The sequence below is a fragment of the Muscardinus avellanarius genome (assembly GCF_963383645.1).
Source record: "Muscardinus avellanarius genome assembly, chromosome: 7".
NCBI classification, from domain to species: Eukaryota; Metazoa; Chordata; class Mammalia; order Rodentia; family Gliridae; genus Muscardinus; species Muscardinus avellanarius.
Genome location: NC_137793.1, coordinates 103,593,512 through 103,715,407, shown reverse-complemented (window position 1 = coordinate 103,715,407; position 121,896 = coordinate 103,593,512). Strand labels below are relative to the sequence as shown.

The 121,896-nt window shown below is 43.5% G+C and overlaps 1 protein-coding gene across 1 annotated transcript; it reads right to left on the bottom strand.

Moving 5' to 3' along the window:
* Positions 1–229: 229 nt before the first annotated feature.
* COLGALT2 (collagen beta(1-O)galactosyltransferase 2) lies at positions 230–107,992 on the bottom strand (the record flags this gene model as incomplete). The annotated part of the gene is made up of 12 exons (XM_080699002.1): positions 230–506; positions 2,464–2,670; positions 6,675–6,802; positions 8,549–8,681; positions 13,055–13,161; positions 17,419–17,495; positions 24,828–24,947; positions 30,750–30,954; positions 36,298–36,432; positions 38,892–39,009; positions 42,322–42,432; positions 107,733–107,992. The coding sequence occupies 12 exons, from the start codon at positions 107,990–107,992 to the stop codon at positions 230–232; spliced, it is 1,878 nt and encodes a 625-aa protein (XP_080555128.1).
* Between the last annotated feature and the right edge of the window lie 13,904 nt (positions 107,993–121,896).

Genomic DNA, 121,896 nt, shown 5'->3' with positions numbered 1-121,896 from the left:
GTCCTGACTAAAATTTAACTTAATAAGCTCTATCTTTTAGCCATCCTAGGAAACTTGGGGCTAATTTCCCTATGCCCCTCTCTGTCAAAAATACTCATCTTCGTCAATCACATTAGATCACTTTGGTGAGATGACTGTGATCACTCAAAAAAAAAAAAAAATCCTGGAGCAAACATCCGAATAGCACTTTAGAAACACCCGACAGTGATGACCCAGCGGCGGCTGCTCCTCATAGCTCATCCCTCGAGGGCGCAGTGTCCAGGGAGGTTGGCGGAGGCAGAGCCTCTGTGTTTTTGGCGTGGCTGTGGATGTGACCTTGCTTGCGGGACTTCCAGGAATGTGTCCTGTCCCAGTCGGTGGCCACTGTCTCATTGTCCCAGATAGTCGAGGTCTCCGTGTCGCTCAGATAGCCCGGCTGGCCGGTGTAGTGCGTCGGGTAGATGAGCAAGGGCTCTGCAGAGAAGGCTTTCAAGTCTCTGGATTTGTAATGCTCCTTGTACTCGGCTCTGAAAAGCAAGAGGCGCGTGGGACGTGAGGGGAGCGAAGGCTGAGGGGACAGGAGCGAGGAGAAGAGGCCTCCACTCGCCATCTTCAACATGACCACAAGTTCCCGTCATTATTTTTCATTATCCCAGGCTACAAACGCGATAAATGTTTCTTTAAAGCTTGCCTAAGATCTCCACGAGCAAACAAGCACAGAGGTTGGGGTACCTCTGTTGCGTTTCAATGGAATAGTTTCATGAGTCGATTTCAGGTACTACTCTAAAAGTTAAGAATTCACCTCTGTTGGACCATAGTGATAAGTAAACATTAAATATCTAAAGTTACAAAAAACGCCCTGCTCAGCTGAGCGTGGTGGCGCACGCTTGTGATCCCAGCATTGGGGAGGCTGAGACAGGAGGATCACGGTTCATGGACAGCTTTAGCTACTACTAAGTGAGGCCCTTTGCAACCCAGTGAGATCCTGTTTTAAAATAAAAAGAATAAAAATAGGGCTGGGGTTGTCACTTGGAGGTAGAATGCCCCTGGGTTCCATCTCCAGTACCACAAAAAACAAAACAAAACAAACCACCTGCTCCTGGATTAATGACAGACACCTGAGATCCCCTCGGCAGCGTTGGGGCAAGCGACTGGGAAAGACCAGGAGGCATGCAGGCTGAGCTCCGCACTCTGGCTCCACGCTCACCATCCCGCCCTCGATAAGTACAAAGTAGATGGACAGCTGGTCCTCCTCCCAGGCTCCCGTGCAGGTTGCAGGAGGTAAGAGCCGCGCAGCAACTTGGTCCATGAGTGCAATATATAGTAATTAAATACGGATTAATTTCCCTTTCATTTCAGTGGGTAATGGTTTGACGTCCATGTTTCTACAGGGTACAGAGGGAAAGTCAATTTCTGATATATATAATGGAGAGCTAGATGCTCCTTTTTCCCCCCCAAGAATATTGGAGACAAAATGGACAAGAGGTAGCATGGGAAATCTCAACAGGTAAAATGAAGACCGTTCAGTTGGAGATCACCCAGCGATGGAGAGAAGGAGCTGCAGTCTTCCCTCCTGGTCTCCTGCTGAATCTAGTTATCGTTGATTGAGCCGCTATTGTGTGTAATATTAGAGCAGGCTCCAAGGACACAGAGATATGAGACTGTTTCTGCTTCAAAGGATTTGTAACTTGCTTGGGAGAACAGGCAGGTAAACCATCAACTGCCACAGTTTTTGGTAAGCGCTAGGGCAGAGCAAGCTCCCGGGCTACAGGAATTCTGAGCATCACGCAGCCTTCGTCCATGGACACCTCCCTGCTCAGCCGCCACCTCCACAGCCCCGGAGCTTCTCGTACATCTCTGTGGCTTCAGTATCACAACAGCTTATGATGATGTGACCCATCCAGAGAGAGGGCTCTGCAAGGATGGGGCTCACTGCTCAGCCAACAGCACACACATGTACTGAGCTAAATGGACTGAAAACCAGGGAGTCCTTAAGAGGATGACCTTCACTTTATGTTTTGTGTAAAAAGTAAGAAGAACAAAGACAAGTATGGTCCTACACACTGTGCTTTAAAGAGGACCACTGGGCGGGGCACCATCTCTGCCTCACCACCTATTAAAGGGGACAGCTGCTTGAGTCAGCCTCTCCTCGTTATGATGATAGAAAGATTATTTTAAGTTTTTTTTTTTGGTGGTACTAGGGATGAAACCCAGGGGTTTCCTACCTCTGGGCTATACTCCCAGACCTTTTGTATATTTTATTTGGAAACAGGGTCTCACTAAGTTGCTGAGAGCCTCACTAAGTAGCTGAGGCTGGCTTCGAACCCGTGCCATCCTCCTGTCTCAGCCTCCCAAGGGGGGGGGGATTACAAACGTGTGCCACCATGCCCGGCTAGAAAGATTATTTTAGAAAGCAGGACAACTTAAGAAAATCTCAAGTGCTACCCGGAACGCGTGGGTGTGCTCAAGAGACGGCAGACTCACACGGGATGCTTGTTGTACATGATTGGCAGAAACTCGTCCACTGGCAGCATCTTCCCGAAGGGATCCGCTCCAACCAGCTTCTGTGCTCCTTCCAGAGAGATGACGTAGCCCAGCGTCCAGTAGGAATAGTCAGCTTCGACCAGATTCACTACGTTGGGCACCGCTTTCTCTGGCTCTTTTACTTGCATCCTCTTCCTACCAATGTAGCTAAAAGGAAGTGGGTGGAGGAGAAAAATTCCAATTGGAATATTGGACATTAATAACAACAGATCACAGCTGTTTGAAAGCTTGCATCCACTGTGTCTTTTTTTTTTTTTTTTTTTTTTGCAGTGCTGAGGAAGAACCCAGGGATGTACACTCCCAACCCCATTTTACTTTTTATTTTGAAACAGGATATCACTAAGTTGTGGAAGGGAGGCCTTGCTAAGTGGCTGAGACTGGCTTTGAACCTGTGATCCTCCTGTCTCAGCCTCCCAAGTACCACGCCCATCTCCCACTGTGTCCTCTGTCAAATGTATCACACCGGAAGGAAAGTGCGGGCCACCTCCAGCACAGAGGACGTCCCTTCGCCAACCACGACGCTATCAACCCTCAGTGGGCCCTGGCCCTGGCTCCGTTTACCAGCTCTTCAACTAATCTCGCCTAGCAGACTATGTCTGAATCAGGAAATTAAGATGGACAGAGATTAGAGGGCCTTCAGGATCCTTTGCCCAATATGGTACGTGGTTTCCAGCTGCGTTTACAGGGCCCAGATGTGGGAATCCCGAGTTTGTTTTCTTCACGTCGAGTTGCAGCCTTGACTGCTTTCTGCATGGCTCCCCAAGTACTGGTGGTAAATGTAGGGAGGAAAAGCTAAGAGCCCGTCTGTAGTAGCGGACCTAGAGACCCGGGAGCAGCCCCGAAGGCTTCCTTCGGGGGAGTATGAAGTACAGACCCTGAAAGGCTTTCTCTCCCTCTTGCCCATCTAGTCTGCCCAAACTTCTCACCAGGCACTCTGTGCTGAGCAAGGCACCCAGACCTGCTCCCTCCTCCAGGAACAGCTTGGACAGCTCGGGGTGCACTTTCAGCCATTCTGGCCTTCCCACAGTCTGCTCAGGGCTCTGAGATCCATTACTTTTGTCTGTTGGGTTTGGGCTCCTTGGAGTGGGCTGCCTGTCTCCTTCCTGCCAGTGAAAGCAGATCTTCCTCTGTTTTGTCTTAAAAGATCTCTTTTGACATTCAAGGGATTCTCTCTGGCCTAAGTGTTCTAGAGTTTCTTATGCCCAACCTTGAGTTATTCCAGACATTGAACCTGCACCTTCTCAACCAGAGACTGAAGAGCCTGGATTTCTCCAGAGTCACTGGATAAAAGAGAAACTCCTACTAAGCATTTGAAACAGGGCTAAAGGGGTGGAGGGACCCAGTTGATATCCTTACTAATTTAAAGGTGAAGCAATGTAAAACATAATTAAAATTACTATAATTTTAAAATATTAATTAAACACCAAAATAATAAAATTTGGATATATTGGGTTAAATAAAATATATTGTTAAAACTAAGCATTTAATTTATTTTTATGCTTTAAAGAGGATTACTAAGTCAGGAGCGGTGGCTCAAGCTTGTACCCCCAGTACTAGGGAGGCTGAGACAAGAGGATCACAGGTTCAAGGCCAACCTTGGCCGCTTAGCAAGGCCCTCCGCAACTTAGTGAGACCCTTTTTAAAAATAAAAAATAAAGCAGGCTGGGGGTGTAGCTCATAGGGAGAATGCTTTTGAGTTCAATCTCTAGAACTACAATAAATAAATTACTAGAAAATTAAAACAACATATGTGGCTCCCCTTGTTTCTGTTGACAAGCACTGCCCAGATGGTTCCACTTCGATTTCCTTTCTCTGTGAAAGTTTTATGCAGCAACCATGAGAAGATTATTAGCTTTTATGTTTTGGGTTTAAGTAACCATTGTTTCTTCTTCATTTTAGAAAGTGAGATGTAGAGCGGGGCGTGGTGGTGCATGCTTGGAATCCCAGTGCTTGAGAGGCTGAGACAGGGGGATCACAGGTTCAAGACCAGCCTCAGCTACTTAGTGAGGCCCTTGGCAACTTAGTGAGACTGTTTTAAATAGAGAATAAAATATATGGCTGGGGGTGTAGCTCAGAAGCAGAATGCCCCTGAGTTCAACCCCCAGGACCAAAAAAAAAAAAAAAAGGGATGTAGAACCTAAAACTGCTATGTTTTTTTTAAAGAATATGCAATATCTTTTAATGGAATATTTTGACCTGATCAGTCTATGAAATTTATTTTATGTTTATACTTGATCGGTGTATTAAATTATACATCCTAGTGAGATTTGAAGTGATATATTCATACATTCATCAATTTTTTTCTCCTCATAATCTTTTCTTTGGGGGGGACTGGAAATTGAACCCAGGGGCATTCTGCCTCTGAGCCACACCCTCAGCCTCATTTTAATTTCTACTTGGAAGCAGGGTCTTGCTAAGTTGCTGAAGTCCTCACTAAGTTGCTAATGCTGGCCTCGAACCTGGGATCCTCGGGTCTCAGCCTTCCAAGTACTGGGATTACACATGTGCACCACTGAGCCCGGCTTCCCCTCAAATTTTAACCAGGACAACTGTCAATCCTTTTTGGATCTGTTGGTATTATATCATTGAGAAATGCACCAACCAAGCTACCTGCGGACTGGGATGTATGCCAGTTCTAAGCCTTAAGATTTCCTGAGTTGAGTCTTCTGTGATTGGAGGCTTAACTGAAAGTCACCTTTACACATGTCACGTGGACATAAAATGGCTTATGGGCGCCGAGCCTGGGAGGTCTCCGCCACAGGCCGCGGAGCCATGGACCGAGCGGGGTCCACGCCAGCACCGCTGGAGGATTGGGGAAGAACGGTGGTCTCAAAACTCTATCACACGACTGACAGGTGACAGAGAGCAGATATTTTAAAATATTATTTCTAAAATAATATCTTTTAAGCCGGGCGTGGTGACACACACTTGTAATCCCTGCGCTTGGGAGGTGGAGTCGGGGATCACGCAGGTTCAAAGCCAGCCGCACTGGCTTAAGAGACCCTGTTTCCAAATAAAAAATAAAAAATAGGTCTGGGAGCATAGCCCGGAGGTAGAAGGGTTTCCAGGAACCCCAGTACCACAAAAAATAAATAAAATAAAAATAAATAATAATATCTTTTGATTACATAGGGCTCATGTGGGGGCCTGTTTCCCATGAGTTAGCTGGGCCATTGCTGGGACTCTTTTGAACTCAGAATGGTCCAGTTTCCAAGACACCAAAGAATCCCAGCTGGGTCCATAGTTAAGTTTCCCCTGAGGATGGGAGGAACAGGGACGAGGTAAGAGCAAGGCAGCCCAGCTGCTGCAACGGAGCAGCCTTTGATCCGACAAAATTGCCTTAGACACACAGCTGTGGGGAAACACAGTCTTGGGGACTTTCTGCCTCATTGGAGGGAACCTGAACGTGTCAGTTTTGCCTTAAGAGAAAGTGAAAAGAGAGCGAGAGAAGAAAAAGAGAAAGAGAGAGAGAGAAAAAAGAAAAGGAAGGGATGGAAAAGAAAGAAAGAAAGAAAAAAGAAAAAGAAAGGAAGAAGAGAAAGAAAAGGAAAGAAGGAAAGAAGGAAGGAAGGAAGGACTTGGTTTTTAGAGGCTGAAATTAAGAAGCATGAACTAGGTCAGCTCAGGCCAGCACTCCCTCAGAGCCTGGTTTGCCTGCGCGGGCCCCAGACAGACCCTGCCCCAAGCCGGGCTGTCACTGTTCTCCCCACTGGGCAAGCTCTATTTCCCAGCACTGACCCTCCCCACCTCCCACCTCCGGCCCTAGGGATGCAGCCGCACCCACCTCTCCCTGCAGCTGAGTCTGCCGTGGACTCCCGCCCCTGAGCTAATGCCTCCTTCTCCCTTCGCCCCAGTCCCCCCACTTTGCTTCACAGGTGAGATTCCCACCGTGCTCCCCAGGGGTGCTCGATGCCACACCTCTGCCTGTCAGAAGGCCCCCGATCTGCAGGTCCACTCCGGTCTCATAAGGAATCACCTGCAGTTTCTCATATTAAAGAGCAGATGGGTGCATGCCCACTTCTTGTGTCTGGAAACATTTATGGTGAGAAAACCAGGTGCCTGTCTCCCATTGGCTGGAGAGGCGGGGCTTTCTCTGCCTTGGGAGGACTGAGCGCCTGTCCGGGCTTTCTGATAAGTGTCTTGTCACTCACATCAGCTCCCAGTCCAGCTGAGCTCGGTCGATGTCATCCATCAGCTTCATCAGTTTTGTCTTGAACTGATGCTCGAAACGCACATCGTCTTCAATAACGAGCGTCTTGTCTAGTTCTCGGTCAATCACCTGCAAAGGTCAGCAGCGATCACCTATCAAATGTTTGATACCCATTTCTTATTAGATGAACAAGTACTGGGAATTCAGTAGCACCACAGCATGATTTGTAATTGCTCATAACTGGACTCTAAGTGAATGTCCTTCAACAGAAGAATGGGTGAACTGTGGCATATTCACAGCAATGAGAGTGCATGATCTATAGTTAAATTCAATATTATATAGATCAATCTCCCAAATGAAATGTTGAGAGGGTACACATACCATGTGATTTAATTCATATTTAAAACCATGTAAAGCTATTCCCTGCTGTTAGAAGTCAGGATGGTAAGCCAGGCATGGAGGCATGCATTTGTAATCCCAGCATTCGGAAGACTGAGACCAGAGGACTGCAGTTTGCGGACAGCCTCAGCTACTTGGTGAGGCTCTTCGCAACTCAGTGAGACCCTGTTTCAAACAAATAAAAAGGAGCTGGGTGTGGTGGTGTGCACTTGTAACCCCAGCATTTGGGAGGCTGAGACAGGAGGATCGCTGTCATGGACAGCCTCAGCTATACTTAGTGAGGCCCTCTGCAACTCAGTGAGACCCTGTTTCAAAATAAAGAATAAAAAAAAATAGGCCAGGGGGTTTAACTCAGAGGTCAAATGCCCCTGGGTTCCATCCTCAGTCACACACACACACACACACACACACACACACACACACACACACACGAAGGAGTCGGGATAGTGATTACGCGTGAAGAATAGTGGCCAAAAGCACAATGAGGAATACTTCTGTGATGCCGATAACCAGTTCTTTTGATCCCAGTGTTGATTAATGTAGGTATCTTGTTCAGTTTTTAGATTTCATCAAACTGTGTTGTAAGAGAGACAGGCATATACTGTGTAATGGGTCTAGAATGTCCCCAGGTAGCTCACGTATGACAATCTGGTCCCCACTGCAGCAGGGTTCTGAGATGGGCATGTGAGAGGGGTGGGCCCTGGGGCATGGCGCTGAGGACTACATCTCACCCTGGCCCCTTTCCCCTCTCCCTTCTTCAGGCTACTTCCATGAGTCGAGCTGTTGTCCTTTGCCATGCCTTGCTATCGTGATGGAGCTGGCCAACTGTGGACTGACCCTCTGAAACCATGAGCCCAAATAAACCTTTCCTCCTCTTCTACGTTGTTCTTATCAGGTATTTTGGTGACAGTGATGGAAGCTGCATCATTAAATCAGAGAACGTATGCAAGGGTTTCTTTATTCGGGGGATGTTTTATTTTCTTGTGGGCACCCACTCCTATTTGAGAACCTCACACTCTAATCGATACCTTGATCTGTAAGAGATGGAGTCAAGATTTGCTGCTGTCTCTTCTTCTCTGAACAAGTTGCTGAATGATTTCCTCTTGAGTGAAAGGGGTCCATCCCTCCTAACCCTAAGTCTTCTCTGTGACTTTGTATATGAAATCACTTAATAAGTAATAACATGACAGATACGTACAATGCACTCCTGTTAACAATGAGAATGAGCTAATAAGAGTGTGGCTCTGAGCATGAGGATAACTCGCCCTGTCACTATCTCCAGTGGCATCAAGGCTGCCTCTCCCTGTCCCTTTGTTGCTGACCTTGGGCCACAGGGTTAGACAAGGCAGGCGTCACTCTCAGACACACTTCCAGAACAGTCCAGGGTACTTTGCATCTGGTCTTAAGTCACCTACAAAGTCCCACTCTCTTTTCTTCTCATTACAAAACTGTACCTCTCAATAAAGCAATATTTACCTCTTTCCAGACAGAGTAGTGACTAAGAAAGCAGCCGATTTCACCCCTGGTTAAAGGCCTGGAGGAGTAGGGATCCCGATAACCCGGCAGCATTTCAATACTCAAGGCCTTCAGCTGGCTTGTGTTGAGTAACCTGCGTGACAGAGATCGTGTCTGAAAATTACCTGGTCATGGTGTCCCCACCTCAGAGGCCAAAGACAGAGAGAGAGAGAGGGAGAGAGAGAGAGAGAGAGAGAGAGAGAGAGAGAGAGAGAGAGAGAGAGGAGAGAAAGGGAGAATTTCACGTATATCCCCAGAACCACTACACCCCGAGAGAAAGACTTTTCAGTTTCCTTTTATTCTTTACCAGCTCCTTAGGGTTAATGCATCACAGCAACACTATACACTTTGTGAAGACAAGATGGTGTCTTCTATTTTTGTACATCCTTCATGGTGCCCAACATAGTTCTAAGCAGCACATAAATTTCCTGGGAACCTTGGAAAATTACTATGCTAATGAAGGAAATGCCGATTCACAGGAGCATTAAATACTGGAAGGGGGAGGGCAGGCAGGGATGAGGGAGGAATCGTGTGCATGTGTATGTATGTCTTTCCTTTGGGTATGAAATTTAAAACGAGGTTTAGCCGGGCGTGGTGGCTCACGCTTGTAATCCCCGCGCTTGGGAGGCGGAGACAGGAGGATCGCGCAGGTTCGAAGCCAGCCGCGCTGGCGTAAGAGACCCTGTTTCAAAAATATAAAATAGGTCTGGGAGTGTAGCCCGGAGGAAGAAGGGCTTCCAGGAACCCCAGTACTACCAAAAAAAAAATAAATAAAACGAGGTTTAAAATAAAAATAACAGCGAAGCATTTTCAAAATGGTAGAGCAAGGTCCCCTGAAAACCCACTTCTTCATAGAAGCAACGAGGGCACTGGGGAAAATTGTCACCATCAGCTCTTCCGGAACTCTGGAAGTTAACTAAAGGTTTGCAGAAATCCAAGGAATGTTTAGTCAAGAGATCAAACAGCTCGATCTCTGTCAGAACAGTCGGCTTTGTGGAGCTGACATCAGCCCTAGTCTCATCCCTTCCCCCTGCTCTACATAAGCCTTGAAAACTAGCAGCCTCGCCACTGTGGTAGTTGGGAAAACCAGTCACCTAGCAGCTGCTGGAAGGGACAGGATGGAATATAACTCCCCTAGAGATGTATCCCTAGGAAACAGTCCCTAGTCAACCTCTCTGACAGTCCTTGAAAAGCTCATCCCCAGAGTTTGTCTTTATTTTGAGCAGACTCAGGGCTCATTCTCTGTGAACAGCCCTATCTGCTGGGTACTTGTCAAAAAACCAACAGTAGCAACTACTTAACATTACAGTAATCTGAGCATCATTGACATGAAGGGTAACTAGAGGTTGACCACAAAAATCTGAAAGGAGAGACTGAGGAATAAGTTTTCCATCAGGGTTTTGAAAAGCTCCCACACATTCTTGAGAATCTAGCAGGTCACAGGCACATTCGGGGCTGTGCATCTCCCCAGTAAAGACCTGAGAAGACCCCAATGTCTCATCTCTGGTTGACCTGGAGGATCTGGGGGGAATAGGCAGGGAAGACAGATAGATTGAACACAGCAAAGACAGAGGTTGTCATAAAGACTTTTAAAAATATGAAGCTATGTGCTATCTACAAGAGACAAAATTTTGGTTAAAAACCACAGACAGGTTGAAAGTTAAAGGAAGGAAAATATATACTTTAATATCCTGCCTTCAATAATGGAGAACAAGGAAAGAGAGTACTTGAATAACACTATAAACATACTAGACCTAATGGACACCTATAGAACATTCCATTTAAAAATAGCAAAGGTTCACAGGTTCACAGGTTCGAAGATAACCTTGGCAAGTAGTGAGACTCTCATCAACCTAGCAAGACTATGAAAGATCATATGCTTGAACATAAAGACAATTTAGACTGCAAATCAAGCCTCAGTATATTTAAAAGGACTAAAATCATAATAGGTATATTCTCCAACCTCAGTGAAATAAAATTAATGGAATAGACACTTCTCAAAAAAAGAAATACAAATGTCCAATAGATACATGAAAAAAAATGCTCAACATCGTTAGCAATCAGGGAAATGCAAATCAAAACTACACTGAGATTCCATCTATCTTCAGTTGGAATGTCAATTATCAATGAAATTTTATTTTATTTTTGTGGCACTGGGGATGAAACCCAGGGGCATTCTACCTCCGAGCTACACCCCAACCCTATTTTTTAATCTTTATTTTGAAACAGGGTTTCAGTAAATTGCAGAGGGCCTAAGTAGCTGAGGCTGTCCTTGAATCCCAATCCTCCTCTCTCAGCCTTCCAAGTACTAGGATTACAAGCATGTGCCACCACACATTTTGTATCCTTGGGAAACAAGGATAATATCAGATAGAAAAGCAGAGACTTCAATGGACTGATGGAGGGTATTTGGGGTGGAGGGGCAACAGAGATGTAAAGAATGTAACAGTTAAAATAATGCTACATATAAAAGTTGTACCCAGTGGTGCACACCTGTAATTTCAGTACTTGGGAGGCTGAGACAGAAGGTTCACAGGTTCGAAGATAACCTTGGCAAGTAGTGAGACTCTCATCAACCTAGCAAGACCCTGTTTTAAAAAGCAAAAAGTAGCAACAACAATAATTAAAAAATAATAAAATAGGGCTGGGGATGTAGCTTAAAGGTAGAATGCTCCCAAGTTCAACCCACAGTACTACAACTAATAATAATAACAACAGTAGTAATGCTACGTACATGTATAAAACTACCATTCCTATCTCAAAGACATGTACATGGAAGGGAAGAGAGGGCTGGGACCTGAAGGGAAGTGCTCCAAGAATTGTGTGCACTTATATTTCTAGCATTCTACACCTCAGTATGATATATATTTAAAATTCACCAAATAAAAATCTATAAAATTTCAAAAATTGCTAACAAAAGAAATTTGGGAAAGTCACAAAATTGTGAAATTAACACATTCCTAAAAAGACCAATGCATTAGAGAAGAAATCTCAAGGGAAACTAGAAAATATTTTGAAATGAATGAAACACAATATACCCAAACTCATGGGTTACACCTAATATAGTATTTAGAAGTATAATTGCAGCAATAAATGCCCAAATTAAAAAAGATGATCTCAAATAATCTAACAAACCATTTCAGGAAACTAATTGACCAAAAGCAAAGGAATCTCAGAGCAAGCAGGAAGAAGAACTTAATGGAGATTAAGGTGGAAATAGATAAGTTAGCGAACAGAAAAATAATTGAGAGCATCAATAAAAGCAAAGCCGGCAATTTGATAAGATCAACAAAATTAGCAAAACTTCATGTAGATTGATGAATAAAGAAAGAAAGCAGTCTCAAATGACTAAAATCAGGAATGAAGAGGACATCCCAACTGACCTTACAGAAGTAAAAAGGATTATTCTATGAAGAATTACTTGCCAAAAATTGATAACCTAGATGCAAAGAACAAATTGATAGAAACATACAAACCACTGAAATGGAGTCAAGAAAAAAAAGAAGAGTCAGTAATTATAATAATAATAATAATAATAATAATAATAATAATAAATTCAAACCCAATTCAACAAGAAAAGCCCTAGAGCTATATGGCTTCACTGGAGAATTCTGCCAAATATTTAAAGAAAGATGAATACTAATACTTGACAAACTCTTCCAAAAAATAGCACAGAGGGAGCATATTTCAGCTGATTCTATGAAGTCATGATTATTCTAATACAAAACCAAAGATATTACAAGAAAACTACCGGCCAAAATTCCTTATTAATATCAAGGCAAAAACTTCAAGAAAATACATCTTCAAAGGCTGTTGGAGACACTTCTTAGTTGGCACTATGTAAATAGAAAACAATACCATTCATATTCCCAGCTAGCATTTAACCTGGAAACACAAGTTTTGTAAAAATTTGGGCCTTGAAATATAGTGTCAAATAAAATAGAAAAGCAAAGTAAAACCAACAAAATAATAACGGCAACAGCAAAATTTCTTGAAGGAATCTAACCAGGTTCTCCATGTGACTTCCCAGCCATACTCCCAGGAAGAGCGGCCACTGTGATCATCTCAGGCGAGCTATGGCAGGCATCTCACACAACAGAATATTGGGGACTTTGATATTCTTTCATTTTTTTTTCAGGTTTAAACACAATTCTGAACCATTTTCTGCTCTATCAGATAAAGCTGGAAACCACCAGAACTAAGTATTGCAAGAATATCCAGAGACGGGGACAGGCACAACCAATGTGAGTCTTCAGTGTAATGAAGACCAAAGGTCACAAAATGGGAGGTAGCTCTTGGGCTTGCTCTGCAGGGTGAAGCTAACTAAATGTACTATCAGAGATATCTATATAATGTGTCTGTCCTGAGTGACCAAGACTCTTGGTGTCCCACCCAGGACTAACTCTCTGTGAGAAAGTACCTCCCCCCAAGACACACATCTGCAAGGGGAGAAGCAGCCCAACTCACTTCCCATCCACCGCGTCCACGATCTTGACCTCGATTTCCTGCTCATACAGGGTGCGCAGCATCCGGTCCCTCCTGTCCTTTCTGCGTTTGAGGTTGATCATGAAAATCTAAGGCAGAAAGCAAGAAGGGAAAGAGACACAAGTACTCAAGTCTTAGGCTATTTGTAAAGTTCAACAAATGTGAAACTCAAAGTTTTGATAGGGGGAGTGTTACGGTTTGGGTTTAAAATGTCCCCCTAAAAGCTCATGTCTTGATAGCCTGGTTACCAAAGCAGGAAGGTTCAGAGGTGGGTCACCAGAAGCCGGATCTTGAGGACTATGTATCTCTCTAGACCACCTCCTCTCACGGTCTCCCCTTCCAGCCACCAGGACCAAGAATGGCTTTTCTCTACCATGTATCCTGCTACTGAGGCTTCTGCCTTGGAGCCAGCCCACTATGGACTGAGCCTCAGAAACTGTGAGCCTCAATACTCCTTTCCTGTTCTAAGTGGTTTTATTTGGTCTCAGTGATCAAAATTTTTAAAAAGCTAATTAAAATAGTAGAGTGTGAAGGTTAGAGAAACTGTGAAGTTTTGGTCTTTTCTCATAGTAGGTTTATGGAAGAAAAATGATATTTTCTCCAAACTCAATTACTTTCTAAACCTAAGCCTGCCATAATTCTCAAACTCCCTTAGAATTCTCCAAATTCCTAGAGACATGAGAAGAAATTTTTTTAAAAGATGGGGGGTCCTGCCCTTGGGGGTAGCTCTTTGATTTAAAAAAAAAAGATGGAGAATTGGAAAGGCAAAATTTTGACATTGAATGTCTTTGTAGAAAATGATATGAAAAGGACACCTACTGGTCTGTGACATAAGGAAGAAAGTGCATGTGGATTTCCCCATGTGAAGTTTGGGTCTACCTGTGGTTTCTCACCTTGACTTATAAATTCCTGTTGTCTGAAATCACTACAGACACGTCATAATGCCACTGCAGGGGTTACAGGCAAAGAAGCTGTCCTGTTTACAGATCTCCTTTTTTTCTCCTTCCTTCCTTCCTTCCTTCCTTCCTTCCTTCCTTCCTTCCTTCCTTCCTTCCTTCCCTTTTCTTCCTTCCTTTTAATTTTGGTGTAGAGGACTGAACTCAGGGGCATTCTACCTCTGGACTAAACTCCCAGCCATATTTTTATTTTTTATTTTGAAACAGGATCTCCTTAGGTTGCTGAGAACCTCACTAAGTTGCTGAGGTTGGCTTCAACACCTCATTCTTTCTGTCTCAGTCTCCCAAGTACTGGGATTATAGGTGCGTGCCATCATGCCTGGCTTACTCTCAGATTTTTTTTTCCTACTTACCAAAAATGTTTTTTTTTATTTTAACAATTTTTTTATTGAACATAAATAGTATACATTTAAACTATATTTGGTGCCCTCTCCCCCCCGCCCCCGTTTTCCCTTCCCCCTCCCACCAATGGTTGTCCAGGTTAACTGTGTCATATTCATAATTTTACAAAATTATATCATTTGCAAGAAGATGGAAAGCCCTGGGGAACATTTTGTTAAGTGAGATCAGCCAAGCACAGAAAAAGAAGGTACATATGTTTCCTCTAATATGCCCAAACTAGGAAACACAGAGGATACCGGTGGGACTCTGAAAGTTAACCATTTGATGTCAGGCAAAGTAGATTACGTGCATCCGAATTTTATTAATCTTGTTGTTTACTTAGCTGGATAATTATTTTTAAACGCATAATTTCTGTGGTGACACTATCTGCCTTGTTACTTGGGGCTTTCTAACTTAATGGGCTGTGTTGTCCTTTTGTGTTTCGTTTTCTCCCTGCTTAGCATAGCTTGCCATGGGCCACGCTCCATCCCCTAATTTTACAGACATAGAAAGGAAAGTGCATTTCCTCCTGTGTGAGCGGGAGCCACCTGGGGTCACTCTCAGGAGGACAGAAACAGAACAAAGAAAAAAAGAAACACCAAAATGGTACCCTCAAACCAGAAACCTCCAGTGTGAATGGACTTCAGTAAATCACAGTCCAAATGCAAATGTCCCTCCCAAAACAAGTGCAATAAAAAACAGTAGCCACGAAAATAAAAACCCAGACAGCTTGCTCATTCTTAATGAACTGTAAACAGAGAAAAGAGCCGGACGGCCAAATGCAGCCCAGACACCAGCGAGACAGGAGGCCCGCCAAGGCCTCTACAGACCCTTTGCCACCCTCCCGTGTCTGTTACAGCCTCAGGAAAGCAGGTCCTCACGTGGGCCGCTTCCACAGGGACCCTTGGAGTGGCCTGATCCTTACACCACATCCTGCCAGGAGAGACCAGAACGAGAGGGTCCTGGTTCGTCTCATTTTCTTTGACTGTGCTTACCTTCGTCTTGTACTATTCTGTCCTCTATGTTAACACCATAAGAGCTGTTAACTCTTAGACACTTGATCTCCATAGCAAATTCATTCCCAGTCATAGCAAATTCATTCCAAAACTGATTTATCTAGCTCCAAACCAGTGTCACAGAAGGAATTCTAATTCCTAGCTCCAGCAGCTGTTCAAGGTGCACATACTTTTTGGAGGCGTGTGCATATTATGGTGTGGCGAGGTATTTTCCTTCCATTACGGTGTCAACAGGCCCTGAACATAATGTTTTGTCTGTAACACATTTGGAATCTGTAGAATTCCTTCTCAGTGTGTGGATGCCTGAGACACTGTCTTAGGCTCTAGGCTCCTCCTGAACTAATCAGCGGCCATAGGAGAGATCCAGGAAGAAGCCAGTGACCAGAAGTTACACTCTGGCCTGGCCAAGTATCTCTTTGTGTACTAGATTCATTGTTTTGTATTTTTTTTTTTTTGCTTTTTTTTTTTTTTTTGTACTCGGGATTAAACCCAGGGACATTCTACCTCCAAGCTACATCCCCAGTCCTTTTTACTTTTTATTTTGAAACAGGGTCTCACTAAGTTGCTGAGGCTGGCCTCAAACCTGCAAGCCTTCTGTCTCAGCCTCTTACGCACTGGGATTACAGGCATGCACCACCACGCTCAGCTCCTTTTTAAATTTTGTGGTGTGGAGGATTGAACTCAGGACCTGTGTCCCAGGCAAGTGCGCTACAACTGAGGTACATGCTGTGTACCCCTGCTTGATTTTTTTAAAAATTAAAATTGCATAATAAATGTGGCCTTCAAAAAGCTGTTATGAATTTCTTGCCTGCAGAAAGGTAGCATTTTAGAACGAATTTCCTTTTCTTCCCTTTTTTCTCCTCTCAACTCTGCCCTCCAACCTTTTTCCATGGAAGGATAGCAGGGAATATTCCAGGACAGTTTCCACTCATTCAGCTGTGGTAAAATGATTTTTTTTTTTTTTTTTTTAGTAGTGCTGGGATTGAACGCAGGCACATTCTATCGCTGAGTGACATCCTCAGCTTGATTTTTTTATTATTTTTTTTTGGAAAGGATTTTGTTAAATTACTGCCTTCACTAAGAAGCTGAGGCTGATCTCAATCCTGTGATCCTCCTGTCTCAGCCTCCCAAGTGGTGAGATCACAGGTGTGTGCCACCATTACCAGCCAGAATAAAATTAATGTCCTCCACAACCTAAAATATACATCCTCTTCACCTTTCTCTGGAACCTTGGTAAAGAGGTTGACAAAATATGGTGAATTCGGTGTCCATCAACAGATGAATACATCACAAAATTATGGAGTATATACACAATGGAATTCTTCTCAGCAATAAAGAACAAAATTATGCCATTTGAAGGAAAATGGAAGAATCTGGAGAACACTGTGTTCAGTGAGATTAGCCAGTCACGGAAAGTGAAGGGTCATATGTTTTCTCTAAAACGCAGAACATAGGGAGTAACTGGGATACTAGAGGGATTCCAGGTAATGGAGGAAGAACTCCAGTGGAACCAGGGAGGTGGTCAAGGGAAGGGGAGGGGAAGGGCGAGGATCATTGAAGAACTTACTACCATTGGCTCTGTGTACACGTGTGAAAATACCAAGGTCAATGCTCTGCATGGGAAGGGAGGAGATGGGGAGGAGGGAGGGGCATCGAGTTCTGGGTGCATGTATGTCGCTGTCAACACAATTTACATTATGATGTGAAGCCACAATGCACCAACAAATGCATATTATTGTGATGAATTCACTTCCGCTACTAAATTGTTACTTCTTTTTGATTCAATGATTAACTTGCTTTTACCACGATCTTCCTTTCTTAAGAAAACTGAGGCCCAACAAAAACTGAGTAGTTTTCCCAAGATCTCAGCACTTTTTTAGCCTCAAGCCCTTCTTGCTGGCTCTCAGACACATGCTCAGGTTTAGGTTCCCAAACAAGCATACACACTTTTGCACATGTGCACACACATGCATACACACAGGCACTTTCCTACCTCATCAAATCCCATCTTGTCTGGATATTTAGGGACAACGGACACAAACTCGGAGGGCTCCATTGGAGGACGGTCAACTAGAAGACACAAGAAACACAAGGTGCTTTGTTAGTGAAGGGTCAGGCAATGGAATTCCACCTGTACACCTGACCTCTAGGCCAGAAGCCAACCTGGATATCCAGGGCAGAGCAGGACAGCCCGGCACTGTCTCAGGAACCAATGATCAGGCATTATTTTCAAGAGCACTTGTATATAGATATACAAAGTGCACTATGAGCTTCATTTCCTTTAGGACTTTCTTTTTTCCTCTTCTCTCTCTCTCTCTCTCTCTCTCTCTCTCTCTCTCCCTCCCTCCCTCCCTCCCTTTCTCTTCCTCCCTCTCTTTCTTTCTTTATCTCTCCCATACTCAAGATTGAACCTTTTGTTCTGTTATTCTGCCTCTATGTTACACTTTCAGCCCTTTTACATTTTTTATTTAGAAATCAGGGTATCACCAACTTGCTAAGAGTCTGGCTAAGTTGCTGAGGCTGGTCTTGAATCTGTAATCTTCCTGCCTCAGTCTCCCAAGTACTGAATTACAGGCAATCACTGCCACATCCAGCTCTTAAGAGTTATCTTATCAGTGTTTGGGAAGTGTAGAATAACACTACAGAGAGAGGATTCTGGAGTCAGGTGATCTGGCCTATGAAGGCCTGGGAGAGTTAGAGGACCTCTCCAGCCTGTTTCACCACAAGTAAAAAATGGGTATGATTAATGTACTTCTTACTGCATTCTAACTGTATTCTCCTCTCTCAGCCTCCCAAGTACTAAGATTACAAGTGTGTGCCACCATGCCTGGCTAACATTTGTATTTACTCAACCCTCCAAAAAGGTTGTCTTTATATATTATGCACTTTAATGGTTGGAAGTAATGTTAGTTAAAGAAATTGAAAAGGTCTTCCAAACTAATAAAACTTTTCTTAATGGGATAATACCAAGAAAACTTAACATGAGAGTTGGATGGGTGTGTGGTGCATGTCTGTAATCCTAGTGCCTGGAAATCTGAAACAGGAGGATCATAGATTCTAGGCCAGTCTTACCAATTTAGCAAGGGCCTCAGCAACTTAGTGAGACCCTGTTTCAAAATAAAAAATAAAGAAGGCTGAGGGTGTTGCTCAGAAATAGAAAGTCCCTGGGTTCAATCCCCAGCACTATCCATTACCATAACAACAAAAGGCTGGTCACTGGATTGCTTACGAGCTATGAGGGATGACCATTACCCGTCACCCATATTCATTCCCCTCTATTGAGGAACACGGGAGGCATACGCTCTTGCTTGGAGTTAGTTGTGGTTGTGTGACTTTCTGGGAATGGTTCAAATTGCAGCTGTTCAGCTCTCCCATGCCTGTCTCCATACCACACAAGGATCATAGTAGCACGTATTGATAGGGAGAAGCCAGAATTTGAAGCAGCCAGGAATGTTGCAACCACACATGGAGAACAGCTGCCTGGGACAGACACCAGGACTGCGACCCTGATTGGCAAGAAAGAAGCTGCGGTTGTGCCAAGCCAGTGAGATCTGAGCACAGTTGGATGTCCCAGCATGCCTTCGCCCATCCAGACCGAGACACCGTCAAAAAGGCAAAATCGCACCAAAGAGAAATGTGCATGGTCAACTGGGTGAAATTCAAGAGCACAGTGGGGCAGCTTTGCTAAGCCGGACACAGGGGTTGGTTTGGTCACTTCAAACCTGACCCTGCAGTTACATGTCTGTGCGTTCACAGCATGTGTATTATTCTTCCCTCAAAATACCCAGAATATTTTGGTATTTTGGTCTTTTCTGTTCCACAACTCCTTAGTTATCCTTCCTTCCTTCCTTCCTTCCTTCCTTCCTTCCTTCCTTTCCTTCCTTCCTTCTTTTCTTCTTTCCTTCTTTTCTTTCCTTCCTTCCTTCTTTTCTTCTTTCCTTCCTTCCTTCTTTCCTTCCTTCCTTCCTTCTTTCCTTCCTTTCCTTCCTTCCTTCTTTTCTTCTTTCCTTCTTTTCTTCTTTCTTTCCTTCCTTCCTTCCTTCCTTCTTTCCTTCCTTCTTTTCTTCTTTCCTTCCTCCCTTCCTTCCTTTCCTTCCTTCCTTCTTTTCTTCTTTCCTTCCTTCTTTTCTTCTTTCCTTCCTTCCTTCCTTCCTTCCTTCCTTTCTTCCTTCCTTCCTTCCTTCCTTCCTTCCTTCCTTCCTTCCTTCTTTTCTTCCTTCCTTCTTTTCTTCTTTCCTTCCTTCCTTCTTTACTCCACCTTCCTTCTTTTGTAGTACTAGGGATTGAACCTGGGGGTTCCACCTCTGAGACACTGGGATTACAGGCATGCACCATCACGCCTGGCTTCCTTAGTTTTTGTTTGTTTGCTTGTTTTTTTTAATCATCCTGAAGGATCCATCCACCACATGCAGGACTAGGTTTTTAAGAGAAAGAAACTTAATGTATATCTTGGATCCTTCTTATTGGCATACAAACATGTAATGTTCCCATCTTTAAAAAGCAAGTGGCACAAAGAAACCCAAACCAACTAAACAAACAAGAAAACCTCTGCCCTGGTCCCTCACTCGCCAGCAGCCCCATCCCAGTTCTCTTCCCGATCCCGGCAAGATGTCAATTTCTCATCATCTCCATTTCCTGCTCTTTTCTCTTTGGCTACGCCAGTGAGTTCGTGTCCCCTGCTTTGCACTGAAGTAGCTCTTATCAAGGTTATCTCAAAGCTCTACTTGAGAGCCGATGATCAATTATTTATCCATATTGTGTGTGTGTGAGAGAGAGAGAGAGAGAGAGAGAGAGAGAGAGAGAGAGAGAGAATAGGAGAGAAAAGGAGAGGAGAGGAGAAGAGAAGAGAGGAGAGGAAGACGAAGAGGACAAAGAGGAAAGGAAAGGAGAAGAGGAGAGGGACACTGGGGATTGAACTCCAGGGTGTTCTACCTCCAAGCTAAACCCCCAGCCCTTTTTATTTTTTATTTTGAAACAGGGTCTCACTAGGTTGCTGAGAATCTCACTAAGATGCTGAGGCTGGTCTTGAACCTGTGAGCCTGCTATCTCAGCCTCCCAAGTACTGGGATTACAAACGTGCACCACTATATCCAGCATACTTCCCAATGTTTTACTCAACTTCTTAGCAGCATTTGGCTCTTTATTGAAACACTTTGCAATTTTTCTCCCCAGCATTCTGGCTGTATGTCTCCCCCAGGGATCAGTCCTACTCTTTCCTTTTTATGTTCTTTTGCTCTGTGGGTTCACATTGTTCCTTGGCTTCAAATAGTATTCCTGTGTTGATGATTCGCAAGTGTCTATCTCTAGATGGAATCTCTTCCCCGAGTTCCAGATTCATACAGCCAACTCGCTCACAACCTCTCTATTCAGATGCCTAAAAAATATATTAAACTTACATGACCAAAGCCTCCTTCTCCCAAACTTTTTATAAAGCCTTTTCCATCTCAGTAAATGGCATATCAGGCCAAAGTCCTAGGATCATTCTGAATTCCTTTCTTCCCTTCATGGACTGCATCCAGGGCTCTGCAACTTCTATGGGCTCGATCACCTGAATATCTTAAATCTGTTTCTCGTCATCTCTCTGCGGCAGCTCAAATCTCAACCACCAACACTCTCACAGGAAGATATGGTGAGACCCTCCAGTATCCACATCACAGCTGGAACGACCCTTCTAGATGCATAAATCACATCATGAATCTCCTACATGCATAAGTCACATAACTCCCCCATCATGGGTTCCCATTACTATGACCGGAATGTTCTGCAACAATCTGACACCTCTTTCTGCATGACTTAATCTCCCTTGCCCCAGCTCCTCATTCCAAACCACGCTGGCCTCTTGTCTCTAGAAAACCCCCAAGCCTTTTCCTGTCTAATGGCCTCTGCACATGCTGTTCTTTTTGCTTGGAGCACTCTTCCCCCAACATCTTTATCTAGCTGCTTCCTTGATGTCTGGTCTATCTCTCCTTTTAGAATATTAGTTCCTGGGTGGCGAGGCCTCTGCCTGATTTGTTTACTGCTGTGTACCCAGCATCTTAAGCAATCACATAAATTGAATAAGTACTTACAGCCTAACCCTGTCTTCTAAAACCTTTATTGACTCCTCAGGATAGGCATTCTGCTTTAATTGGGCATTCCAGGGCCACATTGGTTAAGATATTCTGTTCTGATAAACATTCTCATTGCTGCGATCCAAAAAACCTGACCAAACAACTTAGAGGAAGGAAGATTTATTTGCTCACAGGGTTCAGTCCATGTTAGGTCAGGTCTGTGGAACTCAGGGCATTGATTATGGGAAGCAGAGAAAGGGAGAGTGCAAGGCTTTGCTCTCACATCATGGAAGACAGAGCAGAGAGTAAGCATGGGAAGGAGAGACCTTGTACAGTCCCCAAGGTCACACCCCAAGAGACCCTTCCTTAGCAACAAGCCTCACTTCCACATTGCTACCCTATTCCCATGAGAGGTAGGGGACATTTTAAATCCAAACCATCACACACTCCACCCTCTGGAACTTTGTTTTCTTGTCTGTTATAAGTCGACCCTCTCCCAGTGTAGGAACGCTTTGCCTGCTCACTCTGTTTCCTCTGCTGGTGTGTACTTGCCATATCACTCTGGTTGTTTAAGCTCCATAGCTCTATCCAATGCTCAGCTTAGGAAGCATCTGAGCCTGAAGCTCCCTGGATCACACAGGCCACAGCAGCCTCTCTACTACACACTCCTATTGTACTGGCACCTGCTCCTTTCACAAAGCACCGTCCTGCATTGCAGGTAGAGTTTTTACATCAGGCCTGTGTCCTCAAACTATAAAAACTCCCAAACCAAGCATTGGTTATAAAATCTTTACACTCCCTAGTACCTCCATAGAGTGATTCCCACATTACAGGTAGGAATTCCAATTCCATGTTTGTTCATTAAAAAAAAAAAAGCATGTTCTAATGCTTCAATAAATATAGTCTAAATAATACTGTTGGCAGCATTTTTATTGCCCATTGGGTTCTAGACACTGTACAAAGCATTTTTAATACCAAGTTCATGCCGGGCGTGGTGGCGCACGCTTGTAATCCCCACGCTTGGGAGGCGGAGACAGGAGGATCGCGCAGGTTCGAAGCCAGCCGTGCTGGCGTAAGAGACCCTGTTTCAAAAATATAAAATAGGTCTGGGAGTGTAGCCCGGAGGAAGGAGGGCTTCCAGGAACCCCAGTACCACCAAAAAAAAAAAAAATACCAAGTTCATCTTCTCATAAAGAAGTATACTTGACAGATAAAATTTTATTACTGTTAACATTTCATTCCTCCTACATGGGCCTTTGGTTCATATTTTTGCAGTATAACCCTCAAAGCTTTATTGTTCAAATTATGTTTTCTATTATAAATTTCAAAATGCTAAATGTTAACATGATTATAAATAGGGAAGGTAAATACAGTCAACGCTTGGCCAAGTCCTTTCACATTTATATCCTGACCTTCTCTTCTTCTGTTCCTTTCTCTCCATTCCCATGACCATTGCTCCCGCTCATATCCTTGCCATCTTTTGCCCAGCTTGCCATGCAATGTTCAGAATAGTCTTTTCTCCTCTGGCCGTAGACTGGCCCTCATTACCCCATTCATAACTTCTTTTTCACAGGTTCCCAAGCTGATTGCCTTACTGTCCCCATTTCAGAAAAAAAAAAAAAAAACACAAAAATCCCCACAAAAACTTACTCATTCCCTCCCTGGGCACTTCTACCACCCCTTATTTTTATTCAAGGCCTCCCAATTGCACACAAGATTATGAGCACCCATCTTTCTAAGTCTGATTTTTTTTTTGTGGTGGTACTGGGGTTCCTGGAAGCCCCTCTACCTCCAGGCTAAACTCCCAGACCTATTTTATATTTTTGAAACAGGGTCTCTTAAGCCAGCGCAGCTGGCTTCGAACCTGCACGATCCTCCTGTCTCCGCCTCCCAAGAGTGAGCGGGGATTACAAGCGTGCGCCACCACACCCGGCGTCTAAGTCCAAATTTTAACCTGAACTTTCTATATTCAAAATTCCTTTAAGAGCTTCCCTCCCTTTAGGAAAAATCCAAACAACTTTGAAATCACCAGAGGTCTTCCTTACCACCTACTCTCCACCTCACTTCCCACTGGCCTTCCGACCACCTTCACTGTCCACAGGTCCACATCCTACGTGTTGGTGATGAAGAACAAAAATACCTTGGGAAGCCATTTGCAGTGTCCTCCCTTGGGCCAAGTGGGTCCATTATTTTTTCTGTGGGCCACCACTGTAAATGACAGTAGTTTACCTACTGATTGTTGAGCATACCATTCTCACATCATGCTAGACCCAAAGACACTGACAATATACTGCTTAAGTACAAGGGATTTGGAGACAGTACGGTTGGTTCAAATATCAATCTGTCAAGCCAGGTGTGGTGATGCACGCCTATAATCCCAGTACACGGGAGGCTGACAGGAGGATTGCTGGTTCAAGGACTGCATCAGCAAGTAATGAGATTCTCATCAACCTAGTGAGACTCTGTTTCAAAGAAAAGTAAAAACAGGACTGGGGGTTTGGAGGTAGAATACCTCTGGGTTCAATCCCCAGTACCAAAAAATATCTCAATCTGTCATTTGGTTTTTTTGTTTTTTTGTTTTTGGTGGTACTGGGGTTCCTGGAAGCCTTTCTACCTCCAGGCTACACTCCCAGACCTATTTTTTAACTTTATGTGGAAACAGGGTCTCTTAAGCCAGCGAGGCTGGCTCCGAACCAGCGCGATCCTCCTGTCTCCGCCTCCCAAGTGCGGGGATTACAAGCGTGCGCCACCATGCCCGGCCTCAATCTGTCATTTGTTTAGTAGAATGATCTGGAGCAATTTACTTAAGGCCTCTCCACCTCGATTTCTTTGTCTTTAATATGGGGATAGTTAAACCCAGGTCACTGAGTTATTTTGAGGATTAATGAGACAAGGTACAAAATGTACCCAGCATGGTATCCGTTAAAGTATAAGTTATTATTAAGTCCAGGTCATAATTGTTATCGTATTGGCCACAAACATATGCATCTACAATGATGAATCTGCCCCATCTCCATATCAGAACTAAGGAGGTTATTTGCAGAAAGCCATATAAATAGAAAGCAGCAAATTCAGCATTTAAACTCAGGCCACAAAACACTATTAGAGCACTTAGAACATTGTGTGAAAAGTGTTTACTTGTGCACTCAGGGAGCTCCTGAGGACACAGTCCTTGTCACGTTCATGTTCACACAGGAGAGACTTAAGAATGAATGAACAGAGGAATAGCTGTGTTCCAGCCTAGGCAGGCCGATGGCCATGGGATTCCAGGCCTGGAAGAGGAGAGACGTGCTTGGCTTGGTCGCTGTGCCAGTGCAACAAGTGCCATTGCCCTGGCTTCTGGGTAACTCACTCATTGCCTCTATCTGCACGTGGATGAGGTTCTCGATGTCCTCCTGCAGCGTCTGGTGAGGCTTCAGGGGGATGGGCAGGTAGCCGTAGTGCTCCCGATTGCAGAGGTACATCTGGATACCTGGGGACCCAGAGAGGGACACAGTCAACCAATATGGAAATATACTTCTAGCTGGCAGCCGAGGAAAGGGCGCTTGGACTGCGGCAGATGCTGAGTCTGACACTGAAATTGAAAAAGTGGTTATTTCAGGTACTGTCTGCAGAAATAATAAAAAAAAATGTTCTTTTATTAAAAAAGCAAAACACAGCATTGGGGGCCCATAAAAATTCTGGGCCATTCTTCAGCCCAGAGGAAATTGGTTTTTCTCTCTGAAAAAAAAAAAAAAAAAGAAAAGAAAAAAGCATCCTCGCTCGTGGCCTGAAATGAGCACTAAAGGCATGAAGGGATCACAAGGGAAGCAAAGACTTCCCATTCCAGAGAACAGAACAGAACACTGGAATCCACATGCAGGAAATAACAAGAAAATGAGGAATGAAATCCATATTGGCTATGAAAGCAAACAGGAAAATCCCGTAAGGCTGACAGATTATTAAAGCCAAACCTAGGCATCCAGAAAACAAAAAATGAAAAAAAAAATACAAAAGAAACCTAATATTCTCTGTGTTTCTCTTTGGTTTTATTTCTTCCCTCAGCAGGCATGACACTTCCAAATAAGTTCATACAGGGGCAAAAGAATGTCTGCCTTTCAAGGCCTGTTCAAAACATGGACTGTGACAATCCCAGCAATAGGTCATAGTCCTCTCATCCTCAGTGCTGAAGACAGCTCGGCCTGTAAACTCCAAGAGTTATGAAGCACCTATATTTACCCGGACTGCTAGGAATATGGAAATGAAGATGGTCTGTGACAGATCTAGCAGTGGACGGTCCTGACCAACTAAAAGATTGCTCAGTTGAAAGGATGAGTCTACTAAGTTCTGGTCCATGTGCCTAAGCCTCTGATTGGTTAATTGCTACAATTATCAGTGGTTTCCTTAGAAAGAATTAGGGGCATAGTGACTTCTCTATTTTGTGCAGATGAAATTTCCACCAGTTAGCTGCATCACCTGCCAAGTCGGGTGAAGTTGTCTCATGGCATTAACAGGGAAGAACAGGAAAAGAAAAGGGCCTTTATCCTCCACCTTTACTGAATCTGACTTAAGTCAGGGCTGGTCCACCAAACACTCGCTGCTCGTGCCTTTCCCAAGTGAACTCACTCGCTCTGCTGTTTATTCACATCATGCTTCCAGGAAATATCAAATAAAAATGAGCCTTTTTGAAAAATCATGATGAATTCAGGAAGTGGAAGAAAAAAAACTTTAATATTTAGGTTGACTCTCTATTTAGGCATTTTACCATTTTACCATTTCACTTTCCAAAGATTTCTATAAAAAGGATATACTATACCTAGCCAAGCGATCCATCAAGTGTGAGGGTATGAGAAGGAAATTTTCAGACATGCAAGGTCATAAAATATATACTCCCAGTACACTTTCTCAGAAAGTTACTGGATGCTGTGGAGGGAGGAAAAGAAAAAAAAAAAGAGGATCAAAGGAGGGTGAGGATGAAAAATAATTACAACCCATGAGAAAGAAGACTTGGGCACAACCAGGAGAGCCAATGCATAGAGAAGAGAAATGAGTCCTGGGTTGATGGCCGTGACTCCTCCTAGATTAGAGTATATCAGAAGACTCCAGGAGAGACATCTTCACAAACATGCAAAAGAGGACAGCTAATGAATCTGAAAACTTTGAGGAGTTTGAGAATATTAGTGATTTGTTTTTTATTATAGTAGTAATAATAAAACTAAGACAGATGAGAGACAGGGGGAATAATTAAGTTAAATAAAGGAAATAATAGTCAAGATTGGATTAAATTTTATATGATTATAACAACAACAAAAATTATCCATCTTAAGTTACATTGAAAGGACAAGGGGAGCAGAGGAGGAGAGCAAAGGACAGAGAGAGATAACGTCTCACCATCTGTAGCAGAAATTCAATAGAAAATACAAAAAAAAAGAAGTAGCAACACAATTATGTGATTTAGAAACAGGAATATTAATATTATACTCTCATTGAGAAGAAAAAGAGAAAAATTTCCTGGGGATAGAAAAATGGCCCAGGGATGATATGCTCAGCCCTGTTCATATTTAAATAAACTTTAGGTAACTATGTGAATTCTTTCAACTATGAATATACATTTTTTATAAAAAAATTATGATTTGATTAAAAAATTAAAAGTGGAATGAGTTGAAAACTAGATAAAGTCTATGAAAGAAGCTGGAACTCTCAGTGAAAGCTGCCTCTGGGGAAAACAGCTTTCCTTTTGTATAAGAAATTAAATTATCGTATAGTAGAAAGACTTTGATTTCCCTATAAAGATTTAACTCATTCTCTTGTGCTCACCTAGTACCTTAACAATTCAGGTTGATATAAGTATCTTTATCCTTGGTGACGAAAATCAGACTTAAAAAGCTTAGAGCCTGCCGGGCGTGGTGACGCACGCTTGTAATCCCCGCGCTTGGGAGGCTGAGGCAGGAGGATCGCGCAGGTTCAAAGCCAGCATCGGCAACTTAGCGGGACCTTGTTTCCAAATAAAATAGAAAAATAGGTGTGGAAATATAGCCTGGAGGTAGAAAGCCCCTGGGTTCCACCTCCAGTACCACATGCACACACTCAAAAAAGGGATACAAAAAGGTTAGAGCCTGTTCAAGGTCATTCCCTAAATCGTTGGGGCCAAATCTTCATCTCTGAGGACCAAAGTCAAGTTCTTTCTACCCACCGTGGATTAAGAAGTTCAGTCTTGCCGGGCATGGTGGCACAAGCCTGTGATCTCTGTACTTGGGAAGCTGAGACAGGAGGATCGCGGGTTAGAGAACAGCCTCAGCAAGCACTGAGACTCTTATCAACCTAGCAAGACCCTGTTTCCAAATAAGAAATAAAATCCAGCTGGGGTGAAGCTTGAAGATAGAATACCTCTGGGTTCAACCCCCGGTCCCACACATAAAAAAAAAGTCTTGGGGCCATATCACTAGGGACCTCCCTTAAGGTGGCTCTTTTGATCAGCACTAGGAATGTCCTCCAGGCAGATATGCGTGCCCATCACCCATGCCACTTGCCTCTTTTGAGTCACAGCAGACATTTGGAAGATGGCTAGCTGGCGCCGGGGATGGCTCCTGTGGCCACGATACAGAGCCCAGATCACTGGCCACATGGGAGGTAAACTCTTGCCTGGCCTTACATAGCCACAGAGGCTTGCCTCTGACCTTGTGCTCTCTCCTTGGGCTGGACAGGCTGCCAAGCCCAGCTCAGGACACTCCCCTTGCCTCTCTCACTCATCGCCCATATGTGGCAATAGCTATAATCGAGGTGAAACATGTCAGACCTAGGTTTGTGGTCACTTGGTCTGGCCTGCAACGGGGAAGACCCTTCTCTTCCTTTTGTACCTTTAGACAATGATGCCATGGGCGACTCACAGCTAGGGAGCTTTGGAAGAGTGAGAACTAAAGAATGATCATTATCTCTCACCAAGGCTCTTTTGATGGGAGGGGAAGTGCTTTGTTTTGAACCCAAGAAAAGAAGAGCCGAGAGGCACATCGTTGGTAACAAGTGACTCCTGGGTTCATTTATGTTGCCCTTGGGATCAGTGAGCTACAACCTGAGAACCACACCATTGTCAGGAAATAGCTTTCATTTTCCCCAAATGACTATGACACTTTCTGGCCTTGACCTCCTCCCTGTTTGGCATCTGGACCACTGCTGTTATCACTCTAATGTTTTCACTTGTAAAGATACAAGATGAGTTATACTTCACCTCCCCATCCTACCCAGAGTCTGACACCATGGTAGGCACCGATGGGAAGCCAGCTGGGTTGACCTTCTCTCCTTCCTTTTCCATTTCTCCTCCCCCCAGGTAAGTCATCCAATAGCTTTGGGCTCCATACCTGCTTTCAATGTCCTGAAAAGGCCTTTGGGAAGTCTCACTAATAAAATAAAGTCCTGATGGACAGACCACTGAAGGGCAGAACTACAAAATATCCAGCCTGAACCCCAAACATCCAGGTATTAGTTTTAAATATATCACAATAAGTTAGTGCCCGAATCACAATAATGCTTTGTACAATGGTTACCAGGGAGAACTCTGTTAGGCAAAAAACATCATTGTAATTGTTTATAGCTCCAAAGCCAAGGGACTGGCACATTGAAGGAACAAGAAGGCCCCTACTCTGCTAAGTGTCCTGGAAAAGTCAGAGCAGATCACAGACCAAACTGAAAGAAGCAGCTTCCATTAATACCGACACCGGAACCTTCATTAAACTTCCAACTCACCTGAGGATTGCTTTTCCCCTGACACAAGACCTAAAAAAGTGCATATACCTGGTCAATGAGTCTAAATTGTTGTAACAATTAGAGATTAAAGAGAGGAATCGGTCTTATACATTTCTCCAAATCTACAGTTGATGCCTGAGACACCTGCGGCTTGATGTGTGAGTGGTAGCTTGGATTTGCATTTAACATTTTCATCTTCCAGCAGCCTCCCCAGCTGCTTCGGGGCTCAGAAAAATCTCCTTTACCTTAACTCAAATGGCCATAGTGAGGTTATTTTGCCCTCTTCTTGGTTCCTAAACCCATCCTCACTAGTGGTTACATGGCGGTGTTTCTAGCAAATCAGCGATGGGCCCTGCATGCTCGTCGGGAAGATCTAACCTATTGTAATAAAGCTTTGCTCTAGTCACGTCGTGCATCTTCCTGTTGTGCTGTTTCTGTGAATCAGGTCCTCTCTGACCACGTGTGGGGGTGAAACAAAGAAAAATACTTTTCCTTCCCGTCAATTTGTCTTTCTCAAGAAGCCGACAGACTGGGCTGGAAATGCCTTCCCAGGATTCACAACAGCCCCAGCTTTGCCTCTCCTTCGAGGGGGACGGAGGCAGAGACTGACAGCACCTCCAGTACCTGTTCCTCTTTCTACCATGATGGCATAGAATAAAGATGATGCTCTGAGTCTTCCTTGCAGCAAGGCACTGTCACTGCACCCTCTAGGGACAGAGAGCGTTCTTCCTGTTTCTGCTCCTATGGCTGGTACATTGCTGGCGGATCTTACAATTGAGGACGATCCCTGCAGGAGGGTGGAAAGGCAGTATGGAAGGAGGCTGGGATGCCAAAAGCTTTGGGGAAGAAAGCCACCATAGCGGCTTGGACTTATGGAGAGGAAATAAACTTCCTTTTTTTTTTTTTTTTTTTTTTTTTGCAGTACTGGGAATGGAACCCAGGGGCATTCTACCTCCAAGCTACACCCCAGCCCTATCTTTTAATTCTCTATTTTGAAACAGGGTCTCACTGAGTTGCAGAGGGCCTCACTAAGCAGCTGAGGCTGTCTGTGAACCGTGATCCTCCTGTCTCAGCCTCCCGAATGCTGGGATTCCAAGCCTGTGCCACCACCATGCCTGGCTAAACTTCCATTTTTAAATAAAGGCTTTGTTAGTATTATTTCTGGGCTTCTAATATGGTTTCCTAATTAATAAAGGAGATCTGTAATTAGCAACAAAAATGTAGTTAGCAGCCTAGAGAACCAAGCATCTTCTCATAATTCCTGATGTCATGATCAATGCCTCCCCCTCAACTCAGCCCCCCCAAAAGAGAGTGGATTCCAGGGTGGGACTGGTCCTGGATCTCAGTCACTGATGTTCTCATGAACAAAGCACAGGGTGCTGGTATGGTTACGGCAGGTAATTCAATGCCTCATATAGTACCTGAGAAGGAAGTTTTATTTATTTTGTTTTGTTTTACTAAAACCAGTGTTTTTAGTAAGATTCACAAAACCAGAAGCTTTTGTGAAGCATTTCAGTGTTCTCTTGGTGGCAGCAAAACCGTACACAAACGATACCTGCTTGCCTGCTGGAGAAGGCGAAGACGATGATGTCGTCGAAGGTCCAGGTGTAGTCCTGGTGCGGGGGGTAGAAGGCCAGCTTATCCGAGGCCTCCTTCCTGAGGTCGATCAGGAAGCTGGAGTGGACCATGGGGACAGGGAAGCAGCCCGTCCTCTTCCACTCTCGAATCTGAAGGTAGTCTGGAGTGCGTTTGTAGAAGCCCTGTACGAGAACAAATAGGAAGGCGGTGTTCTCCGATTAAGGGCTTCATCTTTCCTGGACATCTGAGAACCTACCATCTTCACTTCTTCTCCTGACCCAAGAAGTTCCTACTGAGCTCAAGAAATGCAACCCCTAGCCACGTATGGCAGAGCATCTGGAATCCCAGGACTTGAGAGGCTGAGACAAGAGGATCTCAAGTTTGAAGCCAGACTCAGCAATCTATCAAGACCCTCAGCAACTTAGTGACACCCTGTTTCAACATAAAAAAAATTAAATAGGACCGAGTGTGTGCCCCTGGGTTTAATCCCTAGTACTGCAAAAATAAAAATAAAAATAAAAAAGTAATGCAACAACCCCTATAGAAAATGAAACACTAAGGATTTTGATACCAAGACTAATTTTGATTCCAGCATGTCTCTAAGTGTTAATACTGTCATAGCATTATAATAATTTTATCACAGTTGTCTTATGTGGTGCAAGGGCACACAGCTGGAAGAGCAGAGCAGGGCTGGGCTCAGATCCGTGAGTCGGCCTGCTAAGTCCAGGCCCACCCCACCTCCTTCCTTCAGTGTGGGCCAAGCAACATGACCTCCCTGTGCCTTTTCCCTCAGCTCTAAACAGGGACGATGGCATTCTCTACTCCATGTAATTGTCTGTGAAGAAACAAGTAAGATAAAACTACTAAGTGCCTAGAATAAAGCCTAGCATCCAGAAAGCATCAGTGAACATTGGCTGATATTAAAGCAACTACATTATTATTATTATTATTATTATTATTATTATTATTATTACTAGGGATGGAACCCTTCTACCTCCAGGGTATACTCCCAGACCTATTTTATATATTTTATTTTATTTGGAAACAGGGTCTCTTAAACCAGCATGGCTGGCTTTGAACCTGCGCGATCCTCCTGTCTCCGCCTCCCAAGCATGGGGATTACAAGCGTGCGCCACCACGCCCGGCTCAGTTAATTATTTGATACCCAATGCACCTGTGGCTGCTCCACACTTTGGGGGAGTCCCCTTCGGAAACTTCCTCCTGTGCAAGTCTACAGGACAGCCCATCCTCTTACTTTGTGGTTTTAAACACACTAGCTCTGAACACCGTTGGCATTATGCAGCTTGTTTCCCCTCCGAAATCAACAGTTCATTCAGCAAACCCTTGATGAGCCTCCACCTAACCCAGGCACTGTGGTACCTGCTGGAAAGTGAATGCAATAGACAGCCGCAGCCTTAGCTCTCGCAGAGAGTAGCAGCCAGTCCAGAGCTTCCTCTCAATGGCTCCAATCCCAATGGGGCGAGGACCAAAGCTCAGATCCACTACAGAAGAGATGAGGTGTGTGTCGATGAACAGACTTGAAAGTCTGTGGGTGCTTTGAAAGGTATTGGGAAAGATGTCCTAGGCTACGGGTACGGGTTGTAGCTCACAGGTAGTGTAGACTCAGTGCCGGGTCAGATTTCCCAAGGCCAGCTCTGGAGAGCACAGTATTCATGGATGCATAAATTCTTATGTATTCTTTAAGTCAAATGGATTTGTTTTTCTTTTGCAGTGCTGGAATCAAACCCAGGGCTTTGTGCCTGCTTAGGTAAGCGTTCTACCACTAAGGGATAACCCGGCCTCCTTGAGCACATTTTGTTGTCGTTACTGGGGATTGAACCCAGGGTCATTCTACTTCCAAGCCTCCAAGCTTCACTCCCAGCACTTTTTTAAGAGTTGCAAATAAGATCTTGCTAAGTTGCTGAGGGACTCACTAAGTTGCTGAGGCCGGCCTCGAACCTGTGATTTTCCCATCTCAGCCCCCCAAGCACTGGGACTACAGATATCCATCTCCTAGTGAAGTCTTTAGCCCACATTACTTTATGCGTGCATTCCCCTTGGTGATATCAGGGCCCTCGCTTTAGTGCCTGCAGCCTCTTCTACTCCGATATCCCCTGCAGTGTCTAGAAGAAATGTTCCAGTCAAAGAAACCCTAACGTGGACCATGCAAAGGATAGGAGGATCACAAACCAAGACTTAGACCCTGGGAGACCTGGAGTCATCTTATCCCTCCTCTGGCCCATCCTGCACCTCTCTGGGTTCTCCCAACCCTTCAGCTTATGAGTGTTCTTCCATGGGGTAAAGAGAGCGCTGGTTCTCCAAAGGGCCTGTAAGGACTCAGGTCCAATATAAAGTTCTAGGCTTCTTAGGAACTCTCATTCTTAGAAGGGGAAGCTTGGGAATTCATGACAGTGGGGAATCACTGAATATCCTGAGAAGGGGATGGTAGGGAAGGAAATCGAAAAAGAAAAGAGGCCTAATGCACCTCCCCCAGAGAGGCAGAGACATGGCTGCGTCTCTTTTTCCACATGAATTGAATTTTATTGGTGACAATTCCCCATTCACTGGCCAGACAACACCCAGGTCATTTTGTTTGGGGTGTGTTTAAAGGTTCGGGAAACCAGGCCTGCCTTGCTTTGGGCTAATGAAGCCATTGGTCATTTCTGTTCCTGCCCTAGTAAAAGCCTGACTAAGGCTGGTAGAAAGCCAGAAGAGAAGGGAAGAAAATTATAATTGCCTTAAGTTGCACAAAATTGAGTTTTACTGGCATAGTAAGCAAGCATTTTTTTCCTATTTGCTTTTAAAATTAAAGAAAATAATAGTCTCTGGTAACTTCCTTTCCATCCCTTTTGTACTTGATGGCAAAGCCTAACTCATTAAAAAAAAAACAAAATAAAAAACCCCAAACAAACCTCAAATAATTCTGTCATGTAAAACAATGCTTCTTATAAACCAAATTTTACATAATATTGCATTTTCTCCTAAGAAACTATATATGAATGCATTGCCTCCTCAAAAGACATAGGTAATAAAAATCATTCAAAATCTCTTTTGAATGATTTTTAGAAGAAATAATTTCAACAAATGAATGCCTTATCTAGTTGTGTGCTAGAAGTGCTGACTGCTAAATTTTCAGAAATTTTGCAAACCAGCTGAAATGTTAGTAGCTTGAATTTGTAAAAAAAAAATATTAATTCTCATCACTTTGGTAGTAATCTCAGATGGCAACTCTGCATATTTTATTTTTATAACTATGTAATCTAGTCGTCATAGTGCAGTTTAGTTAAACTTTTCCTCAGCTTAAACAAGCCTGGGGGCATAGTTCAGTGGTAGAGCACTTGCCCAGGATGCAAGAAGGCACTGGGTTCAATTGCCAGTGCCACAAAAACGGAAAAAAATCAAAACTGTGTTTGGCTTAAACAACATTTAAGTAGTTTTGATGGGGGAGAGGAATATTTATTTATTTATTTATTTATTTATTTATTTATTTATTATTTTGGTGGTACTGGGGTTCCTAGAAACCTTCTATCTCCGGGCTACACTCCCAGACCATATATATATGTGGGAGTGTATATATTTGTGGGAGTGTATATATATACACTCTGGGAGTGTATATATTTTTTGGGGCTACACTCCCAGACCATATATATATGTGGGAGTGTATATATATGTGGGAGTGTATATATATACACTCTGGGAGTGTATATATATATATATATTTTTTTTTTTTGAAACAGGGTCTCTTAAGCCAGCGAGGCTGGCTTCGAACCTACGTGATCCTCCTGTCTCTGCCTCCTAAGCTTAGGGATTACAAGCGTGCGCTACCACGCCCAGCAGAAAAGGGTATTTAAATCATAATAATTGGCAAATGCTACCAATCAGGCCCCCTGCCCCCAGAAACTAGTTGTTAAACATTTATCAGTATACTACTGGTCTCTCTTTTCTCCCCCTCCTCCTCCTCCTCCTCCTCGTCGTCCTCCTCCTCCTCCTCCTCCTCCTCCTCCTCTTCTTCCTTCTCTTCCTTCTCCTCTCCCTCTTCTTCCTTCTCTTCCTCCTCCTCTTCCTCTTCCTCTCCTCCTCCTCCTTCTCCTCTTCCTCCTCTCCTCCTCGTCGTCCTCCTCCTCTTCCTCCTCCTCTTTCTCCTCCTCCTCCTCTTCTTCCTTTTCTCCTCCTCCTCCTTCTCCTCTTCCTCCTTCTCCTCCTCCTCGTTCTCTTCCTCTTTCTTCTCCTCCTCTTCCTCCTCCGCCTCCTCCTCCTCCTCCTCCTCGTCCTCCTTGTTGTCCTCCTCCTCCTCCTCCTCCTCCTCCTCCTCCTCCTCCTCCTCCTCTTTTTTTGTGGTACTGGAGATTGAACCCAGGGGCATTATTCCCACAAGCTATACCTCCAGCCCTATTTTTATTTTTTATTTTGAAACAGGGTCTCATTAGGTTCATGAGAGTCTCACTACCTGCTGAGGCTGTCCTCAAACCTGTGAGTCTCCTGTCTCAGCCTCTAAAGTACTGGGATTACAGGTGTGTGCCACCGTATCTGGTGATACTGTTCTCTTTTCTCATCCCAAACTAGACCAAACTTAAAAGACAGACAAAATTTAACCCTCTGGCAATAATAACACATTTGACATGCATTTTTCCCCTTGGTACAACTTTATTCTACATTGATGAATATTGTATTAATCTATCCTGATAACACATTAACTAAAGAATGAAAAATATAACCAGCTAAAATATTCACTGTAAAGACCTCTAGACTCTGAAATTTTTACTATGGGGAAAAAAAAGAAATGATGGAAATTCATATTTTTTTAACTTGAATTTTGGAAAAACAAGCTACCATGTCAGTTTTAATCATTACAGCTCCATGGAAATAAACTTGACAACATATATCAAAGGTCAACAAAATATTTATACTCTTTGACTCAGTAATTCCACTTCTAAGAAGCTATCCTCAGGAAATAATCTTAAGTAGGGAAAATTTGTGTTAATCATGATGGTCATTATAATAGCTGAAAGTTGCAAACAGCTTAAATGTTGTTCAAACTAAGAGGAAGGTAAATAAATTGTAGTATACATCTACTTGATGACAGTATAGTTATTAAGAACACACAAGCCTCTATCTATGTCACTGTTACCATGGTGGGATTGAATATATTTTATTGTTGTTTTACTTTTTTCCATTTCTAAGTTTTCTGTTGTGTTCTCAATGTTGATTTTGTAATGACAAATGTAAATTTTAAAAATCTTTGAATTGGAGGAGGGAGAAGATGCAAAACCCAGCATGCTTTGTTGGTTAATTTGAAGCTTCTAAGGCTTAGCTCTTTCGAATATTTTCTTCATCATTGTTTTATACAGAAGAGCCACTGGGTTGTGGCATGAGACCTGGATTTATCTCTTCTCCTGAAAATGCTTGCTCTAGTAACATAGTGACACTCTCTGTCAGGGAGGAAATGAGAAGTTGGGAGGTGGCTACCGTGCAGAGAGCACCGTCTTGTTAAAGCTCACAGCCTTAATTCATGCACCAAGACTTGCCTGCGGCGTGATTCCACACCAGAAGTTGGAGTACAGGCCCCTGGACTCCAGCATGGGGGCCACGATGGTTTTATTTTCTGCAATCATGAGGCTGAGGGTCTGTGGATTAGTCAGGAAATTATCGACATCTATGAACTAGGAGAAGAAAAGGGTAACGTCAGGTGAAAAGGTAATCTTCAGTCATGGCTTCAGGCCATCTAAGCATCTTCCAGCGCATCTAAGCATCATGAGAGATGGAATTGGCAGTTATCTCTAACCTGTGTAGTGAAACCCATTGCAACTGGGTTTCTTTTATTCAGTGAAAATACATTTAATCTAACTCCCACATATTTAGATCTGCATAACATGAATGAATGGGCATTGCTCTACCAGGCACAAATTCAACTAGGACCCGACCCACTCCTTGGTTAATGGCTTATGCACAAGAAGTTAACAGCTTCCGAGCCTTAAAGATTCACTCAAACACTCTTAATGAGTGCCTGCTGTTGGTACAAATTGGAAGACCTATTTAGACTTTTAATAGTAATGCTAGGATGGCCCAGAACAGATCCATCAATGCTATTTTAACGTTACAAATAGACTTTTTATTTAAAGTACATTATATCAACTGATGCTAACCAAATAGCATGAGCTTCTCCAGAAGAAACTCATGTTAACATTGATTCTCATTCTTGTCAGAAGTTCACATTCACCTTGGTTTATTCTCAGAGAAATGGAGACAATGGATTCCACCATTACAAAGAAATGATACGAAAGAAACAATCATACTGAATTGTACACTTAAAATGGCTAAAATGTTGAATTGTATTTTAGGTATATTTTACCACAATTTTTAAAATGATTGAAAGTATTCATTCTTATGACAGTCAAGCTGCTCATCAAAAAAAAAATTTTTTTTTTTTTTTTGTGGTGCTGGGAATTGAACCTAGAGGAATTCTACCTCCATGCTACACCCCCAGGGAATCTTATTTCTTATTTGGAAACAAGGTCTTACTAGGTTATTGCTGAGAGCCTCACAAAATTGGTGAGGCTGTAAAACTTTCGTAGTTTGGCATTTGTATATTTCCATTTCCATGACATTTAAATAGTTTATATATATATATATATATATATATATATATATATATATGTAGATATTTACAATGTTAAATATTGTCTGTACAATTTGAAAAAATTAAATGAAATTACTTGTGATGAAAGTGTGTTGTAAGAATTTTTAGGCTGATTTTTGGAGTGTTTGAGGGCCTGGGGAGGGACATAAGGCAAAATTATTTTCATTCTCTTAAGAATCAGAGTCTAAGGCTGGGTGTGGTGGCGCATGCTTGTAATCCCAGCATTCAGGAGGCTGAGACCGGAAGATCGCGGTTTGTGGATAGCCTCAGCTACTTAGTGAGGCTTCTTGCAACTCAGTGAGACCCTGTTTAAAAAAAAAATAAGAAAAAAAAATAGGGTGGGGGTGTAGCTCGGAGGTAGAATGCCCCTGGGTTCCATCCCCAGTACTGCAAAAAAAAAAAAAAAAAAAAAAGGAATCAGAGTCTAGTGAAAGCAGATGCCCATACATGTTTTATTGGTGCAATTTCTAGGGTTATCCTGGAAAACATTTGCACAAAGAACATGGAGGGGGTAGTTTCTATAAGGGAAAGGGACTATTCCTTGTTTTTCTGGAAAAGCCATCCTTTCCAATTGAGACAGAGTCATGGAGGAGTAGGATTAATGGATTCCTGTTATGGCATCCTTTTAGAATGTCTCCCTAAGACTCATATATTGAAAGTATGGTCCCCAATGCAGCAAGTCTCAGGGCGGGGCATGGCTAGGAGAGGTGTGCCACTGCAGGCCTGACCTTGAGGATGCGGTATGTCCCACGACCCCTCCCATCAATCGCTCTGCTTCCCAGCCACAGCCACCACGTGCCCTGCCACCATGGTTAGTCTTGAAGCTGGCTGACTTTGGACTGAACCTCTAAAACTGTGAACCAAATAAATCTTTCCTCTTCTAACTCCTGCTTGTTGGGTATTTTGGTCATAGCAATAGAAAAACTGACTAAAAGAATTTGTAATCATCAGGACAAGCATTTTTCTGGACCACTCCTCTTTAGATATGAAGAGAAATCCTACATGAAAGCCCCGTAGAATTAGCAGTAACCAGGAAGCCAAATAAGAGATTTCACTTCCCAAATATCTTGGGAACAAAAGGAAACAGAGTTTCTGAGGTGTTCACTTAAATCTCCTCCTATACAACCATTTTTTTATGTCCTTCAATTTCTTCCAAGAAATTTATTAATACAGTTTATATTTCTTTGCCTACACCATCTTTCTTGAACTAAAAAGATTTGGAGTTTCTTGTTTCTGTTACATGAAAGAGAGCAGATGGTTCAGGAGCTTCCTTGTTTATCAATTCACTGAATATCCACAGCAGGAGAAGGATCTAGATTAAATCTTAATATTGTAATATTAAGTTACCAAAATTTTCCCTTGAGCATTTAGTGGTGCCTAGCCAAAAGGTTGTTTCAACTCTTCTCACGGTCCTAGTATTGGTACAATCAATTTGGACACTTCTATATAGCAGTTGTCAAGAAATCAAGCATCTGCTTTTACCAGAATGTAGTCTGACCATTTTTCCCTCGCAGTTCGCAGGGCTGCCTGTCGTAGTTTCATGACATGGGAAAACCGGGAGCTTGGCCAGTGCTTGGGTCCAATTTCATCAGGATAAGATCTGAAAGAATCATAATATTAGCTTATAAATGCTCAGTGCCTAAAAAAGTCTTTGTTCTAAATATTCATATCTACCAATTTATGTAATCCTCATCAACTAGGAATGAGATACTTTTACTATCTTACTCTCTTACTATCGCAGATAAGGAAACTCCAGCAATGAGATATTGAGAAACTTACTGCTCATTGAACACAGGAGTTTTTATATTAAATATTTCTCTAACAAGAGCCCTAGGAAGCCCGGTGTAGTGGTTCATGCCTGTAATCTCAGTATTTGGGAGGCTAAGACAGGAGGATTACAGCTTCAAGGACAGCCTCAGCAATGTAGCAAGACACCTCAGCAACTTAGTGAGACCCTGTTTCAAAACAAAAACATAAAAAGGCTGGGGGAGTGTAGCTCAGAGGTAGAATAACTATGAATAAATAAATAAATACATGCATACGTGCATGCATACATATATACAAATAAAAGAGTACCGACATAGTCTTCATTTCACAGGTAAGAGGATTGGTATAGAGTAGTTAAGTCATTTGCCCAGTTATAGTTAATAAAGAGCATAAGAAAAATTCAAATTCAGACAGCTTAATCCTAAATCTCATGCTCTTCTATGCCTTTTATGTCATTAAATTGGTATCACTGTGTAAAAATATGAAAAATATGAAATAATGGAAATGAAGAATAGGATTTTCCCAGGAAAACCAAAGGTTCAGTTTACTTGGTGGAATCTCAGAAGAAGATTTCACGGAGCCCAAGGCACTGATCTATCTAACCCCTGTAAAGTGAAGTCATAGAGCAGATGTATAACGTCCTAGGGGTTTCTATCAACATCCACCAAAAGGCCAGGCCAGGACTTTTACATGGCCACAAAGGCAAGTAAACAAGACGTTACCCTCTCCAGAATCTTTTGGACACTCTCAACTAGAATGGACATTGATGCTCTCACAGCACCCGGCACTGGCCACCACTTCAAATTCCTGCCACTGGGTCAGTACCACACTCGTCTTAGTGAATGAAAAAAGAAAGTTACAAAATCAATGAGACCATATCTATACAAATATGGTTAATAAAACTAGGTACAGTGCAGGAATTCTTCGAAATGTCTTCCCCAGTTACTGCTTCAATGAAAATCAGCGGAATTCTTGTTTTTCTGAACATATTGCCAAAAAATAATGCCTTCTCTAATATTTTTCACATCGACCTTGGCATGTAATATAAGTAGTCAGAGTCCAGCTACAGAGAACATTATAGAAATGCAAGGTGTATCCACAAAATCTTTCTGTGTAAATTTTAAAAGTTAGGCTAAATTCCACTGCAAGGAACACCAAAAGAGGATCTAAAAATCTTTTATATTTTTAAACTTCACTGTTAAATTTTGTTTGATATACAGACCATATACTTGGATTATATACGTAATATACTGAGAGGCCAGGAGAACTCATTTGTTCTAAAATTACATTTATCATCATCATCATCACCATCACTACTACTACTACTACTACTACTACTACTACTACTACTACTATAGAAATGTGACTTTCAAAAAATTCCTTATCCTGGAACAAAATTCAGGCAACTCAATCATTGTCTTTCTATAAATCCTTGAGGTAGAACTCTAGTAGTTTTGGGAACATTTACAACAGTGGGTTTAAAACACATTTATTCTTGCTCTTACACATTTATTCATCCAACCGATATTAGTTTAGTGCCTGCCATGAATATAACATGGGGGAGGGGATATAGAATGTTTGCATACTCTAGCCCCTGCCAAAGAGCCTGTAAGTTATTTTAATGCATAAATTACATAGTTAATTACATAGTTAATTAACAATGCTATTTAAGTGTTGAAAGGATGATGTAGAAAGTGAGCAATCCAGTTCTTGAAAGAAAGGCAGATCTTTATAGCTGGAGTGATTAGGAATAGCTTTTTGTAGTAGCTGTGATTTAGGATAGAAATTGTTTACAAAAAAGGAAAAGTACTTTTGGGACCGCAGAAGCAGGAATATGGGGGTGAAAATGGAAGGAGCATTGTGGATAGGGTGGGTTTTCTCTGGGGGAAAAAGCAGGAGATTTGGGTGCTAGGTTGATGAACCCTTTTACATATAAGACTCAGATATCTGAACTTTGTCCTGTAGGGCCTTGAGAATCATGGGCATCCTCGCGAGAGAGGTGAATCTGCTTCAGTTGCATTTTAGGTAGATTGGCTTGACAGCGCAGGGTGTAGGATGACTTGGATATAGAAGAGCTGTCTTATTGTTTGGGGCTGATGTAAGTGAGTCACGAGGGTTGTAATCCCAGAAGTGGATCTAGTGTAATGGATTTACCTGTATGGTACCTGTAGGTCAGCAGGGTGTGGCTGGAGGTGGGTCCCTGGGGGTGTGGCCTTGGGGATTATATAAATGGTTCCTTCCTCTGCTCCCTTTCTTGCTGCTGGCCTCCCTGATATAAAGAGCCCAAGTGCTCTCCCTCCACCATGCCTGAGACCCACGGTCCCCAGCTTCACACGGATTGAGTCTGAAACTATAAGAAAATATATCTTCTTTCCTCTAAGTTATGTGGTCAAATATTTAGATTATGTCTGTAAGAATGCTGACAGATAAACTATATAATAATTGCCAAGATATGATAAGTGAAAAAAGCAAGGTGTGTATACAAACTATACAAACTTTTCACTATGATCCCTCGAGTCTAAGAGGTTTATACTCAGCCAGGCATGGTGGTGCACGCTTGTTATCCCAGTACTTTGGAGGCTGAGACAGGAGGATTGTAGGTTCCTAGCCAGCCTCAACTACTTAGTGAGGACCTCTGCAACTTAGTGAGAACCTGTTTCAAAATAAAGAATAAAAAAGTAGGACTGGAGGTGTAGCTCAGAGGTAGAATGCCCCTGGGTTTCATCCCCAGTATTGAAAAAAAATTTAGTACCAAAAAAAAGAAAGAAAAAACTTTATACTCAAAATATCAACAAATAAGACCTATATTTAAAACTAAAGGCATACCAAAAAAAGGAAAAATATAATTGGTTTATATTTAACATATCAACAAATAAGACCCATATTTGAAACTATAGGCCACTTCGGTAATTTATTTGTGAGCTGATGAAAACTGGACTTGGCTGGCAGTCGCAGGGGTAAAGAAGAAGAGGACACCATGAAAATTTGTCAAAGGAGATGGCAAGCGTTTGTAACTTGCTCAGCTACAGAGACAGAAGACAATGAAAGGTCTCACTTGCCCCCAAGACCGGGGGTGCCGGGGGCTGGGGAATGCTTGAGGAGGAAGGGCAAGCCGTGAGTTCACCGGCTCGCTCCTGCTACTCACTCGGGCTCATCCATAGGTCTCCACTCCACGTAGTGATAGAGTCTCTGCACGTTTTTCAGCCACTCCCTGAGGATCTCGGTTGTATTATCCACGTTGTGATCGGTGGCTGCCCTGCAGGAGAGAAAGCGCAAGATGGTTCTGCTATGTCCTCCAAAGAGAGGGGGCAATCCAAAAGACCCCAGACTAACTAGGGGAGTGGCCAGTGTGGGGCCAGTTTGTTATTCCCACCTGTAACAATATCATCTTTGTATTGTTAGTTCCTTGAACAGGGCTCAGTTGTGGAGCCCATACTTGGCTGTATTAATAGATAAACACGTGAAAACGCTAAATAACATAGGCGTAAAATGAATTAACCTACAGCCAATTAATGCATCTTCTTGGAATTTTGTTATTTGTTTGACTTTATAGTTATCCAGGGTGTAAACGCTACCTTTTAACTTCAGTAATAATCACCCTCCCTTTAAACAAAAAAATCAGTTTTATTTTCATTTCAAATCAATTTTCAGCTCACAGCAAAATAGCTCTTTATGGTTGCTCTAATGATATGTATGAGGGGAAACCAAAATAATATTCCCAGTATAAAATTCAAAATCTAAAGTATCACGCCGGGCATGGTGGCGCACGCTTGTAATCCCCGCGCTTGGGAGGCGGAGACAGGAGGATCGCGCTGGTTCGAAGCCAGCTGTGCTGGCTTAAGAGACCCTGTTTCCAAATATAAAAATATAAAATAGGTCTGGGAGTGTAGCCCGGAGGTAGAAGGGCTTCCAGGAACCCCAGTACTACCAAAAAAAAAAAAAAAAGTATCTTCTTCTTCTCCTGTCTATTTTCCTGTCTTCTGTGTGGTACTTTTCTACCTCTGAGCTACATCCCCAGCCTTATTTTATTTTGAAACAGGGTCTCACTAAGTTGTGGAGAGCCTAAATTGATGAGTCTGGCTACTAACCTGCGACCCTCCTGTCTCAGCCTCCCAGATACTGGGATTATAAGCATGCACCACCGATTAACTTTCCCACTTATAAAAATAGAGTATCTTCAAAAGTCCTTAAATAATGTATACAAAACTTGTTTCTGTTTTACCTCAAAAGCTTAACAAATATACTTGTAAAAGGGCTTATTGAAACAAAAATGTCTCAACTTATATCACAAAGGAAAACCCAGCTCCATACTTTATATGAGATTTGCAACTTAATTTGCCCAAGTTCAGCATTACCTAAAACAGAAAAGGGAAGAATGGAGGGAGTGAAACAGAGGAGCAAGAGTCATGGGAAGAGAGAGATCCCTGAGGACCTCAAAAGGCAGCAGAAAGGCCTGGGTCTCCTTGACTCTTCTGCTGTTGCTTTGGGGAGGGAGAGATGTTGGGGTTAGCAGCAGCAGCAGTCCCCGGAGAACATGGCCTTGATAACAGCAGATGAAGAGGTGGACCAGGAGATTTATTCCGTATATGGCAAGGCCAGCAAATAGCATTTTGCTAAACCCACTACGTCAGATGTCAGTCCACAATGGTTTTTTGTTGTTGTTGTTCTTCTTCTAACTTGAGCTTTTGCTCCAAAATTAATTAAAATCTTTAAGAAGGAGAACATCCAAAAATATCTAAGGAAAAAATAAATTGTTAAGGAAAGCACAGTGGTGCTCTGTTTACATAGGGAATTAATTTCTGTAAAACATGGAGTCACTTGAAAATCTGTAACTTAAGTAATAAGGAACTGTAAAAAGGGGGACAGATGAGTATGATTGATTTTTGAAAATCTTATCTTGTGAAATAGATTTTAAGATGTAAAGGAAGCCAGGTGTGGTGGCACATGCCTGCAATCCTAGTACATGGGAGGCTGAGACAGAAAGATCCCAGGTTCAAGAACAGCCTCAGCAATGCAGACCATCAGCAACCCAGAGAGACCCTGCTTCAAAAGCAAAGAATCAAAAGTGTTGGGGATATAGTTCCGAGGTAGAATGCATTTGGGTTCAATCCTCAGTAACACACACACACACACACACACACACACACACACACACACACAAAACCATCCTTGTTTAAAACATTATTCTAAAACTAAGAGGTGACAGCAATGGCCAGCTTTGATCTGCTTTCAAGTGGCCTCTCGAAATTAGATTAGAACCAGCTTTTCAAGGTCTTGGGTGGAGGGAGACCGGCAGATTCCCTGGCATTTCTGTTTCCTGGACAGGAAGAGGGGTGGTGTATGATGCTGGTGGTGTTGTGGGAACCAGGTGAGCCCCTAAGGAGGAAGGCAGGGCAGGAAGGATCACTGAGCAATTTGAGAAGGCGGGAAAAGGCCCAGAGAGCAACGCAGAGCTTGTGACCATGGCGAGAGGCGCCAAGACACATGGCCACCAGCCACCGGCGTTAGGTCCTGGGTTGTCCTAAGGAACGCCGTGAGCATCACAGCATAACACCGTCGTATGATCCCATGAAATGAAGCCTGCGTGAGAAATTCTTGAAGCCGAGAACCGGCTCTGAGGCACATATTCCTCACTCAGAACATGATGAGCAACTCAGCAATAAAGAAAAATAAAATTACAACTTGCACAATTCTGTTGGCAAGAAGATGGAAGGATGTGGAGAACATTATGTTACGTTAAATTAGCCAATCACAGAGACTGAAGGGTCATATGTTTTCTTTAATATGAGCAGGAGAGGGAGTAACTGTGATACAAGAGAGACTCCAGGTGATGAGGAGAAGCCTCAGGGGAGCCAGGGAGGAGATCTAAGGGTAGGGGTGGAGGAAGACCTAGGTTCATTAACAGAATTGCTACCATAGCCTATGTGTATGCATGTGAATATACTCCAGCGTCAATGTGGGCACTCTGTATTGGGAGGGAGGAAGCAGGAAGGGGTTACCAAGAGCTGTGCATGTGTGTCACTGTCAACAGGAATTACATATAGTATGAGACTATAATGCACCAATAAAAGCACAAAAAAATTAAGGAAAAAGAGTATGATGAGTAAGATGAAAATAAAACAAAACAAAATCTTGACTACAGCATTAGCCAAAAGTGATTAGGATTCTACCTCAGTTCTAAGTGATCTGTCAGTAGCACAGGAGAGTTTATTTATTTGCCTCGGCCCTTGTTCCTTCATTCCCTGGCACTTTGTTCTCTGCCCTCCCTACGCATCCATGCATTTCCTCTTGAAATGTTGGTCTTATTGTAGAAGATGCACAGGTGAAACAACCCTAAGACCTGCCCGAGTCTCCACTGCAAACACATCCTTGGAAATTAGCTGCCAGGAGTCTTCGAGGATGCATGTGTCCAATTAAAAATAGAAGCACAGGTTTAAAAAGCTCAGTTTACTAAGTTAGGAAATTTTCTGTGTATTTACTTCCCCGGATCATTAAGATTCCTCTTTGTTCTCGGGTTTCTGCAGGACGGATCCACCAGCTGCGGTTGAGGGAGATGCATCCCTACTGGGCTTTGATGTGCACTCTCGCCCGCTCAGTCCCAGAGGAGGAAAAGCGCTGGACCACCTCAGACCGCCAAGGAAAGCTTGCTCCCTCCACTTAAGACCCCTTGACTCCCCTGGTGGGAAGCAAATACACAGAAATCCAGGCAGACACTTCGAGCTGCTGCCTTTAGTCACACACACACACACACACACACACACACACACACACACACACACACGTGTTGCCATTTGAATACATAATAAGGAAAGCACGCAGGCTCTGGGCTGCTCCGAGGGTGGGCAGGAGGTTCTAAAGTGGACACCAGCCCCCTGGAGAAAATACCCGGCTTGTGTTAAGGATCCTGTTTCAGGGCCCCGCAGAGCACTGCAGCATTGAGCTGAAGTCCTGCCCCGAGACCCACCAGCAACTGGACACAAAACCTTCTGTGCCTGAGCTGGAGTTTTCTATCAGTGGGCACCCTACATGTGTAGCCCTCTAGGAGAAGCTGAGGCTTATTTTAACCAGTGGAAAAGGAAATCTGTCTTGGGTCAGAAAGTAACAGGCATAGCAAAGGATTCCCTGAGAAAAACCAATGATGGAACATCTGGAGGGGTGATGCGCAACTGGGTTGTAGTCGCTCATCAAAGTAGAAAATCGCTGTCTGTGCAAACACAAACCTAGCTCTGGTCCAAATGTGTTCTTCCCCCTCTCCAAATGCATGTCAAGACATAATCACCAGCATGCTAGTATTAAGAGGCGGGGGAGGGGCCGAGAGCAGGCTGGAGGGCAGAGTGACCTTGACAAAGGCAGCTGGCGGGAGCGCCCTAGTCCCTTCAGCGCCTGCTGCTGCTTGGGTGCAGTAACGGGGCACCATTGATGGGGCTGAGATGGATCCCTCACCAGCACCTTCAGCTTGCACTTTTAGCCTCCAAAACTATGGAAAATCAATTTCTATTGTTTATAAATTAGGCTGTCTAAGGTATTTTGTTACAGCCACTCAAACAGATTTAAGGATATGGGCAGGCGGGGCGCCCATGGTCCCAAAAGAGTAAAACTGTTCAACCTTCACCTCACTTCCCCGGAGCAGAATGGATTCACACTGACTCCTCTGTCTCTCTCTTCCCTGGGTGTCTCTGACTTGAGATGGCGACAGGAGAGCTCAGCTTGAGTCGTGTTATTTTTTTATCCTTTTATTGGTGTATTATATAGTGTAGTTCACACTGATGGTGACGTGCATGCACACGGCACGTGGTGAGCTCTCCCCTGGCTCCTCCCCCGCTCCTCCCCCTCACGTGATGCTGAGATTGACATTGGTAGTCTCACACATGTCACTGGAAGCATCTCAACCCACCCTATTCCCCTAGACCACCTTCCTTGCTCTACTGGAGTTTCCCCTCCAGTATCTAAAGTCCCTCTTGTGTCCTGATTCCTCCCTAGCTTCTGTGTATGAGAGAGAACATCCGACCCTTCACTCTCTGGCTGCTAATATCACTTAACATCATGTTCTCCAGGTCCATCCATTTTCCTGCTGTACTAAATTTTCATTGAAGGTCATATTGGGACAGTGATTTCTCTTCTCCTCTAAAGAACACGAGGACCCCCTAGCTATTAGCAGGTCCCCTCTCTCTACTTTCAGGCCCTGCTTGCCTTCTTTGGAGTGAGAAGCTGGGATGGAAAAGTTGATCAAAACAGGCACAGCATTCGCATAGTGTCAGAGGGAAATTATAGGGAATTTCTCACCCTAATGCTGTTCATCTGCTTCCTCTTTGATCTTGCATCTAGCTGTCTGCCCTTCTTTCTCATCTCTAGCTGTACCAGTCCACAAATGCCCATGAGCCTCATCTTTAAAATCTAATTCAAACAAAGGTGAACACTTACTGGAAATGTGGGGTCTCCATCCTAGTGAGGATCCTGGGATAACAGGTGTATTGTCACTGTTAGGTTTAAGACAGCACACAGTGGACCAGTAAAGACGTACAACTAGCTGGGCATGGGTGTGCACCTGTATCCCAGTACCTGGGAGGCAGAGACAGGAGGATCACAGGTTTGAGGCCAGTCTCAGCGACTTAGCAAGACTCTGTTTTAAAATAAAAAAATAAACCAGGGATGGTGGTGCATGCTTGTAATTCCAGCATTCAGGAGGCAGAGACAGGAGGATCACAGTTCTCAAGACAGCCTCAGCTACTTAGTGAGGCTCTTTGCAACTCAGCGAGACCCTGTTTCAAAATAAAGAATAAAAAATAGGGCTGGGCATATAGCTGGGAGGTAGAACGTCTCTGGGTCCCATCCCCAGTACTGAAAAAAAATACGGCTGGAGGTGCAGCTCAGAGATATAACCTTCCAGGGTTCAATCCCCAGAACCAAAAGAAGGAGGAGGAGGGGGGAAAAAGGAAGGAAGAAAGGCAGGCCTACAGGACAGTACAGCTTTACTGATGGCCGATTGCCAAAGAGATTTATCTGGCAGCATCTAGAAACACTGACATTTCTCCTTGCTCCAGAAAGTCAGTTTCCATTCCTAAGCCTTGGCTCTTCAACTGGTGGCCAACTTGAAATAATTAGAACTAACATTTATTTTGACTGCGAGTCCTACTGAGGTTGTTAGGGCTGCATCTGCATTGGTAGGCATGAGGCCCCGGAACCATATTAAGGATACAGACTGGGTTCCTGAGCAGGTGGAACCCATTGATGGAGGACGCAGTGCTTCTCCTGATCACTCCACGGGCAGCGAGCCTCAGGGAATGCTCTCGGCTTCTTTGCCACCCCAGGAAGTCTAGACCTCTGGTATCACAGAACATCAGAACTGAAACTGACAGGCGAGAGTATGACAGCACTGTTTGGCGACTGGATTTGCTCCCTGAGAACCTGAAACATAGGCTCCCCAGAGACTCCAGGGAATGAAGGAATAAACCAGGAGTGAGTCACCGCCTGGACGATTCCCACCATGACTAGTGAGTTGGAAAAAGTAACTTTTCCAAGTTGAGGCTGCAAACACAACTCCCGTCCTAAACACTCCTTGTTTTCATCTCACAAGAAAGGCTCATTGGTGCAGACAATAAAGAACTCCAACCCCAAACATGCGTCCATGCTGGGAAGCTGCTGGTGAGTAAATTCATTTCTGAGAAAGGTCATGCCGTCAAGTCCCACCACTTCGGGCCTGATCTCTGGAAGGCCTCCCCATCGGCAGACTTGCCAAGGAGAGAAGCAGGCTCTACCACTGAGAGAAATATGGCAATTGATTCTTGCTTCTTGGCTACTGGGTAGAATTCTAAAGATCTAGAACCATTCTGCCGGGTGGAAACTAGGTAGGGATGTGGTTAAGAATACAAATATGGACTAAGGGGCTGGCGATTTCTCCTAGCAAAATCCTTTCTCTAGGTCCTACCAAGTCAGTTAGTTAAATTCTTCCTAATGAAATTAGAAGGACTCGCTTTTCATGAAACCCTCCTTACCAATTTAATCAATCTTCTTACTCTCTCAAAATGTCTACCCCTTTCATCCCAGAAATAATCATAGACATTACACACCTGCAGCCTGGGTGTGATGTAATAAGAAATGCCCGATTCTAGAAAAAGTACATACAACTGACTATTCGATTTCCGTCCTAAAGGGCAGGAATTTTTCCTAATGATAAAAACAGCTGCTGGTCCAGTAATCAGTCAATTCACAAGCCAATATCATTTGATTAAAAATCAAGATGAGCTTGATTCGACATGGTACCAGTGAACCATTACAGGACACCGTGGGTTCTGCATTTTGGTTTTCTTTCTTTGTGTTAAGAACTTGTCCCATTTCAAGCCCTGTGGTTTGCCCAGTTAGGTATTATTTTTATTTCCTCTGTTTTGGATTTTTCCTCCAGGCAGCAGATCCCCCAGCCCTGCTTCCTCATCACACGTGTCCAATGGAAAACAGATACCCAAGAAACACCTGTCAAGTTAGAAGGTCCTCTCGACCTTGTCAAGCTCATCAATCAACATGACCAGTATGATTGTCTCAGAACAAAGAGATGGGCCAATCCCAGCAGGAAACAAGACAAAGAGGAAGGTTTGCCTGTTCCTGTAGCTTCCTTAGGATGCCTTCAGCATAATTTCCCTTAGAGTCAAAACCCCTAGAATTCTCTGAAAGTACCTGTGTCGGTGTCTGAGACATGACAAATCTGCTTCTCATCTGTCCCAGTGTCTCTTTTGCCTGTTGTCTTCTCCGTGTCCCTTGTCTGGTCTTCTTCACACACATTTCCCCCTCTCTTTATGGCCCCTTCTCTCCTTCTTGCTGGATTTTCCAACTATGTTAAGTTCTTTATTTTAAGATGTAGAGTTAGTTACTCATGAACCTCTCCTCCCTGGTCAAGAACTACAGCGCCAGCATGAAGGGGAAGCCACAGCTGGATACAGGAACACTTTGTCCAGGCGTCCCGAGCCTCTCCCCAATCTAAATTCCTTGGGTTAGATTGAACACCCAGTATCTGTGATTATGCTTCCAACACGGCACTTGCTCATATTTTCTTTCCTTCCTTCCTTCCTCCCTTCTTTCCTTCCTTCCTTCCTTCCTTCCTTCCTTTCTTTGCTTTCTTGCAGTACTGAGGATGGAACCCAGGAGCATTCTACCTCCAAGCTACACCCTCAGCCCTATTTTTTATTGTTTATTTTGAAACGGTCTCACTAAGTTGCAGAAGGCCTCACTAAGTTGCTGAGAATGTCTGAGAACCATGAACTTCCTGTCTCAGCCTCCCAAATGCTGGGATTACAAGCGTGTGCCACCACGCCCGGCTCGTATATTCTGATTAACTGGCTCTGTTTCTTTCTCTACTCCCTGACTCCCACTATCTGGGTTTACAGTACACAAATAGGCACTGATAATGGGTTTGATGAATGAATGTAGTGTGTGTGTGTGTGTGTGTGTGTGTGTGTGCGCGCGCGCGCGCGTCCCCGTGTGCACGTGAGCTACTGGGGATTAAACCCAGGGTCAGTTCATCTCTGAGCTATGCTGCCAGCCCCTTTTATTTTCCTTTATTTTGAAGCAGGGTCTTGCGAAGTTTCTGAGGCTGGCCTCTAACCTGCAATCTTCCTGTCTTAGCCCCCAAGTGGTGGGATTGCAGGCATGTGTCACTACTCCTGACTTGACTGGCTGAATGAACAACTCCAGGAGGACTTTCCCCATCTAACTCAAATACCTACCCGGGCTAGCACAGGTAACAGCAGAGTGACAGGGGCTGTGTGTGCGCCAACCAACCTGTGAAGGAGATTGTTGAGAGGAGACTCTTAAAGGCTCCATCTGACGGTAGTCATGTGAGAATGTGGGCCCAGAAATACCAGGTTTTCCAATCATTTCAAGAAAAGCCAGGTGTTCAGGTTTTAGAGATAAAAGTCTTTTATAGGCCACAAGAAATTTCAGTTTGAAATGCCATGAAAACATTCCAGCCTGGCAGGGCCTCTCTAGAAAACATAAGCCCAACACAAAGGCCACGTTCTTTGTGCTCTTCCTAGCCGAGGCCATCCATCTATACGTGTTCGGGGCACATAGTTCAGTAAATAAATATTTCAAATATGGCTGGGAGGAGAGCAAAAGTGTCACTTTTCTGTTTTCACAAGCACAGAATGCGTCTTCAATGAATAAGGAAAGCCAAACACATACAGGCCAAGCAAAGCCTAAGCAAGTCTCTTGGCCATCTAACACCAAGAAAACCGGGGAAACAGTACAGGCTCCAGGGAGTGAATATAAGGATTCACCTCCCAGAACAACATCTGTATCTCCTCCGGTTACACAGAAACTAAGGTGGAGGCATTTTATTTTTGAGATGGGGTCCTTTCACTGTTGCCCAGCCTGGCTTCCATCTTGTGATCCTTCTACCTCAGCTTCCAAGTAGCTGTAACCAGTAAAACAATTTTTAATAACAGATTTATTAAGTTATAATTCACATATGTAATATTTAGTTTAAAAAATGTAAATTCTAGCCAAGTGTGGTGGCACATGCCTGTAACCCCAGTACTTGGGAGGCTAAGACAGGAGGCGTGCAGGTTTAAGGAGAACCTTGGCAACTTAATAGGACCCTCTGCAATTTAGCAAGACCCTGTTTTTAAAATAAAAGATAAAAAGGGTTGTGGGTGTAGCTCAGATGTAGAATGCCCTCTGGGTACAATCTCTAGTATAAACAATTAAATTCAGTGGATTTTAGTATATTCAGAGTTGCACAAGCTCAGTGTCCAGAACATGTTCATCTCCTCAATAGGAAACCTTGCACCTGTGAGCAGCCACTTCCCTATTCTCCCCTCTCTCCAGGCGCTAGTAAACACAGTTCCACTTTCTGTCTCTATGGAGTTTCCCATTCAGGATGTTTCATATAAATGAAATCAGGCAACTGTGGCCTTCTGTGTCCAATTTCTTCGACTTTGCAAAACGTTTTTAAGGCTCACCCACCTTATAACACGTACCAGTATTTCATTTCACTTTGTGGCTGAATAATGTTCCACGGGGTGGATTATATTCAGCTTGTTTTACTAGTCACCATTTAATAGACATTTGGATGTTTTATTTTTTAGTTATCAAGAATAATGCTGTTGTAGCCAGGCGTGGTGGCGCACGCTTGTCATCCTAACATTCAGGAGGCTGAGACAGGAGGATTGCAGTTCAAGGACAGCCTCAGCTACTTAGTGAGGCCCTTTGCAACTCAGTGGACCCTGTTTCAAAATAAAGAATAAAAAATAGGGCTGGGGGTACAGCTCGGAGGTAGAATGCCCCTGGTTTCCATCCCTGATATCGCAAAACAAAACAATACAATACAATACAAAACAAAAACAAAAACAAACAAAAATCCAGGCTCTTGATAAATTGCTGGGGCTGGGCTCCAGCCTGCGATCCTGATCCTCCAGTCTCAGCCTCTCAAGTACCAAGACTACAGGCGTGTCTTCACCACGCCCAGCCGTAACTGAATTCTTAGTGTCCTCAAGTAGATGTTCTGAAATCTGAGGCTCAGGGCTATCTCTCCAGACTTATTCTTTCTTCACTAGTCCTCCATCTCTTCATTTCTGAAATTCTTAGTTTCCTGTTCCAACACAGCAGAAAAGTTCTGCTTTGGGAATATCGTGAACAGATGGGGGGCTGCAGGAGCTGGAGGGCTGTTGTGAGACACAAGGAGTGTCAGGGCTCTGCAGAGGAGCTGGGTGGAGAAGCTGGACGGGACAGGATGATTAAACCTTGAGGGGTAGCCAGGCACCGTAAGAGCGCCACCATGTAAACAGTCGGCCCTCTGGCCTGGCAGGGCGGTGCTATTGCCAAACATGGAACCTTTGAGGCATGAGGTCACGGTGAACTGGAGCCAGTGTGACCACAGAGACAGCCACGGCCCAGGACTGGGCTTACCAGTCTCCTTCCACGATTCTACAGGTCTGTCTCCGCATTATTTTAAGTCCCTTATGTTTTCTATTTTTCTCTCTAGCTTCCACATAGGAGAGAAAACATATAACCCTTGACTTGCTGAGACTGGCTGATCTCACTTAGCATAATAATCCTCTGGTTGCATGAGTTTTCCTGCAAATGACATAATTTTCTTCTTCTCAATGGCTGAGTAGAATCATTTTTTAAGAATAAAAATAGATGTGCATATTTGGACACAGGAAAAAAATAAGAGAATAGTGTGGTAAAGACTGTGAAGCACCTCAATATGGTTCTCCTCTTCTCAGTGGTGGGGTTTTTAGCTGAGTTTGTGACCATCCAGCTTCAAGAACAGACTGTAAACTCCATGACAGCTGGGATATTTGATCATTCTGTTCACTGCTCCATCCCCAGCACTTACGAGTGCCTGGCCTACGGTGGGCTCTGCAAATATGGTTCCTTTCTCATCAAACCCTTAAAAGCCCATGCAAGCTACAAAAACACTATACAAGGCTCTCGGTGCAACAGACACTGGCTAGTCATCTGCTCGGTGCTGGGGTCGTGAGGTCATGGTACTTGCTGGAAAATACCACCTTGTCACTGACATTAAGGTGCATGCAATTTTTTAGCTTAACAGGAAATAAAGGTCTATACATACCTGATTATAGTCCTGCGTGATATTGGCATGTGCGTGTGCAAATGCATAACTAATTCTGTGTGATATTGGCATATGTGTGTGTGCAAATGCATTACTGTAATTCTGTGCAATATTGGCATGTGTGTGCAAATGCATAACCATAATTCAATGTGTTTATATGACAAGGTCTCCAAGTATTAGAGAGGAGGGAATGGCTGGAAAGGTATATGGGGGCAGGGGGCGGGATGCTTCTGGAAGGATGAGAAACCTGAACTGAGACTAGAAGGTTGAGCACTTATTTAGGGGAAGGGAAATGTAGAAGGAAGAATATTCCAGAAGGAATATTCAACACGTGTGGAAGCTGAGAGGTAGGAGAAAGCATGGCGCGCTTGCCGAGCTACATGTGCATTTGCTGGGCTAGGACTTCGAGGCCAGGGTTGAGGCGTCTGCAGAGGTGGGCTGACGCACTGCCAGGGATGGGTTAGATACAGGGAGCAGCCACGATGTGCACCCCACGTTCCTGGACCCTTAGCATCTTGCCCTGCTTGGAAAAATAAGCTAGTGTGTGAATAAGAACACTCCAGATTGTGACCATATTGCCTTTGGCATGCATCTCTCCTCGGATCCCTAAAAGGAAATGCTCCAAATACGCAGGAACTCCGGCTCACTTCATCCCATCACAGTTGGATTTACATTGCGATTAGGTATTTGAAGCAATCCAGAGATGTTTTAAAATACATGAGCAGGTGCTGAGCGTGATGGTGCAAGCCTGTAGGTCTAGAACCGGGGAGGCTGAGACGGGAGGATTGCAGGTTCACGGCCAGCCTCAGCAACCCGGTGAGACCTTCTGCAACTTAGTGAGGCCCTGTTGCAAAATAAAAAATAAAATTGGGCTGGGGGTAACTTAGAGATAGAATGCCCCTGGGTTCAATCCCCAGTGCCCCCTGCCACATACACTATATGTGTGTGTGTGTGTGTGTGTGTGTGTGTGTGTGTGTGTGTGTTTTATGCAAATACTACATCATTTTACATAAGGGGCTTGAGCATACACAGGTTTGGACATTTGCAGGCATCTTGGAACCAGTCCTGTTCAGGTCCTGAAGAAACAACTGTATTTTATTTTCCTACGCGGATACAGCTGTCACATGGCCTGAGCTTCCTGGAAAAGGTGTGATGTCTAACAACCTGAACTGTTTTCTCCATAACTTCACTCGTACCTCCCAGAATTCATGTCCAAATTTTTCACTCAAAAACTCTTGCCTGGTATGCACGGAGCGCTTTGCATGTGGTAGTTGGATGACTAAGTGCATAAATAAAGGCTCAACTCAATCAACGACAAAATGAAATATGGTGGCCAAATAAGGTTTCCGACCTACCTTCATCAGACAAAGCAGTAAACCTGTAACAGAATAACACTAGCCCTGTGTAAAACATTTTGATTTTTTTAAAGCAATCAAAGGTGTGGTAGCACATGCTTGTAATCCCAGGACTTGGAAGGCTGAGACAGGAGAATCACAGGTTCAAAGCCAGCCTCAGCTATTTAGTGAGGCCCTCAGAAACTTAGTGAGACCTCATTTTCAAATAAGAAATAAAATAGGGTTGGTGGTGTAGTTCAGGGGTAGAATGCCTCTGGGTTCAAACCCCATCACCACACACACACACACACACACACACACACACACACACTGATAAAACTTCTTCCTGCTATAGTACTTGTTTTCCCACTGAAAAAGCTGAGCTAGAAATATGAAGGAAGAGAGAAAGCGTCCCCTCTGCAACCTGCATTTCAGGCTGTTTTCCCACAGAATCACCCAGGAGAGCTTAGCTCCAGCCGGAGCTGATGGACTCAGCCCAGTCCATCGCTACTACCCAAACCCTGTTGTCTTGGTTCCAGGAGCAACATGCCTGGCCAGCTCGGGTGGGGGCTAGGGGGGAGGGAAATGTTTGCCTTGAATTTACCTGTTTGGAAAAGCCTTAAGCCTGATTTCCCCGGGTCTTTTCATTTGTGGTTTCTTTTTCTTTACATGGAGGGTAGAGGGAGGAGGGCTGGGCCGTGTCTGACACATTTCATATTCTATAGTCACACCCATATTGAGGAGTCCTAAGAGAGAGTTTTGAGAAGCTGCACATCATTTTACTCAGAGTTGCGGTGTTAGGGCAAACGGGAGACTCTTTGGATGGTATCCCCCCCCCCCCACACACACACACTCTATTATGGAAAACTACTGTCAGGGGCAAAGAACACTGTGTGCTCCTAACACTTCCAGGACCCATGTGTCTTTGTACCACACAGCCAGGGAGGAGGGTGTGCACAAAAACACAGATTACAGACACCTCCCGCTACCCTTAGTGTTCACTGCCCTCTGCACAGGGGAACTGGGGGGAGCCAACCTCTGCTAAGCATCACCACCTGTCTGGTACTCAGTAAAACTCACAATATCTCCCAGCGACCCTAGGAAGTAGTATTCTCACAATCCCCATTAGACATATGAGAAAAATTGGGTCCAGAGAGGCCCAAAGGAAGGAAGTGAAAGCCAGGCTTGAGTCAGACACTTGGACTCAGATGAAGGTCCCATCAACCCCACTTATTTTGAAATCATACTTTGGAGTGAAGAAGGAAATACATTTAGAGGCATAGATGGTATATTGGGATTTTTGTCTTCAACATGCTGAAGTTGTGTTCAGGGGGCTTCAAATGGCAAATACGACGATTTTTGTCCAATCGTAAACTGCTGCAGCTATAGGGAGTTTGGTTATTTTGTTTAAATATATGAATTTATTTCTCTTCGTTACATATCTGGAAGTATGCTTGCTCGGCCCTCATGGCTGACTGGCTGTCTTCATGCCTCAAGAACAAACATAATCAACCCAGTGCTCGTAGTTTTGGAAAATGTCTTGAAGAGCCAGTGGCCCCTGACTGGTCACTCCTTTTAATGTTTCTTAAACTTTTCCAGCAACTTGCTTATCTCCTGTCTAGCAGGTGGGTTGAGGATCTTTGTCTGTGCTATGGATGAGAGATGGGGGTTAGGTAAGGATGAGTGAGACGCCAGCTTTTTAAAAGCCTGTTTCAGATTTCATCTGGTGACTTTGGAAGGTAGAACAAGGGTCCTGGGTCCTAGACTTCCAAGGCACTGAGCCCTCCCTGACCTCTCCTCAGGGGTCAAGTCCCCTGGTTATTTAGTCTTTAATACCATTGCTTTTTCTTACTAATTCTTATCAGAGTTGCAAATTCTTCATTGATTCCTATAGGATAGAATACTTTATTTCTCCTCTTCTGGTCTATAAGTTCCATGATCGCAGGGATGTGTTTGTCTTTGTTGTTATTGTTTGGTCCTGGGGATGGAACCTAAACACACTCTATCTCCACGCTCCACCCCAAGCCTTATTTTATTTTTTGTTTTAAATCAGGGACCTTGCTAAGTTGCTGAGGCTAGCCTTGAGCCTGTGATCCTCCTGTCTCAGCCTCCCAAGTACTGGGTTGAAAGAGGTGTGCAACCACACCCAGCTGTTTGTCTCTGCTCACCATTGTATCTTCAAGCCCAGGACAATATTTGGCATCTGTACTGAATGAAATGTTGCTGAATCAATGATTGAATATAAGAATATTGCCCTCCTCTTTTTTTTTTTTTTTTTTTTTGCTAAATATATGATGTGACTTTTTTTTTTTTTTTTTTTTTTGCAGTACTGGGATAAAACCCAGGGGCATTCTACCTCCCAGCCACACCTCAGCCTTATGTTTTATTCTTTATTTTGAAACAAGGTCTCACTTAGTTGCAAAGGGCCTTGCTAAGTAGCTGAGGCTGTCCGTGAACCACAATCCTCCTGTCTCAGCCTCCCAAATGCTAGAATTACAAGCAAGAGACACCAGACCCGGCTTAAGATATGACTATTTCACACACAATCAGAGAAGATGGTGGATATTATCTGGGGAGCTTCCTTTCTGTTTCATAACTCATATCTGTAGAGTTTGGCTTTTGAGTGGGCCCTAGACACAGGCTGGGCTCCGATGCTCAGATGCTGCTTGGCCCTGAAGGAGCCCATAACCCCTCCGAGGGGCAGAGGGGAACGTGATCAGTTGCTTTGCTTTGAAGGCTGCCCCCAGGAGACATCGGGCAAAGCCAGAGGTCAAGCAGATGTCATCGCAGATGGTGGTAAACAGGACCACGGGCGAGTCATTCCGCCCAAGTGTCATGAGGGTGTGGCCTTGGAGCCGAATGAGAAACAGAGCAGGAGGACTTGGCACCCACTGTGACAAGCCGAGTCAGCTCAGCCAATGCAGAGAGGAGGCAACAACGTCCCCAAGAGGTTCCAGGGCTTCCCTGGGACCACGCAGGCCAGAGGTGGCTCTCCCGTCCCCAGCCCCTCTGAGGATGAGTCCAAGGTGGGCTTTGGGCTGGAGCTGCCGCCATGCTCCTGCAGAGGCACCATCCGAAGGAAGCAAGGATGTCCAACATTCACAGTTCACTTCTTTGGAATTTCCCAACTAATTTTTCAACCGACTCTGCAAATTGTCTCATAACATGATGCCAAAAAAATTCTTATTTTCACTCCCACTTGCGGATGTTTAGAGAAGGAATTAGGCATGAGCAGGACCTGATTCGAACTCACTGACCCAAGTTTCCCCAGCAGAGGGTCCAAGTGGAACCCGCGTTTCCATCACAGCTGCTATTTGTATGAGACACAGCGGCAGCCCTTTGGCACAGTGTAGCGCGCAGGAGGATGTTTGGTAAAAAAGAACCACGTGCATTTTCTCAATTCTTATAAATCTTGCGAAGTAGATATTCTCCTATGTTATGGATGAGAAAACAGCCAGCAGTCGTAAAGCTAGCATAGATGGAACATCCCTGGTCTGAAAATCGAAAATCCAAAATGCTCTGAAATTCAATTAAAAAAATTTTGGGGAGCATTTCAAATTTTGGATTCTTGGATTAGTTTAGATATGCTCAACTGATAAAGTCCATGCAAATATTCCCCAATTCTGAATTCCTAATATCTTCAAATTCTCCAAAATCTCTAAAATTTGAAACACTTCTGATTGGGGATACTCAAAAGTAATAGGTTCAGGATTAAAAAAAAAAAATTAAAGGTGAGTTTTCAAAAGAAATGAAGGAAGACATTTCCTGTGGCAAAGTCTAAAGGGCAGTAATAACAAAATACCGGGCCTCAAATCAAGGACCTTATATTTACTCAGACTTTTTTTAAAAATGAGAAGCTAAAGTCAAGAGTATCTGACTCTGAAGCCGGGAGTGATGGTGCACACCTGTAATCCCGGTATTTGGGAGGCTGAGACAGGAAGATCTCACGTTCAAGGACAGCCTCAGCAATGTTGTGAGATACCAGCACAGTGAGACCCTGTTTCAACCCCAAAGGGTGCAATCCCCAGGACTCCCCCCCAAAATTGACTTTGTACTGTCTATAAATAGATTCTATTCTATCCAGGAGCCAAGACGACTTCTGGAATCCTTCTGCTACTTAATTTTGGCTAAGTTGCTTCATATTTTAAGCCTTACTTTCTTTATTTGTATCTAAATTTATCAGAAAAAAATATACAGAAAAACTAAAATGAAATATCAACAGTCATTTTTTTTTTTTTTTTTTTTGGTGGTACTGGGGTTCCTGGAAGCCCTTCTATCTCCGGGCTACACTCCCAGACCTATTTTATATTTGGAAACAGGATTTCTTAAGCCAGCGAGGCTGGCTCCGAACCAGCGCGATCCTCCTGTCTCCGCCTCTCAAGCGCGGGGGTTACAAGCGTGCGCCACCACGCCCGGCATCAACAGTCATTTTAATTTGTGGTTCCGTGGGACATTTCCACACATACATGCGATGTCTCGTGAGCAGGTTGGGGTAACTGGTGTGTCCAGCTGAAACGCTGATCATGTCTTCATGTTGGGAGTATTCACTCCCCTCTACCAGCTGTTTTGAAATGTACAATTACTTGTTGTCAGTCATAGTTATCCTACTTACTACGGAGCATACTCCTATTCAACCACGGCCCTGTACCAGATAACCATGCTCTCTTCAACGTCCCTGTCCTACACTCTGTATTTATACTATTATTTATATATTTACAAAATAATTTCATTTACCATCTCTTCTCTTCAGAAATCTTATATTTTGCTCTTTTTAACTTTTAAAAATCGGAGTTATTGACAGGCGTGGTGGCGCACACTTGTAATCCCAGCTTTCGGGAGACTAAGACCTGAGGATCGCGGTTCGCGGACAGCCTCAGCTACTTAGTGAGGCCCTATGCAACTCAGTGAGATCTGGTTTCAAAATAAAGAATAAAAAATAGGGCAGGGGGTGTAGCTCGGGGGTCAAATGCCCCTGGGTTCCATCCCCACACCCGAAAAAAAAAAAATTGGAGTTATCTGATTCAACAAACTTTATGTTTTACTTTAACTCTTACAATCTTTTTTATTTCTGTCCTGCCTGGTTTGACCTTCATTGCTTCTTTCACTGCCGGGCTCAAGAAGGACAGATTATAAATGACAGAAAATTAGCATCTCTGCTCTGGATCTCAGCCGCCTTAATCCAGTTACAGCAAAGGAGTTAGAGGAAACTCCTTGGTGGGGAGGGAGGACCAGGGCTCTCTCCTCTGAGGCACCAGCAGGGGAGGGACCTGCACTGCATCCAAGTAACAGAAGAAGATCTACAGGAGAAAAGGGATGCAGAAAGCCAAGTTGGTCGTCCTGAGCAGTCACCAGAAGGGGAGTTGTTTATCTAATATAGGTGATTTCAGGCTATGGACGGTGATTGGGTTTCAGCATTCAATGAAAAGACCCAGTTGGATATGATGGTGCATGTCTGTAAACCCAGTATTTGGGAGACTGAGGCAGGAAGATTGCAAGTTTGAAGCTAGCCCAAGCAATCTAGCGAGGTTCTCGGCAACTTGGTGAGACTCTATTTTCAAATAAAAAATAATATAGGGCTGAGGGTGTAGCTCAGAGGTAGACTGCCCCTTGGTTTAATTCCCAAAACAACAACAACAAATAATAATAATAATAACAATGATGATGATGATAATAATAACAGCAACAGCAATAAAACCCAGATGGAGGAACAAAGTGGAAACCTCTGAGAAGGTACATTAGGCCCCCTAGCTCCACACACTGGGCTTCGGGGCTCTGAACAGAGAAGGGCATTTTCTCCCATGTTATCTCTCCTGAGAAAAAAAGGAATGTTTTGCCATTCCTGTGGGTTCTGTGACTTCTCCACCTTGTGAGCAAAGGTCTGCCCGCCTAGAGGGAGAATCTGTTAGCTGACCTGATGTTTATCTGTCTCGAGACCTCTGAGCGCTGCCATCTCTAAACATGGGCAGTGAAGTTACTAGAAGCCGGCCGCTCTCTCTCAAGTGAGAAGGGCTTGCTCATAGAAACTCACCATGTACACATCCAGCAGGTGTTGCAAGCCCACACAGATACTGCAGGGCTGAAGGAGATGAGCTACTATAAATAGGGCTGGTGCACACCAGAGGGCATTGCCACCCAGGCTACTGAAGTCATGGTTTACATTATTGTTTTACACTCTGGGCTTTTATCCTTGGAGGAATTTCAGGAGTATAGTGCCAGAGTCAAAGATAGGCACAATATCTACTAGGTGAGTAGGTGAATAAGTGAATAAACAAGGGTTTGGCATGGGACAGCGACAAACAGTAGCAATATCTCTCTGGCTCCAGGCCCATCATCTATTCTCCTCTTGTGAATTTCAAGCAACGAGAGATACCACTCACATTAATTTTCTGTTGAATAAGATTACCTTGTGTTTAACAGCAGTGCTATGAACATAAATATAAAATAAAAAGCTTCATTGGACATTATTCTATAAAGGATGGCACTCTAAATTGTTATAGTTCTTACTGTAAACTATATCAGACAAGAGTGTATGATTAAAAGTATACTTGAAGCCGGGAGTGGTGGCGCACGCTTGTAATGCCAGCATTTGGGAGGCTGAGACTGGAGGATCGTGGTTCTCAGACAGCCTCAGCTAATTAGTGAGGCACTCTGTATCTTAGTGAGACCCTGTTTCAAAATAAAGAATAAAGAAACAGGGCAGGGGGTATAGTTTGGAGGTCGAATGCCCCTGAGTTTCATTCCCAGACCCACAAAAAAAAAGTATATTTGAAAGATTAAAAGAATGATCAATGCATCCATATCCACAGCACCTAGTTGAAGAAGCAGATGTCTTCCAAGTCCCCTGTGTGCTTTCCCTAGTCACTCCTCCTTCTTCTCAGCCGATAATCACTAGTCAGAATTTTGGCTATGGATTCCCTTGCTCTTCTTTACAGTTTTATTACATTTATGTAGCCAAGAGCAAACCACACGTTAGATTGTTTTTGAACTTTGTTGAAATAAACATATATACTGCATGTGTTTTCTGTGGCCTTAACATTGGTGTTGAAGTTCATACATGTTGACAGCTGTATCTCTAGTCCAATCATTCATTGTCAACGCTAGAATTTACTCATCCGTTTGCTTGTCAGTGGGTATTTAGAGTGTTTTCAAATTTTGGCTGTAATGAATGATGCTGCTATGACCATTCTCGTAATATATCTCCTGACGCATAGGAACAGCGGTATAGTTAGAAGCAGAGTTCCTGGGCCATAGATCTGAGCACATTCACTATTCTAGGGAATGCTAAATTATTTTTAAAGTGGTTTCCCCAACCCATACTCCCATCTGCAGTGTAAGTTCCTGCTGTTTATTCCCAGCTATATGTGGTGTTGTCAGGCTTTAAACTTTTTGCCAGCCTGGCTGGTAATAAATCCTATCTCATCTATCTCCATGTCCTTCTTATTAACCGAATAATAGAATATTTCGTATATTTATGGTCATTTGTGCTTTCTGTTTGTGAATATTTTTTTGGCTGCTTGGGCTCATTTTTCCTATTAGGTTCTTTGATGTTTCTTATTTATTCATAGGAGTTCTTTGTTTATTCTTAGTACTATTCCTCTGTCATTTACAAAGATCATTTCCCACTTGATGGATTTTTTTTCCACTATTTTAAAAAAATTTGGGGTGGGGGGTCTAGGAATTGAACTCAGAGGAATTCTACCTTTAAGCTACACCCCCAGCCCTATTTTATTTTTTATTTGGAAACAGGGTCTCACTAAGTTGCTGAGGCTGGCTTTGAAACTGAGATCTTCCTGTCTCAACCTCCCAAGTATTGGTATTATAGGCATGAACCACCACACCTGGATTATGATGTCTTTGGATTAAAATAAATACTTTCCCCCATCTAGTTGTTTTGATTTAGGAATGATGAGTATTCATAGACCCTCTTTCAATAAATTTTATGATCTTATATTTTCATGTTTCATGAATAAATCTCATGGGGTTTTTGGTAGAATTGCATTGTATCTATAAGACAACTCAAAAAGAATTATATTTATTGAATTATTCTATTTGCAAACATCTATGTCTCCACATTTGTTTTGATTGCCTTTATGATTTTAATAAAGTTCTCAAAATTTTCATAAAGATGTGCTTATTTTTGTTAGATTTTTCTTATGTACCTTACATTTTTGATTGCTATTATAAATAATATCTTTTGGCTGGGATCCCACATGCTTATAATACCAGCTACTCAGGAGGTTAAGGCAGGAGAACTGGTTGACACATGAGTTCTAGATCAGCCTAGGCAAAAATGAAAACCCATCTCAAAACAAACAGCAACATAAATAAATAAATCTTTTAAGAAAAGTATTTTCTGTTGGTGGTAAACAAAAACACAGTCGGCTTTTATATGCAAATATTGCTCAGTTTTCTATCCATTCTTAGAAATTTTATGCAAATTCTATTGGGTTTTCTATGCATATAAACATTTCATCTGAGAATACTGATTATTTTATTTCTTCATTTCTAATCACTACTTTTGTTGCTGTTGTTGAGGTTATAAAATCTAGAATGAGGCAAAACAAGGGCAGTGATGATGAAAGCCTTGTTTCTCATTTAACAGGAGTACTTTAGCATCTCATCCTCAAACATAGTCTTTGCTATGGTCTGCTTTGGTGTCCGGTTTTTTTATTGTTTTATTTTGTTTTTTGGGGGGTAGCACTTATTAAGTTGATAAGACTTCTTGTTTCCTACTCTGCTGAAAGTTTTTGAATAGCTATTGATATATAACAAACATTTTTTTTGCATCTATTGAGATGAACGTACCACTTTTCTCCATTGTTACTGTGACGAAATGGCTTCATAGATTTTCTAAGGTTGAGCCAACTTTCCATTTCTGTTATAAACCCGACTTAGACATAAGGCAGCATCTTTTCTGACATGTTGCTGGGTTTCATTTGTTAGTCCGTTGCCTAGGCATTCTGCATCCAAGTGCATGGGTGGGATTAGCCACTGTTTCCCTTCCTCATATTTCCCATGTTAGTCTTAGGTTACGTTAATCCATAAAACAAACTGGAGAACATTCCCACTTTTCCTAGTCACGCAAGGAGTATATAAAAGATTAGAATCATCTGTTCATTAAGTAGTTGGGAAAACTAATCCTAAAAATCTTCTGGGCCTGATGGTTTCTTAATGGGAAGAACTTTCACTAGTAAATCAGCTTCTTCAGTAATTATAGGAACGTTCAGGATTTCTCTTCATGAGTCAGACATTATATGCTTTTTCTGTGAACATTTTTAACATATATGTATATAGAGACAGATGATAGATAGATAATAGATGATAGATAGATAGATAGATAGATAGATGGATGTAGGTACTGGGGATGGAACCCAGGGGCATTCTACCTCTGAGCTACACCCCCAGCCCTATTTTTTTAACTTTTTATTTTGAAACAGGCTCCCACTGAGTTGCAAAGGACCTCACTACGTAGCTGAGGCTGTTCGTGAACTGCAATCCTCCCGTCTCAGCCTCCCAAATGCTGGGATTACAAGTGTGTGCCACCACGCCCAGCTAGAATTTTTAATATTTTACCTAATTTCTAAATTTACATTAAGCTTATTAGTATAAACTTGTCAATATTCTTAATATTCTTCATGTGTATGTGTGTGTTGATAATCACTGGGATTGAACCCAGGAGTGTTTTACCTAGCTCTATTTTTATTTTTTAGTTTGAAACAAGGTGTCACTCAGTTGCTGAGGCTGGCCTTGAGCCTGGGATCTTCCTGTCTCAGCCTCCCAAGGACTGGGATTACAGGCATGTGCCAGCACACCTGGCTATTCTTATATTCTTAATATTAGTTGTATCATTATATATTCTTTTTAATTTCTAGAACCGTTTGGATGATCAGTCTTGCCAATGATTTTGTGGATTTCATTAATCTTTTAGGGAATTATAGATTGGATCAGTATCTTCAGTTTCTATCTTTAGTGTTTTCAGTTTCTACTTCACTAGTAATTTTAACTTTTTAATGTGTTACTTGTTCCCTTCTCTCCTTGAGTCTGTTTTTTTGTTTTTTGGGTTTTTTTTTTTTTGTGGTACTGGGGTTCCTGAAAGCTCTTCTACCTCCGGGCTACACTCCCAGAACTATTTTATATTTTTGAAACAGGGTCTCTTAAGCCAGCGCGGCTGGCTTCGAACCTGCGCGATCCTCCTGTCTCCGCCTCCCAAGCGCGGGGATTACAAGCGTGCGCCACCACGCCCGGCCTCCTTGAGTCTGTTTTGCCCTGGTCTTAAGTTCACCGTTTAGCTCACTTGGTTGTATTCAATCCTCCACGTTTTCTAAATTTCTACCAATATTTCTTCCTTGAACTTTTTTCAGTTGTATCCTACCAAAATATCGTCTGTCCCTTGCTCTCTTTAAAGTCTACTTTTGAAATTCCACTAAGCACACGTTAAATCCTCTTATCCTTCTCTCCACATCTAAACCTCCTATATTTCCTTTTTCTTTGATTTCCTACACTGTAGTCAGGATAATGCTTTAATGCCACATTTGCATTTATTAATTGTTTGTATACCGTATACAGAGCATACATTTTCTCATTTCTGGAAATAATACATCCCTACTTTACATTTTAATATGTGCAATCATATTTTCCCCTTGGCACTTTTGTTACAGAGCGATGCAATTTATAGATTTATCAGACTATTCTTAAACTTCAGCACATGAGTTTTAGTTATGGGAAAGTCGGCTGAAATCATATAGAAATATTTCGCATCATTTATAACATCCCATGAACTGTCCTGTTCCACACTACCTGAAAGCCATGACGAGCTGAAGGTTAAGTCAGTTACAGCCGGTAATACTGCATAGGTCTATGGGTATAGACCTCCCTCCAAGGTTTTTCCGAGTAAAATTTTTGAATGACAAAGTTTAAGTCCACTAGCTATACAGTGACATGCTTCCCCTCCTTTTCAAAGGCCAGGATTTTGCATTTCACTACTAGAGAAAGCACACCCTAGATTACCAGGAGTTGGGGCTGGAAGTCGGCCAGTGCTCCCTGCGTATCCATCTGGGACCCTATCTGGGACTGTCTGGTCTGGCTATGCATCTAGAACCTACAAGGCTTGAGGCCCTGGATGGGGCCCACTCAGCTGGAGTGGACTGCTGTCCGGTGACGGCCACCCCAGGCTGCGAGGAGAAACCTGGGTTGGACTCCGGTCCTGCAAATAAACTCGTGGCCATCTGCGTTCCATTTCATGACTCAGTGTTGTTTATGAAAGGATTCACTGTGTGGAGAGCCGGAGGCTAGACATCGGAGAGAAGCTGCAGCAGAGAAAAGCAGCAGAAATGGTGAGGCCATCCAGGCCAAGGTGCAAAGCAGCTGGTCCCAGGCTGGCGCTGCTGCGGCGTGGCAACAGGTGGGAATTTTTCCAGTTACAGAATAATTGAGGGAAAGGATATCGGTTTTGTGTATACAGTGCAAACAACACAAATACGAAACAGGAACAATTGACCTTTTTGGGATTTCAGAGAAAAGCAATTATAGTTGAGAACAGGCTGAGGTGATGCTGAGTTTGTAACTTGAAGTTTTAGTCCAGTTAGGAACAGTGGGAAAAGAAATTAGGTCTGAATTCTTACTTTACACTTTCTGCCTTTGGGACTTTAGGCTACTTTCTTGGTGTGTGTGTGCGTGCATGTGTGCATGCATGTGTGTGTGTGTGTTATTGGGAATTGAACCCAGAGGCATTCTACCTCCAAGCTACATACATCTTTAGCCCTTTTTAATTTTGTGTGTGTGTGTGTGTGTGTGTGTGTGTGTGTGTGTGTGTTTGGTGGTACTGGGGTTCCTGGAAGCCCTTCTACCTCTGGGCTATACTCCCAGACCTATTTTATATTTTTTATTTGGAAACAGGGTCTCTTAAGCCAGCGAGGCTGGCTTCGAACCTGCACAATCCTCCTGTCTCCACCTCCCAAGCGTGGGGATTATAAGTGTGTGCCACCACGCCCGGCTTATTTTTTTTTTTTGTTTTGTTTTGAAACAGGGTCTTGCTACATGGCTGAGAGTCTCACTACTTGCTTAGGTTGTCCTTGATCCCGTGATCCTCCTGTCTCAGCCTCCCAAGTACTGGGATGACAGGTGTGTGCCACCCCGCCCAGCTGTTTCTTATCATTTCTGAACCTCACCTCCCCTTTGTGAGAATCAGAGCTGACACATACAAAGGAATGGTTCAGAAACTGGTGGTGGCCGACAGGTATCCACTCTCTCCTTGATTATATCTGGCCACATCACTGCCTGAATAAAAGCAGATGCTTCATAGCTGGACATGGTGGTGCACACCTGTAATCTCAGTACTTGGGAAGTTGAGCCAGGAGGAGAGCAGGTTCGAGGCCACTCTCAGCAACTTAGCAAAACCTTGTTTCAATGTAAAAATGATAAAAGTTCAGAGGTAGAATGCTTCTGGGCTCAATCCTTAGTACTGCGCGCGCACACACACACACACACACACACACACACAGACACAGACACAGATGCTTCCTCAAATCCCACACTAACATATGTATAAGTTGGGGTAAATGATACATAAGAAGTGTGCACCCCATTTCCAGAGTGTTCATAAGGGGCGACAGAGTGGACGGTCTTTTGTCCTCCTGCGTCCATTCTATTTTGCTGCCTCAAACCTCAAGGAGATGGTGAGGTGCCTCTCAGGACCAGCAAGGTGGGGAACGTATCTGAGGGGTTCAGAGTGGAGAGCTGGAGAATCCTGGTTCCTAATGACATCATGGAATCATGAGCGTTTGCCCTGGGCTCTTTACCTCTAAATTCCTTCATGGGGAAAAATAATTTCTCATGCGTCCAAGCCATTTTGAATTTATGACCACACTCAAGTGCAATGATCTTGATAATAAAGAGCCAGGCTTAATATTGACCAAAATTTGAATTTTTAAAAATTATATTTTTGGCCCAGAAATACCACTTATAAGACTACATCCTGTAAATATATGGGGGTACGTGCAATAAATATGTTTACTGTAATATGTGAAACACATTTCCTGTATCATTGCTTGTGATGTCAGGAGACTGGGAACAAATTAAGCGTCCAACAGTAGGTGACTAGTTAAGTAAACGATTGTTGTCAAGCTACTCAAACATGCAGGTGTTTACAGTCTGAGAGAGCTACGTGGAATGATCTTTAAGTAAATTCCTATTTGCTGGGGGGAAAAGATTATATATGGTATTTTCCAAATAGAATTGCAAATTTCTCAACTCATGATGTGACTTGACATTCTTCCCATCGAGGGATGGGGTCTAGGTCTCCTCAACTAACTCTGGACAACAGAAGTGACACTGTGTGACTCCGAGGCTAAGGCAGAGAAGGAGGCCGCTTTCTCCGTATTGACCAGAAGACTCGTGCTCAGAGCCTGCCGCCATGGGTAATAGGCCGCCATGCTGTGAGGAAGCCCAGCCACCTGAGGGACCTCTTGTAGGCACCTGTGCACCTGCCATGTCCACCCACTTCAGGGACCAGACACAGGACTGAATGAGCCGTCAGATGTCTCTGGTCTCTCAGACTTTCAGTTGTTTGAGCCGAGGATCAAGGGTCAGGAGGGAGTTGCCCTGACTACACCCTTTATGACTTTCTGAATCACAGAAATGGTGATCATAATAAAACAATTGTCCTTTTATGCCACTAAGTTTGGGGTGGGATGTCTCACATTAAGAATATGGTCTGAACGTGCTTTTTTCTGCGTGCTTTTCCATGCAGTGTCAATTTTTCTTTAACCATACTCACGTATTATTATATTTTTCAAGCATATATGAAAAATAGGACATTCATGAGGAAGATAATCTGACTCCAGAGATAAGCAGGTCTCCAACTCCACTAGCGACAGGATGCTAAAAGTATGAACATAAATTTTACTTCACATCTTGCAAATAAAGAGCCAGCCACAGGCGTAGAGCCCCAATACAGTCTGAGCAGAGGAGGCTCTGGGGCATTCGTGATGTGAGAGTCTAAACTCTAAGAGACCGTCAGTTGTTCTTCCCTAATCATCTCAAGGAAGCAGCACACCTCTGGAATGCATCCAAATGTTCTGCGGTTTGGTAACAACAGAGAAAACAACAACTAACCCTTAACTCCCCTCTGCAGAACTGTGAAGTTAGTTGAGAGAAGAAGATGTAACTAGTAACTCAGATTTACTCCGAATAATATCATAAAATATGAATAGAAACAACAGAACAATTTAAGTCTTTAGCTGCATTCCACAACAACCTTCTTAGGTATTTTGAAATCTCCTTTTTCATTTTATTTTTCAAAACCCGCTTAGGAGGAGTTATAGCAAGAGGCAACCCTTTATTCATAAAAAAAATACACAGAAATCACAGAGCATGCACAATATAGGAGTTGGCATTTCCAGAACTTCTAAACCAATGTAGTCAATGGTTTGCAAACTTCCTGAGGGATACAATGGTTCTTTCAGGAATCTAGGCAGAGCATTTATTTTCTGGGAACTCTGTCAAAAATCTGCCTTAACCTGCTATATGACAAAATGGTATCAGCACAGAGCAATTAGAAGCTGTTCCATGGGGGAAGAGGGAGGGAGGGAAGAGCCATGGTGAGGACTCTCTTCCTCTCGAGGGTTGCCGTGAAGGTCATTCTGAACACCACTAAACTTTTTCTCATATCATAAAGTTTGTGAGAACCATGAAAAACAATTTATACTTGATACCCAAAGGAAGTTAGTTTTTTTTCTACTCACTAAAAAATAATCTCCACATTGTGGACAGGAGGACATGGCGGAGTGCTGGCGCAGAGTCCCAACACAGGCTCTACGGCCCCCTGGGTCACACACTGCCTGGAACGGGGCCAGGATCCAAGAGCATGACCCGGAGCGGGGCTCACCAAGTGTCTGCGGACAAAGGATCAGCAAGAAGGCTCCAGACGTCTCCAAGCTTCCTTTAGCCTATGGATACAGGCCCATCAGTAAGTGTCAGTTCCCTAAATCACATGGCTCTTTCCTACACTTTCTCTGGCAGAATCTCCAGTCTCAAGAGAGGATCCCAGTACCTGTCACTTCTTGTGAACTGGTCATCTCAGGCTCTGCCAGCTGCTTAGTGGTTCCCCCGGCCCTAGAGTTTTTTGCTGGTGGTGGGAAGGCTGGCACCGAGACCCTGGTGAGTGGGGCTCCAGATATAGATAAAATGGCTAAGGCCTGGACAACTCTCTCAGACCTGGGCTGGCTTTCAATTGAAAAGGAGCCACCTGGTTAGACTCAGAATCCCCACCCTCTTCCCTGCCTGCCTGGAACTTATTGATGCATGGACTCTTTCTTTCTTTCTCTTTCTTTCTTTCTTTCTTTCTTTCTTTCTTTCTTTCTTTCTTCTTTCCTTCCTTCCTTCCTTCCTTCCTTCCTTCCTTCCTTCCTTCTTTCCTCACTCCCTCCCTCCCTTTCAGTCTCTCTCTCCCTCTCAGTTCCTCTCTCTCTCTCTCTCTCTCTCTCTCTCTCTCTCTCTCTCTCTCTTGCAGTACTGGGGATAAGACCCAGGGGCATTCTACCTCCAAGCTACACCCCCAGCCCTATTTTTTTTTATTCTTTATTTTGAAATAGAGTCTCACTGAGTTGCAAAGAGCCTCACTAAGTAGCTGAGGTTGACCACGAGCCGCGATCCTCCTGTCTCAGCCTCCCAAATGCTGGGATTACAAGCCTGCAGCACCACCCCCCGTTGAGGCATGACCTTTTTTTCCTGGAAGCTCTCTCAGCACCCCACGGCTGCCCACCCTGGCCTCTCAATTCCTGCTCCTCCAGGTCACCAGGCAGGCCCAGGGAGACCTGGCCCTGGTGCTGATATGAACTCAGTGATTTTTCTAGGGAATGCCTCGCCCCTGTTCTGTAATGCAACTCCTCCTCCACCATGCCCATCTCACTGGCTCACCTTGAGCCAGCCGGAGGCCAGCTGTGCCCAAATCGCTAGCAATGAGGGTGCAGAATCCCACCATCAAACCATGGTATAGAGAGAAGTGACAAGTTACTGCACAGGTGAGAAGGTCCATAAGAGAAACGCAGAAGGGCCCCAAGGCCATTTGTTTTTGTCCTGGGGATTGAATCCAGGTGCATTCTACCTCTGAACTACATCCCAGCTCTTTTTATATATTTGTTTGTTTGTTTATTTGTTTGTTTTGTGGGTCTGAGGATGGAACCCAGGGACATTCGACCTCTGAGCTACACCACTTGCCCTGATTCTTATTCTTTTTATTTTGAAACAGGGTCTCACTAAGTTGCAGAGGGCCTTACTAAGTAGCTGAGGCCATCCACAAACCGCGATCCTCTGGTCTCAGCCTCCCGAGTGCTGGGATTACAAGCGTGCACCACCATGTCGGGCTATATTTTTATTTTGAAACAGGGTCTTGCTAAGTTGCTGAGGGCCTCACTACATTGCTGAGGCTGACCTCAATCAAACCTGTGATCCTCCTGTCTCAGCCTCTCAAGGACTGGGATTACAGGTGTGTACTATCACGCCTGGTCGAGTGGCCGTTTTTAACCTGTGCTTTTGTCCTAGGAATTTGTCACGGGTTTTAGACACATAAGAGAGCTCTTTCTTCTAATACGTGGTTAAACAAAATGGGGAATATACTGTAAGTACAGTTTTATAAGCTCCAGGGAGCGTTTGTTCATTTTATGAAACAGTCTTTGGAAACATTCTTTTACTCCATTCCCATATGTTGAACATTATGTTTCCAATTTTTCATTTTTAGAAATAATGCTGTGGTGACTATTTGGTTCACAAAACAATGATATTAAGCAAATTGGTGAGAAGTGGAATCTGGCACTAGCACTCCCAGTACTATAGTCCGTTACTCTTGCAGAAGGTGCTTCAATACCTTAATGCACATCTGGTTATTTTCTTAGAGATCAAAAAATTAAATCAGGAGGACAAAGGCTACTAACACAACCAAAGCTATTTATGTACATTGTTGCATTGCCTCAAGGTAGTTCAATACCCGTAACACACACACATCTGGTTATTTTCTTAGTACAGAGACCCACCCCCCAAAAAGAAAATTTGTACTTGACCAAATTCCTCCCCCGGCCCTTGCACTTGAATTTACGGGCACCTTGCAATACCTGGCACCATCCAATCACTCAGAAGCAGGCAGCCCCTCGTGGGCCACCCCTTTCTTCTTTGGCACTGCCTATGGAGGTGGTACCCATCTCTCATTCGGCACCTTGGTTGCCCTCAGACCTTTTGTGAGTCCCATGATCATCAGAGAGGACCAAGAAGTTCCTCTGGTACCAGTCAGGCCGATAAGTTAAATTAAGCCTAAGTTGCAGAAAACCAGAGGGATTGACAACAGGATGTGGAAAAGATACCAGGTTTGTGGGCAGCCTCAGCTACCTAGTGAGGCCCCTTCGCAACTCAGTGAGAACCTGTTTCAGAATAAAGAATAAAAACTAGGGCTGGGGGTGTAGCTCAGAGGTAGAATGCGCCTGGGTTCCATCCCCAGACCCAAAATAAATAAATAAAGTAAAATAGGGCTGAAGATGTAGCTTGAAGGTAGAATATCCCTGAGTTTAATCCCCAGTAATACACACACACACACACACACACACACACACGCGCGCGCGCGCACGTACACACACACACAGTAGGTAGTACAAACAAAATAGCATTTGTGGGCTGTATCTGACACGCAGAGGCCCAGTTTAGGATCTCTGAAGGGTACCCACCAACTGTGAGCCTCTATAAGTACACTGCCAGCCACAGATGGCTTGGCTCCATGGTCCCCAGCTATCTCCCAGCACTCCACCAAGAACTTAAAATCACCGTGGGCCAAGGAGTCAACTGAACTCCAAGGGCATTTGGGGGATTTAGGGAGAAAGCCTATATTTTCCAGAAACATAGAAATGTTTCTTACCTCCCCTCCTGGCAGTCGTGCCTTCTCTTCTTGAAGGAGGAGGCACACAGGCCTGCGGAGGCTCAGTCTCCTAGAACCGTGGCCTAAGAGCAGTGGTTATTGTGAAGACAGACAGGAAAATCACAGAGCATCTAAACATCGTAGCCCAGAGGGTTGCCAGATGTCCTGCTTTTGACCAGCTCCCGGAGGAAAGGATTTTGAAATTCCTTTGGACTCCATCAGCCTTGGCTTCACCAAGCGATGGTTGCCTCTCCCCTCGTAGCAGTGTCTACAGAATCTCCAGTCCAGAGTTAGAGAATTGAAAGAAATGACCATCAACAACCAGGAGGTGGATGGCAACCCCTGAGCAGGGAGCCGGCAGTGCCCTGGAGCCGGGGGGCACATAGAGCGGGGCAGTGGGCTGGAGGTCTGTTTATAGCTCTCAGTGGCACGGGGCTGTGGCTCGGGGGCACGACTTGGGGGAAGGCCATGACTTGACGTATAATCACCAGTGGCAGCAATCTACTAAAGAAGCTTAGAGGAGATCCAAGGGCTATTTTAGCTTTTCTTTAAAGAAATGATTCAAAACATATCAGAACACAAATGAAATCCACATTTCCCCTCTCCCATCAGGGCGCATTTCTGCCTAGACGGCAACATGGCAGACGCCGTTATGGTTCTCGATTCTGGGTGAGGGCTGGCCGTGCAAGGGCATGTGGTTTGTCCTGGGAGCCTCTTTAGTGAAAGCTGGAATCTGGACCCATCAAGCTTTCCTGTTGGCACCTGACCCCGAACATAGTTCTCTGACAACTTAACTGGGAAAGAGAAATTACCCAGGGAGAGAGAGGGCGAGCTACTGAATCCAGTCTGTTATTCACAATCCTGGTCTCTTTCCATCTCCCTCTCAAATAAACCCAACCTCCAGTTACCTGCAAAGCCGTCTGCTGAAAACCTTTTCCAACTCTGTCTGCTGCCATCTGCTACACAAGAAACCCAGACAGCCTCCAGCTGTAGTACCAATTCTTATTTAAGGTGCCAGCCTGTAAGCGCTAAACAGTTTCCTCCTTCCAACCAGCTGACAAGCTTCTCACCGTCTGAAGCACAGGGTCAGGGAGCCCTCGCTCTGTAGAGCAGGGGGTCACAGTCTTCAACTCCCCCTGGTTTCCTGTGTAATTGGGTATTTACGGTCGGCATGCAGTGGTTCTCCGGGTGGTCTGTCTCGTCTCACTTTTAGAGTGTGTAAGGCCAGCATGGAGAAGCTGCAGGTGAGGTGCAAGAGGGCGGCAATCTGGGCTTCTGGTTAATATGTTCCCAGACGGTTATATGAACCAGCGTGGTTTGGAAGGAAAGGCAACTCTCACAAATTCTCCACCATTACATTTTAACCATGCAATACTGTATGATAACTCATATCATCATATGATAACTCAAAATTCTGTAATCAATAAGGAAGATATAAGAGAGAAAAATTAAAGGGCAGAAAATTAATGTATTTTTGTCCTTCCTCATGTCTGCTGAGGATGTGTTTCTCAGACTCCTCTTTCCCCCAAAAGAAGAAAGAAAATACAGTAACAAACAAAAACCAGAGAGTCAATACCCCCCCCCCCCAAGATCTCCCGAGTCTATTCCACCCTGGGCTCACAGTCCAACAGGGTTTCTTCTGCTTGCCCCTTAGGATGGCAGGATGGTGCATCCAATGACTTTTTTGTGTGGTACTGGGGATGGAACCCTCCTCCCTCTGGGCTACACTCCCAGACCTATTTTTTTTTTTTTTTTGAAACAGGGTCTCTTAAGCCAGTGAGGCTGGATTGGAACCTGTGCGATCCTCCTGTCTCCACCTCCGAAGAGCAGTGATTACAAGCATGTGCCACCATCTTTACTGGTATTTATTTTATTTTATTTTTTATTTTGTGGTACTGGGGATGGAACCCAGGGGCCTTCTACCTCCAGGCTACACTCCCAGACCTATTTTATATTTTATTTGGAAACAGGGTCTCTTAAGCCAGCTGAGGCTGGCTTTGAACCCGCGCGATCCTCCTGTCTCAGCCTCCCAAGCGTGGAGATTACAAGCGTGCGCCTCCTGTCTCAGCCTCCCAAGCGTGGGGATTACAAGCGTGCACCACCATGCCCGGCTCTTTACTAGTATTTAAAAACATCATACAATGTTATATTGCTAATGCAAACACACACAAAAGAAACTACTTGATTTAAGAATCTGATAGCCACTAAACCTAAATCTGACCACCTATATGGAATCGTATAGCATCTAGGATTATTAGAGGAGAAAAATATTTTCCTCTAAGCCAAATGAAAATACAATGATGGGTCATATTTCCAAATGCTTTTGAGAGAGAGAGAGAGACAGACAGACAGACAGACAGACAGACAGAGAAAGAGAGAAAGAGAGGGGGAGAGAGAGAGGAGAGAAAGGGGGAGATTGCATCTCATTTTCATAATGAGTATGGATGGCCCCTTGAAACAGTTATTCTCAGTTTGTTTATACTAAACTTAGTATCCTTATAAATAAACTGTGTTTCTTCAGTATGAATATGGGAATTCTAACAAACATGAAATTCATCTCCACTGTGCACTTTGAAATGCATTCAATTCCCACTGTCAAATAAGCAAAGTAAGAAAAGGGGTCCCACAGAAAGGAATTTCAATTTTCCTGCATCTGAAAAGAACAGCATCTGATCTGTTTTGATCCTCACTTGGTAACCAGATACACCATGGAAGAACTGGAAGGCAGCCATTAGCTGTTTGGGAGGACTTTCATTTTATCATAAAATGTAAATAAAGCCGGGCGTTGTGGCTCACGCTTGTAATCCCAGCATTCGGGAGGCTGAGACGGGAGGATCGCGGTTCGCGGACAGCCTCAGCTACTTAGTGAGGCCCTCTGCAACTCAGTGAGACCCTGTTTCAAAATAAAGAATCAAAAATAAAGCTGGGGGTGTAGCTCAGAGGTCGAATGCCCCTGGGTTCCATCCCCAGACCCGCAATAAATAAATAAATAAATAAATAAATAAATAAAATAAAATGTAAATAAAGTGTGATGGATGTGAGCATGCATTAAAATAACTCCTTTACCCTTGCTCCAATATTTATTGAACATCTTTTTAACCAACACCTGGGTGCTACAACCTGAGACACAAGAAGACAAGCCCTGGACCCAAGAAGGCGAGCCCAGGGCAGATACTGAAAAGGAAACGGGCTACTACAAATGGCAAAGGGAATGTTATGGGCGATGTGTGTGAACCCTTGAAGGAGACCTAAGCCTAGATTTCAGTGCCTGGAAGAAGTTCCAAGAAGGAAGTAGAGTGTGTTATAAGCCTTGGGGGAAAATGAATAGTGGAGGGGAGCAATTGGAATCTAACAACCAAACTTACCAAGGCCCAGAGGCCAGAATGACTTGTGGTCCCCGGAAGGCAGTCCCACCTGAGGGAGGGGTGCAGAAGGGTGGGGCAGGAGAACCAGCCAAGCCCCTGGATCTTGAAGGGCGTTCTTGCATGCCGCTGATGGTTTGGGAATGACAAGGCCAGTTTCATCGAAAGAAAGAGTATAGGATGGCGACCGAGAAAAGCGGGGCTTAAGAGCCCCGCTAACAACAAATCTCCAATACCACAAAATCAGCGCCTTTCATAGCCAGAAAACACCATCGCCAGTGAAACAAAAAATCACCAGGCTCCAGAGAGAAAGCGGACTGAGAACAGAGCCACAGAGGAGATACACTGGCCTCACGCCCGAGGATGCGGCAGACGCGGCAGCAGCGCCATACTGCCAGCGGCACCGGTGAATTCACGGGACGGCTACAGCAAGCCGAGGTGAGCCACTGCGGAACAGCCAGGCAGGATTTCTCCCGCAGAGAGCATCTAAAGCTCCCAGTGGCCGAGCTCAGCACACGCTGCAGGGATTCAGAGTGGAAATCAAAACCAAGAAGAAAAACACCAGCCCCACAGCCGAGGGCGTAGCAGCGGCGCCATATTGCCACCGGCGGCAGCAGCACCGAATTCAGCGAGGCCAGTACAGCTACATCTGCGTACTCAAGAACAGTGAGTCAAATTGCGGGCCACAGAGGAGAAATCCCAGTACTGTACTCCCTGGGACTTGACCCAGTGGGGGAGGGGTGGTGGCAGAGATATCACACCATAGGAGAATGTGCAACCTGGCACCCCCCACGGTCTAAAGCAGCCTCTATCGACTCTCTGGGTCGGAGACTCTGTGATACAACCCAGTAAAGGAGTAGTGGGGTCTGAGATACTACTGACTCGAGATCCAGAACACCTTAAGTGAAGTCATAGTGACCCAAGGGAAGAACCCAGAGAAGGCACAAACATCGGAAATCATGGGAAAGAGGAATAATACTGGAGCAATTAATGCCCACAACCCCACAACATCAGAACCCGATAAAACAGAAAATCAGAGATTTCTAGAAGATCAAATCAGGAAAATAACTGTAGAAATAATAGAGGTGCTTCGAAAAGAACTCAGAGAGAGCCAAAAAGAGATAAAGGATGCAATTAATGAAGTAAAGGCCTCAATTCAAAGCACAAACAACCGATTAGAACACATGGAGAACAGAATCTCGCTCTTAGAAGATGAGCAATCCAAAAATGAACACATAGTTTCTAATCTAGAAAAAAATATCCAACAGCAGGAATCTGACATGGAAGAAATATGGGCCCATCTTAAGAGAGCTAACCTAAGAATAATTGGAATAGAGGAGGGAAAAGAAAGTGAAACCAAAGGGATCAACAATCTCTTCAAGGAAGTAATAGCAGAAAATCTTCCAGACATAGAGCAAGAGGTTGATACACAGGTCCAGGAAACTTATAGAACTCCCTTTAGACAGGATCGGAGAAGAGGATCCCCACGCCACATAATTGTCAAAATGACCAATGTGGAAGCCAAGCAGAGAATCTTAAAGGCAACAAAAGCAAAGGGCCAAGTGACATTCAGAGGCAAACCAATTAGAATCACTCCAGACTTCCCAAACCAAGTTATGAGAGCCAGAAGGGCTTGGAGTAACATATTCCAAACTCTGAAAGAAAAAAACTTCCAGCCAAAAATTTCCTACCCAGCAAAACTTTCTATCAAATTAGATGGAGAAATAAGAAGCTTCCATGACAAACAGAAACTGAAGGAATTTATGTCTTCAAAACCAGCACTAGAGAAAATACTCAAAGAGATTAACTACAAAGAAGAAATAGGTAACACACTCCAGAACTAGAGAAACAAGATTTTCCATCCAACAGACAACTAAGATTGGTTATCTGTGGAGATTCATTATTTATGTTAGTCTTTTACCTATCTCTAAAGGGTATTGTTTGCCTTTATTGTTATTAATTTTTAGGATGTCTAGTTGGAATATTAATATACCTTCAGATATAGCAATTGGAAATATTTTATCCCATTCTATTAGTAACTGTTAACTCTGTTTACATTGTCTTTGGATATACAATATTTTTTTTATTTTTTAGGGAGTTTGTATACTCCTCTGTTGCCTGTGCCATTGAAATCATAACCAAGAAATCACTGCCAATTTCAATGTTGTGAGGTTTTATGACCCAGATTTTCTCCTAAAAGTTTATAGTCTTAAGATTTATATTTAGGTCTATTATCTATTTTGAGTTAATATTTGTATATGGGATTAGGTAAGGGTCCAATTTTATTCTTTTCCATGTAATTATTATTTTTTAACAATATTTAGTTAAAAGATTAATATTTCCACCACCAAATGTTCGTGGAAACCTTGTCAAAAATAACTTGACAATATAGGGAAGAATTTAGCTCTGGGCTTTTATTTAACTCCAATGGTTTATCTATCTGCCTTCAGAATAGTACTACACTGTTTCAATTATTGTAGCTTTATATGGTTTGAAATCAGAAAATATATATCTTCTAGCTTTGTTCTTTTTCAAGATTGTTTTGGGGACCTAGAGTCCATATTCCATATTAGGATAGATTTTTTTCTGAAAAATAAATATATAAATATATGATAGTTTCACCTAAAAAATAGAAAAAAATATTCTCTGGTAAGAAAGAAAGCAAAAAGAAATATTGAAATGTTATCTTTAAATCATCAAAAGCTTGGTATCAGACAAATGAAACTGTTATGTGAGATTATCATTTTTAATTTTAGCTAAATTGCCATAATACTAGATGTCAACTACTAAGCCAAGCATGGGAGGGAGGGATAGGGAGAGAATGGGGTGGGGATTGGGTGGGGGCTGACTGGGAAAAGTGTGCATGTATGTCTACAAAAGTATGTATCCTACTATGATGTATGAATACAGTGCACCAATAAAAAAATAATAATAAAAAAAGCCATTCTCATAAAAAAAAAGAGTATATAGCTAGCAATGTGGATAATGGACAGATGGCTGGGGTGAAAACCAGGAAGAGAAATCCATTGGCGATGGGAGATGATGGTGGCTTGAACCAAGGAAGTGACAGAGGATAGGGAACTGTGGAAAAAAAAAAACTTTAGAGGAATTTGTAGGAAAAATAACAGAGTTTGTTATAGAGAGAAATCCTATGTGCATGTAGAGTAAATACACACGGGTTTGGTGCTTTCTGGAATAGCCGCCTTTGCTGCAAGTCTCGACTCAGTGCCCCTCTAAACTTGCAGAGTGGGGCCTGGTTCTTGTACCCACCAGCTCCCATGAGGTTGGGCTTCCAAAGGGGGGCAGCAGTTTTCCCACTTTTAAAAGTCCTGTCCCTTAGAAAGGTGTTTGTTTTTAAAATATCTTCAGTGATGCCGGGTGTGGTGGCGCACACTTGTAATCCCTGAGCTTGGGAGGTGGAGACAGGAGGATCTCGCAGGTTCGAAGCCAGCCTCTCTGGCTTAAGAGACCGTGTGTGTGTGTGTGTGTGTGTGTGTGTGTGTGTGTGTGTGTGTATAATAGGTCTGGGAGTGTAGCCCAGAGGTAGAAGGGTTTCCAGGAACCCCGGTACCACTAAATAAATAAATAAATAAATAAATAAATAAATATCTTCAGCGAATGAGTAAGCACAAGTACACATCTCCACGTGTTTCCATGTCTTCTAATTTGGTAAAATGGAGGCTCTCTTCTCCCTCCCTTGCAGATACCCACGGAGCATCCTTGGTGCTGAGGGCCTTGCAGCAGGGCCCTGGTCCTCTGCCACGAAATCACTCTGTTGAAAGTCAGCAAGAAGCTGCAGAAGGAACGAGGGGCTGATACTGGGGCGGAGTGACACATTGTTGGCAGATGACAAGCCGGAGAGGTCACGGGACACCTCTTGAGCAGTGGAGAGGATTTGACAAACTACACAAAAAGCCATTTATGTGAAACTCTGAAGACATCCTAAGTCCCAGCTGTGGGTGCTATAGATACGTGTGGTATGCAAACATATTAGATTTTTTTTTTTTTGTACTGGGAATTGAACTCAGGGGTCTTCCACCTCAGAGCTGAACCTCAGACCCCCCCCCCTTTTTTTTAATGATCTCACTAGGGTGCTGAGAATCTCACTAAATGGCTGGGGATGGCCTTAAACCTGTGACCCTCTAGTTTCAGCCCCCAAGTACTGGGATTACAGGAATGCACCACCAGGCCGAGCTCATATTAGAAATTCTAACTCATAATTTATTGACAGTCATGATTAACCTTCGCAAACAGGCTGAAGAACTTTAAAATGTCAAAGGTAAGGCCGGGTGTGGTGGTGCACGCTTGTAATCCCCGCGCTTGGGAGGCAGAGACAGGAGGATTGCGCAGGTTCGAAGCCAGACGTGTGCGCTGGCTTAGGAGACCCTGTTTCCAAAAAAAAAAAAAATGTAAAAATAGGTCTGGGAGTGTAGCCCGGAGGTAGAAGGGCTTCCAGGAACCCCAGTACCACCAAAAAATAAATAAATAAATAAATAAATAAATAAATAAATAATAAAATAAAATGTCAAAGATAGAGCTATCAAAATGGATTCTTACTCCAAGGTTCAAATTGACAGGCTGGCTTTATTTATAGGCATGTGTGGGTCTCTGAGGCCATGTGCAATTAATAAAATATAACAGAATGGCTTTTTATGCACTAACTGACCTTAATTATTAAAATATAGCTCAGTGTCAAAGTGAGTTAGGATTTTCTGATTCAATTATAAATTATCAGTCTAACATTGTTGCCACACCCAAGATCCAGGAGGGAATTTTTAGTTTAAAGTATACTTGCACTAAGTATCTCTTGCAGTAAGAATGGTGCAAATTCAGCATGACAAAAATGGTTGTGCAGAATATTTGCAAAGCTTTTCATGGTGGGAATTGAATGTGGGTGTCAAATTCCTATTTTTTAACTACAAATTTGGGGGTGCCATTTTTCAGTAGTGGAATTTAGTTTTTAAATAAGGCTATATATTTCATGAGCTCAGAAAGCACTAGCATAGAACTTTAGTTGAAGATCAGGTTTGTGAAGCAATCAAAATTAAAAGCAAGATTTTAAAAAGTAACATTTATATCACTCAAATGGCATTGTGTTGTAGCAGGGCAGGTGCTGGGTTTTAAATCTAAGGTCCCCGGCAGGAATGAATCCAGCTTTTTGGGGGCTTGAAGCTTATGTTTCTTGGGGAAACCTATTTTTTAAAAGGGGTACAAAGCCGGGCGTGGTGGCGCACGCTTGTAATCCCCGCGCTTGGGAGGCAGAGACAGGAGGATCGCGCAGGTTCGAAGCCAGCCGCGCGCGCTGGCTTAGGAGACCCTGTTTCAAAAAAAAAAAAAAAAAAAATTTAAAAATAGGTCTGGGAGTGTAGCCCGGAGGTAGAAGGGCTTCCAGGAACCCCAGTACCACCAAAAAAAAAAAAATAATAATAATAATAATAATAATAAAATAAAATAAAAAAATAAAAGGGGTACAAAATTCCATATGTAAGATTAAAGATTAAAAAGTAACTATTTGATAGTATATAAGAGCACATAAACTGAACATTTATTTTGAGTGAAAAATAAATCATAACCATTTTTAAAGCTGAGAAATTTATTAATTTCAAAACCCACAAAAATAATTTATGAGTTAACTGCCTGACACACATCTTTAAATTTACTTTCTTATATTTTCATCTACATATTCTCAACTTCCTCACAAACAAATAGTTACGATATTGTTTTGTATAAAGAGACTAGGGCTACAGTTTAGTTTTTCCTTAATCAAGGTGATTGAAATTTGCCTCTTATATTAACAGTTTAGATATGTTCAATTTCTCTGCTGTATTGGTGAGGGTTGGTGGGCCATTTCAAATGGAACTACCAGGCTTTGTTGGGGCAGGATGCCTTAGATCAGCTGAACCACACTGAGAGGTTAAAATACGAACATGTGTAAAATTATGAATAAGACATGGTTAACCCGGACAACCATTGGTGGGAGGGGGGAAGGGAAAACGGGGGCGGGGGGGGGAGAGGGCACCAAATATAGTTTAAATGTATACTATTTATGTTCAATTAAAAAAATCGTTAAAAAATAGAATAAAATAAAATACAGCATTCACATTCAGACGCGTACTCTGATGTGCCTCTGTTCACAGTACTGCCGTAGTCTTGTACTCCTCAAACCCAATTTCCTGTGGTTCCCACGGGAAAAAAGAAATCTGTCTGATATTTTTATAATTATTCTCAGTTGTATTCACTCTATTATCAGCTATGTTTCTGATAGAAGTTTTGTTCTGCACCAGCATGAATGAGAACTACATCATTCACTTAAAAAAAAAATGTCCATGTGTGATCATCAGAGGAATATTCCAGAAACAAAGCTCAACTGTTCCTTATGATGCTTGACATCCCACTCACTCATATCAGCCTTTGTCCTTCATCTGTGTGTCCAGTGGACCATAGGGGTGATGCACTAAGTACAGAAGAGACTATGTACCACGTTAGCCGACCGTCACCACACGCGTGCATCCCCAGTCGACTTCACCTAATCGCATCACAGATGCGCTGTGGCTTCTCCATTACCACCAGAAACAAGAAGTGTGATGGAGGGGATCTCGGCTAAGTGGTCTTAGCCAATTGATGATTGAATATGTGACTCCATTGTGATGGGCGCCGGACAGGGAAACTGAGGCCCCGGCTTCCTGCGCGTCACAGTTAACCTGCCTCTGGCCCACTGCTAGTAATAGGTGTTCTGTGGGATTATTGTGAGTGAATGAGTTCATGAGTGGAAACTGTCATAATCCTTGACACACATTAGGTATTCAATCAATACTAATTCTCATTATTAAGTGACAGCTATGAAATTCAGAATGCTCTAGAGCAGTCTAGAAGAATGATTCAAGCTGGGCATGGTGGAAGGACTCTATAACCCAAGTACTTGGGAGGCCGAGACAGGAGGATCGCAGGTTTGAAGCCAGCCTTGGCAACTTGGTGAGACTGTCGGTGACCTGGCAAGACACTGTTTCCAAATAAAAACTAAAATAGGGCTGAGGATGTAGCTCAGAGGTAGAACATCCCTGAATTCAATCCTCAGCACCACATACACAAAAAAGAATATTTTATGTATTACCAATACTGATATTAAGCAGACACAATTATCATATATTGATTAAAATGTATTCTCAAAGAGTATCATTCACCTAAATTTGTATACATTTGAAAACAGCATAACCACTTTAAAAACGTATAGCTCAGCTATTTAGCTCATGTAGAGGAAACAGCCCTTTCCCCTTTCCCTGCACGTGGGCTGAGGGTGGGTGGCTTGCTGTTCCGCCATACTATAGAAGGAGGAAGGATGCTTCTTAATTTATTCTAGCTGGTGTGTTGTATTTCCTTTCCTAGGAAACATATTCTACTCCCAGAAATCAAGGTTTCAAAACATCTTCAGAAGCAAAGCAAACAAGATGGGAAGCAAATCCTCACAATGATTTCATTCACAGGAAACTTTTTTGATGCTAATAAAAATCAAGAAACACTATGACCCCTTTTCAAGCTGTACACACTCTTCACTTTACCTTGAAAAGTCTAAATATTTAACAGGATATAAACAGTAACACTGCACAGAATGTCTAAGTGAAAGGTGCACGATATTTCAGGACCAAATTTGACACAGCAGCCCCTCTACAAATGGACATGCAATGTCTCGAAGTTGTAATTTAATAATACGCTGGAAGAGTCTCCAGACAGCAGGGATCTGAATAAATTGAAAAGGAAGAAATATTTTCTGCCAGTAGCAAGCAGCAAGAATGCCAGATAGGGGGGAAACAGGGGAAGCCTTTCCAAACACAAATACAGTCCATCGTGGAAGCGTACATCTGCTTAAAGCAAACCAGATTGCAATTATGATCTGATTGGAGATGAGACGTGGGAACATCTTGCATGTGAACAGCTGAGATCCTTCTCACCGTCCTGTACAATGTGCCTCTCCCTCCCCAGATCAATGAGTCATGGCTCTCTACTGAGTTTTTGGCTTCTCCACACCAACATCCTCCTAAGTCACATGACATGGAAGGCAGAGAAAATAACTCCAGCCTAAAGACTCTCCGTCTCCTGGGGCCCAAGTAGCATTTGTGAGTGCTCAGGTAGGAGACAGAAAAGTCCTGGCAGTTATCTTATTTTTCACGAAAAAGCCAGAGCTGCACTTTGCCAAGCAGACAGCTATGAGCTCACTGCTCTGAAATAATTACTCACTGAGACTTTTCCCCGGGGCCAGGGCTAATGGGTTTATGCAGGAAACGTAACTCGAATATTGATTTACAGGGTTTTCTTTTGAACTCAGTAATCGATACCCTTTGCTGCTCCTTGGGCCAAAATTCTCTGTAATATTAACTGATAAACCAGAAAACTGAATGGAAATAAATATTCAACCAAGGCAGGTTTATTTATTTATTTACTTGTTTGTTCGTCTATTTATTTATTTTTGGTACTTGAACGTAGGGGCATTCTACCTCCAAGGTACACTTCCAGCCCTATTAAATTAAAAAAAATTTTTTTTTGGTGGTACCGAGGAATTAAACCCAGGGGCATTCTACCTCTGAGCTACAGCCCCAGCCTTATTTTTAACTCTTTATTTTGAAACAGGCTCTCACTAAGTTGTGGAAGTTCTCACTAAGTAGTCGAGGCTGGCCATGAACCCCCAATCCGCCTTTCTCAGACTCTCAAGCACTGGTCTCACAAGCATGCACCACCACATCCGGCTTTCTTTTTTAAAATTTTTGAAACAGAGTCTTTCAAGGTTGCTGAGAGTCTGGCTAAGTTGCTGAGGTTAGCCTCTAACCTGCAATACTCCTGTCTCGGCCTCTCAAGTACTGGGATCACAGGCATCCACCACCACGCCCGGTTCTTAATTCCCATTCTTTATGCTTGGTAATCTCATTCCTATTTCAGGAGACTAAAATATGAAATCTTCCATTGAAACTGGTAGAATTGCTTTCAGGGGTACAACACTCCATAGAAGAGCCTTGTAAGCACAAACTGACATACACCCCAAACAAATTGCTCTGTCTAGCTCAGAGCCGATCTGAAAAATCTCTTTAATCCAGAAGGAATATACTTTGCCATCAAGGGCACACCACATCGCTGTGTTCAGATTACTCCTGTGGAAAGACGCAAAGCAGAATCGAAAACACTGATCTATATTTTTACAAGTTTTCCCCCATGCCTAAAAAAAAAAAAAAAAAAAAAAAAAAAAAAAAAAAAAAAAAAACGGACGTATAGGAGAACAGCAAATACTAAAATAAAACTCAGGGCTGCCTGCTGCAAGACTAGCGATCCTTCCAAACAGCAATCTTTCCAAACACAATTAGCGAGCCATCCAAACGCCTTCCAAATGAACAGCCAGCCTGTGCGGGATTAAGAGAAGGTAAGCACGGGATTTGACACGTGTTTTCAGGCCCATTGAATGGTTGTATAAAACGTTTTCATTTTATGTTTGTTGAATTTCCAAATGAAGCACATGGATCTTTCGTGACTACTGCGCCCCTTGATTCCGTTAGGAAGGGCATCGCCACTGGCGACTGCAGACCCAGAAATCCCAAACCAAACCAAACCCTCGAGAACCTTCCACCGTGAAATGAGGATGCGGAGGACGTGAAGGTGGAAACTTGCTGACGTACTCTGCCACCGCCAACAGCACAAAAATCTCCAGGTGCGGTGTGGGTGGATGGTTTCATGAGAATTAAAACAAGGATGCTTTTAATGTATATTCACAAATCAATTTCATTTTCTATTTACTGTTGCCTTTAAACATAGCACTCTTCAGCAGGGGATGGTGGCGCACACCTGGGAGACCGGAGGACAGCAGGTTCCAGTCCAGCCTCAGCAACTTAGTGAGAACCTGTTTAAAAATAAAATAAAATAAGGCTGGGGGTGTAGCTCAGAGGTAGAAGGCCCCTGCGTTCAATCTCTAGTGCGACCACCTGCGATCCTCCTGTCTCAGCCTCCCCAGTACTGGGATTACAGGTGTCATTCAGAAGGCTAAGGTGATGGAAGCTCATAATAGCCTGAGCTGTAACAACCACCTTATTTTATTTTATGTGATGCTGGGGATTGAACCCAGGGGCATTCCACATTCTACCTCCAAGCCACAACCCCACAACCCCAGCCCTATTTTAGTTTTCATTTCAAAACCGGTCTCACTGAGTTGCTGAGGCTGGCCTCCAACCTGTGATCCTCCTGTCTCAGCCTCCTCTGTATTGGGATTATAGACATATGCCAGCGAGCCCAGCATAATAAACTTTTTTACTTATTTCCAGCAAGCAAACCCTCTCCCTGACCTCCTTTGGGCCTCCCCTCCCACCATTTTAAGGAGGCAGTTTCTTCTCTTCCTTCAGGCCTTGGCAACGATGTTGCCTTTTCTTTCTTTTTTTTAATATTAATTTTATTTATTTTTAAATTTTTTTTATTTTTATGTGGAACATATTGAAAATGGCATACATTCAGACTGTGCTTAGTGCCTCCCCGCCCAGTTCCCCTCCCCCCTTCCAACAATGAGTGTCCAGGTTAGCCATCCTATATTTATTCTTTAACACATATTTGGATGTAGCTCCTCCATTAATCAACCTTAGCCTTCTTCCTCTCCTCTCCTTCCTTTCTAGCTTTGCTGAGATTTCCTTTCCATTATCTGGAGTCCCTCTGATATCCCCAATACTCCCTAGTTTGGGCATATGAGAGAAAACATATGTCCCTTCTCTTTCTGTGGTTGGCGGATCTCACTTAACATAATGCTCTCCAGGCCTTTCCATCTCCCTGTGAGAGCCCTGCAGGTGGGGCACAGTCACCTGAAGTCTCGCTGGGGGCCTGGGGGAGCCATCCCTAGGGCCCACTCATGGGGCAGCAGGTGATGCTGGCTGTTGGCGGCAGGCCGTCCTTGTCTCCGTGAGGTTCTCCCTGGGACTGCTCGACTGTCCTCACGCCATAGGGGCTGGGTACCCCAGACCAAGCAACTGGAGACCAAGGCGGAAACAGGGGAGTCACATGATCCCGCATGGGCGGAGACCACAGGAGCAGCCCCAGGACTCTGGAAGCCCAGGGGCCAGCTGGGAGGTGGGCTCCCAGGCTGCTGTCACAGTTCACAGTAATAATAGTAGATTTAGCAAGAACCTCGGCCGCCTAGTGAGACCCTGTTTCAAAAAAAAAAAAAAAAAAAGAGGGCTGGAGGTATAGCCCCGAGATAGGCTGCCTGCCTCTGGGTTCAATCCCAGTACCCCCCCCCAAAAAAAAGAGTAGACCTTTGAGATATGGGGGGAAAATTCATGCAACCCCATACATATATTTACATATTACTTCAACATAGAAAAACCTTTAAAAGAAATCCTCAACACTTTTTACTTTTCAGAGGGGGCTGAACAAGATATTAATTTCTTCTGAGCAACAGGAAAAGTATAGAGTCCCAAGGTTGTGTGTGTGTGTGTGTGTGTGTGTGTGTGTGTGCGCGCGCGCGCGCACGTGTATGTGTGTGTGCGTGCATGTGTGTGTGTGTGTGTGTTTTACTGGGATTGAACCCAGGGACATACTTATCTCTGGGCTACATACCCCAGCCCTGTTTTATTTTTACTTTTGAAAAAGGGTCTCACTAGTTGCTTAGGCTATCCTCAAACCTGCAATCCTCCTATCTCAGCCTCCCAAGTACTGGGATTGCAGGTGTTTAAAGTAGCTGCTCTTACCCATCATACTTTTCCTTTAACAGCAGATGGCTGGGTTTGCTTTATTATCTACTTAGTTGGAGCTATGCCTCACTCAAACGCTCTGAAATGTCAAAGCGGGATTGATGGCAAGTTCAGACTAGGCTGGAGGGAGTGTGAAGGAGTCTTTGGAAGCCGATCTCCCACAGAATCTGAAGCCCATTTCTTTGGAGACAGTGACATATGTAATTCTTCTACCAAAAATGACCTCATTTGTTAACAGTAGATTGTTCAGGGGTCTGGAAATGATACCGTGTTATTTTAACACCCAGAGCCAAATTAACTACAACACCCAGAGCCAAATTAACTACAGACTGTAGCCACATGTAACTTTTATCTTCCCAAAGAGCAAAGGCCAAGCAAGGGAAAAAAAAATTAAATTTCCAACACCAAGAGAATTTACCTGTTTAGATTATTTTAACATCATAATCATATTTTTTTGCAAGATGAAAGGAAGAACAGCTTTTCCTAATTATTTCAGACAAGCCAGCTGAGTTTCTACTATAACTACTAAAATATATCGATACATTTTATATACACCCATATATATGTTTATGGATCGATAAACATATCGATCCATAAATTAATCAAGGCAATCTAGGAAAAAAATACCTCTGGGAACGTAAAAGAGTTGGAGAGAAAAGCGAAGTTAAATCTATGGTGTTAGCAAAAGTATAAATGAGATGTAATTACTGTAACAACTCAAAAATTCACTAGCAAGTAATGATTGTAGAAGGTAAAGCTGAGCCAGGCGTGGCAGCGCATGCCTGTAATACCGTAAGTGGGAAGCTGAGACAGAAGGATCACGGGTTCGAAGTCAGCCTCAGCAACTTAAGCTTCCGCAACTTATTGAGACCCTGTTTTAACATTAAAAAATGAAATAGGACTGGATGTGTGCCTCAGAGGTAGAATGCCCCTGGGTTCTATCCCTAGTTTCCTGCAGGCGTGCGCACACACACACACACACACACAGAGTAAAGCCAGTTTATTTACCCTCTGCTCCATAGACCTTAAAATGGTAAAAATGTTTCTCTCATGAAACTATGTGCTCTCTAGGTCAAAGTCACAGAACACCAGGGCAATTTATTATCTGAAACTTGACAACTAATATACAAAGCAGGAGAAGCCACACTAAGACTCAGATTCTCTGTTACACGGGCCAAGGGCAGGGACCTCAGAATCCAGCTTGTCAGAAGACAAGAAATGGCTTCACTCTCAATCCATGAAATCCCAGGTACCATGATATCAGAGTAAAAACTCATCAGGGCATTTTATGCTGCCATGTCCAAGCTCCCACGGTACCAAGGCATCCAAGAAAAATCTCCCTTCAGACAATCAAGGCAGCGGGCGCTGAGTTTTGGGGCCCCTTTGGGGACCTGAGGCAGCCAGCTTACAGCTGGAGACTGTCAGCAGGGCGGCCAAGACCAGAGGAGAAGGAGGGAGGCAGCCAGAGAGCAGGGCTCCCTCAAGATCATGTTTCTCCGGCAGAAGGATTTACTTTTTAATTTGTTGGTTACAGCTCAGAAAGGGAAGTGTTTGATTTTGGAGGTTGAGTCCCAGGAATGTAAATTTAAAAGAAAATCACCAAAGAGAATACTCTTTGCTTTCTTGGTTCTCTTTTTTGGTAGCAAATAAATTCAAAATCAGGAGAGGAGGGATTCTGGTTCTCCCATATCTCTGCCTTCCCCAGCTTTCCCTCTGATCCTCCATTCAGTCATGATGAAAGGAGATGGTTCTGCTCCGCTTCTCCAAGGACTCTGCACGACGCTCATGTTTCTGACAGTACCAGCTGCAGACCAATTTTGTTTTAGCATCTCTATGATATAATGATATCACTGTGAAGTTAAGCCTTTCCCTAGCACTTCAGTGTAATAATTAGCCTGGTGAGACCTGACTTCCAGCTGCCAGGTTCCCCCAACCTTCAGAATGCACGAGCAAGCCACATACTCCCTACAACAGCCTGACCAAAACACCTGCTGCTCAATGACTTTTGCAAAGAACCAACACATGTATTGTCTCCCATCATGATGGCAAATGTCACACCCCCACTTTTGCCTTTTCTAATGGGGGTCTATTTTAGAGAAAATGTACATATCCTTATTTTGTATGCAAAATATAAAAAAGTCAAATCTGGCCAAGGAACTGCAATAGGTATATTCACACAAAAATGTTCTACCCCTAGTGTTGACAGCAATGGTTTTTCCAGTCTTCACATCTGGAACTCTTCCTTGTAACACAATTCTCTAGGCTCCTTTTCTTTTCATCAAATACTTCCTCTTGCCTCTGTTGTTCAAACGACCAAAAAGAACTTTTCTAAGTTTTATGTAGATATGAATCCTCAGCCTAGTCACCAAGGACTTGAGACATAGGTAAGTCAAAACTACTGAGGAAGACAAAGTAGTACCAATAAAGAAAGCAATATCTAAATGCGTGTGTGTGTGTGTGTGTGTGTGTGTGTGGTATTGGGGATTGAACCCAGTGGCATTCGACCTCTGAGCTACACCCCAGCCTTAGTTTTTTTGTATTCGGAAACAACAGCATCTTGCTGAGTTGCAGAGGGCCTCGATAAGTTGCTGAGGCTGGCTGTGAACCTGGGATCCTCTTGTCTTTGCCTCCCAAGTATTGGGATTACAGGTGTGCACCACCTTGCCCAGAAAAATACCATCTTTTTTTTTTTTCAGTACTGGGGATGAAACCCAGGGGCATTCTACCTCCAAGCTATACCTCCAGCCCTATGTTTTATTATTTATTTTGAAACAGTCTTGCTAGGTTACAGAGGGCCTCACTAAGTAGCTGAGGTTGTCTGCAAGACAAGATCCTCCTATCTCAGCTTCCCAAACACTGGGATTACAAGTGGGCGCCATTATGCCCAGCTGCAAAATGCCATCTTAATGTGGAGTGAGTTATTTCATTTTTCACGGTATAAATGGGGGAGCTGCAAATACACAATCTGCTTGTGGTTACAAAAGTCTTTAAAGATCATGCACTCCAGTACTCATTGGGCTGAAGAGGAGACCAAGGCAAGACCAAGAAATCAGGAAAACCTGGAGATAGGTCGGGGCCTGGCAGAGACTGCATGTAAGAGTAAAACAGTTAAGAAATCAGAGGTAGCTGCTGCTGGCAGTCCCTGTATGGAACGTTGCTGAATACCTTCCAGCTTCGTTTCTGACCTAAAAATGTGACTCCATTGTCTAACTGCAGGACCACTGGGCAGCAGAGACAGAAGCCTGGATAGAGACTGTGCTTTACCATTAGACCAGACGATGTGCTAACAAACTGGCCTCTGAGCTTCCAAACTACAGGCAGCCAACACACAGGTACCCAAGAGCTCAAGGATGACCTGCTTTGGGATAAGCACATGGGAAATGAGGGTTTCGTTCCATCAAGCTGCCATCAATGGCAAAGTCTAGCCCATGGGCCTGGAACATCCATACTTACCAGAGTGACTCTTAAAAATCTGCCTCTTATGGGATGGTGGGGGAGCCCAGCAAACATTAATGAGGTACTGTCCTTCTCTCTCCAGACAAACACCAGCACTCCCTTTTGGTTCACAGGCCTTAACAAAAGCTGAGATTCAGAACCAATGCAAGGAGGCCTCAGCAGAATCTAATCTGTGAGAGACTGAAACCTGGCCCAGAATGAAACCTGGCCCAGAAGCGGGGCTGTAACCTTCAGTCACCTGCTGGCATGGCTGCAATCCGATGCCTGAGAAATGAGGATCCAGTGTGTCTTAGAAGCCCATTCAAAGCTTTGAAGCCATGTCAAGACCACAGGACAAAGGGACCACTGTGTATGCAAATCTGGGAACAAAGAAGCTGAGTGGCCAAGGCCATTAAAAGTAACATCAGAAATGCAATACCCAGAGATGATTAGAGGCCTGGCAGGGATAGGAAAAAGAAAATCTAAAAGCAAAGCTGAGCAGCTCACCAAAAATACATAGGGCGGGAAGGAGTCCAGAGCTGGCCGGAGCCCTGCTGGATGTGCTTAGAAACCTTGATATATGCAGCTCTGATAGCCAAGGGGCAGCCTATGGCGACACAGGAGGTCCAGGGCTGCAGCTGCTTCTACACCTGCTGTGCACAGCCCTTTCCAATAAGTGCTCCTGTGAGGCTAGTCCTCGCACGGCCTTGGCAGTGCAGGTCCGTTATCACTGCACGCATCTCTTCTGAAGAACAAAACACTCTCAGCGGACGCATTGCGGGCAGCAACAGCAGCCTGCAACACCACAAGCTTCCTAGAAGCATTAGATTTTTTTTTTCAGGCCTCACCAAAAAGATTTCGAGTTGGGCTGAGGATCCAGGAAGCATCAATCAGCAGACATAAGAATTCTGAAAACTGCCGGGCGTGGTGACGCACGCTTATAATCCCAAATTTTACAAATAAGTAAAAGTGGCCAAATAAATATAAGAAAAAAATGCTTAACATCTTTAGCAATTGGGAAAATTAAAATTAAAATTACACTGAGGCTGGGCATGGTGGCGCACGCCTGTAATCCCCGCTCTTGGGAGGTGGAAACAGGAGGACCGCGCTGGTTCAAAGCCAGCCTTGCTGGCTTAAGAGACCCTGTTTCCAAATAAAAATATAAAATAGGTCTGGGAGTGTAGCCCAGAGGGAGAAGGGTTTCCAGGAACCCCAGTACCGCCAAAAAAAAAAAAAAAAAAAAAAAAAGAATTCTGAAAACTCTTCAGGTATGGTGGCCTCCATGAAGGGGGAATAAGGTCAGATGGGAAGGGAATCCCAGGAAACATCTGGCCCAGAGGCTTCCAAGCTTGACTGCCCATGGCAACTCCCCCTGGGAAAGTTCTCGAAACATTTCAATTGCCCCTGATCTGCTCCAGAGATTCAGACTTAATTGGTTAGGGATGGGGCCCAGACATTGTTTTTTGTTTGTTTTAACATCTCATCAAGTGATCTGAAGACGCGGTGCATTTGGGAACCACAATTCTAATACATACCCCTCAAGTGACAGGAGAGTAAACTGAGGCACAGAGACTAAGTGATTGGTCAAAGTGACCCAGCATCAGCGGTGCTTCCCAGTCCTTTCACAAGAGAGAAACCATACAACAATGATGTCTGCGCCCTGGGGAAAGGTGCAAGAGGCCGCTCATGGCTAGAAGCAACAATCCTGAGGATCCCTGCCCCGCTCCCACAGCCCACGGTACCAGGATCATCTTCATCCACCGATGATCATTGTCTCCAGGGCAGCCCAGCCTAAGCAGTAGAATGCAACTCACATTCTTGAGAAGGAAAAAGGATTAAAAAAGAAAAGAAACCCATAAACTTGAGAGTCTTTATTGTGGGATTTTTTGACAGCTAAAAGAACACAAGAAGACAGAGTGTGGAACAGTACAAGATTAGCACCCGAGTAGTGCTTTCACCATAGCAGGTTGCCGAACTTGCAATGGTAATAATGCCACCGTGCCCACTTCCGAGGATGCATCTTTGTGTCCCGGCAACAAGCTCAGAAAAGTCCTTTAATTAGAATAGGACAGTGTGACTTTCCAGAGAGTTACATCTTGAGTTCATAACTAGTAAAGATACTAGGCTTGGAATGGTCTAACATTATGTCATTTGGGCTGAACTGCCAACTACTAAAATCAGGCTAATTTAATAGACTTGCCATCTGCCATAACCATGGGGAGGAGTTTTCAATGGTATGAGATAGAGAATTGAACGTACGAGTACAAGCAACAAGGAAATGAAGGCAGGGAGAATGGGAACTAAATGGGCTCAGGCAAGTATTATTTAATTGAAGAAAGTGCCCTGGTTTGCTGGTCTCCTACTCTATTTAATGATGTTTACCAATAAATATTTCTTTTCTTCTACAAAATGAAATGCTTATGAAAGTCACTCTCTAAGATACAATGAGAAGAGAAAGGGACTTGAAGATTGCCATTGTATCCTAAGCCTCAGCGCAAGAAACGTTACCGAGAGGGCAAGTAGTTTTGTTGTAGTGCCTTTAACAATAACAACAACAAAAATTTTTTAAATAACCACCGTTTGACAGAGAAAGAATGCCTGTTTTTTACTTAATAGCGAGTCCCCCTGATGCACACTTGGCTGGGCTTCTCCTATGTAATCCAGTACTTTTTCACTTTTTCTTAATAAGAAGACCCCTTGGCCTTTTTGATGGCTTAAGCATTTGGAATCTGGAGAGCGTGCCAACTTTCCAAACTCTGAAAGCCCTAAATCTTAGCTTGTACTGTAGACAATTACGCAGCCTTTGGGTGTGCCATGAAGGTGCTCTGGACCTCAGTGGGTCTCCTGGGAGCTTATCTTTTTACGTTCCTAACTCCAGAGAAACATCCAAATCATGCTTAAGATACAGATTCCCAGGCCCCACCCATGAACCATCTAATGAATGTGGCCGAAACGAGATCCAGAAATCATAGCCGGGCGTGGTGGTCCATGCTTGTAATCCCAGCATTTGGGAGGGTGAGACAGCAGGATCACAGTTCGTGGACAGCCTCAGCTACTTAGTGAGGCCCTCTGCAACTCAGTGAGACCCTGTTTGAAAATGAAGAGTAAAAAAATAGGGCTTGGGGTGCAGCTCGGAGGTAGAATGCTCCTGGGTTCAACTCCCAGTACCACACACACACACACACAAAAAAAAAAAAAAAAAAAAATACAGAAATCTGTGTATCTAATGAATGCCGCAAGGGCTGAGGTACACTAAGCCCATGAATCAGTATTTGGGAAACACTAGTTGAAGCCCAGAGCTTTATACCAAAAGGTTAGCAGAACAGCAAAGGGGGCCATATCCACCCATAGCCAATGAAATCAAGCAATTAAGATAAATCCCTTTTATGCTACCTCAACTATGAATTTCAGCACGATTACCTGGATTTATCCACATAAATAATCTATGATGGCCAAATAAATAAAAGGATGCATAGAACTTTTTTCATTTCACATTATTTTATTTTTAAATCCGTTCTTATCTGAGAAATAAAAAACATAAAATTATACGTATTAATGAGGCACCAAGTTATATTTCAATACATGTATACACTGGCTGGGTTTAAACTAGGTTAAACATATTTAGTTCCTCAGACATTTATCATGAGAAAACTTTTAAAATCCTTCCTTCTAGCTTTTCAGAAAGTACAGTCCATGATCTGTAGCTGCCCTACTGTGTGCCAGCACGCCAGAACTCCTTACCCCTGCCTAACTGTAACTTGTTCATTGGTCAAATCTTCCCCCAGACCTCTCACACCGCCCTACTCTCTCTTCTCCCCAACTTCTGTGAGCCCAACTTTTTTAGATTCAAAAGAGGAATGAGATCCTGCAGTACTTTCCTTCCGTGCCTGACTGATTTCACTTAACGTAATGATAACATAATGATTCTGTGTTATTGCAAAGACAAGATTCCATCTTTCTAAGGTGAACGAACAGTCCATTGTGTACAGGTAACACATTTTCTTTTTCCAATGATCAGTTAGTTAGTGGACACCAGGTTAGTTTCCATGTCTTAGCTATTGTGACTGGTGTACAGTAAACACAGAATCGCAGATGTGTCTTCCACATACTGATTTCATTTCTTTTGGATATATAGTAGTGGGGCTACAGGATCATGTGGTAATTCTATTTTTCATTTTGGAGGAACCTTCACACTTCTTCCCATAGTGGCTGTGCTAATTTACATTCCCACCAACAGTGTGCAAGGGCCCCCTTTTATCCACATCCTCTCCAGCAGTTGATCTCTTTAGTCTTTTGATGATATCTCATTATGCTTTCCATTTGCATTTCCCTGATGACTACTGATATTGAGCACTTTTTCATGTACTTGTTGGAGATTCTTATATAATTACTTAAGAAAATGTCTACTTAGATCTATCGTCCATTTTGAAAATCAAGCTATTTGGTTTTTTTGCTCTTGAGTTTTTTACATTTCTTATGTATTCTGGCTATCAACCCCTCGCCAGGTGCATAGTTTGCAAATATTTTCTCATTCTGTAGGCTGTTTCTGCACTCTGTTGATTGTTCCCTTTGCTGTGCAGAAACCATTTAGTGTGATGTAATCCCATTTGTCTGTTTCCCTTTTGTTTCCTGTGTTTTTAGGGTCTTATCCAAAAACCCTTTGCTCATTCCAATGTCCTGAAACATTTCCCCTATTTTTTCTTCTAGTAGTTTCATGGCTTTTGGTCTTAATATCTAAGTCTTTAATTCATTTTGGGTTGATTTTTATAACTGTTGAGAGGCAGGGGTCTAGTTTCATTCTTCCGCATGTGGCTATCCAATCTTCCTAGCACTGTTTACTGCAAAGGTCTGTCCTTTTGCCAGTGTGGGTCTTGAGCATTTCGTTGATAGTAGTTCTTCTTTAACTGTTTTCCAAATTCAGCAGGGAAGCCATCTAGTCCTAGGCTTTTCTTTGATGGAAAGTGTTTTCTTTTATTACTGAGTCAAATTTTGTTATTTGTTATTGGCCTTTTCAAATTTTCTATTTCTTTGTGATTCAGTCTTAATAAGGTGTGTGTGTCTAGGAATTTGTCTGTTTCTTGTAGATTATCAAATGGGGTAGCATATCATTGTTCATAATAATGTCTAGTGATTGCTTTATTTCTGTGGTATCAGTAATAATGTCCTCCCCTTTCATCTCTGATGTTATTGGGGTCCTCTCTCACGTTTTCTTAGTCTATCTAAGGATTTTCCTATTTTATCTTTTTTCAGAACCAGCTCTCTGTGTCAATGATCATTGTCGTTTTTAGACTCTATGTCATTTGTTTCTGCTCTGATTTTTATTGTTTCCTTCTACTAATTTGGGTTTTGGTTTGTTCCTGTTTTTCTAGTGCCTTGATCAAAATAACATTTCTAATCTACTGGTTTGGAAATCCATAATTTATCCTGCTAAAGAGAAAACTCTAGAATGGAAATAAATATGCCAATGAAAGTATAAAGTCTAAAGAAATTGAGAAAGGGTAGAGTAGGAGACTTGTAATTTTCTAAAATATTTTAGTATGTTGGCTGTATCAAGCCTTCCATTCCAACTCCACAAAACCCATCTATAACACCAGACGTGGTCTGACTTCTGCTCAGCCTCCTTCTAGCTGAGGGAAGGCAGCGGTGTGCAATCTGCCAATAAGCTAGCTGCTTAATGGTGCAGGGACAACAAGAGAAACCCTAATTCTGCTTGGCAGCAACTTTCCGCTATCTTGGCGGGTCTAAACCATAATCACTGGGGTGTGTGCAGTTTGGGCAGGATTATGAGGCTGGCTGGCATCCAAGATACTCAAAAGCCGCCTATTAGTCCAGCAAGGGACTGCTTCTTGTTGGAATGCCAGGGCCCCAAATGTCCACAAACACATTTTTTTCACAGATATCCTAGGAATTTACGTTTTATTGTTAGTGTCTAGAAAGCTTTGCCTTAACCAGGACCCTGAAAAGCAGCGATTTGTCATATAACATCGTTTTTAGAGTACACACCAATTGATGCACATCCATAGACTTCCTTTCTTAGAGTTATGTCTGCCACATTGAGACTAAGAGGCTCACTGTCTTCCTCGGCCCTTCATCCTCCAAATATATACAATCACTCTCAGAAAGAAACGGGGTTAAAAAGAGTCCTATACTGCCCTAAGAGTTCTCTTATCTAAAATGTATACACTTTGGGCTATCTCCATGACTTTTGGGGGGCTGGCAGATAAGATGGGGAAGCTTCATTTAAGAACCCTTTTCTCAGGCCGGGCGTGGTGGCACACGCTTGTGATCCCCGCGCTTGGGAGGCAGAGACAAGAGGATCGCACAGGTTCAAAGCCAGCCGCGCGCGCTGGCTTAGGAGACCCTGTTTCCAAATAAAAATGTAAAAATAGGTCTGGGAGTGTAGCCCGGAGGTAGAAGGGCTTCCAGGAACCCCAGTACCACCACCAAAAAAAAAAAAAAGAACCCTTTTCTCTCCAGCCTGATACAGATCCTTTGATACCTTGAAGTGATTTAACTTGGAAGGAAATGAGCTATTCTGATAGATCCAAAGTACCAATGAAACCAGGTACTCAAGGAAATGTTTCTACAGAAGATACCTGTCCCCAGACTCAGTCTTCTGCCATACTTCTGGGGTCATACTGCCCAGAACCATTACTTAGGTTATTTTTGCTTCTGAAATGCACATCTTCTAAGATCTTCAGACATTTGAAAGAAAACACAGGAGGGATGCTCCAGGGAAAAAGTCACCAACTGCTAAGTGCATGTTGTCACTAGCACCATGATGTGAGATTATAATGCACCAAGAAAAGTATAAAGATAAATAAACGAAACACTGGAAGGAGGGGGTTGCTTTGTGCTATGTTTGCAGAAAGAAAAAGTCTCAACCAGGCAGGGGGATAGGCCTCATCTTACAGAATTTGATAAACAACTAAAATAGTAATAATTACTGCTTCCATTATTTGAAATTTGCTACAAAGCCCTAAGTTCAGCCCTAGCAGGATGTCACGAAGCTATTATTCAAAGTCTGAAAGATTTTCTGCATATCTGGTACTCCTGAAGAGGGGAAAAAAATGCCCTCCTGCCGAATCTAAAGTTTAACTCACGCAAGAGACTTGACAGATGCCGCCCATCGTAACAGCTGCGGTCTCGTGTATCTGAGCGGCAGCCAGTTCCAGTGAATCGATTACAGCCACGGTGTGGATATTCTGCAGGGATTTTCAATCATTACCTCTAACAGGACCCTTCTTTTCACTTTCATGAGCATGAACACAGTTTTCATAAGAGTAGAATGGACAGAAGAGGGAAATAGGATGTGATTCTGATCCTTTTAGCACGAGTTACCTCTGGTAGCTTACCAAGCCTGCTCCTTCTAAGAAGTGGTAAGTTACTCCTTGAGCAGCCTGAGGACAGAGCAGGAGTTACCACCCCCAAGCTAGCAAGGGTCGGGAAGACCCCAAGAGTCAGAAAGACAGCTGGGGATAATTGCAGGCACTCAAGGTAAGACCAGATGTGGACGACTTGGTTTCCAAAAGAATTGCCGGGCATGAATGCAGACCTGGTAGGGTCGAGTGAAGGCTATACAAGAATGTTTCACTTGTGAAAAGTTATACATTTTGTTATATGCATAATTTGGAGATATATTCATATTTTATTTAAAAGTAATTTTAAGGGGATGGGGTTGTGGCTAGATTTTCTAGAAGGCCAGAGAGAAAAGGACCTGAGAGCAAGATGGGCAGTATCAGAGAGGCATGCAGAGTAACTGCCCGCGACAGGTGTTATCTGAGGCTGGCTCTTCCCAGACCAGTGGGGGGCATGGGTGTACGAGGCCTGGCAGCATTTAAAGAGTCTGGTATAGAAAGATGGATTTTAGAATACCACACTTATGAGAACAGGATAGATAAAGCATAATATTTGGGTCAAAATGAAAAGTATATATATATTCATTTTTCATTGTATATACACACACATGTATGCATAGAAAATTTCTGAAAGAATACATAAGGAAAGAGATTTACTTTGATCATATTACCATTCACATTGTTTGAGACCTTTTATAATGGTGGTGTGTTACTTCTAAACTTAAAAAAAAAGTCAGGAGAGGACTTTTTTTTTGGTGGTACTAGGGGTGGAACCCAAGGTCTTTTTCTACCTCCGGGCTATACTCCCAGACCTATTTTATATTTTATTTGGAAACAGGGTCTCACTAAGTTGCCGAGAGTCTCACTAAGTAGCTGAGGCTGGCTTCAATCCTGTGCGATCCTCCTGTCTCAGTTTCCCAAGTGCTGGGATTACAAGCGTGCGCCACCACGCCTGGCTTGGAGAGGACTTTCTTAAACTACTGTTAAATCTACATGAACCTGGGGAACTTACCTTTTTTTTTTTTGTGGTACTGGGGTTCCTGGAAGCCCTTCTACCTCTGGGCTACACTCCCAGACTATTTTATATTTTTATTTGGAAACAGGGTCTCTTAAGCCAGCTCAGCTGGCTTCGAACCTGCACGATCCTCCCTCCTGTCTCTGCCTCCCAAGCACAGGGATTACAAGCGTGCGCCACCATGCCCAACAACTTACATTTTTTAATCAGCAGTTTTTAAGATGTTAACAACATAAATGCAACTAAATGAGTCATTTAGTCATGAGAATAAAAATGTCAAGACATAATATAATTTACACATTTTGTGACTTCTGGTAAATAAACAAAACAACTAGGATTTAAACACATAGAATGAAATATCTTCATAACACGGTAATCGGAGAACAGTCTAACAACCATACTGTACGTTAACAGTTTTCCCTCAGACTTTACTGTATATTGTTACATTTTGTTGAAAAATGTACAGAAACAGGCCCTGGAATGGTCCTACGATAGTCCCTATGTGAGCCTTATAATGGTCCTACTATACTGTGCTGTAGGCTTGGAGACAGTACCGCCCAGTGATCTGACCCATGTGTACATTTAAGTGTTAGAAAAAGGACCAGGGAACAACCAGCAGCCTTTCTGGTTACAAAGCTTTCATTGTTTATTCCCACAACCAGCAGAGACAGCTGAGCAAGAGGACCCCCAAGAAGCACATTCGTATATACCTGGAGTCACAAAGAAATTTAGCAGTAGGAATCACTTGGACGGAGGGCCCGAAGACAAACATAAAACCAAACTCTACTTAAAATTCATAAAACCAAACACTGATTAAAGCAGGAGCAATATTCACTATAAAATAAGCAACATGAAAACAGCTGCACAGAATTTAAAGGCTAGAATTCAGTTCTTTTTATGTCAATGTTATTCACTATATAATGTTTGTTTGTTTATTTATTTATTTATTTATTTATTTATTTATTTATTTTTGTGGTACTTGGGATGGAACCCAGGGGCCTTCTACCTCCGGGCTATTCCCCCAGACCTATTTTATGTTTTTATTTGGAGACAAGTTCTCACTAAGTCGCTGAGGGCCTCACCAAGTTGCTGAGGCTGGCTTCGAACCTGCTTGATCCTCCTATCTCAGCCTCCCAAGCGCAGGGATTACAAGCATGTGCTTCCACACCCGGCTTCACTGTGTGATTTTTCAGGAGAAATCCCTTAAGTGCTTTGGACTCTTCATCCACAGAACTCAATAAAACAGATCAAGGACAAGTTAGGTAGCCTTTCTAATTCTGCAGGGAATTTGCTATAACAAAAACAATATGTGTTAGGTAAGGGTCCAATTTTATTCTTTTGCATGTAATTATTATTTTTCAACAATATTTAGTTAAAAGATTAGTATTTCCTTCACCAAATGTTCGTGGAAACCTTGTCACAAATAACTTGACAATATATGGAAGAATTTATCTCTAGGCTTTTATTTAACTCCAATGGTTTATATATCTGCCTTTAGAATAGTACTACACTGTTTCAATTACTGTAGCTTTATATGGTTTGAAATCAGAAAATATACATCTTCTAGCTTTGTTCTTTTTCGAGATTGTTTTGGGTATCTAGAGTCCATATTCCATATCAGGATAGATTTTTTCTGACAAATAAATAAATAAATAAATGTATGATAGCTTCACCTATAAAAAAAAGAAAAGAAAAATATATTTTCTGGTAAGAAAGAAAGCAAAAAGAAATATTGAACTGTTATCTTTTAGTCATCAAAAGCTTGGTATCAGACAAATGAAACTGTTTTGTGAGATTATCGTCATTAATATTGGATAAATTGCTATAAAACTAGATGTCAACCACTAAGCCAAGCATGGGAAGGAGGGATGGGGAGGGAATGGGGTGGGGATCGGGTAGAGGCTAACTGGGTGATGTGTGCATGTATGTCTACAAAAGTATTTTCTTTATACTATTATGATGTATGAATACATTGCACCAATAAAAAATAAAATTAAAAAAAAACAATAGACACTTAATAGTCACTTCATTTTTACCCAAAGGAAATATATAATTCTGAAGTCAAGTCATCCCTTGAAATTGGAGACTGGGGAGATGATTGATAGTTTTCTCCAATCATTGTGGGGAAAAGGTTGAGTTTAGGGGATGCGCTAATCTAAAAGGGCTCACAGAAAAAGCCAAAATATTGACTCTGTTGTCCCAGTAGGAATCCAAGATGTAACTGACGTGCTCAGGAAAAGTGCTGCTTGACCAGTTATCACCAGCACTACTTGAGAAGTTGCTTCCTGCTGCTGTAGCGGGGACCACATCGAGTGACCTGCATATTGATGCTCGACCCACATATTTAGTCTCATTCCATTCCTGTGAAATCAGCTAAAACAGAGCAGAGTGCAGCAACTAGAAAGCGCCCGAGCTAAATGATGAAATGACCAAGACAGCGGAAGGGAGCCACCGGGTCCGCGTCATTGGAGCAGAAGCGACAATCCCCCTCTGAAAGAAACACTGGTGCTCTTATCTTCCCGAGCTGGGTCAGCCGACAGACAGATGCAAACACTAGAACTAATTGGCCCTTTCTTGAACTTATGCAGACCATCTGTACTGAGTCTGGACATTCGCTGCCTGGGGCCTCACCCTGGCTCCACTCTGCGGTCCACATTGATCATTCGGTTATTTACGTGCCTCAGTTTCCTCCTGCGTGAGGCAAGAGAGCAGGGTATGCAATGGCTCTCCCCACCCAAGGCTGCCATCAGAGCAAGTCACCTAGCATCAAGACCCTCAGGACAGCGTCTCCATCAATGACAGCTTCACACGCTGGTCATTTTTCACTGGAAGGAAGAAAATAAATGAGTTCCTTTTGAGCTCTGGATAACAGCAGCAGGAAGGATGCTGGCCAAGACTGGAGACTCTGCCTACCCAGGGCTACTGGTCCCAGCCTGTGGCCTACTACTTTATCTCTGTGTTATCTTTCATGTCTTATTTTTTTTTTTAAACCAAGAGATTTGGTTCTTAAACCAAAAGAGGAGAGAGAGAGAGAGAGAGAGAGAGAGAGAGAGAGAGAGAGAGAGAGAGGGAGTGTGCAAGCGAGCGCAGAGGAGAATGAGCTATGTCTTATTTTTTATTAATGTGTACCATACCAAGTGTATGTATTAATGGAGTTTAATGTGATTTTTTAAATTTTTATTTTGAAAAAAGAAAGGTGAAAGGGATGAGACAAAAGAAAAGATTGTAGGAAATAGCAACTCTCATTTATTTGGTAGTATTGCAGGTACATTATTTCACTTACTTGTAACAATAACTCTCTGAGGCAGTGGTCACCATTAGTCATTTTCAGATGAGGAGCTGTGCCTTGGAGGGTCACTGATGAGCCCTAGGCTGTCAGATTCCAAGGCCATGTTTCTCTCCTTTCATTCTAAACTATCAGGTTGGGAAAAGATAAGGAAAAAGAGGAGGAGGGTGGGGAAATAGACCGATAGTGAAAAGGAGACTAAAAAATCATCTACTCTTCCAGCCAGAAGCTGCGACCTCTATTCACAGGATGACACGCGGCATCTCCTGTCAAGATCGTGGTAAAAAAAAATATATATATATGACATCATTCTCACTTGCGGTGGCTGAAAACTATTGTTCACGGAAGTTTGGACCATCTTAGAAATGCACCATTTGTTAGTGTACCTAGTTAAACAGTCATCAGACTGCTCTGGGTTGGGCACCACAATGTGGAGGGAAATCCAGGATAATCCCAAACAATGCAGAGATAAATAGCCCAGTACAAGAGGAAGCTCCTTCTTATTATGCTGACAATCTTCCCACTTGATTTAAAAAATCCAAAAAGTGGTTCCCAGTTTAATACTTTTCTTTCTTCTCTTTCCTTCTTTTATCGTGTGTGTGTGTGTGTGTGTGTGTATTGTATGGGGTGGGGGGAATTAACCCAGGGGCATTCTACCTCTGAGATACACTGCCAGCCCTATTTTTTTTTTTAAATGGTGAAACAGTGTCTCATTAAATTGTGGAGGGCCTCACTAAGTTGCTGAGACTGGCCTCGAACCTACAATCCTCCTGTCTCAGTCTTCCAAGTACTGAGATTACAAGCCTGTGCCACCACTACTGGCTCTAATACTTTCTAAAACTCTACCAAATGGATTGGCCCCAAATCGTTCCATAATCACTCAGCAGCTACTGCCTCAGGATGCTCAGACCCTGAATCCAACTGCTTCCCCATCAGCAGCAGGCCCCAGCAGCAGCAGCAGGCCCTTCAAGCAACAGACCTAAGGTCTCCTTTGGGCCACGTGTGTTTGCTTGCGTCTTGCTCCAGTTCTCACATTCATGGTACGTGGCCCCGCTCTTCCAAATCATAGCTTTGGGAAGGGAGATGAGGTCAGGCTTCCCTCGACTGCTACCGCCACTTGTTCCTGGCTCCCCTGAATTAAAGAGAGGCCACCGAAGACGCTGGCACATGCCATGATGCTCTAAAGTCCCCTTCACCTCGGCACAGTGCCACCCCTAACTCCACGCAGGTTCCATTTAGCACGCGGGGGCCACCCTCCTTAGGGCTCATCACAGGGTTGTGGGAGTTGAGGGAAAACAAGCAGATGGGCAGGTTCTGAGATCAGACAGGCAAACATAAGAACTTCCTTTTGGCTGGTACAAAGTATCTACAGATCACAACTTTTCCTTTATTCAACCTAATAACTGCACTTGTTCTCCAACAGCAGGATCTTTCTGATCAATTTGTCAGTATTCATCTCACCTGTGTGCATAGTGCAGATGTGATCCAGAAGTTTAGGTAAGATAGAAAAACAAAAAAAAAAGGCACATCCCAGGAAAGTCTGAGCAGGAGCCATTAGCCAGCTCTCTCGATGACCCTATGGAAAAAGTCTTGACCTGCAGGTAGCTAGGAAAGGAATCTTACCAGATGTTGCTCCAGTCCCTGGTGGAGGCAAGGAAACGAGTGAGGGGGTGAATCTACACAGAGAGACTTTCTGAAATGAGAGTCCCTGCAAACCGCCACCCCTGACTCTGTTCTCAACAATGTTATTTGCAAAGTTCTCATTAGCCCAGTTCTGCTCCTCCTCTTCCTCCTCTTCCTCCTCCTCCTCCTGATTGAACTCAAAGGCCTTTGAGGTACAACCCCAGTCCCCTTACCTCCGTTTTGAAATAGGGTCTCACTTATTTGCTGAGGCTGGCCTTGAACCTGTGACCTTCCTGTCTCAGCCTCCCAAGTACTAGTATTATAGACATGCACCACCATGCCCAGTGCTCACCGTGACTCTTGACGTTGATGCATGCTGGCTTTGCAGAGTGGACAGTCCATCTGGCATCTCAATACTGACTAGATCTCGGTTTTTAGAAAGTCAGTTTGGCATTTCAGAATGATGAATATATTGTGGGTTTGAGAAATTAGAACAACTTAGAAACTATGCAACTGGCAGAAGCCACTTAAAGCTGTAACACCCTCGACTGCCCCTAGAAGGTTGCATCCCATAACCTTCCAGCTAAATATTCTTCCGTGCCAGTCCAGAAGTGAGCATTTCCAGGGAGCCCCTGCAGTGGAATGCAGATGAGCTTGGAGACTTACGGCCATTAGACCTAGCACGAGTTCTAATTCCCTGGGGGCTGAATATCTGGTTAATGCCCCCCGATGGTTTATTATATTGATAAATTGGTTTAATAAGTTAATGGTTTATTATATTAATAAATTATCATTACTATTGCCTTGTTGTAGCTGATTCCTATCTCTCAAACCTCTCTTCCAACTAGAAGCCTTCCTCAAGTGCTCCAGTCGGATTTAGGAATCCTCCGCTTCTCCCCCAAACCATTGACATGACATTCAGAGCATCTTACACGGCCCAGTAAAAAGAGCCATCATTGTCTGCACGGACCCACCTTTTATTTAACTCTTTCCAGACATAGTTGATGAAAGTGCTTTAAGAGCCAGAAAGGATGATTTAAAAACTGGCCATTTTGCTGTTATTATCTAATAAATGAGACAGGATTTCTAAGACAGAAACAAGAGTTTTCAAAGAAGTCTCTCTCTAGTGACTAATGCAGGGGTGTCTTAACCAAGCTTTGAGCTTCCTCATCTAACACGGGCCATAAAGGATGAAGGATAAGTACAGACAGTGTGAACAAGGATAAGGGAGCTGGACCTCACTGCCAACGCAGAGCTGGAACACCACCTACGTAACAGCTCGCCGATGCCCACGTAGGCGGGGACATCAGCGAGTTCATCCCTCAGTGATCCTGATCACAGCACAGAAACCTACGGATTCAAGAGCTGGAGAGAATGGTTGAGCTCACACATTCAGGCCTCTCCTTTCACTCGCGAGGAAACTGGTGCCTTTGGACTCCACACGACCGGCTCCAAAGGGCATACGAAGCTGGTGACAAGCAGCCCAGGTCCCTGCACTGGTAATTCCTAGGTTTGTATCAGTTTTGTGTTTACCAAATTCCCACATTTTTTTTTTTTTTTTTTGGTGGTTCTGGGCATGGAACCCTTCTACCTCCGGGCTACACTCCCAGACCTAGTTTATATATATTTTTAATTTGGAAACAGGGTCTCTTAAGCCAGCAAGGCTGGCTTCCAACCTGCGTGATCCTCCTGTGGGGATCCTCCCAAGCGTGGGGATTACAAGCGTGAGCCACCACGCCGGGCTAAATTCCCACCATTTTTCAAGGCAGTCTTTATGAACAAACTTGGGGGTTACAGTCCAGTTTCACCATTTATTCTGAGGCCTTTTCAAACTGATCCAAGTCCCAGTTTCTCCCTTTGTACAGCAAAGATCATAATACTTCTCTTAAAAGTTTGCTGCATGATAATAGAGGCACACCTGTGCCTGGCACTTGCCTTCCCACGCCCCAGCCTTTTTAATTTTAAAAGTAAACTATCTCGTGCATTAGAATCAAGGCCATATTATAAAACATCTCTCTGACAAAAGAGAAGTGACATTTTGGAGGTTTTTTTCTTTTGGCTTGGAAGTAGTTAAAAACGCCTTCCCTGTGGCTTCAAACCTGGCGGTCGTGCATTCCCACTTCCCACATGGAGGCCCTTCTCCCTCCGTGGAGGCGGTCACGTATGAGGGCTCCGGGCCGGGTACAGCACAGAGCCGCACTGTAGCGCCTGTTTGCGTTTGCACCTCTCCCACCAGGTACCAACTGCCAACCCCTCCTGCCCCTCCTCCCCTCCTTGCCCACCGCTCCTCCAAGGCCCAGTCTCCTCTGGGGACAGCTCCCTTCACCGACCCTGAGCGATCCGCTGCCAGTGACCGGGCTCCACGTCCCCTTCTGGGGGCTCGCCTGCACAACCCCTTGCAGTCCGATCCTCGGCTTTATAAAAGGTGCGGGACCTGACCGAGCGCCACAGGCGGAGTGCAGAGGGACCCACACTGAGCCGGTCTCTCTTTCCCTTATCCCTACCCAGCCAAGGCTAAGGCCAAGCTCAGGGCTCTCTTATCCGGACCCAGCCCTTGGCGGCTGCATCTATCTCCCTAGGTTTGCACCGCTTTGCACTGGTGGTGACCGAGCACCGGCCGGGACAGCGTGGGGCACAGGGAGGAAGCGACCCCACCTCACTCCATCCCTGGGGCCCTCCCCATCCCGGGAGCACCAGGCACCGCTCGTGTGGCCTCTGCTGAGCCGGCAGGAGCCGGGGAGGCAGCCGGCCACCTTGGTCCTGCGCCCCTCGCGCCCCCGCCGACTTTGTATATCGCATCTGGAGAGACGGAGCCCAGCTCTCCATCCTCTTACTCCACCGCGAGGGGTAAAGAGGAATCCTCAAGAGTTGAAGAGAGGGGGTCGACGTCTTCCTGAGGACCCCCCCCCCAGCCCCATGGAGACGAGGATGAGGAGGCGCAGGGCCACCCCGGCGCGCACCAGCCCGGCTCACCAGATGGCCATCCTGCTCTTGGGATAGTCCAGCCGCTCCAGGCAGCCGAGGAAGAGGGGCAGCGAGTGCGCAGCGTTGCGGGCCAGGATGGCCACGAGCACCGTGGATCTCTGCAGGGGCGACTCGGGGAACACCAGCGCCTCCTCGTCGTCCTCCGAGTCGGGCTCGGCGGCGAAGCGCGCCCTGCAGCCGCCGCGGAGCAGGGCCGAGCCCAGGAGCAGCAGCCACCAGGCGAGGGTGGCGGCGGGGCGCGCAGCCATGTTCCGGGCTGGGGCTGGGGCCGGCGGGGAGGCGCAGCCGCGGGGCAGCCGGGGAGGCGCAGCCTGCTGGCCAGGGGCGGCCGGGGGCGCGGGCAGGCAGGACCCTCCCGCCGCCCCGCCCAGCCCGCCCGGTGCGCACCCTACCTGCCCTCCAGCGCCCGCACCGGCGTGGCGGGCGGGGGGTGGGGAGCGTCTGTCCCGAGTCCTGCGGAAAGTTCCTCCCCTGCAGGCTCAGCCCGGCGCAGGACTGAGGTCTGCGGCTTCTCCCTGAGCTGCTGCGAGGTGTGGCCGAGTCTGCCAATGGGAGTGTGTGTGTGTGTGTGTGTGTGTGTGTGTGTGTGTGTGTGCACATGGACCGTACAACCCTAAGAATATTTACCCTGCTTCTGGAAACCGCAGTCTGAAGCCCTTCACAACGTGTGTGTGTGTGTGTGTGTGTGTGTGTGTGTGTGTGTGTGTGTGTGTATGTTCGCGCGCGCGCGCGCGTGTGTGTACACATGAACGGTACAACCCTAAGAATATTTATTCTGTTTCTGCAAACCGCAGTCTTCACAGTGATGCAATGCACCCAGTTTTTCATAATGCACCTATTGACACATGAATAGGTTCTAAAATGGAAAGTCACCCCCCCCCCCAGCCACTCTATGGTTCAACACCCTTTTAACTACCACAAAGGCAGAATGTTTGCCTTTCTCCTGGAGTTTATTCCGGACTGAGTCAACATCCAATAACACCAAGTTTGAAGACTTGGAGAACTGGAGAGGCAGATCGGATCTCTGAAAAAAAGAAAAGAAGAGGAAAGAAAAGAAAAGAAAAGAGAAGAAAAGAAAAGAAAAGAAAAGAAAAGAAAAGAAAAGAAAGAAACTCCTTCTTGGTCTATGGGGCGCTGCTATAGAGCCCCACTGCATGTGAGGGCAGGTGTGAAGAAGAGGAGATTTACTTAGATGGGTTTTTTTTTTTTCTAATGATCCAATCTAACAAACTAACAAACTAACTCATAGAGGGAAAATCCATCTTTATGGGAGAGGAGAAGACAGAGAAGAAACAGGGAAAGAAGAATGCAATTAGTACATAAATGAAGTTAGGAATACTCCTACAGGATATTACTGCCCCCTAAATTTATTCTCTCTCTCTCTCTCTCTCTCTCTCTCTCTCTCTCTCTCTCTCTCTCTCTCTCCTTAGGACCCAGGGGTTTCTACTTCCAAGCAGCACCCCCAGCCCTTTTTATGTTTATATTATTTTGAAACAGGATCTCCCTAAGTTGCTAAGACTAGCCTCCAACTGTGAACCTTCCTGTCTCAGCCTCCCATATACTGCAGTTACAGGCCTGCCCTACAACTCCAGGCAGGACATTTACTCTTAAAGATAACATAGGAACATGAGTCATGAGATGCTCTGTCTTTGTGGAATTACGTATCCTTTGATCTGGGGGGGGGGGGGCGGTGAGCTGGTGCCTCTGCAGCCATGACCGGCAGTCCTGCTAGCGCTCTGCTCTGTCCCACGGTCTCAGTGCTAGTCAGTCATCCTTCTCTCCACTTTTAGGAGTTTTCATTACTTTCCTCTGACCATCTTCCTCACTCAGAAGACCAGGGCTTCCTTCATCCCGCTCCCTGGACACCCCTGTCCCGAGCTGCATCCCCCAGCCCACTCCTTACTTAGAGGCCCCTTAGCTATGGCGCTTTTGTTCTCATCTGCTCTTTCTAGGTCATGATTTCCTCCCTCATTTCTCTCCACTGAATCTTCAACTAGTCCCTTTCCACCAACTACTCAATCTAAGACTCTATCCACTCCTCTCTCCTCTTTAAAAGAACTCCCCAAATACCTTTGCCTCCTTCTAGCCATCCTCTCTCTTGGCCAAGCTTCTTAAAAGGGAGGATTCTGGTTTGGTTTGGAATGCCCCCGTCCCTCAAAGGCTCACGTATTGCAAGTGTGTCCCCAATGCAACAATATTCAGAGGTGAAATAGTCGAAACAAAGATGTCATCTCATTCGTGGATAAATCTCCTGGTGGATTAGTAATTTAAATGGGTTTACTGGGTGGTAATTAATTAATTAATTAATTAATTTATTTATTTATTTATTTATTTATTTATTGGTGGTACTGGGGTTCCTGGAAGCCCTTCTACCTCTGGGCTACACTCCCAGACCTATTTTATATTTTTGAAACAGGGTCTCCTAAGCCAGCGTGCGCAGCTGGCTTCGAACCTGCGCGATCCTCCTGTCTCTGCCTCCCAAGCGCGGGTATTACAAGCGTGCGCCACCACGCCCGGCTACTGGGTGGTAATTTAGGTAGGTGGGATGTGGCTGGAAGAGTTAGATCACTTGGGGGACCATATCTGCCCCTGGTTACTTCCCCTCTGCACCCCTTTCCAGCAGTCATGAGTCGAGCTGCCCTGATGTCTGCCATGGAACTGGCCAAGCATGGGGTGAACCATGGGTCAAATAAGTCTTTCCTCTAAATTGTGCTTGTCAGGTATTTGGGTCACACCAATAAAAAAGTGGACTAAAGACAGGAAGGTTTACGCATCTTTCTCCACTTCTTCATCTCCCATCTCCCCCTCCACAAGCGACGTGGCTCTGGCCCTCTCCACTGAGGCTGTTCTGGCAGACCCCACAGATGACTTCAGTATTGGCAAATCCAGCGGACTCTGTCTGGTTCTCACCTTCCCTGACCTCTGTTACATAATCTCTTCTCCTGGATTTCCTCTGATTCTACTGTCTGCAAGCCCCCCTCCCTGGGTGCCCTTCTACCATGCACTACTCCTGGTTGATTTCATTCCCCAAATCTATGTCTTCTGCCCTAAAATCTTCTCTAACAGACTACAGACATTTCTTCCTCTCCATCCTCCTGCAGGAACCATGTCTGCTGTCCATAGACTCACAGTTTTGAAGAGAAGGCTGAGTTAAACCTGTTGGAAGCAGCTTGATAGGTGAGTGTACCAAGCACAGCAGAGGGACTGAGAAAGGTCTCATCAATTCTACAGGAGCAGCAGTGGTGGAGGGACAATTAGAAGGGTTTCACAGAGATGATTTCCACCTTCTTTTGTCTTCTTTCTTTTCATCTCTTGCCCTATGTCCCACCCAACTTTCAAGATCATAACCCTTGTGCCCTCAAAACACTTGGTTTAATATTTATCATTTGTTCACCTTGCTGCAAAGAGGGGGAGATTTAATGCTAAGACATCATATTTTTGCATTTTTTCTCTTCTGTTGTCTAAAGCCTGCAGCTTATCTGAGTATGTTTTTAAACAAATGATGAAGTGGCTAAAACTATATTAGTGCTGGGCTCTATATAGCCTCTATTTTAATGATATTGGCTCCAGAGTTGTCCTGAAAGAATCATAGTCCAGTCTATGGATTAAATCAAAGTTTTCCCAGCCACATAACTGACCAAACACCTACTTACACAAATTTATAATCCCAATACTTGGGTGGCTGAGACAGAAGGATCATAGCTTTAAAGGCGACCTCAGCAACTCAGCAAGGCCCTCAGCAACCTGTGAGACCTTGTTTCAAAATAAAAAAATAAGAGTGGGAATGTAGCTTAGAGATAGAATGCCTCTGGGTTTAATTCTCAGTAACACACACACACACACACACACACACACACACACACACACACTCAGTCACTGAGAATATAAAGGCCATGACAGGACATGTAACACTAGAAGATAATTTTAAATATTGGAGGAAGGGTGGGGTGGGAAGGAAGAAGGAGTAGCTTGGGAAAAGCCGTGTTCCCATTTTACTCACAGACTTGCTCCCTAAGTATTTTAGAAACCAGTGATATTTTTTCCCATCATAGAATCAATATTAGAAGATAGTTACTTTGTAAAAACGAATTAAAGAGAAAAGCCAATTCTATTTTTTAACTATCCATTGCTCATGATGCTCTTTCCAAGGTCATTGGTTGGATGTACGTCAGGGTTATGCACACACGTGTCTTTGCCTCCCCCGTCGCTGGACTGTCCCAAAAGTTCCCACGTAAAGCTGGAAGTAAATGCTTTCTCTCGCAGTCCCCTGCAAACAGAAAGACCAAAAGACAGGAATGACCCATCTCATTACTTCTATTCAACCTTACACTGGAGGATTTAGAGAAAGAAGGAAGAGGAAGAGAGGGAGGGAGGGAGGAAGAGAGGAGGGCAAAGGTGAAGAAAGTAGGGAGGGACATTTGAACAAGGTTAGTATGCTGCAAGAGATATTTTAACATGAATATGGAGGATTGGACTAGTCTTTTAGGCTCTAAAATTTAATGACTTATTGAAATCTATTTTACTAGATGATTAAAAATGTTGAAAATGGAGGAAAAAAAGATAAACGAAAGAAAGAAAGAAAGAAAGAAAGAAAGCCACACCCATAATCCACTCTCCCACACAACCACTATGAAGATTTTGGAGTAACTTTAATAGGACATTTTTTTCAATGTGGGTTTGTGCTTCAGACTCCCCAGAGAGGCTCAGCACTCATGTTGATAGCAGATGTTAAATAAATAGCTAGACAGAGATGAGATGATTTGAGTTGTAGAAATTGTTTTTTTTATACCTTTTCCTACTTGCAGAACCAGTTAAATGAGTACAACTTCTAACATTTTTATTGTTTTGTCCTAAGTGTAAGCCGGCCTTTAAAAATGTAATGGTCCATAAATGGAGAATTTAGATTGCACTCTTAAATTCACAGGAAAAAAGAGAAATAACTGCATCCACATCATCTTATTTTTTTCTATTTCATGGGTATCCTGCATGTAGGCTCATGCACACGAATAGTAAGGTATAATAGTTTTCTAAATATTTAGCTAGACAAATTAATATTTCACCTATTCTTGAAACACAGAAAATGGGAATTACATAGTTCATGTACAAAAAAAGAAGAAAAAGGTATCTGTGAATAAAAAGTTGGTCTGGAATACTAGCCTGTATTTTTCAGCTTGAAATCATTTGTGTGTTTGTGTGCATGTGTGGAGGGTCTCACTCAGTTGCAGAGGGCCTCGCTAAGATGCTGAGGATGGCTTGAGATCATTTTTATATGATACTGTGTAAAAGCTTTTTCTTCTTTCTTTTTTAACACACTAAAGATTTGCATCTTCACTCAGTGTTTGCTTTTCCTCCTGAGACTTGAACCAAATTAATATGCCTCTGCCTACACTTCACAGGTGTGTGTGTGTGTGTGTGTGTGTGTGTGTGTGTGTGTACATGAGAATAAAATGGTCTGGCTCAGGATATCAAGTTGGGAAATCAGTACAGCCAGGGCTAGAGTACACAGAATTTCATTAAATCTTGTATACTCGAGAGGGAATTTTATTTGCTGTCACCTGGCTTTTCCCCCCCTAACCACTTTGGCTCTCTAATAGAGTGAACTATTGCAGCGTTTACAAAAGGAGAAATCCTTCAGCCTATCAGAAGCTGAAAATCTACTCCCTTCTTGGGTGGATTTCATTCTAAATTGCCACCATCGCCATTTGATTCTACATTCTAAATCCCAGGTTAAATATCCCCAAATCCTTTGTGTCCATCTGCAGCCACTTCCAATCCACAAGACCTCTTCAGAACTTTGTGTTGCTTACTCTGGAAGCCAAACAGCACTCCAGTTTTCTTCATCAACTCTTTTAAATAGACAACATTAAAAGTCAGAAGCATTTCATATTTTTGAACATTTGGATATATCAGGCTTTTTCTAAAAAATTGTCCTAAGTCTATTTGTTTGCCAAAGGATGGCATTCATCTGTTGCTTTTACAGTTACCCCCCCTCTTTCTCTTTCTTTCTTTCTTTCTTTCTTTCTTTCTTTCTTTCTTTCTTGGAACTGGGTTTTGAATCTAGAGGTATTCAATCTCTGAGCAATACCCTCAGCCATATTTTATTTGGAAACAGGGTCTCACTAAGTTGCTGAAGCTGGCTGCTACCCTGTTTCTGCCTCCCAAGTATTGGGACTTAGAGGCCCGTGTCACCATTCCCTGCTCAGTTTATGGTTCTTTGGTATCCTCCTGTCCTCTGCCTGGATGTGGGGAAATAGGAAGTCTTTATATAGACCCTATCTACTGGTCTAAACTTTTCTTACCCTGGCTTCCAGATCATGTGCTTAGGTTGCTGTGTAACCCACCTTTCTGAACACCCATTCAACAACTCGTGTTTCTTCTATTCTCAAAAGGCGAGTCTGGCCTGGCGTGGTGGCGCACGCTTGTAATCCCCGCGCTTGGGAGGCAGAGACAGGAGGATCGTGCAGGTTCGAAGCCAGCCGCGCGCGCTGGCTTAGGAGACCCTGTTTCCAAATAAAAATGTAAAAATAGGTCTGGGAGTGTAGCCCGGAGGTAGAAGGGCTTCCAGGAACCCCAGTACCACACACACACACACACACACACACACACACACACACACACACACACACAGGCGAGTCTGCCCTAAAAATATGGCTCTACCTTAAGCTTCTATGACACAGCCTTGAAAGAGGCCCTTTGCCTGCTCCCAGGAATGAGAGACCAGGGTTTAATGTTGAATGCAAAGACAAAGAGGATTTAAGCATCCCACTTTCTCAAGAGGTTTACAAATAGCACTGACTGAAGGAGGGCCAAGGGATTCTGGGCTCAGGATACGCGTGAACCTTCTTCAAGCTGCAGTCTACCCAAATAGGAATCAACCCCAGCAAAAGTAGGCAGCAGCCCGGCAGGTGCTAGCAGCCTTGGTCGGACGGAGTGACAGGTACAACTTTCCTCCCAGAGTCCGGCGCGGGAAGCGGAACCCAGGCGCGCCGCCCTCGGTGTTTCTGGTCGGGCTCGGGCCGCGATGCACCACGGGAGCGCCGCGCGGCCAGCATGGCGGAGTGCGCGGACTCCGAGCCGACCCCCAGCTGTAGCGGCCTGGACCCGGGCGGCGCTCGCGATGGCGGCGGCGCTCGCGCGTGGGCGCCCGAGGACGCCTGGATTGCCACCCACCCTAAGGTCAGGAGGCGCGGAAGGAGCCGGGCGCGGGTTCTGGCCGCAGCCGCCCGGGGATTCCCGGGCCGTGTGTCGTCGCCTCGGGTGAGCGGGGACCGGAGCGCGCGGCCGCCAGCCCGGGCTCTGCCCCGTGTGTGTTTATATATAAATGGAACCGTAGCTCGACACCTTCCCCAACCACCCCTTCCCCAAAGCCATTAACGGGCCAGATACCAAACCACTCCCCTCTTGATCCAGCGACGTCAGTAAACACTCCCCTAATATCCACTTTGCTATCTAGATAGAGCCCCTTTCCGGGCTGAAGTTATTTAATCCTCACAGTAATCTTGATAGATGGTTTGGAGCCATGGATCAGATGTAGGAGTTCACCATGATAAAGTGTAGGCTCAGTCACAGTCCTGCTTAGACTTGAACCCAGAGTGCACATCTTGATTCTACACAGGTGCAGATTCCTAATTTTTTTTTGGTTTACATTTCAGGAATACTGTATGCATGTGTTTAACAATCGTAGATTCTTTAGAGTCAGGTTAGACATTACTTTTTAACTTCCACTAAATCTAGAAGATTGTTTTATATTTTTACATAATATAGACATAGTGCAGCATACTTGTTGATTGAAAGAAAACATTGAGATCCTTCTGTATTTAACAATTGCATTTTGATTTGCAGTATTTAGAAATGATGGAATTAAAAATAGGAGATGCCACCCAAGTGTATATAGCATTCTTGGTTTACCTGGACCTCATGGAGAGTAAGTTGTTTATACTTTTTTGCTTTTGGGGCTGTGGTGGGCGTTTGAACAGTGGAGTTGGGATGTCATTGCTGACATAGGATAAGCAATCATTTATGCATTTGCTACTTTGCCGCTTAAATTGGTATTCTTTATTCATCTAGAAAAGTAAAGAGTTAGTATTATGAATGATGTCTGCTCAGCTAAATATTAGGTGGAAGTTTGGAATTTTTATCATGTTTTTTGATAAACATTATTGTCTGTTCAATGATCCTATTCAGGTAAAAGTTGGCATGAAGTAAACTGTGTGGGATTAAAAGAACTCCAGCTCATCTGCCTAGTCGGTACTGAGATAGAAGGGGAAGGGCTACAGACTGTGGTGCCTACATCCATCTCTGCTTCTCTCAGCCATAATAGGTAAGCAGGTGGTTTTGGTCTTAGTTGAACAGAAACCTAAGAAAGTAGGAGATATTTATTTTCTTACTAAGGAGGCAAGACCTTTACATTTAAAACAACAGATATTATAGGATGTGATGCATATCATACTTGCTGTAGGATTTGGTGAGGCATGCGTTCCAGTTGAAATCAAAAGAAGCTTTATGCAACTCGAGGGACCCTTTAAAATACATCTTAGCAGCACGGAATTGGATTAAGCATATCTTTATTTCATGAGAGATGTACTCTCATTATTAGTTCATGCCTGTCTTTTATTTCACTAGTTATTAATAATGTAATAAGTATCTCCAAACCAACCATTCAAAACAAAACTAGATTGTTAATAGTAACTGTCATCTAATCTTATCCATCCCCTTCTTTTACTGTTTCTATTGACCTATGGTAAGTCATCCTGGATCCATGTTGAATTAGGACTTGCTTTATTTTAGATGTTTTTAACTTTATAAAAAGGTATGTAAGGCTGGGCATATGGTAGCACATGCTTGTAATCCCAGCATTCTGGAGGCTGAGATAGGAGGTTCACAAGTTCATGACCAGCCTCGGCTACTTAGGCCCTCTACAACTTAGTGAGACCCTGTTTCAAAATAAAGAATAAAAAATAGGAGCTGGGTGTGGTGGCACACGCTTGTAATCCCAGCATTTGGGAGGCTGAGACTGGAGGATCACGGTTTGCGGACAGCCTCAGCTACTTAGTGAGGTCCTCTGTAACTTAGTGAGACTCTGTTTCAAAATAAAGAATAAAAAATAGGGCAGCGGGGTGTAGCTCGGAGGTCAAATGCCCCTGGGTTCCATCCCCAAACCTGCAAAAAAAAAAAATTTAAAAAATAGGACTGGGGGTGTAGCTCTATGGTTCAATCCTCAGTACTGCAAATAAAGAAATAAAAATAAAGAAAATAAAGGAATGTAAGCTTTTGAAATATGTAAATGGCATCAGTATACATTCAGAAGCTCAACAAAAAGGACTGGGATGAATATATATATATATATATATATATATATGTATATATGCACACACTTTATTTTTTATAGCACAACTTTAGATTTACACAAAAATTGAGCAGACAGTATGAGGATTTCTTATCTAAGCCTTAGGTCAACACAGTGTTTCCTTTATTAACATTTGTATTAGTATGGTACATTTATTACAATGAATAGACCAATACTAATATATTATTATTAACTCCATAGTTCATATTAGGGTTCATTCTTTTTAATATGAAGTTCTATGGCTTTTCATAGATGCATAATGTCATGTATCCACCATTGTATACAAAATGGTCTCAGTGCCCTATAATTCCCCTATGCTTCTTTTTATCTCTCTGCCTACTCTCAGCCTCTGCTCCTGGAGCCATTGAATTTTTTACTTTCTCTACAGTTTCTGTGTGTGTGTGTGTGTGTGTGTGTGTGTGCGTGTGTGTGTGTGTGTGTTACTGGGGGATTGAACCCAGGGGTATTCTACCCCTGAGCCACTTAGCCCTATTTTATTTTTATTTTGAAGCAGGGTCTTGCCAGGTTGATGAAAGCTGGGGCTGTCTTTGAACCTACGATCCTTCTGTCTCAACCTCTGAAGTACTGGGATTATAAGCGTTTGCCACTATGCCTGGCTCTTTAGTTTCTTTTACTTTTTCTAGAATGTTATATAGTTGGAATCATACAGAATGTCACCCTTTCAGCTTGGCTTACTTTACTTAGCAATATTCATCCTTGCCAACATGAAATTATTAGTTATTTGGATTTTAGCTATTCATTTTTAAATTTGTAGTTCCTTGTGACATATGATGTTGAGCATCTTTTTGTGTGTTTACAGGCCTTCTACATATGTGTAGTGAGATGTCTGTTCCGATTATCTACTTCTTTAACTTTATATTTTACAAGTTTTTTGCTTTGTATATCTTGGATACAGCTTGTCAGGTGTTTTGAAAATATTTTATCCCAGTCTGTAGTTTGTCTTTTTACCCTTGTCTTTTGCAGAATGGAAATTTTTCATTTTAATAGTCTTATTTAGACTAGTGTTTGTTTTTGGTGTTGTATCTAAAAGCTCAACATTAATTCCAAGGTCACCTAGATTTTCTCCTGTGTTATCTCGTAGAAGTTTTCTAGTTTTGTGTTTTACATTCAGGACAAAGCTCTGTTTTGTCAATTTTGTGAAGGTAGGTGCCAGGTCAGCATCTAGGTCCAGTTTTTGGCACATGAATATGTAGTTAGTTGTTCTGGCATCATTCGTTGAAGACTGTCTTCCTCCGCTCCATTGCTAGTGAGCATGGCACATTAGCAACACAGTGCGCTGTAGTATGACTTGTTTACCCTGCGATTGCTGGCTGAGCGGGAGCTATAGCCTCTTGCTGCTGCCAGTAGCCAGAGAGTACCGTGCCTTACATCACTAGCCCAGGAAGAGATCACAATTCAAGTATGGTTTCTACTTAATGCCTATCACTTCTGCACCAGAATTGAGTCAGAAATTCTTAAATCAACTATTCTAAGTTAGGAAACATCTGCATTTAGGAATACAATGGACTTAGATATATTAACCTCATATCCTCTAATCTTTCTATAATCTGTTTTTATTCTTTCTCATGTCCCACAATTAAACAACATCATGTCCATTCTACCAGCCAGTTTCTTACATGTGTCATTACTCTGGCTTAAGCTACTCTCATCTCACCTCCTAGACCTACTAAGTGGTCTTTTTTTTTCTTCAGGTCTGGGGATGGAACCCAGGGGGATTCAACCTCTGAGCTACACCCTCTGCCCTATTTTTTATTCTTTATTTTGAAACAGGGTCTCACTAAGTTGCAGAGGGCCTCGCTAAGTAGTAGCTGAGGCTGTCTGCGAACCGCGATCCTCCTGTCTCAGCCTCCTGGATGGTGGTCTTCTTTTTTTAAAACACTTGCCATATTTTTTGCTACTCTACATAATGTATATTTGGTTTTCTGTGATTATTTACTATCTGCCTTTTCCCTCTAGAAAGTAAGTTCCATGAAAGCAGGGACTTTGTTTTGTTCATCTCTGTATGCCTGGTAGAAGGTGCTAAGTAAGTATCTGTTGTATGATTAGATTCCTGTAATAGCGCCTTACAAATTATACCTTAAAGAATATAAGGATGTACTATAAGCCTTCCACAAGTTCCCCCAAATTTAGAACATCTGGAACATCCATTCGCTTGCAGGAATTAGCCTATTTCTCACACTTTCCACTGTACTTATAATATGCCTCAGAGGACAGAGAACAGTCAATCACAGGTCTAAAGAGGCAAATGCCATGAGGAACCTCTTTAATTAATTTATTTTTTGTGGGTCTAGGGATGGAATGCAGGGGCATTTGCCCTTTGACTTACACCCTCTGCCCTACTTTTTATTCTTTTATTTTGAAACAGGGTCTCAGTAAGTTGCAGAGGGCCTCATTAACTAGCTAAGCCTCCCACGTGCGCCACCACGCCCAGCTCAAGGAACCTCTTTAGCCTTTTGTTAACTTCTTTTTCATTCAGATTCACACCTTCATCCTTCTTTCCAATGTCTTAGGAAAAAGATTATACTAATGGTGGAATAAGGGGTTACTAGAACTGAGTTTCTTCTTCAGAACATTACTAGAGATACTTTTAGTTATAGATTTTAATCTTTAAATGCCACATTTTTCTTGAAGGATGCTCCATTATTAATTGAAAAATATTTCTACTCCAAAAGTATAGTCTTTATTATACATTTGCTTAGTGAATGCTATTCTACTATTATATGTTTACTTAATGGATACTATTTTATTTGAAGCCCAAAGTCATAATTACTAGAGAAATAACTTCTGTTATTTGTCTTCCCTTTATATCAGGATGTTTGTCTTTATCCCCTCTTTTGGAAATCCGTTGCTTGCTGGTGAAATCCCTAATTCTAATAGCTTCTTTAAACTGACACAGCATTTTTTTTCTCTTACTCCCTCAAAAACAAAACAAGAAACAAAAAAAACCTCATAATTTATTTTAGTAGAATGACTGTGTGTGTGTGTGTGTGTGTGGTACCAGGGATGGAACCAAGAACTTCCAAGCTACACCCCCAGTCCTATTTTTTAGTATTTTTATTTTTTGAAAAAGGGTCTCACTGAGTTGTGAAGGGCCTCGTTACGTAGCAGAGGCTGTCCACGAACCGCGATCCTCTGGTCTCCGCCTCCCGAATGCTGGGATAACAAGCGTGCGCCACCACGCCTTGCCTGTAGAATGACTTTTCATTGAGGAGTAGCCACACAGGCACTTGATTGTTGAGTGGATTTCAGCTGCCTTGATTTTTTTGTCCCTAGGAAGGCATTGGCATGATTCCCAAGGAGGTGGTCTGTGGTTCTGGAACTTTTTTTCAGGACAGGGCCAGTGGATGAACACAGCTTCTTTGGTGCCTCTGGTCCTGACTTCATTTTGCATTGTGCGTTGTGTTTCAGAGCTGCATCAGTGCTGTCATGGTATGTTGTTCCCATGTCACAAGGAAGGTCAAGGAGTCGGTGCCTTTTATGGGTAAAGCTGCAGCTTATACGCTTATACCAGTTGACCACGTTGAGGAGGACAGAAGATACTGCTTCCTGGGGATTTCAGTTAATACTAATTTTTTTTTTTTGGTGGTACTGGGGTTCCTGGAAACCCTTCTACCTCTGGGCTACACTCCCAGGCGCATATATATATATATATATATATATATATATATATATATATATATATTTTTTTTTTTTTTTTTTTTTTTTTTTTGAAACATGGTCTCTTTAGCCAGCAAGGCTGGCTTCGAACCTGCGCGATCCTCCTGTCTCTGCCTCCCAAGCGCGGGGATTACAAGCGTGCGCCACCACACCTGGCTCAGTTAATACTAATTTTAACCCATGACACACTTGATTTTAACAATTATAGTTGAAAGTAACATTTTCTTCAATTTTTTTGTCCTTACTATAAATCTCCAAAGATTACTTAGTCTCTATTTTAGGATTGTTACAGAAAATCAATGCTAAGATTTATAGAAAACATTTAATAAGACTAAGGACATTAGTGAAAGTATTAACTGTGTTTGCTTCAGGCCTGTTGTCAAGTTAGCTGTATTTTAGAACCACCTTTTGAGCTTATGAACAGTTACAGGAAGGAAAAACCTGCTGTAGACATCAGACTTTGTTACTGTTAATTAGTAGCTATGATAATTATTGATATATCTTTTTCTTCAGTTGGGTCTTTCCCCAAGAGGCTTAACTGAGTTGAAAATTCTAAATTCATACTAATATATAGGACATGTTCACATGTAAATTTCTGTATTTTCTAAGCTAAAATTTCAAATTTATTTGAACTAATGTGAGATTATTATATTTTAGTGATGTTTCCCCATTCTCAGCATCTTTACAACCATGTGTAATTTTTTAAAAAGTAGAACTTTAGAGCCTTTTTGTTTACATTATTATTACTGTTACTATTAGTAGTAGTAGTAGATTGAAAAAATAGTCTGTTGGTTTAAAGGCAAAGTAAACATTTTTATGGGTTTATACATTATTCCATAATAGAAACAAACAAGAAAGTTCTTGAATGGGGAAAGATGAAGACTACATGAAACACGAGTTACAAATAAACTAGAAAGATCCCGACCAAGACACTTTATAAGGCTTCCCAAGTGGGTTTTAAGTAAGAGTCAGCAGCAATTTTATTCTTGTATTACTGTGAAGATTCACTGGTAGTTTTCCCCATACACACTTCCAAGTCGGATAAACAAGAGCCCAGGGATGGGATCTTCCATTTCATTTTTGACAGTGATTTTACTCAGCTCTGAAGACAAAGCCCCCTTTTACAAC